Below are 144,179 nucleotides of genomic sequence, written 5' to 3'. Positions count from 1 at the left end.
GGCCCCGTTTACTACCAATGTGAGTGCCTAAATCCCAGAGTATGCTCTGGATGGACACAAACACTAGGTGTCCGTGTACAGGACGTGTGATGGAAATGTCTCCATAAGCTTAGTGCTTGAGCACTGAACACACGTGACCCGTTTCTTCCAACCGTGCGTACTCTGAACGCACATGTATGCACATGCACCTTGAATTATTTGCACAAATTAGTTGGATGGTGAAACGACAAAGAGGGACCCCCCCCCTGGTCAGACAAAGTGAAAACCTATTGCCCACCCTAAAGGCCAAAATGCCACCTCAGATTTCATATCCTATTACCGGCCCTGCTGTAGCCTTGACATTTTATTTTTATTTATTTATGTGAGGGACGCATCAAGCAAGTTTAACTTGAGAACCAGATTGGTCCAATTCGTGAATGAATCATTTAGGCTGGTTTTAGGAATTGGATTAATGGACTCAAAAAAAGGTGGCCAGCCCAAGATATGAACTTTCATGCTCCACGAAAGAACAAAAGTCATACAGGTTTGGAATAAGGGTGAGTGAATGAGAGAATTTTCATATTTGGATGTACTATCCCCTTGATTAAACGGGTTATTATAGGATCATGAGTAAAATGTGTCTCTTCCCATGCTTCACTGAGCAATAACAAATGGACATTTACATGTCAACGGCTTTATATTTATCAGCATGACTGTTCCTAGTTCAGAGCTGCAAGGAAGACTAGTGGGTGGACCTGGGTGACTGTGGCATCATTATCTTTAACATGACTTTACTACCCCACCCAGACTGGAGTAGAGCAGCTTGTGCCTTGCCTCGTTTGCCTTAGACAGATGCAAAGCTGCTCAGAGGTGAGACTAGCCTAACCTTGCTTTCCCGCTGTATCTGAATGCAGGATTACTCCGTCCCGGCTAGACATCCTAGCTGTAAACACCATGGAATGTTAGGTCATCAGAGGATGCTAGCAAGGCCGTGGTGAATGGTCTGTGGAATAATATTCAGAACAGAGGGATTTCTGTGCTTTTTGTGGTTTGTTTCTCTTCAATCAGTTGTTTGTATTAGACTTGAGGGCATGTAGAGAAGAGACTGGATGAACTAGTTTCTTTGTACCGAGGCTGTTGTCTTTTGTTGTATTTGGCTTATTTGATCACATCGAAAATAGTGCTGCAACTAGGGATGCACAAATTGGTTTCCTGAACAACTAGTCGACTGATTGGTCTAAATGAAGCCCTGTAAATTGAGGCTAGTTTCCATCTCACCCGAAACCGTTCTGACATGTTTCTTAGTGGGTGTTTACATAAGACGCATTTTTGCGTTCAAAAACAGCTAGCTGGAGTACAAATAAATTGGCATAGAATGCGGGAGTGTCGAAAAGCATATTTTTTTTTTTAAAAGTTGGATTATTTGACCTTGACACACCATCTTATAAATGCAACACCTCTGTCTGAATGTGTATGGCTGTTGTGGCGATGCTTCTAAGGGAATGCATTTTAAAAAAGCAGCTTTTCCAAGAGCATTTTACCATGCAAACTGTTTTACTATTCTAGGGTATACTTTGTTTTTCCATGTTTCATTCAGCCTTTCAAAGTAAACTTTTTGACCACGAGCCCATATGGACCCGTTCATCACATGGGCACTTCAACTGCTTTGTGATATTCTTTAGTACAGTTAAAGGCATGCGCATACAGATGCGGAGTGTCCATGTGTCTAGTAAAACAAAGTTGCACGTGGACGATGCGCACATACTGTGCTGATGACAAAATTTGAGTGTGAAGTTGTGTGTGAAACAACATAGCGGCACCTGCAAAACCAAAGAATATTTTGGGCCAAATCAACCTCACTAAATGAATGTCAGTTGTCAGACGACTAGTTGAACATCGTAACCCATCCTTAGCTGTGACTAACTTGAGTAATTGGTCCATATTTGATTTTGCGTCTTGTTTTTCTCAGTTTGACAGACAGCCGCCATCATTCTGTGCTGCAAGGGCGACCCCAAAATGTCTTCCAACGGCGATCTGCAAGACGTTGGGAGCTGGGACAGCTTCTGGGAGGTAAATGCAAATACACACACATCTGTACTGGTAGAGTGGACCGCAAACTGTGGCATCCAGCCAGCAAGTTAGCAAGCACAGGGAGGCTGTTTTATGCTCTTGTCTCTTGTATGTGTCCGAGGGAGTGTATGCGACATTTTAATGAGCTCTGTAAGAGGTATCCGCCTCTGGCAGGGTTTATAGTGCACTACTCCAAACACTGACTCTTCAAGGACACTTGGTCAAGTCCACACTTGCATTGGAGAAAGCAAATAGTGCTTTTAGATATTGTTAAGTTATAGTTAAAGGTTAAAGGCTCAAGCACTGAACGTGTACGTCACTATTTTTATAACCTCACGTACTCTGAATGTGCAGTATACGCATGCACCAATAATTGGGTCCACAAGGTGGCAACACTCACCATTGAGCCTTTGCGGTCACGAAGAAGTGCTATAAGATGTAATTTCCACTAAAGTAAAGGACACAAAGGTGTAAACCGCAATAGTGGATGTGCACGTCAAGAGCGTGTGTGTGAGGAGGTCAGGAGATACATGCAATTGTATGACTCAAGTATATATAATCTAAAAGACAGCTTTATGGGTCTAAACCAGTGGTTCCCAACCTGGGTGCCGCCAGAACTGGCTAGGGGTGCTGCGAAATCTCTGCTCCGTTTAATATTTTAATAGGCAAGAGTTAAAAGTTCCGGCAGTACCAAGTAGTGACTCAATTCCGTATTTGCACACTGTTGCGCTCGTGAACATTTAAATGCGCTAAATGAATGTAAACACACGTTAATGTATTAAGGCAGTGTTAACAGATGGGACAAAAATCTGAGCCGTCTTGACATGATATTAATGTAAGACGTTAAAGTATTACTTTATGCAGACAGGACAAGCATCCTAGATATCAAAATATCTGATCTGTGCGATGTGTAAATGCAGCCTAACAGACCTGCTGCAGCTGTTATAAGCCCATCGTTAACATTAATCAAACAACAATATTGACAAGAAAAAGAGAAAATCACTCGGTGTCCTTGGCTGGTGTAAAGGGATTAATGGAAAGGAGGTGGCGAGAACCGGCTTGATGATATAAACAATATTTAATTACCGTAATTTCCGGACTATAAGCCGCAACTTTTTTCCCACGCTTTGAACCTCGCGGCTTATACAATGACGCGGCTAATATATGGATTTTTCCCGCTTTCAAATTTTATACAAAAAAAACAAAAACATTCTGTGACGTGCTCAGTTTTTTGGCGGCGTGAAGCTTTCATTAGACCAATGAAATTGCCGAACGGGTTAAGGTCAAAACAGCTTTTTTTGTTTACGGTTTAGATTAAATCGAGTGCGCTCAAACTTCCCATCATTCTGATTACGGTAGTAATTTTGTCACCCTCACCATGGCAAAGACATGGAGAAACGCATATGATGCTGCTTTCAAGTTGAAGGCGATTGATCTGGCTGTTGAAAAGGAAATAGAGCTGCTGCACGGGAGCTTGGTCTTAATGAGTCGATGATAAGACGTTGGAAACAGCAGCGTGAGGAATTGACTCAGTGCAAAAAGACAACTAAATCTGAGGCTATTCAACTCCGACACCGAAGGAGATGACTTCAGCGGTTTCAGTGCACAGGACGAGGAAGATAGTGACCAATTACTTTATTGGTAGGCTACTGTTTACAGCAAATGTTTTATTACAAGCCGTGTGTGGCAGCGGGGGCGTGGTCAAGCGCCCGTCCGGGAGAGAAAAGCTGTAAGGGCGCTTACACCTGCGCTAAATTATGTCTAACACCGGTGTCTAATTTCAAGTGCCCTGCTTCACATGTCCTTCTTGGGAAAACTGTCACACGGGCACCAGTGTGACAGTTTTCAGCAGGGCACTTGACGTTCCAGGTAAGGCTTTTAATGGCCACAGCAATGTTTACAATCAATTTTATAAAGTTTCTCAATTCTTCTATGCGCCAACACTAGACTGACGTGTGTCACTTTCTCAGCTCTGTGGCTGCTGCCTTTTTATGCCGCTCTCCCCATGCTTACTGAAATTAGACACCGGTGTTAGACATAATTTAGCTCAGGTGTAAGCGCCCTTACCGCTTTTCTCTCCCGGACGGGCGCTTGACCACGCCCCCGCTGCCACACCGTGTTTCGTTAAAGCCTGAGTAAAGTTAATTTGTTTCAATGTACCGGTAGGCACCTGCGGCTTATAGACAGGTGCGGCTTATTTATGTTCAAAATAATATTTTATTTAAAAATCAGTGGGTGCGGCTTATATTCAGGTGCGCTCAATAGTCCGGAAATTACGGTAAATAAAAAGACACACATGTGGCAGCTGCACGGAAATGCTCTCTCTCTCTGTCGCACCACCATCCGCAGTCGGCCTTTATCCCTCTCTATTGATTAGCCTGATAAGGGGCGGTCCTCTGGCACCGGCAGATGGGTTTTGGTGGATGGTAGGGGTCTCCTCCGCCCCTGGCAGCGATATCTTGCTCCAGGTGGTTGGCAGTGAGCCCCTCCCCAATCGCGAATGGCGTTCTTATCCACGCCTCCTTTCCATGTTTTGGCACCAATGAAACAGGGTAAATGAGAAAAGAAGAGGTGATTATCGCATGAGGCATCAAAGTAATAATTAATTAATAGGGCAGCTTCCTGTAGCTCGCTCTCTCACGAACTGCCGCCTCCAGCCGCCTTTAACATTCTCGGGTTTAGGCGCCGGGCATGCGTCATCACGGCCCGGCCCCCTTCCTCCTCGCCACACCACATGCATACTCTGATGTTACATGAAAGGTTGTCGAGGGGGCAAAGGCAAAAATTACCAGGATGAATTTAAATAAAACCAAGCAAATCATAGCGAGCTATGGGAGTGAGACTCAGCCTACTGATGTGGGAGACAGTAATGCAAAAGTAACCCACTACTTTGAATAATGATGTAAAATAGTTACTTTTAAAAGTAATGATCCTACTATCTGAACATAGAAGGGATGTTGATTTGGTGAAATCGGGAACAATCTGGAAGATTTCTTGGATAGAAGTACTTAAACTCTTTTGTGAAATATTTAGTTTGACTCTCTGATGTGACTCTAATATGTCTTCGGACAGCCGGGGAACTACAAGAGGACAGTAAAGCGCATTGACGATGGCTACAAGCTGTGCAACGAGCTGGTCATCTGTTTCCAGGAGCGAGCCAAGATTGAGAGAGGCTATTCCCAGCAGCTCAGTGATTGGGCCAGAAAATGGAGGGGTGTTGTGGAGAAAGGTGAGTGAGGCTTTGGGACCGACCAGAGTCTAATTTACAAGGGCTCTACCATCCTCTCTAAATAGATGCATCTCTCCACAGTTACATCAACACATTCTATTCTGATGAGTTATTAAGTATCCCTTTCAGATGATGTTCTGGTCAGATCTTTCATTCACGCAACCAATGTCCTCCCTTAGACTTCCTTTTTTGTATTCGTTCAGAGTGTTTACTGATGGTGCTCTAGGGTGTAGCATACACACAGGGTGTTCAAATAGATTGACTTTTGCTCCAAATCAGCTACATGGAAGGCAACGGAAAGGAATAAAACACAGATGTCTTAAGATATGTATATAAAATGTGACACAGCATTTAAAAAATTCAAAGTTCATGGCACAAGACACTGAAAAAGGAAAGATGCAATGCCACAGCCATAGACGTCTGTCTGACGCATTTGTACATAGACCAGCAATGACAGAATGCAATTATGCATCCTGTAGGAACATCTGACTTTTAGGCATATTTTGACATGCATCTTTTTTGTAGTCTGAACAGCAAAAAAAAATTATGAAATTAGATTTTTTTTTATGGTTTAATTTTTTTATTGTAATCTCCTTTTTTCTGTTTCTGTCATATCAGAATTTCTGTACTTTTTTTTTCATCATTTTTAGATATTAAGCTTCAAATGCAATGCAGATGGCATCTAAGTATGTGTAGGTGTAGATGTGTAAAATACTGATGTGTCACCTATGTTGTCTTGAGCACCTCAGCAGTTTGTCACTTTGCATTTTGTTTACACATGTCAAAATGAAAGTAACTAATGTGCATATACTGGATATTGACTATACCATACTGATCTTTTCTGAGCACTGTCAGATTTATTTAGTCAGAGAACAGTCAGATTGCATTTGAAAAATGAATCTGAATTGTTTGTAGTGTAAACAAAGCCTGAGTGTCTTGAAGTGACCTTTAAAGCAGCAGGGGATATGAGTGGATTATCTGCCAGTGAGAGCCTCAGGCTGACTATGTGGCCTTTAAGGGACAGGCAATGTCATTTCTGGATTCACAAGTATTTATTACATTATTGTAGCATCGGAGATGAGTTCAAAAGATGTGAACATGGAGGCAATTACTGTATGCTTGGACTTGAGTCGTTTAAAATAATAATAATACATACATTTTTTGGCATACTTTTGACGTTCCATGCTGAAAAATAAATCATCAAATTAATTAATAACTTCTCGAGTCCAAATACAATGTAATATAATGCATAGATATTAAAATAAAAGGGGCGGTCTCCTGGTTAAAGCGGACCAATCACAGCTGTTGTGGTGTGTGTTAATGCGACGCGCGGTTAAATTTTTGAAGAGGTGCACATCAGGCTATGGCTTGGGCTATGCATAGCCCAAGTCGTAGGTTAGAAGCAGAAGTATAAATCGGTCTTAACATGTTTAAAGTTCCATCTAATATTTCTAATATATTATAGCATACCAATACACAGTAGATAGGATTACAATATGCTGTTATGTAGCAATATAACATTATTGTCATGGCGGTACACTAAAATCTCACTAAAATCATGTTAACACATAGTGTTAGAAACCGTATGTTTTTAAAGCATTATTGAACCATTTTTTTTTTTCACCTCCCAATTTGGAACGGCCAAATTCCCAATGTGCAAAGTCCTCATGGTCGCGTAGTGATTCGCTCAGTCCGGGGTGGCGGAGGATGAATCTCAGCCACTGGCTAGTGCGGTGGACATGAGTCTAAAGGGCAGCTGCCTCCACATCTGAGACCATCAACCCACGCATCTTATCATGTGGCTTGTTGAGCACGTTGCCACGGAGACCTAGCGCGTGTGGAGGCTTCACGCCATCCACCGCGGCATCCGCACTCAACTCGCCACGCGCCCCAAAGACAACGAACCACATTATTGCGACCACAAGGAGGTTACCCCATGTGACTCTACCCTCCCTAGCAACCGGGCCAATTTGGTTGCTTAGGAGACCTGGCTGTAGTCACTCAGCATGCCCTGGGATTCAAACTAATGAACTCCAGGGGTGGTCTCCAGCGTCTTAACCACTGAGCTACCCAAAATCTGGGTTTAGGATTCCATATTCTATTATTTATGAACAATTGCATGATGTGGGACAGTTTCTGGCTATACCAAAGGATAACATGTAATGTGCTGATAGATATCTAAATGGTTTCCAACTGGTTAATCTAAACTGATTTCACTCCTGCAGGCCCACAGTATGGGACTCTGGAAAAGGCATGGCATGCATTTATGAATGCGGCCGACAGACTGAGTGAGATCCATATGGAACTAAAACAGAAACTGGTTGTTGAGGACAGCGAGAAGGTTAGAAACTGGCAGAAGGACGCCTTCCACAAGCAGATGATTGGTGGATTCCGTGAGACCAAAGATGCTGATGAAGGCTTCCGCAAGGCCCAGAAACCCTGGGTCAGAAAACTGAAAGACGTGAGTCTTTTCTGTGTGGAAATCTAAGACTGAATAATCACTCAATGTTTTTATTCTTCCATGCAGTATAAAAAGAGACAACATTCATGGTCAAAATGTGGACACCTCTTTCTGATAAATAGATGTTAGGCAGAATGTTAGTCCCAGTCTCTGGTCGCTATTATTGTAAGGAAAAAGTTGCAGTGAAGTGAGACTGAGGCTAACATTCTACCTAACATCTACATTTGTGTTTGACAGAAGATGGTTATATGAGTTTGGAATGACAGAATTTACTTGTTCTCCTACTGTTGGTTGGGGGGGGGGTCTTTTTAGTTATGATTAAATAGTTTGAGGACGTTAATTTCTTCTCTCTGGTAGGTGGAGTCCTCAAAGAAGAGTTACCACCAAGCCCGTAAGGAAGAGCGCACTGCGCTAACCCGTGAAACTCATGCCAAGGCTGACACCACCAAATCCCCGGAGGAGGTCCGCAAGTTCACAGACCGTCTGGAGAAATGTACACAAGAGGCCGAAAAGGTACCATAAGAAGAAACAGACTCAATGGATCTATCAGTACAGTCATGGATTTGTCATTTTTAGTTTGGAAATCTCAAATCTGGAGTGCAACATTTTCCACCTAATGAGTCAATTAAAGGTGGACTCAGTCATTTTTTTTGTTTTACTCCTAAATTAATTAATTGTAATTTTGATACATATGCATAAAAGCATGAGCACTCTCAAGAGATGAGGACTCGTCATATCAGTAACCTTATAAAAGCTGTTTTATTGTTTATATGGGGAGGGGCGCCCTCATGGGGGCTGCCATTTTAGAATCACATGACAAAACTGACATCACAAAACTGTTGATTTTGAATGATGCTGCATCCACACCACTAGGTGTCACTGAATGTCCAAGATGACACAAGCAAAAAGTTATTGAGTGCACCTTTTTAACTTTTTTCTGTGTTAAAATACTTACTCCAATGTTGGCTATTGTAAATAAGTAAACTATTTGTTTTCTTGTTAAATACTTTTTTGGGCACATGTTTGGTCAAACACAGCAACATTGACTCTGAGTTTGGGGCAGAGCTAACTGTTTCATTGCCCAGTGGAAGACGGGGAGTGTTCGAAAAACCTGTTTGATAACTAGCATCAACAAACGGTCTTGCTAGTTACGTATATATTACTCACTTCAACAAGTGCCCATGTTTAGATTGAGGAAAATGGGTGTGGAAAGAAATGACTATGAACGTAAGGCAAGTATTAGACAAGACTAGGCTTGCTTGATCGTAGTGTAGTGTTAAGGCCCCTTAATCATGAGGTTTTTGGAGTTGCTGTGACGATGCTAACTCATGGGTTTGAATTACATGTTGTTGAATGTGTAGATTCATTTACAGAACTGTACTTTAAAAATGCAGTTTTGGTTTTCTCAAAGGCATAAAGGGAAACGTCAACATTTTTGAGGAAAATTACAAATTAGAGCCCTTTAAAAAATTGCTTTGGTTTTCAACAATTTAGTTAATAGTCTTTTAGATGGTTATGAAATTCATATTTGCCCATTTATATGTACTAATTTAGCTGACACATATGTTAGTACATTTGTGCATTTAGATCTAATATACCCTTGCATAGCCAGACTTATGACTAGCAGTCTGTATTGCAGCTAATTTTGACCAAACATCTGCCCACTTAAGCCCAAAGTGTACTTTGGATTTGACACGAAGGCTTAGCGTCTTCTTACAGTCCAACACAGCCTTTCAAAAGTATGCTTCATTTGACTGCGTGCACATAAACAGGCAGTTGGTAGCATGCACGCTTTGACTGCTATGACATACTGGACTATTTCCAGGGCTTGACAATAAGGACTGCCCGATGGCCCGGGGCCAGTGTGAGAGATATTCGGATCAGTTGCTAGATCTGTCACTTGCCCGATCAGGCCAGTGCTGCACTTATAAAGTTAGTGCAACAAGACAACAAGCGCAAGAGCTCAAAAATTACACAGAGTGAACAAAGTCTTGTAATCGAGCACTCTGAGACGAGCGAGCATGATTATATTTAGCTCCCAAAGATGTGGGATTTTAAGTGAATTCGGGTTTCTGTGGATAAATGCATTTTTTGTTGAAGATTAAAAACTAGCTATGATGTATGTGGCATGTGTGCTGTCTGTGGTCCCGTGAAAGTTAAGACAAGGATTTTGATAGTGAACGCATTACATGGAGGAGACGAGGCGGAGATGCTTACAATGTTACTATGGAGATTATACAATGGCAGCTGTGCATTTGGATATGTTGTGACTGCTTCAGGCTTTTCAAACATTTGTTTTGCCGCTGTCAAACAGCGTTGTGCGCTTGACTACACTAGATTGCCTACACTAGATTGCAGGTAGTTTGAGAATAAGACTCCGATTTCTGCCTTGAAATGCCACTTGCAGAAGAACTGTTGAGTGAATTCACCCATTATAGTGTTTCTCAAGTGATCTTTGAAACTTTGTGTTCATTTAATGACTCCTGATCAGTGCTTGTGTTTTGGATTTTCTCTCTCAGGCTAAGGAGCGTTATGAGAGAGCTCTGGATGAGCTCAATCGCTGTAACCCACGTTACATGGAGGACATGGAGCAGGTGTTTGAAATTACCCAGGAGGCGGAGAAGAAGAGGTTGCTTTTCTTTAAAGAGGTGCTGCAGGACATTCACCAGCACCTGGACCTCTCCAGCAATGATGGGTTAGTCCATGAGGCTGTATTTGTTTTTCTTCTTTTTTTAGAGCACTGATTCACTATCTGCTGTCTACATCGACAGTTACCATCTAACCAAAGAAGTGACTGTTTAACTGAGTAACATCAAAGTATCTGTGAGGCAAGTTGGTTTACTCTGTGGCCAAATTAACCATGAATGCGGGCTCCAAAATGGCTTTTCATGTAACAATTGCATTGCAGTAACAATGGTACTATAAATATTGCTTCTTATGATCAAACCGCGGTTAAAAAGAAAAAAGATACCTTTTATTACGTGTTGCAGTGTCTGGATGTGGTGTCTGGATAGGAGCGTTTTAGTATGTGAAGTATCGAAGGCATTTCATTTAGCTGCTTACTGTTTTGCGCAGTCTTTGAAAAGCCACCCATAATGCCTAAAAATACTATCTATGTAGGTGGCTCACTAGAGGTTGGGACGGAGCCATTGAGAGACTGACGGGAACAGATGTCCAGAAGTTTGAGCTTATGCCAAGAAAACTGACATTACAGAAATGGAGAACTCCGTTTCCAATTTATTTGACCTGGTCATTTGGACAATGTTAACCATTAATAAGTGCTTATTTGTATTCCCATGCTCACAGCTATCGTTATGTTTACTTAATGTGGAATGCTGAGCATGTCGTTGACTATTAACCAGGGTCATTTCAAAAGAGCTGAAAGTTAGAGCTAATTTTTTTTGAGCATATACTTCCTATTGTTTTATTGGTTAAAAAAAAAAAAAAAAAGTTGTTCACTCAAATTAAAATGCTTCATTATTTACGCTACCTCTTGTTGTTCAAAATCCATGTGTTTTTTTTTTTTTCTTCCATTGAACACAAAAGAAGCAGAATGTTAGGCTCAGTCGACATTCACTTTCATTACTCCCTTTTACAACTAGTGATGTCAAAATGTCCGGTACTTCGGTACCAAGTCAGTACTAAAATAAATAAGCTGTAACAATACCAGTGTTTCTGCAGTACTGCTAGTACCGATCACGGACTCTATCCGGTACCAGCGCACTGTACGACTGACACACGGCCTCTTTAAAATGCTCACAGGCTTATAATGCGTGCCATATTACTCCATTTATGCTGAAATGGACAATTCATCCAAGTGACATGTCCTAGTGTGATTCATTAAACCGATGAAGGCTGCAGTCTTACTTTGGACGAGCTGCATACTTTAAATCCGACTGCTCATACTCTGGAAACTCCACAGACATTGAGAATCATTCACGTTGTATGAGATGACAAAGCAGAGCACTAATCCACTGTGAACCATGCAGCACATATATTTATATAATTCAATCACAGCATCTGCACTTTAATCTCAGCTCATCTTTATTTATATCACATTTAAAACAACATAGTTGATTAAAGTGCTTCACAGTAATAAAATTTAAAACATAACATTAAAAATGACCACAAACACCAGTAGTCTAAAACACAAAATACAAACACTCCAAAACTGTGTCCTACTGTGTTCATTTGTCAGGGTAAAGAGATTTCAGACATCAGTGATCACACTGAGTCATGACGTGAACTATTTATCCGGAAAAGTGAAGCTTCCGGCAAAAAAAAAAAAAAACACGTCATAATAAAAGCACGATTCATAATTAAAATAAAATTATAGAAATTAAATAATTGAATGCAAATATATTACAATTGTATAATCAATCAATTAATCAATATAGCACATGCAAGACGGCTTTTTGAATAAAAGTTTGGCAAAAAATTCAATGACTTATTAGTTATATTTTCACTTATTAAAAGTTTTAAGAATTCATTGATTAGACACAATTTTTATTAAATTAAATGTTCTGTAAAATAATAATTATTCAACTAATTAACAAAAATAACTAAACTTGTGTGTTCAATAGCACATGATCATATTAGCATATTTTTGCTGTGGTATTGAAAACCGTGAAATTTCACTGGTATCGGTATCGACTACTGACATTTATGTACTGTAACAACACTAGTTACAACAAAAACAACTCGCTCCAAATCTGTCTCAGCAGTTCTGAAGAACGGAGCAGTTTCCCTTTGTTTAGCTGTAAAGACAGGGCTGGTGCTGTGTGCTAATCATGTAGTTTAGTTTCATGTTCAGGAATCTGTGTGTTTACTTTATCCCTCCCTCATCCTTTGTCTTTCTAAGGTACTTGATGTGCTCTGGTTCTTCAGTTTGAGGATCTTGATCTTTTACATTATCTTACGAATAACCGGTTAAGCATCAAATAGTCTAATAATGTTTATCTAAATAAAAGTTATTATATTATCTATTGTTTATAGTTAAGAAATACAGTATATGTGCATATAATGCTGTATACTATATATGTCTGAATAACATTTATTTATATATATATATATATATATATATATATATATATATATATATATATATATATATATATATATATATATATATAACTTTGATCACATTTGTACCCCATTCTGATGGTTGATGTGAACATTAACTGAAGCTCCTGACCCGTATCTGCATGATTTTATGCACTGCTGCTGCCACGTGATTGGCTGATTAGATAATCGCATGGATGCGATGTTTGTGTAAATCCTTAAACGTTATAACGTTATGATCAGTCATTATCATAGACATATCATATTAAAACAAATGTGTAATTAAAAGTAGATCCAGGATAATTCAGTATAATGATGATCCAAACCAGTTATCCAGACCAATTGGAGTCCATTTCTGCTTTACAAAATTGAAGGCTGGCTGCAACATGGACAACAAAGGGCCTTAGACTTTGGGGTCCTTTTAGATAAATGCTACACTTGTTCTTTTTTTTTAGGGGTTGAGATGACTGGTAGATACTGCAAAGGATTATAGAGCTGCCTCATTTATCCATTGTACCAGCAGTCCTACAGTCATTTAAGTCTATAGAATCTAAATAAGATGGTCCATTTATTGAAATAAATATGTGACACGCTTCATCCTTTTGAGCAATGCGATTTGATTTCTTCAGACTTCAAACAGCAACCAAACAGATTTGAGTTACATCACCCAAAAAGATTTTTGCTGCCTGTCTCAACAAAGCCTAAGATAGTCTGGCCCCTAGATATGGCTTAGGCCCCTAATTCTGTTTATTTTTATTTATTTTTTTATTCGTTTTCATATTCTGCCATGCAAAATCTCTTAAACCTACGCACCTAAACCTACGGTAAGTATGAGCACTACTAATAGTGATGTTTGACTTGGCAAGCAATATTTATAAAGTTGGTGTTTATTGTATTTTTTTACATACGGTTCCTTTTGTTGATTGTAGCATTGCGCAAATAAAACCTGTACTGACAGAGCCTGTGGAAAATCCCTATGCAGATTCCGGGGCCTGTACCGAGACCTCAGCCAGACCATCAGTGCAGCCAGTGACACGGAGGACCTCCGGTGGTGGAGAAACACGCATGGACCCGGCATGAGCATGAACTGGCCACAGTTTGAGGTACAGTAAGGGGCTGTTCACACAATGCATTTTGTATATTGTCTTGCTGTGTTTTGTTTTTATTATTTGGCCTAATTATTTTTAGACAGACATCTTTGAGCGTTGCAACATCTTTTGTTTTCATGCATCACAAGTGGGTTTAATTATACTGTACAGTAGCAACAATGCCACTTAAAGTAGATTGTGTGTGGATACCCCGAATTATACAACAGGATTTCTATTCTCATCCAAAAACAATAACTCTCAGTTTGCCTATTTCTATTTTCTCCGTTCTTTTTCACTTTTGTTCTCTTCCGATGTGTTCCGTCTTGCTTTTTAAAAGCAAGACTGCATTCAAAATACTGTTTTATTTATGTTTGCTACAATCCAGAATGCCTTTGAAAGCTTAGGGAAAATATGTGACATTTACAAGGCCAAACAGTCCTTCGGAGTTGTCAACCATATTGCCATTTCGGGCCCTGGGCTCCAGTGGTGGTGCATTTCTAGTGGGCTGAGTGTGAATGGGCTGTTGTCTTTGCATGGCCCATGAGTGGGTTCTGGAATGTTGGATTGCTCTCCCTAATGCACACCCCTCCCCCTGACCCCCATCACTGTACTTTCCAGCACTCTCCACAACACAAACACACAGACGTGCAGTGGCAGTGTCAGCATCTTCATTTGTGTAAATAGACACCCTGTAGGTTTGGATGTATGCGAGTATGTACAGATCTGTTTTGGAATCCAAGTGTTTCCGTGGCTCAAAACTCCCCCGTGGTGTGAATGTTTAATCGAGTGGTAGGAGGGCAGTGAAAAGCAGTCACAGAGCTTGCAAGAAGGCAGTTTTTAGACAAGTTAGTGCTCAGGTAAGTGACACCTCTAGAGGAATCTTCTGGCATCCTCCCTGCTCTGCCAGCACACTGGAGTTCTTTGTGTGAACGTAAATAGGCATTGGCCATCTCTCTCTCTCTCTCTCTCTCTCTCTCTCTCTCTGTGTCTCTCTCTCGGTGTCTCTCTCTCTCTCTCTCTCTCTCACTCTCTCTCTCTCTCTCTCTCTCTCTCTCTCTCGCTCTCTCTCTCTCTGTGCAGTCTTAGAAGTCTGACTAGATGTTGGTCTAGCATGTGACTCAAGAAAATACTGTATAAGCACTGTTATGTCAGTCACATTGTCTGACAATTATATTTATTTTTGTCCTGGTTTGTTTGTTATTTATGGGAAGGAAGACTTACTCCGAGACTAGGCTTGTAAAGTTATTGATATTCAAGGGATCACAAGGGATTTTTTTACAGCTGAAAATTTTCTGAAATATCTGTAATCATTAAAGTTAATGAATGAAAATTTATTAATGATTAACTTGAACAACACAAAATGGGTGTTGTTTTAAAACTCAGGGCCAGGACGTTTGGCAACATGACCAACTTTTTTATTTTTTGTAAAGACATTGTTTGTTCTAAAGTTAATAGAAAATGTTAAAATATTATATGGAAAATACACTGATCAGCAACAACATTAAAACCACAGACAGGTGAAGTGAATAACGTTTATCTTGTTATAATGGCACCTGCCAAGGGGTGGGATATATTAGGCAACAAGTGAACCATCAGTTCTTGAATTTCATGTGTTGGAAGCAGGAAAAATGGTCAAGCGTAAGGATCTGAGCGACTGTGACAAGGGCCAAATTGTGGTGGCTAGACGACTTGGTCAGACAATCTCAAAAACGGCAGGTCATGTATGGTGTTCCCAGTATGCAGTGGTTAGTACCTACCAAAAGTGGTCCAAGGACGACCCCTGTCCACCGCCGAAAGCACCTACAATGGGCACATGAGCATCAGAACTGGACCATGTAGCAATGGAAGAAGGTGGCCTGGTCTGTTGAATCACATTTTCTTTCAGATCATGTGGACTGCCAGGTGCGTGTGCATCGGTTACCTACCGAGGTAAGAGATGGCAGCAGGATGCACTATGGGAAGAAGGCAGGGTGATGCTCTGGGCAATGTTCTGCTGGGGAACCTTGGATCCTGGCATTCATGTGGATGTTACTTTGACATGTACCACCTACCTAAAACTTGTTGCACACCAAATAAATCCTTTAATGGTAATGGTATTCCCTGATGGCAGTGTCCTCATTCAGCAGGATAGTGCACCCTGCCAGACTGCAAACAATTGTTCAGGAATGGTTTGAGGAACATGACAACGAGTTGAAGGTGTTGACTTGGCCTCCAAATTCCCCAGATCTCAATCCGATTGAGCATCTATGGGATGTGCTGGACCAACTATTCCGATTCATGGAGGCCCCACCTTGCAACTTACATGACTTAAAGGATCTGCTGCTAACGTTGGTGCCAGATACCACAGGACACCTTCAGAGGTCTTGTGGAGTCCATGCCTCGACGGGTCAAAGCTGTTTTGGCTGCACGAGCGGGACCTACACAATATTAGGCAGGTGGTTTTAATGTTGTGGCTGATCGGTGTATGTACTTTTGTTATAAGAATCTTTTAAGAGTAATTTTAAACGTGTAAACCTAGAGAAACCATAATGAAACAATGATGTCCAATTTTTTTATGTTTGATTTTATTGTATTTTTTTCTCCTGAAATTTTATGCGGACCCCTTTGCGGCGCCCTGGGGGTGCCCCAGACCCCAGTTTGAAAACCCTTGAATAAGAGACTTATGTTCCCGATTAAAACAAGCCCAAATACAACGCCATACAATGCAATCTCTGTGTATCTCCGCTCTGTAGGTCCTTACAATGCAAGTGAATGATGCCAAGATTTGAAGCTCCAAAAGGCACATTAATGCAGCATAAAAGTAACCCATTCATCTCCAGTGGTTTTATCCATGTTTTCTGAAGCGGTCCAATTGGTTTTGGGTGAGAAGAGACCAAAATGTAACTTCTTTTTCACTCTACATCTTGACTTCAGCAGTCTCCTTGGCAATCATAATTTTAAGCTTGATTACACATCCTAGTGCCATCTATACATGCATCAAGCATTAGGAAGCATAATCGAGCTTGAAATCATGATTGTGCCACTGCAATGGCAAGTTTGTTTTTTTTGGTCTGTTTTCACACAAAATCGATTAGATCGCTTAAGAATTCTGTCCGCATGCGTAAGCAGTGTATATTCATTTCAGCACCCATATCAACATATTACAACATGGGGTTTTCAACTTTGCTCCTGGAGAACCACTGTGCTGCAAGGTTTAGCTCCTATCGAACACTCTGTCAAGTGTACAGGTATTATTGTATGGCAAATTACCATGACTTTGTTACATTTGTTGTGTATTTGTATTGTATTGTATTAGGAGTGGTCACCAGAAGCAAACCGATCCATCAGTCGAAAGGAGAGGAACAGTCACTCTGACGGGGTCACCCTGACTAATATCGTGTCCGCAGGAGACGAACCCCCACAGACTCCACAGGAAACTACCAGGTATATTTGACTGGTATATATGCTTTTAAGTGCCTTTTATGCCTCCTACACACTACATGACTTTCGAAGACGTCTGATTACGGTACTGTTCATATTACACAACTGTCTGTCTTGTCACGTAACTCGTAGCATTTTCAAATTACATGATGAATCGGCGACAGGGCTGAACACATTACAAGACATTTCACTATTGATGAATCCCCGACGACTCTGCCTGGACTCCAAATTGCATTTCACAACAGAGTACATGCGAGAGGTGATATGAGATATGAAAACAAATGCATGGTCATATGTTGTGCATTTCAGAATATGATGTGTATGTTTTTAATCATGTATTTGTATGTAGTTACAATATGAAAAAGTGCCTCCTACTGTTTGCTTACCTGACTGTCCAAGAGAATTGGCAATTTCTCTCCAACACTTCTTTCTCCACCCGGTTGTGCTACAGTTCAGATGAAACATCAAATAGGTGCTGGTGCTCCTGCCAATGTTCCACTAATATTTCCTCCATTTATTCGGTCCAATGAGACTTTGTTGATACCGCTGTCATGCTAGTTGATGTTCTGTTGCAGGTACATCAGGACTCCCACTGAAACTTCCCGTGCCTGTTTCTTGCCCTCTCATTGGCTGTTGGTCAACACTACAGTTGTATTCGGTCAAAACACATTTCACTCTGCAGGATTTGGAATCGCAGACAGGTCCAGATATTTAACATCCTAGATATCCAGCTTCTCTCAGATCACGTCTTTGATAGTTCATACATTGTGATCATCGTTCACGGGAGCGAGCTCTGATTTGCTTACGATTTCAGGCTTTTGTCGGCGATCTCCACAAAACTGTCGGCGAGCGAAAATCGGGCTTAAAATCATCTAGTGTGAACTCTGCATAAAGGAACAGTTCACCCTAAAATGATTGTGGTGATTCTCTCTTTACTTACTTTACTTATGCAGAGTCAAACTCATGGATTTTCTTCTGCGGAACACAAACAAAAATATTTTGATGGAATAATGTGTTCATACAATGCAAGTCAATGGTGTCCAACACTCAAGTTTAAAAAGCATAGAAAGGTAGCATAAAGGTAATCCATACTACTCCAGTGGATTTATCCATGTCTTCTGAAGAATTGCAGTGAGTTTTAGATGAGAAACAGACTGAAATGTAACTCCTTTCTCACTATAAATCTTGACATCTGCAGTCTCCTTGACTCGCACGATTATGATTTGAAGCTCCATTACAATTCCTTGCATTTGACAAATGCTTTTGCGAACTCTTACAGCTAAAAGATGATTTATATGTTATATAAAACCAATATATCAGTGTTGTCGAAGGCCAATTTATTGTTTATATACAGTGCTGCTTGAAAGTATGTGAACCTCTTTAAGCATTTTGGAGTTTTCTATTGTTTTACCATTATTGTTTTAATCAATTCCAGTATATTTGTATGTTGTTTATCAATTCCATATTTTTTTTTGTGGAAATCAATTGTGTAGTCAAAAGACTAAATTAACATATTTTTATGTAACTTTTTTGGTGCAAAAGTTAGTGAATCCTGAGCTGCATTGCTTAAAACGAGCAGGTAAATACAATCAGGTGGGACAAAATTGGTGGCTAAAATAAACAATGAAATGAGAGATATTTAGGGAAGAAATTGGGCAGCGCTGATTGAAACGGAGATAAAACCAGGTCAGGTTAGTCTTACCAAAGTGAACCCATACAGGTCAATCATGCCGAGAGGAAAATAAATCTCAGAGGACCTCAGGAAAAGGGTAGTAACAGCACATTTGTCTGGGGAAAGCTATAAATTAATCAAAAAAGAAATTTAGCTCCATCGGTCCATTGTGCGGCAGATCATCTACAAATGGAGAGCACTGAAAATTACTGCAACTCTGCCTAGAAGTGGACGACCTTCTAAAATATCTGCAAGAGCCGCAAGAAAAGTGATAATTCAGGTAAAAGCCAACCCAAACATAACATCTAGGGATTTGCAGACCTCTCTTGATGCATCTGACACGCAGAGGGGTAATCGCTGACATGTGAGCAAAAGCAAGCGAGAGACAAATATGTATAATGTATTGTGCAATTTAGAAATGTCCCCTCACACGTGTATGTTAATCTAACTCTTGCAATAGTCCTCTATCATAGTCATGCAGCCTGTGTTATTCAGTTGTGTGCTGGATACCCACATCCATGACCCTTTTAGCGTTTAATCGGGTAATGTTTTGAGAGTAAAATACCCGCTTTGCGACAAACATTAAAAGTCCTATACATTTCAATTTTTTTATTAAAACTGACCCCTGATGTAGAGTGTGTTAAATTGAATAATAAATTAACAGGGAAGTGGAGATGGTAAAATAAACCATTTATAATAAGCTCCGCCTCAGTGATTTTTATGCCTGATAGAAAAGTATCTACCTTTTGTAGAGCAGTACAATACTTTAGGCTATGGCAGAATAATCCTATTAGTCAAGTATGCACTTCAGAAAATCGAGTACACTATTATTTCTGGGCTTAAAAGTTACAAAAACCAAATCACTGTGGAATATTGTATCTCAAAAGGAATACAATGTGGCTTATGCACTACTTAAAGCCCGATGTGGCCCCTTTAGCAAAATAGTCGCCCACCCCTGTTCTAGAGTTTCATATTCGGCTTCCATAACAAACTTACTTTCAATTACAGTGTTGTCTTTCATGGTGTAGTTTTGTTGCTGTTAATTATCCTGGCAACAGTTCTTCCCTGAGGCACACCAATTAGCACAGAGTCAGCTGAGCCAGCTGTGTGTGTGTGTGTGTGTGTGTGTGTGTGTGTATGTGTGAGCGTGTATTTATCACTTTGTGGGGACCAAATGTCCCCATAAGGATAGTAAAACCCGAAATTTTTGACCTTGTGGGGACATTTTGTCGGTCCCCATGAGGAAAACAGCTTATAAATCATACTAAATTATGTTTTTGAAAATGTAAAAATGCAGAAAGTTTTCTGTGAGGGTTAGGTTTAGGGGTAGGGTTAGGTTTAGGGGATAGAATATAAAGTTTGTACAGTATAAAAACCATTATGTCTATGGAAAGTCCCCATAAAACATGGAAACACAACATGTGTGTGTGTGTGTGTGTGTGTGTGTGTGTGTGTGTGTGTGTGTGTGTGTGTGTGTGTGTGTGTGTGTGTGTGTGTTAAAGGGTAGTATGTTATCACAGGATCAGGGAAGGTCAAAGGTATTAGCTAAATGAAGTGTCTGCACAGAATTGCACACCTCTAATACATCTGGTACAGATAGATTACATTTGGATTACAAGATTAATTGGAAATTATGCCCAGTACAAAATATTCTGCTTACAAGCAGGGACTAAAAATGGTTCAATTTTTTGCAGAACATAACAAAAACAAATTAATGATGCCAAAGGGTTAATCACAGTATATGTTTGGAACTACACCACTTCATGTTGCCCGAAAAAATTAAACATGCGCTTTGATCCTGAAAGAAACTGCTGCATCACACATGTCTAATTGCCTGTTGAGGATGTTTTTAACAAATCTCCTGGGCCAAAAAAAAGCCCAGAATGGCAAAACATTAAGCTTTTAATGGTCACCACAACAAATCATTGGTCAGGAAATTTGCAAGAATTAAACAAATGCACTCCTGGTGCACTTCTGTGCCATCATTTGCTCATTCACTTTCTGTTTGAGGGGAAAAAACTGGAAACGGGGAAATTCTCTTACGGTCTTCTTGCATGCAAAGGTAAAATCATGATAATATCTTTTGGGATCGTTTTTTCTTTAAAGATGAATTATTAGTTGGTGATCTGCCACATCTGATGCAGCCCACCAAAGGCCTGATAACAAGCTCATAAATTGAACTGGGAGTGATGGAGCAGGGAGAGGTCTACAACATGCAGTATTGTGAGTCCCAAGGTAGAGTGAGAAATCTTACTCCAAAAAAATATCGTGCAGGGAGTTGCTGTCAGAAACCACATAACTGGTCTGCGTCAGGCCAACTGTAGCTATTCTGAAGTTGACAAGACCCTGAAGACAGAGAAGATCCCCATTTCTTTATCAGCTATTAAGAGAATTGGTCAACGCTTTGAAACAACAGATGTGGCCAGAAAGAAAAGATCTGGAAGGCCCAAAGCCTCTTCATGCAGGGATGACCACCTGCTGAAATCTGCAGTTCTCAAAGACGGGACCAAAAGCAGAATTCAAGACCTCAGAAAAAGAGTCGTTCGAGAAGAACAATAACCAGAAGGTTATCTAGTGCCGGTTTTGTGTCTAGAAGGTGTGTTAAAAAGCCTTTGTCTCGTAAAACATTAAAGACAAGTTTTTGGCAGAATATGGAAAGCTTGATTGAGAGTGGTTCAGCAGAGTTGTGTGGAGTAATGCATCATGAGTTGAGTTGCATGGTGATGCTCCAGAGAGGTGTCTTGGAAGATCTGGTGGGAAATACAATAGTGAATGCATCTCTACCACAGTGAAGCATGGAGGAAGAGGTGTCACGGTGTGGGGAGCCTTTTCAGCTGCTGGTACTGGTGAGCTGCTGCACTGTGAAAAGTCCATTATTGCTTTGGATTACAGGAGAATTTCTTCCCACAACTGAAACAATGTTTTCTAAAGAGGAACCATCAGATGTTATTTTTCAACAAGACAATGCTCCTGCCTACACTGCAAAGACCACCAAGAAGTGGCTTGAGAACAAGTCCATCAGGCTCGTGTTTTGGCCTGGTCAGAGTCCAGATTTGAACCCTATTGAGAATATTTGGTCTCATCAATTGTTTGAAGCCATCAACATTGAGTGGAACAACATTGACTCTTCTTTCTGTATAAAGCTGTCCACAAGTTTACCCACAAGGCTTAAACATTTAAAGATATCAAAGGGAAAAACTATCCCATACTAAGTTACTTTATCCATTTGTTCAGTTCTTGCTAATTTCCTGACATTGATTTAGTGGTTAAGACCATTAAAAGCTTAATGTTTTGCCATTTTGGGCTTCACTCAGTTTTTTTTTGCCCAGGAATGCATGTATAATTACTACATATGCATGCGTGTTTAAGCTAGAAACATCATTAGTGGTAAAAAGTACTTTTCTCAGTTGTTTCCAAGTCATTAAGTCAAGATGCATTAATACAGATTTGATGCTGCCGGCTTTAGACTGAGAAGCAGATCTGTAGGGTTAGGTTGTAACTGTATGCTTTCAATGCTGATAAATCTGTGCGACAGTTTTTGAAAAATGTATAAATCATTTTCACACAATAATTATTGAACTATTTGCTCTGTTTAGATTTATTATAGCTTTTTAAATATTGTAAAAAAAAACATGTTTATAATGGATTTATATAGTTTAATGTTGAAAGTCTGGGTCTGGGACAATGCTAAAAAGGTAGAATCTATAGATAAAAGGCATTTGAGAAGTACAAAAAACAAATGATGAAGGCCTTGTACATAGTTTCTAAGTTAGTTTTAATTGTACTTTTCATATAAAGAAAATAATTCAGTTTTAATAAAAATTGAGAAGTTTAAGAAACACCCATTCTGGGGGCCTGGGTAGCTTAGCGAGTAAATACGCTGACTAACACCCCTGGAGTCACGAGTTTGAATCCAGGGTGTGCTGAGTGACTCCAGCCAGGTCTCCTAAGCAACCAAATTGGCCCGGTTGTGGAGTCACACGGGGTAACCTCCTCCATGGTCACTATAATTTGGTTCTCGCTCTTGGTGGGGCGCATGGTGAGTTGTGCTTGGATACCGTGGAGAATAGCGTGAGCCTCCACGCGCACCATGTCTCCGCGGTAACGCGCTCAACAAGCCACGTGATAAGATAAGATTGACGGTCTCAGACGCGGAGGCAACTGAGATTCGTCCGCCACCCGGATTGAGGCGAGTCACGCACTGGGAATTGGGCATTCCAAATTGGGGAGAAAAATTGATGCACATGACGCATTAATAGGACGTTTTTCCTATTAATACGTTGGTATATCTTTCTACATAGTTATATTTAAGTTGACATAATAGCAAAGTACTAACATTAACTTGTATATTTTATATTGTGTACAGTATATATTTTTTTATTCCATCAAAATGTACAGGTGAAACTCGAAAAATTAGAATATCGTGCAAAAGTTCATTAATTTCAGTAATTCAACTTAAAAGGTGAAACTAATATATTATATAGACTCATTACAAGCAAAGTAAGATATTTCAAGCCTTTATTTGATATAATTTTGATGATTATGGCTTACAGCTTATGAAAACCCCAAATTCAGAATCTCAGAAAATTAGAATATTGTGAAAAGGTTCAGTATTGTAGGCTCAAAGTGTCACACTCTAATCAGCTAAACACCTGCAAAGGGTTCCTGAGCCTTTAAATGGTCTCTCAGTCTGGTTCAGTTGAATTCACAATCATGGGGAAGACTGCTGACCTGACAGTTGTGCAGAAAACCATCATTGACACCCTCCACAAGGAGGGAAAGCCTCAAAAGGTAATTGCAAAAGAAGTTGGATGTTCTCAAAGTGCTGTATCAAAGCACATTAATAGAAAGTTAAGTGGAAGGGAAAAGTGTGGAAGAAAAAGGTGCACAAGCAGCAGGGATGACCGTAGCCTGGAGAGGATTGTCAGGAAAAGGCCATTCAAATGTGTGGGGAGCTTCACAAGGAGTGGACTGAGGCTGGAGTTACTGCATCAAGAGCCACCACACACAGACGGGTCCTGGACATGGGCTTCAAATGTCAAACGTCTTACCTGGGCTAAAGAAAAAAAGAACTGGTCTGTTGCTCAGTGGTCCAAAGTCCTCTTTTCTGATGAGAGCAAATTTTGCATCTCATTTGGAAACCAAGGTCCCAGAGTCTGGAGGAAGAATGGAGAGGCACACAATCCAAGATGCTTGAAGTCCAGTGTGAAGTTTCCACAGTCTGTGTTGGTTTGGGGAGCCATGTCATCGGCTGGTGTTGGTCCACTGTGCTTTATTAAGTCCAGAGTCAACGCAGCCGTCTACCGGGACATTTTAGAGCACTTCATGCTTCCTTCAGCAGACAAGCTTTATGGAGATGCTGACTTCATTTTCCAGCAGGACTTGGCACCTGCCCACACTGCCAAAAGTACCAAAACCTGGTTCAATGACCATGGTATTACTGTGCTTGATTGGCCAGCAATCTTGCCTGACCTGAACCCCATAGAGAATCTATGGGGCATTACTAAGAGAAAGATGAGAGACATGAGACCAAACAATGCAGAAGAGCTGAAGGCCGCTATTGAAGCATCTTGGTCTTCCATAACACCTCAGCAGTGCCACAGGCTGATAGCATCCATGCCACGCCGCATTGAGGCAGTAATTAATGCAAAAGGGGCCCAAACCAAGTACTGAGTACATATGCATGATTATACTTTTCAGAGGGCCGACATTTCTGTATTTAAAATCCTTTTTTTTATTGATTTCATGTAATATTCTAATTTTCTGAGATTCTGAATTTGGGGTTTTCATAAGCTGTAAGCCATAATCATCAAAATTATATCAAATAAAGGCTTGAAATATCTTACTTTGCTTGTAATGAGTCTATATAATATATTAGTTTCACCTTTTAAGTTGAATTACTGAAATTAATGAACTTTTGCACGATATTCTAATTTTTCGAGTTTCACCTGTACATTTTGGAGGAGAATTTGGAAACATAGGCCAAATAAGGCACCCTCGTAACAAAAGATGAAGAAAACAACGTTTAAAATTGAGATTTTGATGATGTATTTCGACAAAAAGTCTAGATTTAACATATATTGTAAAAGTTGGGCAACAGCCATTTATTTGTAAAATTCTTTTAACTATATTTAAATGAGCTAAAGTCATTTTTTACACACATGGCAATGAGGGACACAAATGACACCAGTTTCGTATATTTGTGCAGTGTTTGTTAATCTCTCTCAGGGAACGCAGGCACACAGGAGAATACCTGTAAAATTGCAGTAATAAATGTGGGCTTCTGCAGCTTCCTGCTTATTAGTCTGCTCTCTGTTGACTCTTAAACCCACAGGTGGTATGAGGCAGTTGGCTATTACGAGAGCCCCAGTGGCTTTGTACCGAGAATGTCAGTGCACGCACACTTTATTGACCTCCTCTCTCTCTCCGTGGGGACCCACAACAGCTCTGTTATAAAACAGTGTGCTGGTTACCTAGCATTTTAAAGGGATAGTTCACCCAAAAAAAGAAAATCATATCAACATTTACTCACCCTCATGGTGTTCCAAACCCGTATGACTTTCACTAAAGGAGATATTAGGCAGAATGTTAGCCTCAACCTGCGTCCAAAACCATGTACTGTCACAGTATCTACTGTATTTGTTGAGAAACGCACTTCTCGGCCGGTAAAATGGTACGCTTTTTAGGTATTCAAGAGTCAGTATACATCCGGGAATGTACGCATGGTCCCGTGACCAGAACATGTGACTTTAAATGTTATGTTTTGGTTAAAGAAGTGCCATTTAAGCACCATGAGCAACGTACTTTGTGTATACAGCACTTCCCCCGCGGTTCTCCGCCAATTGCTTTAAATCAAGCGTTTCCACTGCCGATGCTGGTGATCCTGGCATTTCACGCTTGCAGTCTTATGAATATTATGGATTCGGACATACTACTCCACTAGCATACTGTTTTTGGCATACTATATAGTAGGGAAGTATGGACGCAGGGTCAATCTGCCTCAGACTGAGGTTAAAGAAAGTCATACAGGTTTGAAACAACACAAGAGTGAGCAAATATGGAACGAATTAGCATTTGTTTTTATCAACTATCCCTTTAAGTAATTTTAGACATGGCAGAAAAGGCAGACGCACAATCAAATCATCCAAGAATAGAGAGAAATGTTGATTCTAAATATACGTATAATTTAATTTAAATGCCAAAAGCATTCAATAAAATAAAATAGTATAATCTTATTAAAATTGACTATTTTAACCAGAATCTGTGTTTGCTATGTACTTTTCTACGCTTATTATAGTGTCACATAGCAACACATTTGCTTATTTTCCTTATTAGCACATTAGCTTAGCAAAATGCTAAGCTCAAATCTCCCATGAGCATCACATATGGAGGGCTATTTGGATTTGCTGCTTATGTAGAAAGTCAAATCAGTCATTTTGATGTTACATTTTAGTTCCTTACAAGGCAGCTCCCTATCTAGGTAGTAGATAGCAAGGCAGCTCTACTAGGTTTTGGAACAGAGCTAACTTTGGTCTTCGAGACCAAATCTGTTCTCCAGATCTATCAGCATTTTACAATTTGTAGTTTTGTTTCTGTAAAGAGAAATCAAAAGAATGCAGTCAATATATTTGACTTGTTTTGTAGCAGTTTATTTTAATATTGTGAGAGATCCCTTTACAGAAGCTAATCATTTAGCAATACAACTTTTGATGGACACTTTTCAGGCTGAAAATTGTTCCGTGCGTTATGCTCAAATCAAGTTTCTCACGGCCACATTTCATATTTGCTTGTTGTAGATTTGCTTTTGTCATCCTCTGTGAAAATCAATACATATCCTGATTGCTAGCACTGCTATACACTATTTGTTTTTTTGTTGTAGATATTAAAGGATTCATTACAAGCTCCATCAACAGCATTTGCCCGCGGCATGCTGTCAATTACTACAGACAATTTCGACCGCCCCTCAGTTTGTAAAAATAAACAAGAATTGTGTTAATAATGCACTTACTATAGACACACTGTATATGGGGTAGAAAGGCATTACATCCAGATAAATGTTACAATGCACACTGTTTTGAAAGTATAGCTACAAGTGTTACCATGAACATGGTTTAACAAAATAGCTTGCTTTGTCTGTGCAAAGTTATCTCTAATCTTTCAACTCATGTCATGACTATGCAAAGCCAGTAAACCTGGCAACTTTCAATAATGCACACAATTTTTACCCATCGTTTCTAACCAATATTTAAACTTTTCTACTTTTCATTAAAAGGGATAGTTCACCCAAAAATTACAATTCTCTTATTATTTACTCCCAGGTGTATATGACTTTCTTCAGCAGAACACATTTGAAGAAAATTAGAAAAATAACTCTGCGCCAGCTGCTAAATTAATGTCTTCTAAAGCGACACGATTGCTTTTGGTGCGAAAAAGATAAATATTTAAGTACTTTTTTAACTCTAAATCATCGCTTCAGGTTAGGAGCAGTATGCCCGTGCGACGTAATCATGTTGGCACATGTGAGACACGAGAACTGAGGCACATGCGACACATGGAAGAGCAGCGCTGTTTACAAGTGAGAAGGAGGAACGCTGGACAGTAGCTTTGTTGGTTTTGGTTTAGATCTGTATTTATCTGTTTCTTTACTCACAATGGTGCATTTCTGTGCTTATCCTGAATGTCTCAACCGAGTGGAGAACGTGAGATTCTGTCTGCGTCATGGCAGCGTGAATACCTCACACGAGAGACCGTGTGAACTCCGCCCTCTCGTGAAGCATACTGGAAGCGTTGGATTATACCGGTAGTTAAAAAGTACTTAAATATTGAACGTTTTCACACCAAAAGCATCGATGACGTTTATGCTGACTCTGTGATTTTTGGAGCTTCTAAAGTCGGATCACCATCCACTTGCATTTTAAGGACCAACTGAGCTGAGATATTTTTCAATTTTTCCTCATATGTGTTCTGGTGAATAAAAAGTCATAAACACCTGGGATATCATGAGGGTGAGTAAATAATGTGAGAATTTTCATTTTTGTGTGAACTATCCATTAATAATATTGTTTAATATTAAAGATGGCGATTTATGGCGCCATCTGGTAGGTGTGTAAAGAATAGCACCCAAAGCATCATTACTCTACTGTGCATTCAACAGGAAGCTGCGGTGTTTACAGGTAAAGGTACTTTCTGTTACCTATATCGGTTATTGGACCATTGTAAGTGCATTACTGTGCTCACTTTTTTATTTTTGAAATTATTTGAAGGATTAAATGTATTAAATCCTTTTAAATGCATTTTATTAATGTTCAATTGTGAGATGAACCAATCATCACAAACCACCATATTTTCCAATTGATTTTTCAGCGTAAAATCGTCCACCTACTATTAAAATCATTCCTCATGTGCTTGTTTTTCTTCTGTCCAAACAGGGCGGGTAAAGACTACTCCTCGGACTGGTCAGATGAAGAAAGCCCCAAGAAATACATTGCAGCCAATGGGGTGGACGAGGAAGAGAAGGTAGTCGGGGTTCGTGTTAGAGCGCTGTATGATTACACAGGGCAGGAGGCTGATGAGCTGAGCTTTAAAGCAGGTATTAATCCATACTAATGCTTATTAATGCCACACACAAACATGAACATGCACACACACGGCCGGCTGAGTTTGAGCACAGTTGTGGCTTGCAGAGTCTATGGATTCATAAAACCCTTTTATTACTCGTACTTTTCTTTTTAAATGCCTTTTTGTGGATAATAGTGCAGTGAGAAACGGACTGAAATGAACTGGGGTTTATGAATCGGAGCATGCGTGCATGTGTGATAAAGCGTGGAAACCACAGCACTAAAAGGACACACAAAACATGGTTTTGTTTGAAACGTCGAGCTAGACAAAACCCATGAAACTTGAGATCCATAAATATACAATTCTGTCATCATTTACTCACCCTCATTTTGTTTCTGGACTCATATGGCATCCATGTAACACAAGAGGAAATGGCAGGCATTATGTTAGCATCAGTCACCATTAACTTTCATTGTATGGAGAGAGAAAAAAAAAGATGCTATGAAAGTGAATGGTGACTGAGAGTAACATACTGCCTGCAATTTCCTCTTGTGTTCCAAGGAAGAAAGTAAGTCTTACAGGTTTGGAAGCAACATGAGTATGAGTGAATGATGACCGAATTTAGATTTGTGTTCACACAAAGTTGAAAATTCTCACCGTTTACTCACCCTCATGCCATCCCTGATGTGTATGAATTCTTCTGCACAACACTTCAGAAGAGTATTTCAGCTCTGTAGGTCCATACAATGCAAGTGAATGGTGACCAGATCTTTGCAGCTCCAAAAAGCATGCATGGCATCATAAAAGTAATCCATATGACTCCAGTGGTTAAATTCATGTCATCTGAAGCAATCCAATTGGTTTTGGGTGAGAACAGACCAAAATATTATAATTTTTTCACTGTACATCTTGACTGCAGTGTCCTTGTCGATCGTGATATAAAGCTTGATTACATGCACACTTCCTATTATGCCATCTAGCACTCTGCGCATGCATCAAGCACTAGGAAGTGTAATCAAGCTTGGAATCATGATTGTGCCTAGAGACTGCAATGGCAAGATGTACAGTGAAAAAGGAATTATATTTTGGTCCGTTCTCACCCAAAGCTGGTTGGATCACTTCAGAAGACATGGATTAAACCACTGGAGTCGTATGGATAAATTTTATGCAGCCTTTATGTGCTTTTTGGACCTTCAAAGTTTTGCCATCATTCACTTGCATTGTGAGGTCCTACAGAGCTGAAATATTCTTCTAAAAATCTATATTTGTGTTCTTCAGAAGAGGAAAAGTCATACACATCTGGGAAGGCATGAAGGTGAGTAAATGATGAGAGAATTTTCATTTTTGGGTGAACTTTCCCTTTAAGCATTGTGTGTTCTTTTGTAGTTTCCTGTTTTGGACAGCATGGTTCAAATCCTGAAAGTCTTGGCCTTTCAAATCGATTAGAACTGTTTGACTGTATTAGCAACTACCAGTGAACTGTCACAAAACACAGACTTACTCATTTTACTTGTTGCCCCACTACTGCAGTTTTTGATTCATTGTGGCTGTGCTAGCTCGTTCAAGAATGCAAAATAAAATGGGCAAATAGTAAAAAAAATTAAAAGAAAATGTTGATACAAGTTTACATGTCATCAAGAGAAATGCTGTCCGACTGATAGAATAATCTGATGTTCACTATAACATAAAGTGACAAACATTTCCCAAAGCTCACTAAACAGGCATCAGTAAGAACACTATTAGAGCAGCGCCCTTCCTTTTGATTGATTTAGAGGTGGTTTGGATCCAGCGTAGTCTGAGTCTATGAGACATGGGTGACTCTAATGCTAAATATCTTTGGTATTAGCTAGATGAGGTGTTTTTCCAGCTTTGATGCCTAAGACCCCTAAATATGATGATCCCATTGTGAGGGACCCCTATTTTAGATGGATGGATATAAAAAAATTTAAAAATTGTATTTAGGTTATAGCATTTTTGTTTCTTTGCTTACCACCTTATTGTATTTAAGCCTTCAGAATTTTTCAGATGCATTTATAAAGCACTTTCACTATAAATATTATTCCAAAGGAGCTTTACTGAGAAAAACAGCCTTACAACCTCCATTGTGCAAACTAGAGGTGACAGCTAAAGTTTCAAGAAATATTTTTTTTTTTTACAAAAATATATCCAGAAATTTGTATTTTATTTCTAGGGGTGTCAATGGTATAAAATGATCATTATTAATCCCATAAATTTAGAAAGCAGAACAAAACTGTAATAACGTCAAAATGAGGAATGTCAAACTTTTTTGTATAATTTTATTTGCCTTGGGTGTAAGGGGGTGCCCTAGAACCCCCTAGCACCCCCTTACACCTAATCCCCCCTCTCCCTCCTGAGGGACCCCAGGCACCACTTTGAAACCCCCTGAGCAAGATTTGTGGGTGTCTGTAGTGCAGATTCCTGTTAAAGGAATAGTTCACCCAAAAATTTAAATTCATAATTTACTCACCCTCATGCCATCCCAGATGTGTATGACTTTCTTTCCTCTGCAGAACATAAAGATTTTTAGAAGAATATTTCAGTTCTGTAGGTCCTTACAATGCAAGTGAATGGTGACCAAAACATTGAAGCTACAAAAGCACATAAAGGCAGCATAAAAGTAATCCATACATCATTAAATGATATGATAGCTGTGGGTGAGAAACAGATCAATTTTAAAGTCCTTTTTTTTTACTATAAATTCTCCTCCATGCCCAGTAGGTGGTGATATACACGAAGAATGTGAATTGCTAAAAACAAAAGAAGAATGTGAAAGTGAAATTGGAGATTGATAGTAAAAAGGACTTAAATATTGATCTGTTTCTCATACCCTCCTATCATATAATATATCACTTCAGAAGACATGGATTAAAAACACTGGAGTCTTATAGATTACTTTTATTCAGCCTTAAATGCTTTTTGTATCTTGAACGTTTTGGTCACCATTCACTTGCATTGTATGGACTACGCTGAAGGGATGGCATGAGGGTGAGTTAATGATAAGAGAATGTTTATTTTTGAGTGAACTATCCCTTTTAAGGGTGCAAATTGGAATGGTAAATGGAATCTTCACTGGAATCTTTCATTGCGGTGGATAGTTGTAGATGGGAATGCCGGAATGATCTAATTAGATGTGTTGTGTTTGTTGTCCCAAGTTTTACTCAGACTCACCCTGAAGGGATTTTGAATTATATTTTTGTGTTAATTCTGGTTATTAGCCGTCTTTCCTCAAGTTATTTTTTTTCTCAAGAAACAGCTAAATTTGTGTCAGTCAGCTCATCTGAACACAACGTGTTATGAGTTATGCCACATGTGACCCCTGGTGGCCATTCCAGGAACCTTTTTGTGAGTTTTTATTTGAGCACTCAAATAAACCCAAAGACTGTCAACCCTTCCCCTAGTATTTGTATTTTGACTGTGCCTCATGAGTGGATAGATGACATGAAGCGATCGCCTGAAGTTACTTACATTGATAACATTAAATAATTCAAGTTATTATGACCGCAAACAATTGTACTAGATGAGCCTGGACTCTTTTATATTCCAAATAACACTTAATATGGTTGTTCTCCCTCTGGTTTTAGTAGATACTGGCTGAGTTCGGAATTGGATACTACCACATACTCGTATTAGATCTGCCATATCTCTCTATGGCAGAAATAGTAAATAGTATGGTAGTATGCAATTCCGAACTCTGCCACATTGCTGCTTATGGAAACTGTAACCAGAAAACAGTCGTTCAGACTCATTGTGGTGCCGCCCAGTGGTTAGCCAGGAAAACTGTGGATATGTATATATTTGGAATTTAGTTAAAATGACAACAAAGTGGGGGCCTTGGTAGCTCGGCGAGTATTGACGCTGACTACCACCACTAGAGTCCAGAGTTCAAATCCAAGGTGTGCTGAGTGACTCCAGCCAGGTCTCCTAAGCTACCAAATCGGCCCGGTTGCTAGGGAGGGTAGAGTCACATGGGGTAACCTCCTCGTGGTCACGATTAGGGGTTCTCGCTCTCAATGGGGCACATGGTAAGTTGTGCATGGATCGCGGAGATTAGCATGAGCCTCCACATGCAGAGCCTCTGTGGTGTCATGTACAACGTGATAAGATGTGCAGATTGACAGTCTCAGAAGCGGAGGCAATTCAGACTTGTCCTCCGCCACCGGATTGAGGTTAGTAACTGCGCCACCATGAGACCCTACTAAGTAGTGGGAATTGGGCATTCCAAACTGGGAGAAAAGAGGATAAAAATGACCAAAAATAAAAAAAAGACAACGTTAACCTAGAACGCTTTGTGTTCGCTAAGCTTGTTATAAACACCCCGCACTGCCTGCACTGTGGACATTGAGATTATTAGTAGTTAATTTGTGTTTTCATACAAGCTAAATTCTAGTGAACCGTCCAGGTTCTGAAACTAATGGGAGTCCCCCTATAGCTGACAAAAATACTGCTGACTGTTTTCCCGCCATTCATGACAATGCAATCTGCACAAATATATTAATGGAGATGTTTTTTTTTCCCCACACCTTTGTTTGCATCATCTCTACTTTTGTGGACATTCTCTCCGATTACAAACTCTCTGTCAATGCAGCATTAAACTTGCCAGAAACGGCAAAGACCACAGGTGTTGCACGATGTGTTGAGTCATTTACAAACGTTAAACCAGTCGACTGTTAGCAATAGAAGTAGCTATGCAAGCCCACAGTATAAACAAGGCCAATTCGATTTTCTAAATAACGACCGCACAGCCGGGTATAATGGGATCTTTTCTACTTCTAGTATCACTCTGTGATCTCTACAAATAAGCCAATAAAATCAACTCAAGTATTTGTGCAATAAGCCATATAATGAGCAGTCAGACCTTCATTTTCACATTTAAACACCTTACAGAATCTGATGTAAACCAAAGGTTGAATTTGTGGAGTTTGTGATAGATTCAACTCAAACCATTATTTCGGTGCATTTATTTGTTTATCTGGTAAGTAGTCATGTAAGAAGTGGCTTAAATGTTGTATTATGAATGCATATTTCTGTATTTTTCCCTACAGGTGAAGAGTTAATGAAGCTTGGCGAGGAGGACGAGCAGGGCTGGTGCAAAGGGCAGCTTCACAGTGGAGAGGTGGGCCTTTACCCTGCTAACTACGTCCAAGTCATCGCATCATGATAACCCGCTCTGTCCCAGACGAGACCCCCACCTTCTACATGGCATCATACGGAACGTTGGCAATTGTGTTGACAACAGCCACAACTGCATGACGGATTGGATGCCACAAGGCGCAAGAATAACGCAGGAATAACAGACAGGAGTGCACAGTTTCTGCTGTCAAACTAGAGAACTTTAAGAAGAATTGTTAGTTTCCCTTTTGTCCTTGGGCTTAATAAAAAGAGTGCCTTTATTTGAAAACGCCAGACAGCAGATCTGTTGTTGTTATATTACAGGATTGAATGGACAGCATAGATCATGCTAGCGTTTTGTTCAAAGGACAACATGTACAGTTTAAATACGCCACTGTTGAATTTGGTTTGGAAAACTAGCAATGGCCTTTCATAATCGGAGTCCTATTATTTAATATTTCCCATTTTTGCAAATCGTTCATGAGAAGCATGTTAGTTTGTTCATATATTTTGTGTTATATTTTAGATTGCTGTAGGGATTCTTCCTAATGCTAACAATGTTCCTATGTTTCATATTTACCTTTATGTTTCCTCCAAAGATATATGGATTTGTACAAAAGTATCACCGGGTAGATGCTCATAATCACCCTTTGGAATCTTGTGACGGGAATTCCAGGGAGGAGATTATTAAATCTATTTGGTGGGACTGTTTTACTTTTTTAATTTATCTTTTGATTTTACGTGGAGAGCAGGAAAAGCTTCTACTACGATGTGTGTTGACAGAAAGAGGGCAAGACTTGAGTTGGCTTGTCGAGGTGTGTTTGAGTGGTATAATGGGCCTCCGATATGCCCCACTGTGAACATTGTTTTTCATGAAACTTCCATAACAGCCAATACTAATCAATGTTAAAAATAAAATTCTAATTAATATGAATGATACGTTATTCTATTTTGTTTGTATAGTGGCAATTTAGCAATTTCAACCAAGACATGTTGCAAAGGTTTGGTTTAGTAACGCCCATTTATTAAAATTGTATATGTAGTCTGTGTATGGCTTCTTGAAGGGATTATTTACTCACCCTCATTGTCCCTAAATGACTTGGTTCCATGGAACACAAACGGAGATGTTAGGCGGAATGTTAGCCTCAGTCACCATGCACTTTCTTTTGCCTATTTTCTAAATACAATGAAAATGAATGGTGACTGAGGTTAAGATTCTGCCTAACGTCTCCTTTTGTGTTCTAGGGAGGAAAGAATGTCATATGGGTTTGAAATAAGACTTAAGTTGTCATTATGCAACTGCATAGAAATTGAGTGACATGAAATGAGTGTTTACATGCACACCAATAAGCTGATAACAAAATGCGTTTATCAAATAAATTCTGCCGAGAAAAGAGTGGTTGCTTGCAATTCTCTGCTTTTGATGGAAAAATGTAAACAAACATGTGATATCACAAGCCTTTTCAACATTTAATCACATGCAGTTAGGATATGAATAATAGATCTACAGTTGAACACAGACGTTTACATTAAACTAGGTTAAAGTCATTAAAACAAATTTTTTAACCACTCCATATATTTAATATTTGCAAACTATAAGTTTGGCCAGTCGTTCAGGACATCTACTTTGTGTATGACAGATTGTTTCACTTTTAATTGACTATATCACAATTGCAGTGGGTCAGAAGTTTACATACACCAAGTTAACTGTGTCTTTAAGCAGCTTGGAAAATTCCAGAAGATTATGTTAAGCCTTTAGACAATTAGCTTCTGATAGGAAGAGTGTACCTGTGGATGTATTTTAAGGCCTACCTTTAAACTCTGCCTCTTTGCTTGACATCATGGGAAAATCTAATAAAATCAGCAAAGACCTCAGAAAATTTGTTTTGGACCTCCACAAGTCTAGTTCATCCTTTGGAGCAATTTTCAAACACCTGAAGGTACCATGTACAAAAAATAGTATGCATGTATATACACCATGAGATCATGCAGCCATCATAATGCAGCCATCATAATGCTCAGAAATGAGACACATTCTGTATCCTAGAGATTAATGTAGTTTGGTGCCAAAAGTGCAAATCAATCCCAGAACAACAGCAAAGGACCTTGTGAAGATGCTGGAGGAAACAGGTAGACAAGTATCTATATCCACAGTAAAATGAGTCCTATATCGACATAACCTGAAAGACTGCTCAGCAAGGAAGAAGCCACTGCTCCAAAACCACCATAAACAAAGCCAGACTACAGATTGCAAGTGCACATTGTGACAAAGATCATCTCTCGTCTGATGAAACCAAACAGAACGATGGTCATTATGGCCAAACAGTTCAGTTTTTGAGGAAAAAGGGTGTAAGGCTTGTAAGTCCACCAACCGTGAAGCATGGGGGTGGCAGCATCATGTTGTGGGGTTGCTTTGCTTGATTAAATGTCATTTTAAATCTATTTGGCTAAGGTGTATGCAAACTTCTGACTTCAACTGTATAATTACATTTTCAGTAGTAAAAATGATCATTCTTGACATCATTAATTACATTTGCACTAATAAAAAATGTAATCTTTACTGAAAAGTTAATTCTCAAAAAGGGCATCAGCACTCATGGAAATACCCATTCTTGATTTTAAAAAATGAAATTTTAGCATTTAGCATTTTTACTAGTTGCAATTAAATAGTTGATAACAGGAATGGACATTTACACTAGAAACAATTACTGATATACATTTTGATTTTTAATTTTTACTAGTAAGAAAGAAATTGATGTGTGTTTGGAATTTCAACTAGTAAGAAATAAAGTATAGCCTATGTATCTTTAATTGTGTTTTGAACAGGAATAAATGACAGATCATTGTGAAATTCTACTATTGAAAAAGCAGCGAGAGAGATTAAAAATTTCGGCTTTTGCTATTCCATTTTTGACATCAAGAGTGGGTATTTCCGTGAGTAATGATGTCATTTTAACATCAAGAATTAAAATTTTTACTAATGCAAACCTGATATCAAAAAGTTTGCATTTTCACTAGTGAAACTTTTTTATATAGACAGGCCTATCGATAATTAATATCCTGCACATTATTGAAGAAATAAAGAACTAAAAAGAATAGAAATTAATTGAATTTTCTTTTAACAAACTAGGGCCCCTTAATACATTTCCTAAATTTCCAGAAATATTGGTTTTATTTTCAATTCTACAGCTTGTAGAAATCATGAGGTTAGCTGCCTGCTCAAAAATGCTTCGTTAGTTTTAGATAAAGTTTGTGAGTTGATGCCAGACTTTATATACAGTCACGTGTCCTTAGTATTTCCAAAGTACTTCCTTTTCAGTATTTTTCACAAACATTTGGCCAACTCACTCATTGATCATCTCCCCGGCCTCTTAAATGTTAGTATACCCAGGAAACAAAAACCTTTTCAAATGTCAAAAGGGCTCATGATACATGTGCAAGACTCTTACAAGCATTGCTTAAGCATGAAAGAACAACTTAAAAGTTTCTATGCAGCACAAAGTCGAGTAATGGGAAAAATCGAGGAGTGCCGATCAGTCGTAGCCAAAAGTATTGGCAGTGACATAAATTTGCAAAGTTTTATTCTTCAGTTGTTGTGATGTTGTTGTGCAGAGTGATCTGATGCATTTTAAATAATTGCAAAAAGCTTAATTTGCCAAAAAATTTACTTTATCACAAAAACCCAAATTTCAATGTTTTTTGGCTCTGGCACAAAATGGCCAGCTAACATCATTTCACTAATCATATCAGCAGCACCTGGGAAAGTGTGAAGGAGTACTAGTCAGGTGAAATCACTCTATCATTCTGAGTGGATTATAAGAGCAGACGGATTGCTATAAAAGGAGGGAAGAAGTGCTTCCAATCATTGTGTTCTTGTTAGAAATGATTACCTCTAAAGAAAGCCGTGCAGCCATCATCACTTTGCATCAAAATGGCCTCACATGCAAGGAAATTGCTGCAAAGAATATTGCACCTGAAAGAACCATTTACTGGATCATCAAGGACTTCAAGGAGAGAGGTTCAACTGCAGCGAAGAAGGCTTCAGGATGTCCCAGAGTGTCCAGCAAGCGCCAGGACCGTCTCCTCCTGAGGAGTCAGCTACGTAATCTCACCACCATTGCAGAGCTTGCTCAATATTGGCAGCAGGTTGGGGTGAGTGCATCTGCACGCACAGTGAGGAGACTTTTGGACAATGGCCTGGTGTCAAGAAGGGCAGCAAAGAAGCCACTTCTCTCCAAGAAAAACATCAAGGACAGACTGCAATTATGCAGGAAGTACATTTATGCATTTGGCAGATGCTTTTATCCAAAGCGACTTACCATGCACTTATTACAGGGACAACCCCCCCAGAGCAACCTGGAGTTAAGTGCCTTGCTCAAGGGCCCAACAGTGGCATCTTGGTGGTGCTGGGGCTTGAACCCCCGACCTTCTGGTCAGTAACCCTGAGCCTCAACCACTGAGCCACCACTGCAAGGTACCCCAAGTACAAGGATTGGACAGCAGAAAACTTGTGCAAAGTTACTTTCGTTGGTGAAATGTTTGGGACATCTGGAAAATCGATAGTCCGGGGAAGAAAAGGTAAACGCTACCATGAGTCCTGTGTAGGGCCAACAGTGAAGCATCCTGAGACCATCCATGTGTGGGGTTGCTTTTCATCCAAGGGAGTGGGGTCTCTCACAATTCTGCCCAAAAACACTGCCATGAATAAAGAATGGTATCAAAACATCCTGCATGAGCAACTTCTCCAAACAATCCAGGAACAATTGGGTGATCCGTGCATTTTCCAGCATGATGGAGCACTATGTCACAAGGCAAGGCAAGAATGATTATGTGGCTCAGAGATCGTTACATTGAAATTTTGGATCCGTGGCCAGGCAACTCCCCGGATCTTAATCTCATAGAGAACCTGTTGCCAATCCTCAAAAGGCGATTAGACAAGCAGAAGACCACAAATTGTGATCAACTCCGAGCACTAATAAGTCAAGATATGGATCGGCATCAGTCAGGATTTGGCCCAGAAGCTGATATCCAGCATGCCAGAGTGAATTGTAGAGGTTATGAAGAACAAGGGCCAACACTGTAAATATTGAATCTTTGCATATATTGAATGTTTTTGCCAATAAAAGCCTTTAAAACTCATGAAACGCTTCTCATTGATTTCCAGTATACCATAGAAACATGTGAAAATGATCTACAAATACTGAAGCAACAAACTTTGCAAACCACAAAATGTATGTCACTGCCAATACTTTTGGCCACGGCTGTATGCTTAAACCATTTATGAGCTTACACCGACAAAGGAAAGCTGTGCATTTACATAACACACTTTGGCTTAAGAATAGTTGGTGTAACATTGTGCATGTAAACGTGCTACCTTGAACATAGCTAAAGAGTTAATCAGACCATTATGAATTAGGAATAGTACCAACCTTTTACATTATGATCATACTTAGTAATTCCATGCATTAATAATCCACATGTATGCACAAGCTCAATCGAAAGCGTACAGCCATTGAGATGACTCAAACTGCACAAATGCTGAAATCTCTAGGAATTGTTGCTGGAGGAGCTGAGAAGTCACAAGTGCTTTCTTGCTGAAACTTGTTGAACACATGCCTTTGTGAGGCAACTCTTAAGTTTTGGGTAACTGTTGAGAGTATTTGGTGCAGGGCTATAATCAGAGTATTCATCGAAACTGCAGTTTAATGGAAAGTCCAAGCTCTAAATTTGATAGAGGGTAACCAGCCTATGTAAAATGGTTTTAGATATTTTTATTAGTGCTGTTGTATTGCAGTATTGGTCAAAAAGGATTTAAAACTTCATGGTGCATTACACAAACTGTAAAATATTTCCAATCCCTTTTATTCTTTTGTAACACTGATGTCACAAAACAAAAATCACAGTTCAATCGAAACAGAAAATACAAGTGTCCAAAACACGAGTCCAAATTAATTTTGTTCAGTTAAACTGGTAAAAAGAAAGGTGAGTCTAATGTTACTAATAAGACAATATATTTCATTTTTATGTCCTGCAATAAAATTACAAATATAAAATTATACATATTAACTAATAGGGTACAATGGGGCTAAAGGAAAGACACTTTTGATTTGACGTTTTCCCAAAACACAAAAGAGCAACAAAAACTACGACAGCACTTTCCCAGTCATCAAAGTTTGTCACTTTGCATGGCAAATGTTTCCTGATCCACAAGGTCATTGCATGCAATGTCGAAAAGTTGAGCAAATGTATATAGCTAATGAAAATCCTTGAAATGATCATTCATTTTGATACAAAATAATTATGCCATTTCCAGTTTTGGTCAAGGTGACTAAAATCAAGTTTTTCTGGGTAAAAAGCTTCCGTTACAGGGGCTAAAGCCCCCATAAAACACACTGTTTATCTTTAGTGGGGGAAATAAGGTTTTATTTATTATTCGTATATTCACTCGTTTGTAGAATATGTGAGAAGTTTAAAAATGCCAAATGTGATTAAAATGAACAGGAAATGGTGTGCCCTTTTTAAAGTGGTTATTATGACAAAGCATCTTAATTTGTTACTGAAAAAACATCTTGCTGTCACAAAAGTATTTGCATAAGTTGACGAATTTTGTCCTAAAACAATTGCTCCTATATCTACACCAAATGGACAAAAAACCAAATCAACTTACTGTTATTAAAAATGTATGTTGCTCCATCGATATTCAATAAAAATACATCTATTTTCTAAAATCTCCATACCTTGACAGGTCCCTTTGGCCACATTGTACCCTACATTTTCCTTTAACAAATATGCACCAAGCTCAATTTATTCAGGACAATTTGTAAACAGATCATTTTAATTCATCTCATTTAAACTTTAAAGAGAAATTCACATTATTACCCCAAAGCTCTCTCCGTCTATAACACAACAGCTTCAAAAAATGACATTAAAGACAAAAAAAAACCCAAGGTACTGTAAAGTAAGCTGATTTCAAGGGGTGTCAAGTTCTTGGAGTTTTTTCTCCACAAGATCTGCAGTAAGGTTCTGTTTGCATTCTCGGAGGGCCTGGATGAGCTCCTGGACTCTGGCTTTATCCTTCTGTATCTTCATCCACTCTGTGATGAGCTCCCTCACCTGCTCTTCTAGATCATAACGGTGTTTCTCTTTTATGCCTTCCATTTTCGTGGTGGTAAGTCCAAGTTTTCTTCCAACCTGAAGCCATCTTCTTCCTAGTTGTTCAACCATTACTTCTGTGGCTACGTTTATTTTTTCTAATGAAAAGAGACATAAAACATTTGAATTTGATAAGAATCTGAATAACAATTGTGGAAACTCTCTTAAAGAGATCAATAGTGTAAAACATCATGATCAGACCACTTGGTTTGAGATCAACCAATATTTCGGTTTTGCTTTTTTTGGTGCCAATATCGGTTTTGCAGATGAATCGGTGCCGATAGCTACTATTGTGTCTATCGGTTACTTATAGGTTGCTGATATTTCAGAACATCTGAATTTGATTAGAATTTAAACAAAACTTGCGACAACTCTCTACAAGAGCTCAATAGTGTAAAATATCATGATCAGACCACTTGGTTACGGTTAGAGATCAACCGATATATCGGTTTTGCAGATTAATCGGTGCTGATAGCTACTATTGGGACTATCGGTTACTGATAGGCCCATTTTGATATTTGTATTTTACAGTTTTATATCAAGTAGTTACATCAAGAGCAACATCTAGCTTCAAGCATTATAAAAATTCTCATGACTTTTGAGATTTTATTTTTATTTCCATGACTTTTCCACAACCGTCGGACCACTGACCACTGGGAAAAATGTTTGCATAGGGGGCAATATGAGTGAGGTTACAATTTCTTAAAATGCATGGACAAAACTAGGGGTGTAACTATCCACTGATCTGGATCAATGTATCAATCAAATTAGAGGTCGACCGAAAGTGGACTATGCAGATACCAATAACTAAGGTGGTGGGAAATGCTGATAACAGATTAATCAGCCGATAGTTTTTAAAATCAATTTATAGAATCTCAAAGGAATGACGGGCACGGACAAAGAATCCTTAATAAATAAAATTCCAGATATAACCAGAATAAATTACGATTTAGTGCATAACACGGGACTTTTAAATATAAACAAGCCTGAAACACACCAGGTACTCTTATTTTGACATGACATATGATGAAAAAAAAAAACATCGGCAACTATCGCCATAGATTTTTACCGATAATAATCATTTCAAAAAGCAACTATCGGCACCGATTAATCGTAAAATCGATATAACGGTCTACCTCTAGATGAAATAAGTAACTACGTGATGCAACGCATAAACATTGATGTGTATTTTTAAAATGTACATTTATTTAACAGCTGTTTTTAAGTTTGAATACCGATGGTCATTGTGATCACAAGTGTGAATTATTTTTTTAATTATGTATTGTTCTGTATTAGTTTCAGTACCATTTTGTTGTAGATGCTCCTATGTGGATACTGCATTTGCACTTTTCAGAGAACTCAATTAGATTTTGGTTGCATGTGTTATAATACTTTGGGATGTGCACTAGTAATCGAGTATTAGAGTACTCGGATCTGCAACAGCTACTAAAAACACTACTCGAATATCGCAAATCAATTTTCCTTTCCACATATCCCTGCTGTGAACAGCACTGAATTTCCCTCTAAATCTCTCACCAAATGTTACAATGGAGTCCAATGGAGGGCACTGTGGAGATATATTGTGGCATATGTGCTTCTAAAGCAAAGCCAAGTAATATTACAAGGCAATACTTTCATATTTTGATACTTATTGAATTCTACTCTATTTGTATTCAGTTCTTGTTGGAGTCATGCAAACCAACAGACAAGGATCTGCTTCTATGGCAAAAAATTTTTAACGTGAACTTGGAAGTTTATCAGACCAGTATGCGAGCATGAAATCTCTTAACACAGGAAGAGCCAATTTTATAAAAAGCCAATTTTCACCACTTGCCTTTATGAATAATAACATGTGAAATTATAAAAATGCAATAGCCTTTATGTATACTCAAGGGTTCATGTATGAGCATTACATTAATGCTGGTTTCTATGAAAGCTCCGGGTGAGTGCAAATGTTTTTTTCCTGTTATTGTGTATCTTTTCCATTTTTATTAATGCATATTGTTCATTTAATTTTATCCCAAAAGAAAAGCATAGTTTGTCGAAGTTATCTTTTTTGAAACAGTTCTTGTTAACATTTGTGAATAAATCCAAATATACACTCACCGAGCACTTTATATGGAACACCTGTACATCTATTTATTTATGCGATTATCTAATCAGCTAATCGTGCGGCAGCAGTGCAGTGCACAAAATCATGCGGATACAGGTCAGGAGCTTCAGTTAATGTTCACATCAACCATCAGAATGGGAAAAAATGTGATCTCAGTGATTTGGACCATGGCATGATTGTTGGTGCCAGATGGGCTGGTTTGAGAATTTACTCAATTTGAGAATAGTGCCAAAAACAAAACAAACAAACAAAAAACATCCAAAGAGCGGCTGTTCTGTGGATGGAAATGCCTTGTTGATGAGAGAGGTCAACGGAGAATGGCCAGACTTGTTCAAGCTGACCGAAAGGCTACAGTAACTCAGATAACCGCTCTGTACAATTGTAGTGAGCAGAATAGCATCTCAGAATGCACAAAATGTCCAACCTTGAGGCGGATCATGAGCTGCAACAGTAGAAGACCACGTAGGGCACTTTATTAGAACCAAAGTGTTCCTCTACTTTTAAAAAAGTAAAGTAGTTTCATCTACTTTTTTCTATTTATTTATTTACGTGCATTTTAATTGACAGTACTCGTTTTTCTCGTGAGCCGGAAGGCAAAGCTCTCGAGCTACCAGTCAATTTTCGTTCCTACCCTCACCTATGGTCATGAAGGCTGGGTCAAGACCGAAAGAACTAGGTTACGAGTACAAGCGGCCGAAATGGGCTTCCTCAGAAGGGTGGCAGTCTTCTCCCTTAGAGATAGGGTGAGGAGCTCAGTCATCCGTGAGGAGCTCGGAGTAGAGCCGCTGCTCCTTTGCGTTGAAAGGAGTCAGTTGAGGTGGTTTGGGCATCTGGTAAGGATGCCCCCTGGGCGCCTCCCTAGGGAGGTGTTTCAGGCACGTCCAGCTGGGCGGAGGCCTCGAGGAAGACCCAGAACTAGGTGGAGAGATTACATCTCCACACTGGCCTGGGAACGCCTCGGGGTAAACAGTCAGAACTGGTTAATGTGGCTCGGGATAGGGAAGTTTGGGCCCCCTGCTGGAGCTGCTGCCCCCGTGACCAGACTTCGGATAAGCGGTTTAAGATGGATGGATGGAAGGGTACTCGTTTTTATAGGTTAGAGTACTCGACTACAGAATTACTCAAAAATCCCTTATAATAACTGATTGTGTAAAAATAAAAGGCACAAAATATCGATTAATATCGACTACCAGCCCCTGAAACCACATCGCGGCAGATATCGGAGAATCGATATAAGATCGTATCATGAAGAAACTGCCAAATTACACCCCTAGCCAAAAAACAAACTGTTTAGTGCATAGTCCATACACAGCATATCCAGAGCAAAGGACCAACTTTAAAACATTATGAATAACTAAAAATGACAGAAAGAGTTCGAAACGTCATAGAACTCTTACTATTGGTCAAGCAGTAGAAAGAGTTCTATGACGTGAACACTGCACTTGTCTTTCACGGTCACGTGAACAGTTGCAAGACAACGTTACTGACAGAATTTGCATGACTAAAAGTTACAATCTTGTCCCTGCAATGGATGGGAAATAATGTTGAAGCCCAAGAGAATGTGTAGCTTCACGGCTGAGGTAGTTGTTCAAGCTACGAGTATGCATATCTCACCCAGGTGTGACAGCGAACAGTCTAAAATGTTACATGAAAAGCAACAGGTCAGTAAGAGAACAAACCTTGCTCTTTATCGTCCAGTATATCAGCAGGACTCCCTGTCGCTTGTGTCTCATAGTTGTCAATTATATGCACCAAGACTTTCTGACCGATATCGTCCAATAGTCTCCGCAAAACTTCCGTGTTATCAGGCCCAATTTCAGCTTTTTCAATCAGACACTCGAAAAGATCGATTCCCTTGTTGATTTTCTCAAGCTTTTTCTTCCCGATGTCTTCTCTGCACAGAAACTTTAAACTTTCTACATTGCCCTCATCGAGTTTGTCGGATATTGTTAATAGCATCGCTCTAAATCCGCCCTTATCCATGATTTGTAGTGTGTGTTGACACTAGTACTGCACTACCGCATAACGCCAGTAAGTCTGATCGACTCCCGCTTTCACTTTCAACTCTCGCACGCTCGCGATCAACGGATCCTCCGTCTCCTCGCTATTGCTCTACAAATAGATCCCAAAAATTCCGCCCAACGTCATGCACCGCAGAATTAAGGTTGTAGAGTCTCGTACTCAAGCCTTAACGCTAAAGACTAGTGCGCGGACTGTCGGCTCGCTGTGCAAGGAGGAGGCGGCATGAAGGTATTGCACTCACGTCCGCTTCTCAAACGAATTGTTCATTTGAACGAGTCTTTTAAACGAATCTCTTTTGAACTGATTCGCGGGTAAGATTCTTTCTTGTCCCACTGGGAATTAACCTAAAATTCGCGAGTGAGCCTATGGTTCTTTCCTCTGCAGAACACAAAGAGTTTTTCCAGCTATGTTGGTCCATACAGCGCAAGTGAATGGTGACTAGAACTTTCAAGCTCCAAAAAGCACACAAAGGCTGCGTAACAGTAATCCATACGACTCCAGTGGTTAAATCCATGTCTTTAGAAGCAATATGATAGGTTTGGAGAACATTTACATTTATGCATTTGGCAGACGCTTTTATACAAAACAACTTACAGTGCACTTATTACAGGGACAATCCCCCCAGAGCAACCTGGAGTTAAGTGTCTTGCTCAAGGACACAATGGAGGTGGCTGTGGGGTTCGAACCAGCAACCTTCTGATTACCAGTTATGTGCTTTAGTCCACTACACCACCACTCCAAGAAACAGATACTTATTTCAGTCCTTTTTGTTTTTTGGAAATTTGCATTTTTCATGCATATCACCACCTACTGGTCAGGGCTTGTCAAATGCGGAGATTAATAGTAAAAAGGGACTTATTGATCACCAAAATGGCGGATGTAGAAACGTAAGTCCCGCCTTACAGGTAAAAGAACCAAAGGACCCTTTTCACAGACGGTGACGATTTCACCTCATGTTGCAGCGTAAATCTAGCAAACTTTTTATTTTTGCATTTTTTAAATGTATTATTTAGTGCAAATTTATAACATTATTCTTTGTATTATATTTCGCTGGGATTAGTTAAAAAAATAAATAAAATAAAATTACCGCAGATACAACGAGGTTTCTAATGTCGCTGCTGAGGGAGTGACAGTAAATTTGGCATCTTCTCTATTTGTAAGCTGTGGAAACGTAATAGTGGCTTTTAACTTTTGATGTTGGAGCAAATGGGTAACCAAAAATTATATTTGCCATGGTCTCCTATTGACGTCCTTTCACCGCTATCGAAGTTTTACCCCACAATCGATTACAAAACCTGGAATTGTAAAAGGGTCCATCACCTTTTAGATACAGACATTGCCTGTCAATCAAGTACAGAATGTGAATTAGCTCGACCAGCTGGGTAAATTGCATTTTCTTTTTGTGTTTTTTTGCATGATCTGATGTAAAGTACAATTTACGTAACCAATATTGGCCAACCATTTTATAGATTTTGGTTTCCCCATTCAAGTAGCCTAAATCAGGTCTTGCCGTACTTTCATGCCTCTTATATCTATAGAAAATAGCTGCCCTGGTACCAAGAAGGTCGCCAAGTGAATTGACTTGCCTTGAAAAGGACTTTGGAAGATCCCTTGATAGGTGCAACACTATTGAGTGAAACAGCCTCATGTGACTGACCACTATTTTATGTTGCCTTGATCCAGCCATGGAATAAAACAAATAAATGCGCATTTATGTCATGACAATTGTGACTTTTCTTGAAATAGATCTTCTTAATATTTGTGGATTTTGTAATGCGCAAGTTAACCGTTGCGGGGTACACTTCTATAGCGGAGAATGGGAGACCACAGCAAATTTCCATGACTTTCCACAAGAGAGCGGCGGATTTACCACAGAAGAAGAGAGAAGATGCCTAATTTACTGTCACTCCCTCACAGTGCTGGGTAGTAATGGATTACATGTAATCTGTATTACATAAAAAAATCAAGTACTTGTAATTGGATTAATTACATTTTAAAATACACGTAATCTGACCAGTTACTTTTTATAGATTACATGATTACATATTAACAAGGCAACATCATTAAATTGTTAATCATTAATTGATCATCCTAATCATTCAGTTTTGTTACATTTATGATTGATTTATGTTGATTTTATGGTAATTTCTGTTCGTAATGTTGCTAATGTTTTATGCAGTTAAAATTAACTTGATGTCTCAAGTGTTTTGAATCGGCCAAGCACGGTCTATGCTGTTAGATTGAATGTTTATTTAATTTGTGCAATGTTTAATGCACTTTTTTAAAAATGCCACAAGGAGCTCTTTTATTGAGGCTCTTTTTGCTAGTTATTAAGAATGGATTACCCTCTCTTTCCTCACATAACTGGTAATCAGAAGGTCATTGGTTCGATCCACACAGCCACCACCATTGTGTCCTTGAGCAAGGCATTTAACTCCAGGTTGCTCCAGGGGATTGTCCCTGTAATAAGTGCACTGTGAGTCGCTTTGGATAAAAGCATCTGCCAAATGCATAAATGTAAATGTCCTTCTCTTTGCTTTTATGTTAAAATTATTAACCTACTCCAGTGCATGTGACATAAAGAAATTGAATTAGGTTAAAAGTTATCCAAAAGTGTAATCTGCGAGATTATGTTACTGATTGCATTTTTTGTCATGTAATTTGTGATCAGTATCTGATTACAATTTGCAAGTAATCTGCCCAGCACTGTTTTAGACACCCCCTTGCAGCTGTGTTAGAGGTGTAATTGTTTTAGATGTCATCTTGGAGTTATACTGACACCTAGGGGCACGGATGCAGCATAATTTCAATCACAATAGTTTTCAGTTACCAATGTAGAAATTCTCTATTCACAATCAACCATGAATAATTTAATGAATGAGTTAAAGCGTCCAATAACAGAGCGGTTAATGAGATTAAGCCAGTCGTTGACCATTCAACTGGTCATGTGATCATGGCAGCCCCCATGAAGAGACCCTCTCCATGTAAAACAAAACAGCTTACAACAGGTTACTGATATGACATCTCATGTGTGTTCAGGATTTTATACATTTGTTTCAAAATAACCATTCATTTCTAAAGAAGTACAACTTTTTTATACAAGGAAAATATTTCTTAGTGCAGCTTTAACATTTAGTTTTTAAATGTTTTCAGGGGAATAAAACACAAAGCATAAAGTTATAAATGATCTCTTCATCATTCAAAAATGTTAATATAAATATGTTTGCTACATTTACGCTGGTAAATAATGCAGAAATGGTATGTGAAAAAGGTCTATTGCAAATTTATATCTCGAAATTGTGACTTTCTAATAATTGTGACTTTATATATTGCAATTGTGACTTTTTGTTGTAGTTTTGAATTTAGATCTTGCAATTGTAACTTTCTCGTTCTTCCTAATTGAGACTTATTTCTTGTAATTCCGATTATATGTAAATATACACACACACACACACACACTTGTGACTTTCTCATAATTGCGACTATATGTCGCTATTCCGTCTTTCTCGTAATTCCAAATTGAGACTTATTTCTTGCAATTCCAAGTTTATATAAATACATTTGTGACTCATAATTGCTAATTGTGACTTTCTCGTAATCCGTAATTGCGACTGTATCTCTTGCCATTTTGAGTTTGTCGCAATTTCAACTTTCTCGTAATTGTGACTTTATATATTGCAATTGTGACTATTTGTTGTAGTTTTGAATTGAGATCTCGCAATAGTAACTTTCTCGTACTTCCTAATTGACTTATTTTTGTAATTCCGATTTTATATAAATAAATATATATATTACACACACACACACACACACATTTGTGACTCTCTCATAATTGTGACTTTATATATTGCAATCGTGACTATTTGTTGTAGTTTTGAATTTAGATATTGCAATTGTGAATTTCTCATAATTCCCAATTGAGACTAATTTCTTGTAATTCCGATTTTATGCAAATATTTATATATACACATTTGTGACTTTCTCATAATTGCGACTATATGTCGCTATTCCGACTTTCTCGTAATTCGTAATTGCGACTTTATCTCTTGCCATTTTGATTTTATGTCGCAATTTCAACTTTCTCATAATCTTTATATATTGCAATCGTGACTATTTGTTGTAGTTTTGAATTTAGTGAATCCCGAATGAGACTTATTTCTTGCAATTCCAAGTTTATATAAATATATAAATACATTTGTGACTTTCTCATAATTGTGACTGTCACAGTTGTGACTATTTCATATAAATGTGAGTTTGTCCCACAATTGTGACTTTATTGCTTGTATTTTTTAGTTTCTATCTCACAATTGGGAATTTCTCATGATTGCTCGTAATCAGGGATTTTACATTTTGCAATAGGGAATTTATTTCTCACGTTTGTGAGGTTATGTTTCCATGGCAGGATCAAGGCACCATACTATTTTGCGAAATAACAAAATAGTAGGGACTTGCAGGGACTTGCAGGGACTTCTAGGAAGTGATGACTCAGATGACTCTTTCTTGAACTGAAAGAATCGATTCTGCTAAATGAATTGAACTTCCCAACAGTGAGGAGGAGGGCTGGGCAAACTCAAGTTTACTACTTCCTATTGCATCACACCTCCTTCCTTTTCAAATTTTACTACTATTTGGGCACGGAAACAAACAAATAAGTCAGTGAGTTTTTTTTTCTACAAGCAACAACAAGTTTTGGGTAAATGGCTTTTCAATGAGCATTACAGTCAAAGAATGCATACTTTATAGGCTATACCACATTTGTAATGTATAGGACATATTTATTTTAGAAACACAATTCAAAAGCAATACAGTCATAACCCCAGTAAGCAGTTTAAAACTTTGGAAATCCACAATGACAACTCTACATTTATGACAAAGACAAAGGGTTCTCCTTTTCATCAGTATGTGGATGATGTAACAGTCCTAATATGGGTTTACACTGTACATTGATAATAAAGACCTTTTTAGGTACACTTTGAATAGAAGAAGAGCTGTAGTGGGTTTGTATGATAACATTTAGTCAAGGATGCTATTTTTGCATTGAAGAAATACAACATTTTGTGTGATAATTTAAGTTAAAATAATGTAAAACATACACAAAAATATAATAATTTATTTTCAAGACATACAGTATAATATATGTGGATTAGAATTGTTTACTTAAAAAGCTTTTTGAGACACAAATACTCACTTTGAATGGATGACACATGCAATATACTTCACCGATATAACATTTGTTTCCGTCTTTGTTCTTATTTCGTCAGGGTTTGTTGGACGTCATGACTCAAGACAAGGGATAGAAAACATTCAGAAAGGTAGACGCAATTAAGCCGTCCATATGATGCAATACTAATAAATGCAGTGCATTTCCATCCATATTAAGGCATCTTGAACTTCATGGCATTGTTATATACAGCATATCCCTAACCTGGCACAACCACATAGCATTTTCAGATGCAAAAAAGCATTTCAGGTGCGAGTGCTCTAAAATCCCAGGGATCAGTTGATATCCCTCAATTGAAAACATCACTGTATGTACTAGAGCTGACTAGCTACCCCCCAAAGAATGATCCTGAATGACATTTTTTATATTAAATAATTAAAAAAGCACTTACGCAGCTTTGAGTTGGTTTCACTCCTATCCTACCGATCTTTTAAGCATAAAAATAACATTTTAAATTTAATAAAATTCATACAAAAGCACTTTCCAAATAAATTGCTCATTAGCTGTCTACACGAATGCCACATCGGCAATGCTTCACAAAAACCGCATACAATATTCATCAGTAAAACGACACACCCTAGAGCCCACTTTCCAAATAATCCTACCTGCAGATATTGTATATAGCTAATAGAATAAAAAAATCCTGTGTTTGATACAGAGGAAACAGACATAAAGTAAACAATTTTTCTATTTCTTGTCGCAACTTCTTTCTGGTGTGCAAGCGAGACTGCAGTCACGTAACATTTCTTGTGACAAATCTGGTCCTAAGTGCCATCGTCCTTTCAGACCAAGTTTTCTACAGCCTTCCATGTTGTCAGTCGGCATTTGAGCGGGTCACCAGAGCTGAACCGAGTTAACAGCAGGCTCTGGGATGGACAGTATAAGTGATTCCCTCTCAGCACTGGGATAAGTGAGTGATGATGGACTATGCTTGCGAGCTAGGACGGGACCGAAGATGCTGTGGGCTTTGGTCGCACAGAGTATTCCTGTACTTCCTGCCCTGTTCCTCCTTCATGAACAGCTCAACGATGAGGTTCCTCTCCTTGTGTATCTGGAGGCTGATGTCTTTGGGGATGTCTGGGATGAGCCAATCCACAAAGTCACTCATCAGCATTACAACATTCTGCATAGAGAAACAAGAGGTTAAAACATATTTAACCTCAGAATTAAAAGACAAATATTTTACATAAGGAAAATCCAACCAATAAGCACATTCAACCGCAATGTAATGAAAAAATACTGTAATAATATAATATATTTTTTTATATTATATAAATTGTAATTTTGTCACAAGGGTTATATGTAAAGAATGTACAATTTTTTTTAATTATGTGTAAAATTTGTGCATACATCATGATAGTATTTATTGCAATAAAATAAGACCAAATAGGTTTGAATAATGAATATATATAATTTTATAATATTATATAAACACCCGACTGTCCCAACATTTTTGGAGTGTGTTGCAATCATCTGATTTAAAATGAGTGTACTTAAAAAAATTAAAATTAAATAAATAAATAATATAATAAAATGAATATAATATAAAATAACTATCTCAGGACAGTTTTACTTTCGTTTTGCATTACACTAACAAGAATCTGGGGTGGAAATGTCCTTAATTGTAATGAAAATAATGTCTAAATGCAAAACATTAATAATCCCAAAAATAGGATGTAAAAATATCAATTAAAATTTGTATTTTGTTATGATTTTAAGATAAAGTGCAACCAAGACATTTCCTTCTCTTTTTAGATGATTCACTCATTTTGCAATCCACAAGCTTAAAAAAAAAAAAAAGCGTACATTTTGTAATTGTGATTTTATGAATATGTGACTGACCTGAAAGACAATGACAAAAGCTAGCCGGGCAGCCAGAATGGCCCAGAATTCCCTGGAGAACTCGTATGGTGTGTCAGACCACGGAGGATCCCTGTAATCTTTATATCTAGGCATAATGCAAACATTCTCATTATATTAAACAATATATTGATACATCACGAATTCTAAAAATCAGTCAAAAGAAACTAACTTATACCTGCAAATGTCCACTTTGTATCCCAGGTGCAGAGGCTCCAGTGGCTCTGAGCCAGGCTGAAAGTGACTTACATTAAAGTATGAGAGAGTATGATTGACAAAGCCATGAAGAGTCCCGTCTGGACTGTACATGTACTGATAGACCAGTCGTGGGATGAGGTCAGAAGTGAATGAGATCACGAAAGCCTGGGGAGGGACAGGAGGATTCATTCTATGCTTAAGAGTATTACTCCAATTAAACCATAAAGTATTCTTAAGCAAGAGAATAGCAAGAGGATAAGATCATCTGGAAGAGTATATCCCTTGGTGTGGTTAGTAAAATATGAGCTAGTTCAGGTGTTTCAAGGACATTTGGTGTGACGTGTTCAAGAGTAGGTCCCAGTAACATTCAGCAATTCTTAATACGTGCAGTGGTCTTTGTGAATAATATGAGGGGAACTTGCCTGTGCAAAACCAATGGTTGCCATGGTGTTGCTAAGTAGCTTTTAAGGTGTTCTGATTGTTTTTTTAGCATATTGCTATGCAGTTATTCAGGTGTTTTGGATGGTAAAAAATAAAAACATGAAGTTGGAAACCTACATTAACAATAACTGCCACTTTGCTCAGTCCCCTCAGAAGGGTGTACCAGATTCCTTAAAGACAAAGATGAAAAGACATTAAGGTAAATCGTCTCTTTGAAACACTGCTGAGTAAAGACAGTTACATATTACCACTAGGTGGTGATAAATCACAAAAAATAGCATCTCACTTTAAAGGATGAGGTCAGTTTTTTTAAACCCATGCATTTTTAAAACACAAAAGACTACATTTATATATATAGAAGTCCTATTGCATAAACATATAAAAACACACACTATATACAGTATAATGTGTGTGTGTGTGTGTGTGTGTATATATATATATATATATAGTGTGTGTATATAGTGTGTGTTTATATATATATATATATAGTGTGTGTGTGTATATAGTGTGTGTATATATATATATATATATATATATATATATATAGTGTGTGTATATAGTGTGTTTATATATATATAGTGTGTGTGTATATAGTGTGTGTATATATATATATATATATATATATATAGTGTGTGTATATAGTGTGTGTGTGTATATATATATAGTGTGTATATAGTGTGTGTTATATATATATATATATATATGTGTGTATATAGTGTGTGTGTGTATATATATAGTGTGTATATAGTGTGATATATATATATATATATATATATATGTGTGTATATAGTGTGTTATATATATATATAGTGTGTGTGTATATAGTGTGTATATATATATATATATATATATATATATATATATATATATATATATATATATATATATATATATAGTGTGTGTATATAGTGTGTGTGTATATATATAGTGTGTATATAGTGTGTGTTATATATATATATATATATATGTGTGTGTGTGTGTGTGTGTGTGTGTGTATATATATATATATATAGTGTGTGTGTGTGTATATATAGTGTGTTTTATATATATATATATATATATATATATATATATAAACACAATGTTAAAGTTACTGAGATATAGTCACTGTGACAACTTGCCCTACTCTCCATTAAATTATTACAACCAACCATTTTTAACAGTTTAAAAACACTGAACAGATCATTTAAGACTCATACTTTCCTGTAGATTACATGCAAGTTATTTGTGAAAAAATAATTCTTCCAAAATAGATACAGCTTTTTAAATATAAAAAATACAAATTTATAATATTTGATACAAATATTAGAGTGTATCATCACATAAGACACATTAAAATAAGATATCACTAATGAATCATTGCCTCGATGAAAACAATATATATGCATGAGTGTTTAGATACTTACCAATATCTTTTGCTCTTACAGCGATAGGCCGTCTCAACTCCGTGACAAACTTTTTGGCATCGAGACGGATTTCAATGATGTTGTTGAGAAGAGCAAAGAGGGGAGCCAGAGGAAAGGAGGCCACAAACAAGGTCACCATCCCAAACTGGATGACTAGATAAGAAAAAGAAAACAAAAACACTGTGAAACTTCCAAAGAAGGCTCCTCTGAACCTCAAAGCTTAAAATATTATTTGTAAACTGATGCTGAGAACATCTTATCAAACATTAGTGAAATAAATCAGATGGCATGTTGGGAAACTGTTCTTAAAGGGACATGCATGGGCCTGGGTACTGCTACAGATTACCTGATTCACAAGCTTTCGATTTCGATATCGATTCATATGGGTATATTTAAGTTATAATGCCCATTTTGCTTACATATAAAATAAATTCTCTCCAAGCTAATGCTGTTAATTACACAGTGGACCTTCTTATATCTAGGTACATTACAAAAATATAAATATTACAAACGTCATTTTTTTTATTTTTATAATTGGTCACATCTTAGCATTTTAAAAATATACAGATCCATATATCCCATCAATAAAGCATATATTATATTTTGTTACATGTTTATTGTTTAATGCATAATTTATATCACCCACAAGTATTTACATTGATTTGTAGAATTCGTAAAATCGGTACTGTCTCTTTAAGAAAACCAGCAGTTCTTTAAAGAGTGTTTGTATACAAGCACATATTAATGAGAGAGGACTCAAATGGCTTCTTTACCTCATCTGTGCTATTCATAATTAGCATTAATTTTATTTTTTTGTTGCTTTTGATCAACAATTGTCTGTAAAGAACCGAAAGGATATTAAACGAGATGCGTGGATCTCAAATAAAGATTGCGATGCATAGGAAAATTAACATTTTACAGAGTCCTAGATTTGTGAATAGTGACTGAGGCCGTCATTCAGCCTAACATCTCCTCTTGTGTTTCACCAAAGGAAACAACATGAAGGTGAGTAAATTATATTTTGCAAGAACTATTCCTTTAACACATTAAAATGAAAAACACAAATAACAAATCACCCACAGAGTAATTCACAGAGATTGAATCATGTAATCACCCTCAGGGCAAAGCGGTATCTCCTTCCTGGTTTGTCTTTTTGAGATGGTTCGTGTTTGCTGATGCTTCTAGCTAAAACCGTTGGTGTTGCTAGTTAAGGGTCTCAGAAGTATAGGTTTCGCCAGGAACAGATAGGGAGAAAAGTCTTGGGATAGATAGAAGAATGGATGGAGGATGGTTGATGAGGGGGTGAGCTGTTATTAATGAATGCAAGCCAGAACTAAAGCTCATAATCTCACGCTGCTCTGCCAACCCCCCTTTGGACCCATAATGCCTCTCTCTTGGCAAAAGGGGCCAGCCCACGCTGAAGCACAGATGAGGCGAGATAAGAGGAGGGGCCAACAACTCCAAATATACACCAGCAGCTCCATCACAGAACGGACGTGCATTTACACACTTTTTACTGTGGACACTGTCTGGGCTTGGATAATAACTTTAAATAGACAGATTTTCAAATCATTTATCTGAGCCCGCTCTAATTAAATCAGTCCATACAGAATAAATCGGTCCAACTGAATTGAGGTACTTTAATTATGGGCAGTGAACAGTTTATAATATAAACATTTTATAATTGTATAAAATGTATCATTGTGGTCATTATGATATTCTCATTACCTCAATGCAATAAAAGGTGGTCATTATGATATTCTCATTACCTCAATGCAATAAAAAGTTGGTCATTATGATATTCTCATTACCTCAATGCAATAACTGGTGGTCATTATGATATTCTCATTACCTCAATGCAATAAAAAGGTGTTCATTATGATATTCTCATTACTTCAATGCAATGAAAAGGTGGTCATTATGATATTCTCATTACCTCAATGCAATAAAAAGGTGGTCATTATGATATTCTCATTACCTCAATGCAATAAAAAGGTGGTCATTATGATATTCTCATTACCTCAATGCAATAAAAGGTGGTCACTGTGATATTCTCATTACCTCAATGCAATAAAAAGGTGGTCATTATGATATTCTCATTACCTCAATGCAATAAAAAGGTGGTCACTATGATATTCTCATTACCTCAATGCAATAAAAAGGTGGTCACTATGATATTCTCATTACCTCAATGCAATAAAAGGTGGTCATTATGATATTCTCATTACCTCAATGCAATAAAAGGTGGTCATTATGATATTCTCATTACCTCAATGCAATAAAAGGTGGTCATTATGATATTCTCATTATAAAAAGGTGATCATTATGATATTCTCATTACCTCAATGCAATAAAAGGTGGTCATTATGATATTCTCATTACCTCAATGCAATAAAAAGGTGGTCATTATGATATCCTCATTACCTTAATGCAATAAAAAGTTGGTCATTATGATATTCTCATTACCTTAGTGCAATAAAAAGGTGGTCATTATGATATTCTCATTACCTCAATGCAATAAAAAGTTGGTCATTATGATATTCTCATTACCTCAATGCAATAAAAGGTGGTCATTATGATACTCAATGCAATAAAAAGGTGGTCATTATGATACTCAATGCAATAAAAAGGTGATCATTATGATATTCTCATTACCTCAATGCAGTACAAAGGTGGTCATTATGATATTCTCAAAGTTCTGAAACTTTCAGTATGTTTTTAAAGAACAAAGACCACTTATATGTCAAAGGATCAAGGAAAATTGGATTACTCATGTCATGACCCCTTTATCTTCTCATTATGTTGTATACATAAAAGCAATAAGGTACGAGAGGCCGTGCTAGCTATATTGTGATAATAGTCACGGCTAAAGGGGTTGCAGTGCGTCATGCCTAACAATTCCCTTTAGCACAGCCTCTTGTACTTTATGGATTTAATTGGAAATTGTCATTACAATAGACGTTACTGATGCCATGTTTTGACACGACAGCAGTAGGCAGAGCTAACAGGACTAGGAGACAATACAAACAAATGTATTTGTGTGCGTGGGTGTGACTCACTCATTTCCATATACTCTGGGTTGAGTCCCACAAAGGGCCCAAGGAAGTGGTCCTTCTCGTGGCGATGAAGCATTTTGTTCAACTCTTCCTGCTGCTTCGAGTTAATCTTGCATTTCCGGAGAAGTTTCTTCAGTTTTCTGTGACACAGATACGTAAATAATCACTGTGGATTTAGCATATACTGTAACTAATGGGGTCATTTCTGTTTTGCAGAACATTTTTATGTTCCCATCATAAAATATTAAATGGAAATAGAGTGAAGATGTGAATTTTAAATACTTTCACTTCTTTGATTTGAGCAGATTATGCCACTTTTGCCATGTACCCTGGTGCTATGCATACTTTTATCATAAAAACTGGCAATCTATTAAGATATTCCAGATGTGTCATTATTTTTTCGGTTTCAAACAATACATGATTTCTGGGGAATATTGTTTTAATTTGCAATCAACTTATAGGATTTTCCTGTGTACTCAATTTCAATCCCTGTTAGTATTTTGTAATACTCATTAAACTAGCAAATGCAGGTCCTTATTGACAGTTCTATCATTTTTGGTGGGAAACAACAGCACAAACATCAGTTTTAGCAAAGAATTTGATTAATTCAGTGATGTTATGTGGTATTTCGACTGTCCCACATCGTCATTTCCACTACAAAAAGTACAAATACATTTTGCCCATATATATATATATATTATATATATATATATATATATATATATTAGGGCTGTCGATTTCACATGTTAATCCAGTCCGATTAATTTTATTAAAAATAGCAAGATGTGTTCTAAGTATTAAAATATATTTAACTTGACATAGTGACCTAAACATTTTATGTTTATGATTCAACGCACCAGAGACGCTACACAAGCATTTCTGATGCAGGTGTAAATTGACGGGTGCTTAAACAAGCCCTCATAATAAATCTCTGATTGACAAATTCACTTGTGTAATGGATTGCTGTGAACTGTTGCCAATGATTGTCTTATGATCAATAATATGGTAGTAAACAATACATTGCATTCTAAAGCCGCTATTTGTATTGTCTTATCAATGATGAACTCTTCTGCTACAGGAATGTAATGCATTTTATCTGAATGTCTATGTATAATTTTTTCATTATATATTGAATTATTGTTATACGAGTTGGCTTTCTCAGCAAATACTTGTATATGCGATTAAATCACAATTAATTAATCGGGACATCATGTAATTAATTCGATTAAAAAATGTTATCGATTGACAGACCTAATATATATATATATATATATAAATAAGTGGTGCTTCCCCTTCTGAACCACATCAAGAAAAGTTTCCCTTTACCTGCACAGTGAGAACAGGCTATTATCGCATTAATTACATTGCTGCGGGCGTAATGGTTAGCAAATGTGTCTGTATGTACTGTATGCTTGGGTACATGTGTACTCACGGAATGCCAATCTCAAACAGGTTGTTCTGGATGAGCTGTTTACCAAGCATGGTGATGCAGAGCTGAATACACAGTTCCATCAGACAGCCAGCATGGGCACACTGCAGAGAGAGAATTCAGTCAGATACAGTGGATTCTACTGGCTACACTCCTCCAAATGTGTTAGTCATCAGAGGTAACTAGAACGATCTGTGAAGTTATGTTTTCATGGATGATGTGGGGTGACCACGAGAATGGTGCGTGGTTAAGAATGGATTTTGTTTACACGCAACCAAAAGCAGGGCGTTTTTGATAAAAAAAACTGATATGTACCTCTTCCATCCGGTAAGACCCCATGACGTAGATATAGTTGCCTGGACGTCCAATGAGCCTGGAGGCATTAAGTAGAGGAAGGTCAATCACTGCACAAATGAAAGCGGTTACAGTAATACAAATGATATGTGTCATGTGTATGACTGACTTTCTTCTGCAGAACACAAACAAAGTTTCGTTTATTTTTAGAAGAATATCGCAGCTCTGTAGGTCCACGCAGTGCAAGTGAATGGTGATCAGACACCAAAAGTGCCATAAAGGCAGTATAAAAATAATCCATATGACTCCAGTGGCTAAATCCATGTCTTCTGAAGCATTATGATAGGTTTGGGTGAGAAACAGATACATTTGTACGTTTTTGTTTTTTTACCGAAAATCAACCATTTCACATTCACTTCACCATTCTGGTGTGGAATTGACTTTCACATTCAGCCACCTATTAGTCAGGCTGGTCAAAGGTGGAGATTGATAGTAAAAAAGGACTTAAATATTGATCTGTTTCTCACCCACACCTATCATATTGCTTCAGAAGACATGGATTAAACCACTGGAGATGTATGGATTACTTTTATGCTGCCTTTATGTGCTTTTTTGGACCTTCTGAGTTCTGGCCATCATTCACTTGCATTGTCAAAAAAAAAATCATAATTTGTGTTCGGCAGAAGAAAAAGTCATTCACTTCTGGGACGGCATTAGCGTGAGTAAATGAGAGAATTGTCATTTTTGGGTGAACTATTCCTTTAATCGTTAGCTAGCGAAGTGCAAGACCACCCAAGGAGGTGACGGGACCCTGCTAATTGTAAATGCATGTGGGTGTTCAGGCCACATATGTAAACTTTACTCATCTACACGCATACAACTACATCAGCATACAGAATTTTGGGAGTCCAAAGACGACAAAAAAAGGGGCTTTCAACACAATCACTTGAGCAATTTTAGCCGCCTCCTCTTTCTACTAGCCACATGAAGTGCTGAAAAATGTCGCTGCCTTTCATTAGTCTCATCACGGAAGAGAAATGCACACAGCACAGCAATTGCATTTATATCTTATCATTTATATATTTTGCAGAGACACATTTATGTGATCAAGTGTAATTGGAACGTGCATACCCAACTGGATAGCAATCCAATCGATCTAGATGCACAAAGTGACAAAGTGGAAATAGACCCATAGATAAAGGACCATAAGGGGAGAGTGTGGGGAGCACAAATAATGCAACAGCAAACACTGTAGCTCTGTTCCAAAACCTAAGTGAGCTACCCACCAAGACAGCATTTTAGCCATCAAAGGCAGTAGACAGCAAGTCAGTTCACTAGGTTTTAGAAGTGCACTCATCTCTCTCACACGGCTCTATATGGGAAGTACTATTGCAGACTCGTTAATAACCAAGCATATGATGCATTCAGTTTCAATGACATGTTGGTACCAATGCTCTCACCGGCCTCTGAAGAATGCCAGGTACACAATGGGGGTAAATGCGTTCGCAAACTTTAGGACAAACGTCTTGAAGATCAGCCTCTCCTCGAAACTTTTGTCGGTTTTTGGCACCTCTGATGGGTTGAAAACATCGGTAAGTCATAGTACTAGAGTAAGCCAAGCTTTGCACAAGACTGCTGACAAACTGAATGCTTTAAAAAAAGAACCAAGCAGACATACCGAGAACAGTGAGCCAGCGTGCGATTGCTCCATAGATCTCATCCATGACGATGATGATGATGAGGTTGATGACGGCCGCGGTGGTTTTAACTGTGGCCCGTACATTCGAGCGAAAGGTGGACGTTGAGCTCATGTGCAGAGCAGTCTTGATGGAGATCCTGTACAGCACCACGCCAAACACGATGGCCAACGTCACACAGATCTACACAGCACACACACTTTAAGAAAAGTAACTCTAAACATGTAGGCCTCTTTACACCTGGTATTAATATCCATCTCTGGGGATCTGATAAAAAGTGGACAGCATCCCACAAGAAGAAAAGTTTACCAATACCGCTATAGAAAGACTCTAATCGCAGGTGTATTTATCACCCATGCATGACTAATTTATTACGTAGAGCGCACAATATATTGCCTATTTTTAAGATTTACACATTTCAATTTCAGAACAAAATTCCATCAAATGTAATTGCTACGTTTAACAAAATCAATTGAATAAAACTTGAAAAAATAAATAATAAAAAACATTGTAAATAAAAGATTACTCAACATGGTGGCCCCCGTGAGTGGAAGCCTCCCTCATGTACAATTTTAGTAATTAAAAAAAAATTATCATTATTAACTAATTCATTACAATCATTATTATTATTATTATTATTATTTTGTGGCAGGGCTGGGTCGTGATTACGCACACCCGCCCCCTAATTAGGCTGATTAAGCCTGAGAGGGATAAGGCTGACCGGAGATGGCGGTGCGACAGAGAGAGTGTTACGGACAGCTGTCCGACCCCTGTGTGTTTTTCTTTTTGGTTAGGTTTCTCATTAAAATATAATTTATATCGTCAAGCTGGTTCTCACCTCTTCCTTTCCATTGAACTATGTTACACTTGTGCCGAAACCTGGGAAGGAGGAGGGATGCGCCATAGTAGAGTCCTTGCCACTACCATCCAGCCCAGTGGAGCAACCGCGGCCTTCCGCCGGGGGATGGAGAAGCCCGGGCGCCTGAGGGCAGAGTAACGGCCGCCGACCATGAGGGGAGGAGGGGCTCCTTACCGACCGCCTGGAGTGGTCAGGGCCGCTGCCAGTGGTGGAGGAGACGCCTACCAGCCGCTGAAACATGGCAGGGTCTGAGACCGTCGACTGCGAGTGGGGAGGGGCTACTGGCTGACCGCCTGGAGCGGGAGAACCGCTGCCAGGGGCAAGGGAGACCTCTTCCAGCCACCGAAAATGCAGCGTGGCTTTCCGTCCGCCAGGAGCAGGAGGACTGCCTCCGATCCGCCCGGGAAGGCACGGCTGTCGTCCACCAGAGGATGGAGGAGTGGCCGAGGACCAAGCTACGGCGTATCGGAGAACAGGCAAGTATGTTTTTTTCTCACTCTCTCCTCTCTCTCCCACTGCCGCTCCACGTTGACCTTTCCCTCTATTTTTAAATATTATTATATTAAGTTGGTGTTATCGGCCGTTACGTTTTTTGTATCGTTTTCCTCCCCTTGTCACCCTCCCAGTTCCAGGAAGGAGGTGATGACCAGCCGGCAGACGGGGCCGGAAGAGCTCAGTTAAGTTTCTCATTAAAATATTATTTATATCATCAAGGCGGTTCTCACCTCCTCCTTTCCATTGAACTATGTTACATATTTTTTTATTAATTGGAATAAACAATTGTTCTACCAAGTAATATAGTTCATTTTCCTAATAGTAGAAGTTCACGGTTGCCAAGCATTAACAACTTAGTACATTAACTCTTTCCCCGCCAGCGTTTTTAAAAAAAGTTGCCAGCCACCGCCAGGGTTTTTGACGATTTTCGCTAAACTTTAATGGCCCGCAGAATATTTTCTGCCATGAATATATGAAGATGCTATATATCAAAATAAAGATCTGAGCCTCTGCTTTTAGGCAAAAAAAAACGATTTTATTTTATCTTCATTTGTTCTTTTTTATTGCCACTTGAACAGAGGTAGGTTTTGTCAAAAACAACATTTCGGACAAAAAGCTGAGAAAAGGCATTTTTATCAAACAAGTGCTTTAGTATTAGTATGGTGTTCCACTTCACGTTTGAGACGATCGCAGTCTGTTTCTTTGATCAAAGAGTTGCGTACTCTTTCAAAACATGCGCGTGGTCTTCCTTACCGTATACCACCTAAAACACGGATACCCGGAAAATTCCGTGTTTGGCGGGGAAGCGTTTTTCATAAAACCCGGAAAATTCCATGTTTGGCGGGGAAAGAGTTAATATAATGCTGTAACGTGTGCGTTTATAGTCATTTTACCACGGCTTTGAACATGGCTCATCCAATCAGAATATTGTGTCAGTCATTAATTTTCTTCAGGTGTAAAACTAGAATCTCATTCAATGCACCTAATCTGTGCAACAAAGAGCTGCAGGGAGTCAAAATGCCTTTTTTTATTGTCATATTAAAATTCAATGCATGGCTTTATACTATGATAGAGAAAAATTAAGAAAAAAAAAGGGATGCACATCCAACCCGATTTGGGCACAGGTGCAAGTCACCATAGAATGAAAGGTAAATGTCCAAACACTGATTTATTGCTCCAGAAATACTTTATTGGCTTGCAACATTTTGACCATTAGGTCTTCCTCAACAAAAAAAAAGACGAAGCCTGACAAAGACCTAATGGTTGAAACGTTGCAAGCAAGTGTAAGCCAATGAAGTATTTTTGGAGCAATAAATCAGTGTGCGGACACTAACCATTATGTTATTATATCATGATATGATCAGAGGATTTTACCAGGTCTTACCAGAAAAATCATCATGATGATAATGGTCATATACGCTGGCATTCTGTCTTTGCACGTCAGCTTCTCTTTTCCGGTCTACAACAAAACACGAATTTGCAAAAGTGAGAACATGAAGAACAATCCAGACACACCCTAACACATACTGTACATCTTCCAAACCTTGGTTGACCTCAGCTGTGTAGACACAGGCCCCCAGCATCCCTTTGGCCTCAGAAGGGACAGAGAGGGTCAAAATAAGCGAGCAAATACAAGCCCCTGGACATGGCTCACAGCTGTGCAGTCACATCAAATTTCAGTAGACTGCAACTGGGTCAATGTCTACCGAGCATAATACACATTAATCCAGACTACATTATGATTGCTGTCCTGGAATGTAGATGTCAACAAGCAAAATTCATGCAAGAATCAGCTTTGACTGTACTTTGCCAAGCATTGCAAATAAAGGCTTATTCTCGCTTAGCCAGATTTTTTAATTTCAGGATAAAACATAGCCTATCTTGCATCTTAAGGCTAGTATTCAAAGTGTTATCTATTGACAGCGAGCCTGTCCAGACACGTTTGACGCTTCCTTTCTTCTGCAAATGTGCAGATGACACGCACAGTAGCGCAAGGTTAAGGCTAGGGTATACTTTGTTTTTCTCCGTGCCAGTCTGTCTTGCGCACGGTTAAGCTCTTTGCCTCTTGATTGTGATCCCCTACAAACTCGTTCAATGCATGCGTACTAAAACTGCTTTGTGATCCCCTTTTTAGCTCAGTTGACGGCAGGCATCAGACTCTCCTAAAGCATCCATCTAGCGCATATGTTCATACAGTAGTCCGACGGTAGGCTATATTAAAAATAATGCAGAGGGAACGCAAGAACACATCCACATTACATAAATCCAGCGCATCCAATTTTGAGCTTGCAATTGCAAGAAAGACACATTTTTACTAAAATGCAACGGTAAGGTTTGTATGGAAAAAATAAACAATCTGATTTAATGGCACTGAACCAAATGTTGAGTGCAACATTAAGAAGATGGTCAGAGTGCCAGCAGTGGCAGTGCCATCTGACGCGGAGACCCACCTCTGTGGACTTCTGTTTCTTCATGGTCTTCTTCATGACACGGAACTCGTAATCTGCTCTGGGATGACTCTGGGAAACATGCAGGAAGTGATTCACAATGCACACCAGATTCAAACACACTCTTTTATATACAAGTTAAAAAATGAAATACAGCTGAAAAGTCGTGCGCATGGTCAGTGAACGGAACAAGAAGTTCTGGTAATAGCAACACATTGACATTCAGTGAAATTATCATCCATAAAACCAATCCCTTTCACATTCAGCAGTTTCAGGTTTTATGATCTTTCCTCCTGCTTATGGTCTCCACCCAAACAGTGGCAAGCTCGTAAAGAGCAAATGTGACTGCCGAAAGGAAAGTGAGCAGCTTTTGACCTGTAAAGCTGCATTCACACTGCCAGCGGCACGCAGCGACAAAACGACCTCATACCATTCATTTTCAATGAGAGCTGGCGACTTCCGGCAACATGAGTGATGGCGACCGTGGGAGACCGGATGTGGGCGTGTCCAGCGAAGTGACAAAGTTGAGAAATGTTTAACTTTATGTAAATGAGGAGCGACTTACGGAAGCGACAGCCAATATGAGAGAAGATGGTAGAGCTCACGTGATCCTAATATTTGAATAATAATATTAATTTTAAAGAAACAGTGCCGTTTAGACTCTCCATACACACCACTAGCGACCTAACCGCCAGCCACTGGCAACATGCAGTGACAAAGTAGCTGGCAGTGTGAATGCAGCTTAAGGCCGGACGAGAGAACACGAGTCTCTGGCTACGTTCCCACATCAGCAGAACACGGTTGTCAGTCCTTTGAGTGCTACAGTAAATATGTTCAGTTTAAAAAATAAAACACAATTTTTAAAAATTAAGTAGTTCTATACTTAAGTGTAGGTTGTGTTAGTATTGTGGCAAAGTTTTTGTTTAGTGTGCAAAGGGACAGAGGATAGCAGTCACACTTCTTAGTCCAGTGAATATTTCTCAGGGTAAGTTTCGTTATGAAATGTCATATCTGTATATGCACTTACCTTAAAGTCTTGGCTACAAAAAAAGCTAGTCAAAATTTTCATTGGCCAGAAAAACTAAAAAGGTATAATATATATATATATATATAAAAATGATACCTGTCTTTCTACAGTTTCAATAACACTTTTTCACTCATGTATGTGCAAGCATGCAAGAAAAGTGCTCGTGACACATGATTGCGACTGTGTTGAATTAATCCAGCCAGATGCAATAAGTACCAAATATTTGGATATATAGGCTACCCTGAAAGCAAAGAGAAATATTTTCAAGTTTTCGAGTTTGAAATGACATGAGGGTGTGTATACAATGAAAACATTTTCCAGCCTGTTGCTTTCTTTCTTCTGCAAATGTGCAGATGACACGCACAGTAGCGCAAGGTTAAGGCTAGGGTATGCTTTGTTTTTCTCCGTGCCAGTCTGTCTTATGCACGGTCAAGCTCTTTGCCTTTCAAAGTATCCTCTTGATTGTGAGCCCCTACAAACTCGTTCAATGCATGCGTACTAAAACTGCTTTGTGATCCCCTTCTTAGCTCAGTTGATGGCAGGCATCAGACTCTCCTAAAGCATCCATCTGGCGCATATGTTCATACCTGGTCTCATGAAAATTACGTGACCGTGGCTAAATGACACATTTGGCTGAAGTTTTCCAGTTAAATGTCCAGCGGGGGGCGCCAAAAGCAAGTGAAATGGTGTCACAATCAGACAATGTTTTTAAGGTGAATATTGGTTTAGTGAGTAAAACGTACCTCACAAACCTAACATTTTAACATAACTTAACCAATAGTGATCTCAAATCAAATGAGAGGTGGACACCTAACCGATCAGTTGTTATAAACATTTCCGGTTTTATGGAAGTCACTTTAGTTACAAGTTATTCACTGAAGTCGTAGGTTAGAAAAAGTGCTTTACTTCGGTTACTCGCATATATAGACTATTTTTTATCTGCTCCTGTAAGCTGTTGAATGGATACTACGATTCGAGAGTCACAACTGTTAGCAAATACGACTGTCATTCCCAAACACTGGCCGTGTGAACGCAGCCTCCCAGACCTCCACAAAAACAGATCAATAGATAGAGAAGTGCTGGTGGAATACGGTACACAAGCAAGAATGTGACAGATGTTTGAAGACGACTTTGGAGATAATATGAAGAATTCGTTAGTACTAAAATGCAACTGTAAGGTTAGGAAGGAAATTCTGTTAATATTGTCGAAATGAACCAATTCCAAACCTTTTGCTTCCCCTATTCAAAAACAGGAAAACAAAACAGTGAAAAACACAGTTTGATTTAATGGCACTGAATCAATAGTAATAAAAAAAGCATCTTCAATTCTTCACACACTCACGCCGCAGGATAATGTCAACACAAAAATGACAGCGCACGCCTACAAACCACACACACACCCACCCACATGATTATCTCATCATCCTTTTGACAGTTTCCTTGATTAACATGGTGTGACTAACCTCTCCGTCTTCGAAGCCGGTCAGATCCCAAACGTAATTGAGTCTCATCTGTCTTCGCTTCCAGTGCTCCATGAACATGGTGGCTATGTCATACGGAGCAGAAAACTTACACACATCAACATTTATACATACTGATCGGTTCAGCATTGCTCAGGGGGGTTTAGCAGTTAATGTAAATATCAAATGACATCTGCAGTTTCTCAAAAGGCTTGTTAAAATAATGAGAGCAACAATGCATATGCAAAGAACACCCTCGTTCTTTAATGGTTAAGCATCTTGGGTTCAGCAAAGAACTCTTTCTGCTTATCTAGAAACACCTTTCTCGAGTTGGCTGTATGTTTCTTTGGCGAACGTGGGGTACAAAGGTCAGAGACTGCATTGCATATTTGCTTCTTTTGAAGCACACCAGATGCTTTTTAAAATGTTTTTTAACCATGCTGGACAACATGGATCATCAGGTTTTGCACAAACTTGTCCATAGCCGCTTTTCCACCATCAGGCCGAACAGAACCGTCTTTTGGCAAAGCCGTGAGAGGTAAACATTGGAGCGAGCAGGAGTGGGTTTACGATTTCGTAAGGGATTGCTTGTGGCCCCAAGCAACTGACCAACCCGGGGCTCTATCCCGCTCTAATTTTAAATTCATCCTTAAATTTAAATTTAATTTCAAGAAACAGCGAGACACGGTGCAGCAGTCAAGGATGTTCGTCCAGCGAGTTTACATAGGAAATCAATGGAAAAACAGAGCAGATGCACGCAAAAACGTGATTTGTGTGAACGGCCCCTAACTCTTGAGCGAAACAAGTTCCGAAGTCCTGTATATTTTTTCATAAATTACAATCCCGAACCCAAAGACCTACTTGAAAAACTGGCCTGAACCTGAACCACTCTAAGAGCGCTGACAACAGCGCATTCGCACGTGTACCTAGAACATCATATCACCCCTCAAGCGTTTTTCTATGTTTTCCTTTTAGAACGGGGGACCCCCCAGACGTCCAGGGCTCCATGCAATTGCGTGGGTTTGTGTGGTGGTTAAAACAACTACAGGGAGCGAATGTGGCACGCAATAGAGGATGATTACAGATTTTAGGACAGCTTTATTTCCCTGGATTTACTTTGCAAACAAACAGCAAAGTCATGGACCATGTTGCTTAAAGGAAAGTAAAGAGAAAAGGGCACAAGGTTTACCATAATTTGCCGAAGGCTTGTTTACCAATGGAGACAAACATGCAGAAAGGTAAAAGTTCCCAGACAAGCTAAAAAGGATATTTATTGACAACATTTTCTATAAGTATTATATTACTATAAATTGATGTATTTTTAATTTAAATTAGTTATTATTCTACATCCCTGATAAAAAGGTGTGTAGAAATGTAGGCTACAATAATAATGAAACCATCACAAACAAATTATGAAGATACACTAAACGAGTCGCCACATACTAAAGCCATTCTACCAGCACCGTTAAGTACTGTTTGCTAACTGTGCTGAGAATTCAGATTCTATTCTAAATTCTATTTAGACCTTCTACCTAAATAGCATTGGGAATTTTGTCCTGGCCACAGTTGCCTTTGGCTTCATCACAGAGCTTTTGGCTTGCAAACATTCGAAACAATTGTGCAAATCCCAATAAAATAAGGCGGACTTGACTTTAGGATGGTTTGCTTTTGGTCAGTATGAATGAAAATTGGACTTGGATATGATATGACCTAAAGCGGAGCAAAATGAGATCTCTCTCTGCTTTTAGGCCCAGCGACAGTGTGAATACAAATAGGGCTCTTTTTCCACTGGTGTCAGTTTCTTTTTCAAAGCCTGTAACTACCAGGGATCAAACCAGTAGAGGCAAATTTAGGGCTTCAACTCAAATAATCGGCTTTTTAAAAAGCTCAGCATCAGAGCAGGGATAAGTACGGTGGGGCGGCAAATCTCTTCAACGTTTTTCAAATCAAGTCTGCCCTCAATATGTACAGTACACAACAGTTGGTGTAAAGCATCAACAAAGCATATATGGGTGAACGTAACAGAAGAGCTGCCCACCCCATAGTGCCATAAAGATGGCGAAGAAGACCGTGGCGGCATTGTCGAACAGGTGGCTGGCCCTCGCCGTGCCGCAGGCGGTCACCAGCTTCCAGTAACTGCAGGCTCGGTCACACAGCGGGCACATGGTGATGTTATTTCTCTCGTCACAGATCTCCATACTGACCATGCAAAGAACAAAACCTGATTTCAGAGCAGTGCCATCTGTTCATGTTTCCCCAGACACCATAGTAGTGCTTCCCTGAAAGCTCTTAATGAAATGAGGTTACATTTCGCGTTTTTCACATGTCTGAAAGCAAATATCCCTCAACAGAAAGCGACTGCCTTCTAAGGAACCCTTAAAACTTAAAGGAATGTTCCGGTTCAATACAAGTTAGGCTCAATCAACAGCGTTTGTGCCATAATATTGATAACCACAAAAAATAAGATGGAATTGAATGGGGGCCAATTTTTCAATGTTAAAATACTCACTTTTTCCAAAAGTAAAGCAACAGGACAAAAACAATATGCGTGTAAACATGATTTTAGTGTGATAAAAGTATTTACTAACCTGTTCTGTGTAAAGTTATAGCCATTTTTACAACTTCGTTGCCATGACGATGTCAACAAACCCTAAAACGACTGTAAAAATAACAATTTTAACAACTTTACAGCTCAAATAATACATGAGTTTTAATAGAATAATGAATGCAAGTGCTTTTATAAAATTATAAGCTTCAAATTTCTGCCTTTAAACCCTCCAAAAATTTTGCCCCATTGACTTCCATTGTAAGTGCCTCGATTTTAACTTTTTTTTTTTTTTAAGTAAAAGGAGGGATGAGTTAAAAAAATCTTTTTTTGTGGTAATCAACATTACACCACAAGTGCTGTCAATTGATCTTAACTTGTATCGAACTGGGAATATTCCTTTAAATGGAACCTCAAATGGAACAATATGTGTGATATAAATATTATTACATAATGTTTGCAAAATTAACTAATTCGATTTTTTATTGTACAAAAGCTAAAAGAAACTATTCCATAATAATTACATAAACGTGCTACATAAATATATTTCCTTTGCATCAATTTCAAAGTGTATCTTTTTTCAACCTGCTATTAATGTAATATTAGAATGTAGAACCTGAAAAGAACCATTTTGTAATTTACTGTAATTGAATTTTATTTGTTCAAATTTTAAAGCAGATTGAAACAGTAATAATGTATAAGTGCTATTTTTTTTTTTCTTACATTTTCTGCTGAATGTTGCACCCCCTTCTAGCCCCCGGGCGTCCCCAGACCCCAGTTTGAAAACCCCTGCCTTAAAGGAGACCTATTATGCCCCTTTTTACAAGGTGTAATATAAGTCTATTATAACCATGTTATAAATGCCTCTTTTTGGGTGGAATCAAAAACATGTTGATTTCGTGCATGTCCCTTTAAATGCAAAGGAGCAGCTGCTCTCCGCCCCCTTTACGGAAGAGGGTCGTGCTTCGGTTACTACAGCAACAACATATTAGAACCAATATGACTGACAGTGTAAATACTGGAGTTCAGGCAGGGCTGGACTGGGAAGAGAAATCAGCCCGGGATTTTCCATAGCAACTGGCCTAAAAGTGAGGGGGGTCCCTTTTCTGCATATTGCGGCGGCTAATTTTAGCTTATTACTTTTACAGTCAACAACAGAACACTTATGACGCTTACGAAGCTGAGACATTCTTCTTTCCACTGTTTCTGCTCCAGTGTGGACAAAAATGGCGGACTGTGTGTAGATCACTCAGGGGAGGATCTATGATAATAGGGTGGAGTCAGTCACCAGTCGTGGACGAGGCCTGCTCTAACGTGACGTCAATTTAGAGCAGAAACGAAAACTGTTCATTTTGAAATATAAGAAAGAGGAGTGGGTGGACTTTTAACATTGTAGGGTGGTTGTGTACACACACTGCAAACTCACATTTATGTACAAACACCATGTAAAAGTGAATTTTGCATAATAGGTCCCCTTTAAATTCTGTCTAGGTAGGCAGCTCACAATTGTGACATTTGTGGTATTAAGGATGTGGTGAGACAGCCAGCGAAACACTGAGTCACTCTCATTATATGCTACATTACAGTCCATTACAGTCACACCATTTCAAACACACTCTCAACTCCCTAATTACCACTTGCTGTACCATCCATCCATTTTTCTCGCAAAACTGCAGTAGGGATTACTTTCCTAAGTGGCTCTGCATATTCTTCCCTAAAACATCTTCCCTCATAGTTCATAGCCATTGCCAAAGAGTACATTGAGACATTATCAGGAGTTGTTTCCACAGGGTGTGAGACTATGGAACGTGCACAGATAGGCGCATGTCTATCAGAAGCTATGCGCTATTCAACCAAAGCTATTTCTGTTTACTGAAACTCAGTAATAGGCTGCTAATATGCATATAAAGCGGTCAACATTTTATGGAGGGAAATATAAAAATAAGTACGGTGTACAGAGCACATAAGGTTGACCTGGGGATGTTGTCGTCCACAGTGGCACAGCCGTATAAGAACACAATCACGCCCACAACCGCTGCAGGGATTAGCATCTGAGTGTACACACCCAGCCAGGCGAAGTACAGGCCCACTTTCTCACCAAAATACTTCCTAATAGAGAGAGAGAGAGAGAGAGTGAGAGTGTGAGAGAGAGAGAGTGAGTGAGTGAGAGAGAGATAGAGTGTGAGTGAGAGAGAGTGAGAGTGTGAGAGTTTGAGAGTGAGTGAGTGAGTGAGTAATTAAGAGAGAGATAGAGAGTGTGAGTGAGAGTTAGAGAGTGTGAGTGAGAGAGAGAGAGAGAGTGTGTGAGTGAGAGATAGAGAGTGTGAGTGAGAGATAGAGAGTGTGAGAGAGAGATAGAGAGTGTGAGTGAGAGATAGAGAGTGAGTGAGAGAGAGTGAGAGATAGAGAGTGTGAGAGAGAGAGAGATAGAGAGTGTGAGTGAGAGATAGAGAGTGTGAGTGAGAGAGAGTGAGTGTGAGAGAGAGATAGAGAGTGTGAGTGAGAGATAGAGAGTGTGAGTGAGAGAGAGTGAGAGTGTGTGAGAGAGAGTGAGTGAGAGATAGAGAGTGTGAGAGAGAGAGAGAGAGTGTGAGTGAGATATAGAGAGTATGAGTGAGAGATAGAGAGTGTGAGTGTGAGTGAGATATAGAGAGTGTGAGTGAGAGTGAGTGAGTGAGTGAGTGAGAGAGAGTGTGAGTGAGAGATAGAGAGTGTGAGTGAGAGAGAGAGAGTGTGAGTGAGATATAGAGAGTGTGAGTGAGAGTGAGTGAGTGAGTGAGTGAGTGAGAGAGAGAGTGTGAGTGAGAGATAGAGTGTGAGTGAGAGTGAGTGAGTGAGTGAGATAGAGAGTGTGAGTGAGAGATGAGGGTGGTGAGTGAGGAGGAGTGAGTGAGTGAGATACAGAGTGTGAGTGAGAGTGAGTGAGTGAGTGAGTGAGAGAGTGAGTGAGAGAGAGAGTGTGAGTGAGAGTGAGTGAGTGAGTGAGTGAGTGAGTGAGTGAGATTAACCCTCATGTTCTGTTGAGATATACTTTATTAGTAGCACTTTATAATAAAGTTAAAAAAATTAATTAGTTAATGCATTAGGTATCATGGACTAACAATGAACAATATATTTACAGTGTTTATTAATCTTTGTTAATTCTAGTTAATAACAAAACTAAACAATTGTTAATTTTTAGTTCATATTGTCACGGTATTTAATCCTATGTCTCTTCCTTGTCTCGTGCCTTGTTCTTAGTGTGTGTTGTGTGGGTGCGTGAATGTGTGGGCGTGTTGTTTGTACCATGATTAGCGCTCTGCCGCAATCACTCCTCTCACCAGCTGTTACTCATTCCCATTCCCTTTAAATTCTCACCACTCTCTCATCTCCTTGTCAGATCGTTGTTTGTGATGTCCGGTGTTGTTCGCTCTTCAGAGTTCCAGTCCAGTTCTCTCGTTGTCCCTGTTTCGTGTCCTGTTTGCTGTTACCCGGATTCGCCGTGTCTGTTCAACACTTCTCTTCACTCTTCTCACCACGCATCATCTGACCATTGGAGACTCTGCGCCACTAGACCATCACCCCGACTTTTCCCCTATCTTCTCAATTTGACTGTCAATAAACTCATTGTCAACTTGCAACTTGCTTCCTAGCTTCATTACGCCACAGAACGATCTGACCACAAGATGGAAGCAGCGAGTAACAATTCAGACAGCCTAGAAGAATTCGTGGATGAACAGCAGACTTCGTGATGGAGAACCAGGAGAAGAATCTCAATGACACGGCTCAAGGCTGTCCAGGCTCTAGTGGCGCAGGTGTCCGGACTCACCCAGCAAATTCAACTTCTGCGAGCTCCCACTGCGCCACCCAGCACCGCTGATTCCTCAACCACCACCAGCTCTCCCAGTCGGAGCCCCGCCTACCGGTTCCAGAGCTATATTCAGGTGAACCTAATTTTTGCCGAGCTTTTCTAACACGATGCTCAATGCATTTTTCTTTACAACCCAGAACATTCTGTGATGAAAGAACCAAGGTCGCTTTTGTCCTGACGCTACTTTCTGGGAGAGCTGCCCTTTGGGGAACGGGCGGTGTGGGAGAATCAAGATGAATGCTGCACCTCTTTTCAAGCACTCTCCGCGGAGATGAAGCGAAGCTTTCGACCGTGCTGTCTCCGGTAGAGAGGCAGCCAGAGTGCTGGCTCGACTTAGCGCCAGGGGAGAGATCTGTATCAGACTTTTCTATCGAAGTTCGGACGCTAGCGGCGGAGAGCCAATGGAACGAGGAGGCGCAGTGGGACATGTTCCTGCATGGGCTGGCTGATCGGCCCAAAAGGAGATATACGCCATGGATCTCCCCACCAAGCTAAACGATTTGATCGCCTTGGCGCTTAGAGTGGACGCAAGGTTATCCAGAATGGAACAGCGAGTACAAACCAACCGCCCCTTGAGAGGATTAGGCGGTCAATGTTCTGGAGGCGGGACGCTGCTCAGCCCCGGCTCTGTGATCCCGAGCCCATGCAGGTGGGTCGAGCCCGGCTTTCCGGAGGAGAAGGAAAGGCGGAGATCCCAGGGACTGTGTTTGTACTGTGGTGGTGCTGGACATTTTGCCTACAACTGTCCTTTAAAAGGATCCGCCCGATAGCAAGTATGAGGCTACTATCGGGTGGGATCTCCACCGAGAAGACCTCATCCACATCTACCCTCCTTCCGGTAAGTCTTCAATGGTCTAATCACCGCCACGACTGTCGAAAGCACTTCTGGATTCTGGGGCCGAAGGAAATTTCATGGACTACACTTTTGCACTCAACCACCAAGTCCCCCTCAAGTCTCTCACTCACCGGATCGCTGTTCACGCCCTCAATGGCCAGAGACTTCCCACCATTTCCTAGCCACTGAAGACATCACTCTCGTCACGTCAGGCAATCACACCGAGACCATCTCCTTCTACATACTGGACACTCCTCTTGCCCCCATCGTCCTTGGTCATCCCTGGCTCACCCATCACAACCCTAAAGTGGACTGGCAGTCTAAGTCTGTGTCAGCGTGGAGCACTCAATGTCATAAGTCTTGTCTTGTTTCTGCCTGTTCGTCTGTTTTTGTCCCTGTTTTTCAGGAAGAGGCGGTGGATTTATCTAACGTGCCCGTGAGTACCTGGACCTGAAGGAGGTGTTCAGTAAGTCTCGGCGGCTTCTCTCCCTCCACATCGTCCCTATGACTGTGCCATAGAGTTATTGCCAGGTACATCTCCGCCTAAGGGCAAGTTATATTCACTCTCGATTCCAGAGAGGGAGGCTATGGAGAAATATATTTCTGATTCTCTAGCTAATGGATTCATCAGCCCTTCCTCTTCTCCAGCGGGTGGGATTCTTTTTGTGGGGAAGAAGGATGGATCTCTGCGACCTTGCATTGATTACGGGGGCTGAACAACATCACGGTAAAGAATACTTATCCTCTACCGTTGATGTCTTCAGCTTTTGAGAGGTTGCAGGGAGCATCCATCTTCACGAAATTGGATTTACGTAATGCTTATCATTTGGTCCGCATCAGGGAGGGGGATGAATGGAAAACCGCTTTTAACACCCCCAGGGGCACTTTGAATACTTGGTCATGCCGTTCGACTTGTCCAACTCCCCAGCGGTCTTCCAGGCACTCGTCAATGACGTGCTGCGAGACATGGTTGATCAGTTCATATATGTTTACCTGGATGACATATTGATTTTTCTTCTTCTCTCCAGGAACATGTGCAGCACGTCCGGCTAGTGCTTCAGAGATTGCTAGAGAATGGGCTTTTTGTCAAGGCGGAGAAATGCGCTTTTCATGCACAGTCTGTTCCTTTCTTAGGGTACATCGTGTCGGTTGAGGGAATGCGCATGGATCCTGAGAAGATCAAGGCTGTGGTAGATTGGCCAAGTCCAGAGTCTCGTAAGGCCCTACTGAGATTCCTGGGGTTCGCCAATTTCTACCGGCGTTTCATTCGCAATTTCAGTCAACTAGCCACACCTCTGACCGCCCTGACCTCCCCAGAACAACGTTCAGGTGGTCAGACGCAGCTGAGGCTGCGTTTGCCAAACTGAAAGGTTGCTTTGTTTCAGCCCCCATCCTGATAACCCCTGATCCATCACGTCAGTTCGTGGTGGAGGTCGATGCATCAGAGGTGGGGGTAGGCGCAGTGCTATCCCAGCGTTCTCCTTCAGACGACAAGATACACCCTTGCGCTGCTTTTTTCTCATCGCTTGTCCTCGGCCGAACGTAATTATGACATTGGTAACAGAGAGTTGTTGGCAGTCAAGTTAGCTTTGGAGGAATGGCGCCACTGGTTGGAGGGTTCGGGGTACCTTTTATCGTCTGGACCGATCACAAGAATTTGGAATATATTCGCACAGCTAAAAGATTAAACTCCAGGCAGGCTCGGTGGGCTCTTTTTTCGGTCGTTTTGATTTTACTCTCTCGTACCGCCCGGGTTCCAAGAACATCAAACCCGATTCTTTATCACGTATTTTGATCACTCCGAGCGCCCGTCTACTCCGAGTGCATTTTACCAGAGACTCTATTCATCTCTACACTCACATGGGAGATCGAATCGAAGGTCAAGGCGGCCTTAGAAGGAGTAGCGCTCCGGCTCGGTGCCCACCGAACCGTTTGTTTGTGCCGGAGGGTTCACGGTCCAGCGTTATTCAGTGGGGACATTGTTCTAATGTGGCTTGTCATCCAGGAGTTAATCGAACTAAGTTTTTAGTCAAGCAACGATTCTGGTGGCCTTTGATGGTTACGTGACGTTCACAGTTTTGTTTTGGCTTGCTCAGTCTGCGCCACTGGTAAGAGTTCCAATCGACCCCCAGGCGGGTTACTTCAACCGCTGCCGGTGCCATCGAGACCCTGGTCCCATATCGCTCTAGATTTTATCACCGCCCTCCCACCCTCACAGGGACACACGGTAGTTTTAACCGTGGTGGACCGGTTCTCAGCTGGCCCACTTCATTCCCTTGCCCAAATTACCCTCTGCCAAGGAGACAGCGGTGATTGTCATTGACCACGTCTTTCGGCTACATGGCCTCCCGACAGATGTGGTCTCTGACAGAGGACCCCAATTTGTGTCCAAATTTTGGCGAGAATTTTGTAAATTACTGGGAGGCGACTGTTAGTCTGTCCTCAGGGTTTCATCCCCAGAGCAATGGTCAATCTGAGCGAGCCAACCAGGATCTGGAGAGAACGTTCACGATGTTTGGTATCCAAGAATCCTTCCTCATGGAGTCAGCAACTGTCTTTTGTTGAGTACGCCCACAACACGTTACCAGTATCATCCACGGGCCTATCTCCGTTTGAGTGTAGTGTAGGTTACCAGCCACCTATTTTTCCTAGTCTGGAATCCGAGTCGCGGTCCCTCCGCTCACGCTTCGGTCCAGAGGTGTCACCGCACTTGGACTAGGGCCCGGAGACTCTACTCCAAGTGGGGTCACGCACCAAGGCCAAAGCTGATCGCCACCGGTCTAGGCCTCCCGTGATACGCCGTTGGTCAAAAGTGTGGCTTTCTACTAAGAACATTCCTCTACGCTCCGTGATCTAATAAACTTGCACCTAAATTTATTGGCCCGCTCGCTGTCACCAAGATCGTTAGTCCGGTGGCAGTCCGCTTCAACCTTCCTCCAGCGCATAGGAGAATTCACCTCGTATTTCATGTATCCAAAATAAAACCCGCCTTTTATTCCCGCAGATAACCCGCCGGTTCCGTTCCCCCGCGCGACTCGTAGATCGGGAACCTACTTATTCGGTCAACCGTATTCTGGACTCAAGACGGAGGGGACGCTGGATTTCAGTACCTGGTGGACTGGGAAGGTTACGGTCCGGAGGAGAGAGGTTGGGTACCGCCAGAGACATTCTGGATCACTCCCTTATCGATGACTACAATCGGCAGGTAGGGAGCCTGGGAACGCCAGGAGGCGCTCCTAGGGGAGGGGTACTGTCACGGTATTTAATCCTATGTCTCTTCCTTGTCTCGTGCCTTGTTCTTAGTGTGTGTTGTGTGGGTGCGTGAATGTGTGGGCGTGTTGTTTGTACCATGATTAGCGCTCTGCCGCAATCACTCCTCTCACCAGCTGTTACTCATTCCCATTCCCTTTAAATTCTCACCACTCTCTCATCTCCTTGTCAGATCGTTGTTTGTGATGTCCGGTGTTGTTCGCTCTTCAGAGTTCCAGTCCAGTTCTCTCGTTGTCCCTGTTTCGCGGTCCTGTTTGTTGTTACCCGGATTCACCGTGTCTGTTCAACACTTCTCTTCACTCTTCTCACCACGATCATCTGACCATTGGAGACTCTGCGCCACTAGACCATCACCCCGGACTTTTCCCCTATCTTCTCAATTTGACTGTCAATAAACTCATTGTCAACTTGCAACTTGCTTCCTAGCTTCATTACGTCACACATATCAGTTCATAGTGCATTAACTTATGTTAACGAATGCAACTTTTGATTAAAAAATGTGTTAGTATACAGTGTGTTGAAATTAACATTAACCAAGATTAATAAATGCTGTAAAAGTATTGTTCTTTATGGATAGTTCATGTTATCTAATGTTAACAAATGTGACATTTGAAAGGTTTACCACTGTCATTATAAAGGGATTTCTATGTTTTACAGTGTAAAATACTGTATGTTTAGGTTCTTTCTGAACTATCTGCAAACCAGTTTTAACTTGGTTGTGTGGGCCTGTATGATTATGTTGAACATGTAACAAGTTTATAAATACACATCCTTATATGCGTTCTAAAGCCTGAGAAACGTGGCATATAACAATGAAAACGGCAATCAGATATGCAATATGCATCTTTACTGCTTAAATGAACATTTACTAAGTAATATCTGACTTCAATATCATCATATTCAATATGCAAAATTGATAGCAACCAGTTTCGATTGAACAAGTTGCTTTACGGCATTCAGAAATAAATGCAAAGACATCATTTCAGAAGTATTGCATTATGTTTATTCACATATCCTTTCACAAACATTATGGAGACGAGGTCCCGTTACATGGTCCATGGCGGTATAAGATCATCGTTAGACCATATATCCGTCACAACGATTGCACTTTGGAAATTAAAAACAGCCCTTTGCGATCAGACTTTGTGCAATTGCATTGTGAAAAATTGAGATCTACTGACAGCAGCTGCTGGGTCTTATTAGGACGGAGGATATTACAATGACGGTGATCTGTGACATATCATAAATTATTTTAAATCTCGAGTTTTTCTTGATACACCGATCCGGATCCTGAAGCTCAAATCTCCAGTAATCCAGGTAAATCAAGAAACTATTTTTTTTTTGCCAATTTCAGTTCAGTTTAAACTAAGCAAAGTCATTGAAAGCAGATTTTTAATGGGGTACCAAAAGAACCCGGAAGTGCCGTTTGTTTGTAAACAGTAACTTCGTCCATAATTCTAAATTTTCCCTTCAAATTCTAATTTAACCCTCTGTTGCATCACAAAGTAGACTTTCAGAGAAGTGACTGATACATATTATAGTAAAATTGTTTCTGTTTGGGGTCAATTTGACCCCAATAAAAACACACTTTAAAATAGAATTAAATAAAATCAAGATAAATAACTGGCAGGAGTTTATTACTACAGTGTGTACACTAATAAGAGGATCTTAGCCTGTAAAAAAAAATCTATTGATTGTATTCATGTTTTATACTGCACGATTAAACGTAATTAATCGAATCGAATTTTGAATGGAGGAAGCATGTTATAATGTGCATTTTAAAATGTTTTTATAATCTGTCCTAATAAGTTTAGGAAACGTCATGAAGCATCGACCTTATATTTCTATTTTAAAGTAATAGTTCACTTAAAAATGAAAATTCTGTCATTATTTGCTCACTCTCATGTTGATCCAAACCCATATAACTTTCTTCCGTGGAACACAAAAAGTCGATATTAGCCAGTATGTAAGACTCCGTCAACTTTTACTTTCATTGCATCTTTTTCCCACACAATGAACGTCAATGGTGACTTAAGGCCACATTTACCCCTGCACAATGAAATTCCACAGGTGAAGACGACGTGGACGGATATTGAGTGAATCCAGCAAAAAACTTGCATAAAGAATCGCTTAAAAAAATCGCCAAGCAGCTTCTTTTTAATGCTGCAATTTATCCTCATGGAAAGTGAAGTTAATATGAAACTCGTCACTAAAATGATATTATTGTCCATTGTGAATATTCAGTGTAGCAAAGGGGAATTTCTTTGCCACTGGAAGTCCATTGCGTGAAATTCACGATTGCGCGGATTCCCACTGAGATGACTTTTTCGCCCATGGAATTTCGCAGTGCGAAGGTAAATGTGACTACGCCCTGAGGCTGTCATTCTGCCTAACATCTCCTTTTGTGTACCAAGAAAAAAGAACGTCATATGGGTTTGGAACAACATGAGGCGAGTAAACGACAATCGAATTTTCATTTTTGGGTGAACTATACTTTTATGGCCTGTGAGGTCTCTCAGCAAGAATACGTCCCCTTCTTTGACGAACTTCCCCCTGAAAAATTGGTTATTTCTAAAATCTCTCCTCTTGCTAAATGATAGTTCCAGGGCAAATACTTGTGTCTGTGTCTGGCGGTCCACTCATCGTCAGTATAATACCTGATCAGTCCAATGGGCTGGTACTTGTAGAATGTGCTGTAACTCGCCCACTCCTCATACAAGAGCTGCAAAGACATTAAGAGAACTAAAATTACATACAGTACATCCTGGAACAACTGCAATGATCCCATTCACACGCTGTGGCTGAAATGCAAAGCAAGAGCACTTTAGAGGTTTAATGGAGATGTCAAAAATAATTGATTATTCCAGTGAAAGCTGATGAAAAAGGCCTTTCAACCATCTGGTCGGTAATTTAAAATGTAATGACTTTGGTTAGGTATGTATGAGGGATGTGATGTCTAAGAGTTGAATGCGTGAGAGCTCAGTGCCAAGCTTTTCAAGAAGACTGATGCTAATTTACAACACAATGAGATCTCTAGTCTGCAGTACATTCTGTATATACTCACTCCTACACGGTAAGGCCAATGGCAAAATGGTACTGGTGAACTGGGTTGGGATATGAGAACTGGCTCTTATTCAGAAATGGTTCAATTTTCAACAGTCTCACGAGAATCCCGCACAACACTATGAGGTGGCGAATTAATACCAATTTGTACAACATCATTCACAACTTACATCAACCAATCACATACGTGGAATCCCGAAACTGTCCCTTTCGAAAACAGAGTTTTGGATTAACTTGGAACAAACACCACATCGGGAACTACAAGGACACGAGGGAACGGTCTCCCATTGGTGGGTTTTTAACTCATTCGATTTTGTACGAATGAACCTGTACTATTGTGACAAATTCTCGTGCGATCGGGTTGCAGTTTTTGTTAAAATTCTAGCATCTAGCATAAAAAAATGGAATTACGAAATGTACAAAATGTTTGGGGTGGGAAGGAGTAGCTGGGAAAGCAGATTGAAATGTAAAATATTTTTTACATTTCGTAATTCCGTTTTTTGATGCTAGTGGCGCTGAAATTGCACACTTTGACGTCAGCTTTGACGTTAACAGAACTGATCGTCATTATAATCATCGATTCTCGCTCAGGATGGGTTGAGTAGGACTGTTGACAAAGGGATGAGTCGAAATTACATTTTATGACCAGCTTTAAACAGCAACATTGACTCACCCTTGGTCAAACGTCCTACTCAACCCATCCTGAGCGAGAATCGAAACAGCGTTCTCAGGCATGGGAAGAGGACGCGTTAGACAGGAGGCAAGAAAAGCCATGGCTCTAGTCTCAATTTGAGGCATAATGTTGATTATCATAAAAAATACGTTTCGACTTGTCCCTCCAGTTCTTAGAAAAAGCAAAACTCTGGGTTCCAATAAGCCACAAGACATAAACAAGATGTGTTAGCAATTTTACCACATTAAAATCATGTTAACTAATCTTTTCTGTGTAAAGTTATATCCCTTTTTTACTTTTATTTGACAAAATCTCAGTAAAACGACAATTTAAACAACTTTTACACTCAAATAATACACAAGTTTTAACAAAAGAATTCATGCAAGTGCTTTTATAAAATTATAAACTTCACATTTCTGATTTTAAAGCCTCTAAAAATGGGCCATGTTCACTTCCAGTGTAAGTGACTCACTGTAACCTCCTAAATAAAATAAAAAAACATTTAAAGAAATGATGGAATGGTCTGAACTTATAGCACTTTTTTTAACCTTAGAGGTTACCAAAGCGCTTTACACTGTGTCCCATTCACCAATTCACACACACACACACTCATACACCAATGACGGCAGAGCTACCATGTAAGGCGCTAGCCTGCCATTGGGAGCAACTTGGGGTTCAGCGTCTTGCCCAAGGACACTTCGGCATGTGGAGTCGTGTGGGCCGGGAATCGAACCACCAACCCTGCGATTGGCAGCTGACCCGCTCTAACACCCTGGAGCCACCCCACAGCCGGAGATGAAATAATTTTTTGTAGTAATCAACATTATGCCTCAAATGCTGTTGACGGAGCTTAACTTGTACAGAACTTGGAATATTCCTTCCTATTACTGTAATGTGTGCCATGTTGGAAACTAAAAACTACAGGCACCTTTCCACAGCAAAGACAACACAGTAAAGGTGTTACACAGATGTTTTAATTGCAGAAAACAGTGAAACTTGCTCAAAGGTTTGTTGATCCTCATGCACACACGAAAGCCAATAATACATGCGCTAATCATCATGTCAACTGCAAAATTTAAGGCGCATCTGATTTCTATACATGGAGAGATGCTGGCGTAGTGGACAAAAGCACATAACTGGTAATCAGAAGGTTGATGGTTCAATCCCCACAGCCACCACCATTGTGTCCTTGAGCAAGACACTTAACTCCAGGTTGCTCCGGGGATTGTCCCTGTAATAAGTGCACTGTAAGTCGCTTTGGATAAAAGCATCTGCCAAATGGATAAATGTAACGTAAATGTATATTTCATATTATTTTGTCGTTCTGTCTGCATCAACAGAAGAGCGCAGAATAGTGTAGTGTTCCAGAACTGTTCAAGGAACTGAACATCATGGAAATCCTTCAGTTCCAGTCTTTAGTATTTTTTTTTTAAAATCTACTACTTTATTATTTCACATTATTGTATTTTTAATGGAATCAATTCTCAATTCCCAACCTTAAATCTCCTACACTCCAACACAAGTCCCAGTTTCAGAGATTTGGCATGGTCTGAAATGGTCATTTTAATATCTTTCAAAAATGTCTTCTACCTTTCTGTCATTTGGTTCAGCATGCAGATCATCGAAATCTCCCTGCAATTAAAAGAATAGCATTTCAATAACACAAGAAATAGAGCATGTGTCAACTAGAGAGATTTTGGAGAGTTGTTTGTGCGCATTAAAAGTGAGTAAAATGTGACATCACTCACATCATGCAGGGGGTAGGCAGCAGTGTAGATACCATTGCCAAGTAGACTGCTGAGTCCTGTGAACATAAAGAGGATCACAAATGGTTTTAAAATGTTCAAAACATTCATGATACTTACAATTACACTCCTATTTTCTATTGCTAAACCCAAAATCATGCAGTCAATCCAATACTGTCAGTCCCAGGATAAAGCAGGTACTGTGTATTGTTACAGTATGTATAATACATGATTAAACACAACATATTCCTGAATCAACATTCTAATCAACCAATACATTATCTCGGATATTAGGATTAGGTGCAGGATTAGGCTCATGTTGTCGCTGTACGGTCAGGTGCACATTATGCATAATTATTCACAGATCAGAACTGTCAAGATGAGTTTTCACACACATAGTAACAGGAGAGTTTATTCTTGACAACACGTCAACAAACAACACAATGACAATCATGTACAGTGACTGAGAGTGGTTGGGAAGATGAAGGTTCTTATTTTTGTTGTGGTTACTGTTGCTCGTACTGTTCTATTTCATGTCAGAGACACTGCACACCTCTGAACACAGGTCGGCTACATTTCAAACTACTTTTGAAATGTATAGTAGCATCGACAGCTACTCAATCTGGGTCAAAATGTCTCAAGTGTGTGCTAAGCTTTAGGGTTAGAACTACGCTTGGTTGATAGCAATGTTGTTGATCCAGGAACATCCTACTTGTGTTAAAACTTAGGGAAAATGCATCACATTAAGTATGGACCATTGTTGACATCAGTGTATGACTTTCTGAATATATAATGCTTAGAATAAAAGCAAATATTTAAACTTCAAAAGAACAGTCCATCAAGACAAATTTGATGTTGTGAACATTTAAAATAGTTTTAAAAGCTTGAACGTTTAAAAGTTATACTGTAGATGGGAGGTAGAAAGAGACAGACTTACCCATTATATACTTGGCTCGTGTGCACTTTGTTCTTTTTAAAATCTCATATACCTGCAAAAATGATTTTAAAATATCATTTTAACCCTCAATTTTCAATGGCGATATTAAACTCAAAATGAAACTAAAAAAGAAAACGATGAAGAACTGAAGCTGACAAATGCATTTGAAATGGCTGTAAAAAGTAGCACAAGCTGAATTGTAGCAGCTAGATCAGTGATTGAAATGACTCTTCACAAGAAAACACATTTTAACGGCGCTGACATTTCCGTGTAGCGACGAGCCTGCCCTTTCCTAATCAAATCAGGGAATCGATGACATCAAGCCTTAAATCATCTCTGACTGGATGGGGAAACACGGTTGATTTCCTATTGAGGCTGGTACTTACTATTGAACTCCTGGTTTTGCTGTCAAAGAAGGAACTTCTGTCAGATATATCGAATCTGTGGAGAAAGCTAGTGTTAGGATCATTCTTTAAAGAGTCAAGATTTGTGCCTATCCATTCAATTTCCATTTTAGCAGGATAGACTGCTTTATTGAAGATTATTAGTGACTATTCTCCAATAAATTGGTCTATCAGTTGTAAAAAAGCAAATGGAAAAACGTGACGATTTTCATTCGTCCAAGTCATTTTAGAACGTGAGGTATAGACCGGTGGTTTTCAAATAGTGGGTTGTCTGTTCTGATAGGGTTGCAGACAGCAAAGAAAAACTATACTAAATTCAAACAATGAAATATAACAAACCATATAATTGTGCATTATTAAGATAGTAAAATATAAAGGTGTCTCCGCTTTAAAAGAGAGGAAACATTTCATATTTCTTTTAATCTGGTGTCACACTAGCCAACTCCAAACAGCTCGATATTGGCCGAGGGTGTCACACTTGCTGTCAGTTTTGCTATAATCTCGCCCTCTTCAGTCGGATGTATGACACACTTGCCGATTCAGAATGGTGGAGGGGTGACACATATACCAACTCCCCCCAAACTCTGTCTCTGATTCCGTCACATGGTGCTTGCCGAAATAACAACAGGAGTGCCGTGTGAACAAACAATTGTATTAAAGTGACTTAGGATGAGATTCATAAAGTTCAGCTTATTCAACATTAACTTATTAATGTGCGTGATTGTGCATTTTTCCCCTCTAGGCGTGCCATAGAACACGATTCAAATAATTAATAAATAATACTGTATATGTTTACAGTCTTGTAATAAACCATTTTAAAAATATATAAATTTTTTGTAAGCATGCAATTCTGGTTCTGTTTGCTCGAGCTCCCTGCAAAAAAGTCTTATTTGATTCCACAAATTGGCAGCGAGTGTTAGGAAAAAGAAAAAAAATTCCCTTTACATAATACAGATCTGAAAGGAAGGTGGCGCTCTATTGCAGAAAAGCACTCAAACCATAGCCATTAAGTCTATTACGGATCACGTGCATCCTCTCCAAAGTTTCGAAGAATATCTTGGCCTCTGAATGGACTAGAAGCTCAATCTAGGTGTCTTTGGAAAGCGGAGATCAATGATTGATTACATCTTTTTCCAATGATTTGTTTATCATGCCTTTTCTGCTGGACATATGAGATATAACATTGGATTATTTAACCAAGCAAGCTCACAGATAAGTTAAACAATGGCTCATTTTAAAGAAAACAGCCTAAGGTAGGAGCTGATAGTTTGTGGGTATTTGCGGCTAACAGAAGCAGTGATCAAAGAAGACATGAGACGTTTATCATTGTTGTCTTACAGAAATCATATTTCACAGGATTCTTTTGATAATCATTTCAACTGGATAACAAAAATGCACAGTCACACTGCTGAGAGCTTTCATTTGATATATGATTTGTCTATTGAAGTGCTATGTGAAAAACTTTTAAGTTAATCTGCATAGGTGGCAAAGTGTCGGCTTTCAGGCTTTATTCTGTTATTTTAAGTAGCATAAATTCAAAGGTGATTCTAAACTTTCAAATGATACCAAATAGGAGTGACTTGTGTTTCCAAGGACTTTTACAATTTAAGCGTACCCTTATCGTATGCGTTTGGCCCTAAACACGGTTATACTCCATAGAGACCTCCTGCTGGCAGATCTCGATCTCTCATCTACTGGCCAGCGATTATGTAAAGGTTACGCCAGACAAAAAGAAAAATCTGCTAGAACGCTGACGTCAAAGGCAGTGCATCCAATCAAACTGCACAGAATTTTGGCACAAATTCATCTGTAACTTTTGTAAAAGCTAACCAAATTAAGCAGAGGCCAAAATTAATAGTTAGCGTAGCATGCTGTCATCTTTGAAAAACATGAACAAAACTACACAAAGTACAAGAATATATGACCCAGGCTACATTGAATATGAGTTCAATTTACAGCAAGGATAATCATTTGTTTGTGCTGACCACCATCGGTTTTGTGCAGCGAGTTATTGGCTGTCGAGAGCGAAAGAATCATTTAAACACTAGGCATCTTTGTTCCACGTGTTAGGCTGGTAAATTCCACTTCTGCTGTTGTTTATGCACTTACAAACATCTGGATCCTAAAGCGAAACCAGCTGAGAAACACTAGCATAATCATAAACTGTATGACATCTGGAAAAACCAGTAATGAAGCTGCATATAAGGTCATCTATCAATCCTAAATATCAGCTTAGCGTGGCCGCACATGAACATATACTGCACTTACAGATGCTGTTTTTCCCGTGAGAACGGATAGGAGAGATGTTTCTCATTTTGCATTCGATTCTCCCCCACATTAGGCTGCAATGGTGCTGTGACTTTGCACATGAACATGTTGATCTTCTCCACAATGTTGCTTCCTTGACTTACTTCATATTTCTGTAAATGACATGAGAGGACAACATCAGACAATACATGTCAGACGCATGCAAAGCAGTGTCAGACATTAACTGTCCCTCCAATTATTTAGATATCAGATATCAAAAACTCTCTGTCTGTTAGATTACATATTATATAATTGGCAAGTTCTTATATGAGATTTGAAACACGATAAATCACAAATACCTTTATTGTTGGCATCTTGAGCTTCATAAACTCTGCCTCTCGACAAAGAACTTCCCAAGGTGCATGAATCTTCAAAAACCCCACACCTGGGATTTTAGTCTGGCCAAAAAACAGAGAAAAGCAAGCATGCCTTCAGCATTTCAATAGCACTCTCCTCTAGATCTACTTGCAGTTCGACTTTGAGTAAAGAGAGATACCTGCAGTTAAACGTTAAAGCATATTTAAATTAGATTTGAATTGCACGTTCTGAAGAAAATATGCATGGTGCTTGATCATGCAAAACAAATGAAAATGATGCTAGGGTGTTGTCGCTGGTATTTAGCATGTTGCTATGGTTTATGGGTGGTTTTCAGCATGTTCATATTGCTAAGGTGTTTTGAGGTGATGCTAGGCCCAAGGCAAAGTCTCTAAGTCTCTCTGATATTCTGCGGCTGGTTGCAAGAAACCCCTTAAGTAAAGAAACCCCTAAGCGACATTACTCTTACAATTAGAACTAAGGGTTGTCTTAACTTAAATGGTTTCTTGCAACCGACTGCAGAATGTCATTCAGAAAAGAGACCCTTTAGTTAAGAAAACCCTTGGTTCTAATTGTAAGTGTAAATAAAACATTTCTTTATTGTTGTGAAAAGAAATGTCATCAAATTGGCAACCGGGTCTCATAGTAAAAGCGTTGCAAAAATCACTTTTACGTGCCTAGTTCTATGTAACGCTGCAGTTTTCTGGTGAAATAAACACCAGAGACGCTACAACAGCAATGAGTTTAATTACACTTTCGGTTAGGTTTAGGTGTCGGGTTTGGGTTAGGGATGTCTGTTTTGTTCACCTCACATTTACTTTTTAATGGTCCAGGTTAGAGGTAGGTTTCATTCATATAAAACTCAATAGAGCATTAAAAGGGACAGTTCACCCAAAAATGTCAATGTTCGCTTCATTAAATAACCCTCATGTCATCCCAGTTGTTTATGACTTCCTTTCTTCAGCAGAACGCAGGCAAAGATTTTTAGAAGAATTACTGCACCGTTTCAGCTGTGTAGTTCCATAAAATGTAAGTGAATGGGTGCCGAATATTTCCGAAGCTCCAAAAAGCACATAAATGCAGCATAAAAGTAATCAATTTGACTCCAGTGGATTAATGTCTTCTGAAGCATAACTCTAGGTGTGTGTAAGAAATAGATCAATATTTAAAACTTTCCACACAAAAGCAGTTTATGCAGCGGTCTGAGCAAAGAGCTCGGTCTGAGGCATCTCCTCCATTCACTTACCTTCAAACCGATTCAAACGGCTCTCCTTGTCGACCGTGCAAATATGGTGCCACAGTTGACGTGTCCAAACCAACCGAATGAGGCATCTATGTATGATTATCTATGCTCATATGTTGTAAACAACACTGTGCTTCCGTGCTTAGGCTTACACGCTTACATCACGCAAGAGGCAGTTTGAACTCAACCCTCGTTAACGTGCAAACAACAGCTAGCCAAAGCAAGTTTTTAGTAAAAAAAAATTTGAAATATTATATATTTCTTGCACATCTAGCAACTGGAGTTGATGATGGCTATATGTGCTTTTGGAGCTTAAAAATAAAATGGCACCCATTCACTTGCATTCATTCACATTCAAATGTATAGACCTACAGAGAAGGAAGTCAATCACATCTGGGATGGCATGAGGGTGAGTAAATGATGAGAGAATTTTTTTATTTTTGGGTGAACTATTCCTTTAACCTTAAAAGCATCATCATTACAGAGAACATTAAACTCACTTTTAGCCCCCCAGAGGCCATTTCACTTGAAACTGCAGCAATACTTGTGATTAGACCGTAGGTTGGTGGCCAATGAGTTAAACACTTTCAAGTCTTTTGGTGATATAAATGCCATTCGTCTGTCTGCCGATGAATCCAGATTACAACCTCAATCAGATTCAGACTCTGATTTGTGTACTGAGCCAGAATACGAGGAGACTGTGTAAGGATGGAGCCAGACGTGATAAGTAGCTAATGCGTATGAGTATTCTCGTAAAAAACTGCAGAACAATATTACGAACAATTTGACATTCAGGTTGGAGTTCTGTGTTGAAAGCATATTTGCACAGATGATGTGTTTGATTTTTTTAAACAAGTAATATCATTTAGCAAAAATGTTGCCACAGTCACGCAATTTTCATGAGTTCAGGCGGATGAAATAAAGTGGACAGATTACTAGAAGTTATAAATTCTCTTACGTTACAACAAAATAACTTGCCTCCATTGGTAACAGGTAATTGCCACTTTTGAAGTAGTCAAACATGGGACACTCTCTAGAGTTGTTGGGTGGGGGGTATGGGGGTGCTGGCTGACGTTTTCATTCCATTACCACACCCTCCACAGATTTTGCACAATATGTGGACTTTTCAGATGGTCCCTTACCCACCAAAGACTAAATTTACAAAAGAACATCATGGTTAAATGAATGATCTTTAACGATTTCCCATCAGACATGCTTAAATACGAGACAAACCACATCCCGCATTGATTCGATATGGGACACATAATTTCAGCTTTAAATACGGGACGACCCTGTCTTTTACAAGATGGGTGGCAACCCTAATCGGGAACTAGGTACTGTATACACATGACTAAAAGGCCCAGTGATAATGATTTCACAGAGCTGTAACTGCATTTTAGTGTGAATGGTAGCAATATGCATACAATAAGAAAGGTGTTGTTGCATGTGTGACCAGCAGATGTGGTACATTTACCAGCAATTTGACTGCAATTTAAAGGGTTTCATGTGTGAAAGCAGCTATTCAGAGAACAAGGGAGTATACTGAAACATGGCAAACAGGCAAACCATTCATAAAACCTCCTAAAATGGACAAGATCTCTCTATTTGGGTTGAACGCACTAGGTTTTTCTTCACAAAGCACCTTGTTGAGAGCGAATAAATTCACAGGAAAAAAAAAAATGTAAACCAGTGAAGAGAAGGACTGCTCTCTTGGTTTTCTGAAGCTGAAAAGAGTGTTACGTAAGATTTGCTTCAAATGACCCACTCTTGTTATAACTCTCAGCCCACACACGGGTCTGACCCTGTCTGTTCTATCCCAGCCACTGCTTTCGGTAAAGAACACCACGAACAGGTAGTTCAACTCTTCAACATGAAACTGTATACATAAACCTAATTCAACCCAGATTAATCCAAAAATTGACATCTTGAAATGTAACAACTAGGGCTGTCGATTTAACGCGATAATAACGTGCGATTCATTTTACAAACGATAACGGGTTAAAAATGTACGCAATTAATCGCAATGCTTTCCTGAGAAATGCGAGCTTGTAGTACCTCCCGTTTACTCCAGAGGGCAGTACGTGAAATTTCAGCTGTGTGAGCAACACACAGTTTATACAGTGAAGAAAACATTAACAATCCTTTAGCAGACACACAACACAAACATATGTTATGTTCTTGCGTTCAAAACACTTGTAGGAGCGCAAATGCGAACTGAGGGATCTCAAGATGTGTTTAAAGATTGAGTATTAAACTATATTTAACTCGACACAGTGACCTAAACATTTTATTTTTATGACGCAACACACCCGAGGCACGACACAAGCATGTCTGACGCAGGTCGTATGGTCTTTACATCACAAATATTTAATTACCAACGAGGTTAAGGAGGTGTCCTTTAAACAGTTACACCGTTTTTACCCAGTCAATCTTTATTTAAGAAACATGCTCCCTGAAATAGATCCACTTTGCTCCTTCTGTAATGCTGTAGATGAATCTGCCCCTCACCTTTTTTGGGAAAGTGCCTACGCTGTAGTATTTTGGAGAAAATGTTGTTTGTTTGTGCGTACCTCTATTTTAACTAGTTTTTCTTTGCTTTATAAAAAGATGTTTTATTTGGTTTTCACAGTTTTGATCATTTAAGTTAATATTTTCTGATTAATCTGTTTATTTTTCTTGCCAATTTGTTTATGCATAAGTGTTAATTTATGTCTATAAAGCCCCTATTTGCACTTTTTTGTAAAGACTTGAAATATTATTTAAATACTCTTTGTACCTCCAACAACTCCAAAGCATTGAAAACCATTGCACTATGCAATGAATATAATGTCTTGGAATTATTGTAAAATATATCTGTAGTATTGTATACTATGTGGCTTGTTTCTTAAAAAAAAAAATGTCTGATGCAGGTGTCCATTGACGGGTCCTTAAACAAGCCCTCATAATAAATCTCTGATTGACAAAGTCACTTGTGTAATGGATTGCTGTGAACTGTGTGCCAATGATTGACTTATGATCAATAATATGGTAGTAAACAATACATTGTATTCTAAAGCCGCTTTTTGTATTGTCTTATCAATGATTAACTCTTCTGCTACAGGAATGTAAAGCATTTTAATTATCTGAATATTTGTTTATTATATATATAATTTTAAAATATTTAAAGATAACTATGTATAATTATTTCATCATTATACATTGAATTATTGTTATATGAGGGGCTTTCTCAGCAAATACTTGTATATGCGATTAATCGTGATTAATTAGTCGGGACACCATATAATTAATTTGATTAATAATATTAATCGATTGACAGCCCTAGTAATAACACTTCTAGATAGTTGTTTTTGCCTGAACTACATCTACAGTATGTTTAAGTGACACTACTAAGGGAAATGATCACATAACCCTCTTAAATCAAGCAAACTGAGGAAATAAACATTATATCCTCTAGCATTATCACATGCGTTATAATTACTGGCTAATCACACCCAGACTTCATTTGCTAGCAAAGCACACTTTAAATGGACATGTTGAGGTTGTTAACATTACTATGACTCAACCTGATTTAGTAATGACACATTTAGGGTAGTGACATATTTAGTGGTGTTTACTAAGCCAATCACTACTATGGTTTCTCATACATAGGCTTAGAGATTTGAACAAACGGTGTGTTTTTACTTTTCTAAGTGATTGGGTAACGATTTGCACCGGACACACAAAACGGTGAAATAATTCCCTTAAACTTTGAACACTGAGCCCGCACACCAGTATGCACACCAGTACACTCATTACTCCCAGAAATAAACATATTTAAAAAATCTGTGTGTACATGGCATCGAAATAATCCCGCTATACTCTGTTTTTGACGTAAAACCGTGGAAAGGCACGCGTACAATACAAGCGTACATTGGATAAGCCAGTAAATACGGCAGTTAAGGTGTTTACATGCAACACGAAATCTGCGTAATGGTCAAATTGTATCCTTGTCCATCAGTTTAATTTGATGCCGTTTATGACTTTACAAACGTGCACAATGCGTTTACATTACCACACACGTTGACGGCTTATTAAGTATAATAAGAACATTTCATTTAATTTCATTTATGCATTTGGCAGACACTTTTATCCAAAGTCCTTGCGCAAGGACACAATGGTGGTGGCTGTGGGGTTCGAACCAGCGTCCTTCTGATTAACAGTTATGTGCTTTTAGCCCACTACGCCACCACTTTTGGCTTGGCCAAGTAAGAAAACTAGCAACCTCCCAGAACACCCTGGAAACAACCTAGCAACTGCATAGCAACACCCTCCCAACCACTCACATCACCCTAGAATGGTGGCGGCAAGTTTTGCACTTACATCTTATTACAGAAAATGTACAAGGCAGTTAAAATGTCACAAAATAAGCCTTTGTTTTACTAGATAAAATATTAAACTCAAGACGACAATTAAAGTGATTCCTGACTACTTACATTTGGACAAGAATTCCCTGCACTATTTCAAAGAGCTGATCATCATGTTACACTAATACTTCAGTTTATTATCAACCGGACAATCCCACACTTTGACTTTGTTGACGATTAGTTCATCGTGGCCTTTTCACCTAATACTTGTTGGATTGTCCATAAGAACATCTAAATGTAACATAGAAAGCTAAATGCCTGTGTACAATAAAGCAAATCTACAGAGCAGTTTTACAGAAGTTAAGGTTGAATGATATGACAGTAATCATACTTGTCTAGAGTTCTGCATTAATTGCAAATTAGTCATATTAAATAGTAACATAATGTTCAGACAATCGTGTGTTTCGGTTATTACCGGAGTTTAATATGTTAGCTTGTTTGATAAATGCCAGTCAATTTAACTCCAATTATTACAATTATAGCTCCAATGGGATTAGAGAACAAATTAAAGAAATCCTTTCCTAAGGGTGACAACTCGTTAACATTAATAATACAGGAAGCTCTTCGATTTTTACAACTAGGCTGACAAGTCAAACGTTTCCCCTAACATACTCCATATAATACATAGAATTACAATGAATGCATTTCATAAATATCGCTAAATATCTCCTCCAGTGGTTTGGCAGGTGTCGCAAACAGTATGCGTTGCCCAGCTGTTTCGAACTTCTTTTTGGCTCTGAGCGAAGAAGCAAGAAGAACTTCGCAGCGAGTATTAAATATGAATTTACTGCAATCCTGAGAGCAAAGTGGAATATAAAAGTATGCTCAGGGATCTCTCTTTTACTTGCTAGTTAGTGTGTCATACCAAAACACTTCTACAAAAGATATTCTATAAACCTCATCAGCAATTAGATAAAAAATAAATAAATACAGCAACTAATTCTTTGAAGCACTCATTTTAGCAGCCTGGGAACTTGTAAACACGAATTTGCTCACTCGCTCTCTTACAGCCTCAAGTCTTTTTGGGTACGATGTGACAAGCTTTGCACATCTCATTTGGGGATTTTCTGTCATTCTTCTCTGCAGATCCTCTCAAGTCTGTCTGGTTGGATGGGGACCATCGGACATTCACAGAGTTGTACCTAAACCACTTTTGTGTTGTCTTGGCTGTGTGCTTAGGGTCATTGTCCTGTTGGAAGGTGAACTTTCGGCCCATTCTGAGGTCCTGAGCACTCTGGATCCAGTATATATATTCATGAAGGATATCTCTGTATTTTGCTGTATTTTCCCTTCTACCCTGACCAGTCCCCCAGTCCCTGCTGCTGAAAAACACTCCCACAGCATGATGCTACCACCACCATGCTCAACCAGAGTGACCATCGGGTTCTTGGTCACCTTTCTTACCAAGGCCCTTCTCCCCAGATTGGTCATTTTGGCCGGGCTGCCAGCTCTAGGAAGAGTCCTGGTTGTTCCAAACTTCTTTAATTTCCACTGTGCTCTGGGGGACCTTCAATGCAGACAATTTTTTTGTAGCCTTCCCCAGATCTGTGCCTCAACACAATCCTGTCTCTGAGCTCTGCAGGCAGTTCCTTTGACCTCATGGCTTGGTTTCTGCTCCGATATGCATTTTCAGCTGTGAGACCTTATATAGACAAGTGTGTACCTTACAAAATCATGCCCAATCAATTGAATTTGCCATAGGTAGGCTCCAATCAAAGTGTAGAAACATCTCAAGGATGATCCAGAGAAATAGGACATGCCTGAGCTATCAAGTGTCACAGTAAAGGGTCTGAATACTTATGTCAATGTGATATTTCATTTTTTTATTTTTAATAAATGTGCAAAGTTATCAAAAATCTGTTTTTTGCCTTGTCATTATGGGGTATGGAGTGTAGATGTGAAAAAAAAAAGCATTTTATCATAAGACTGCAATCAATCCTGTAAAATTAGCCTAAAACGCCTAATCAAGGCATACCCAAAGTAAATTTAAAGCTGTTCTTGAACCGTTTGGAGTACATGCATGGTCACATTTGAAAGGGGACACTCTGAAGTTTTTTCCCCAGCAGTCAGAATTACTGTAAGTGCTACTGATTCTGAGTAATAGAAGTTTGAACACAATGAAATAGAAGTTTTTTTTTTCCGCCTGAAATTTTTTTTGCATACAGATGCCTGCAGATGACTATAACTTGTAGCTATTAGCTTGAGAACACAATGGGATCACAGCATGAAGCCTTACCTAGTCCAAGTTCAAATTTTAGAACAATACCATAAAAAATGAATATTTTACACATGTTTTTCTAAGGGTACACCCAGGCGTTTTACAAAAGTGCCTTTTGGATACTCCAAAAGGACCCTTTGGTAACCTAGGACAAAAAGGCTCCTACTTTTGAACGCTTCAACGTACAGTCATAATTTTGGGCTCTAATGAAAGATGACACTTAGAGCTATCATATTCCATATCCAGATCCACTATTAGTTTTGCTGACACAGAGTAACTGATGCATAAACACATTAGAGTGCCTTTTCCCTTCTTGAAACTAAATGTTGTGCATATAAAAGAGTCAAAACTAGTGCTATGGTGGACAATTTGTTTATATAAAAAATACACAACAAACTATTTACATGAATTTTTACACAAAGTATTTACAAACCATTATAAAATTGTACATGTTTCTAGCAACATGCCAGTCATTGTAGCAGTCACATTTGGGTACAAAGCACAAAGGCAGAACACAGGAAGAGTACTTCACTGGTGTCTTTGCATGACACTGCCTGCACTTCAGACGACCAGCGGTGCAAGATTTGGTGATGTGCAACGGCCTGTGATCTGCTCTTCGTGGAGCAGGAGATACGGGTCTGGCTGTGGAGTGAGACCCCAACTCTGCCAGCTCCTCAGCAAGGGTCTCTCTGAAAGCCCTCCTCTCTTGATGAGGTGCTGTCCTGCTGCTCCACTTTATGTGGCCGCTTGCTGAGTGGGGGAGAATAAATAAATGTAATTTACAAAGCTAGACACAACTTTTCCATCTTTTCTGTATTATTTATATATATATATATATATATATATATATATATATATATATATATATAGTTTTTCTTTTCGAGTGTGTAAATATGCATTATTGTATGTATATTTACTGTAAATACTGTATACTTTGCCAATGTACTATGGAACAAAGAGATGGGCCTACACCTCCCCCATCAATTCAGCATTGTAACAAATAGATGGGCCTACACCTCCCCCACCTCCCGCATTGTAACAAATAGACTCTCAAACACAACATATATTCTTATTTTCAACTTATATTTATTTATTTATATATATATATATATATATATATATATATATATATATATATACAAGTCCATATATATATATATATATATATATATATATATATATATATATATATATATATATATATATATATTACAGTAAATATACAAAACATCTATATAGCATGTCAATAGATCTGAAACAAACAATGAACTAAAACCTCACACACGCACATACAAATACAAAAAACACGCACAAACGGTTCAAACACTCACTGAGGAAACACACGACAAAGGGTAATTACAAAATGTGTTCATTATTCAAACTAAAGCTTATTTATGCGAATATACAGTAATATATGTTATAAAACACAAGAAAACACTTACTTGTCCAGAGCCATGTCTCATCTCTCCATATTTCCTCTGCCTCCAAATCATCCGTATTGTTTTCAGAAATTTCATCTCCAAACTCAGAATTTTGACAATGAATGCCTTCTTATATCACATCCTGGGGTGAAAATCCTGTTTTTCACGTCCGTTTCACCATATTTAAATCGCCAAATGTGTAAACAGTTCCAAAACAGTTCTCCAATGGCTTTATGCGCTGAGGCGTAAAACTGTCGGTAAACTCGAGGCTGCTTACGCACACGCATAAGAGAACCGTGCTCTAATGGTTACACTAAAGCCGCATATCACTGTTTTCAGAATTTCATTGGCTATACGATGCGTCAGTCATTTCCACTCTTCGATGTAATTGGTTTGATCAGTAAACAAAGGAAAGTGGGTATGCCCTTACATTCGACACAGACTGGTGGTTGGGTATTGAAGGCTTTGGATAGGATATGGAAGCTCCTATTGGGTCAAATGAGGTGTCAATCGAAAGGTCAGAGTGCGTGCTTCCATTCTGATACCGGATATAGGAAATGTTTACATCTGAACTGAAGTTATTACCGATAATATGTGAAAGATTAGGCACAGCTGCCAGGTGCTTTGAAATGATGCAACAAGAGTCTGTGGATATTTATTGATGTAATAATGTGATTTGGACTAAACATTTTACTTGATTTGATCGTTTGGACATTTGACAATGAAACAACACCGTTTTTGTCGGGAAGTTATGGCTCAGTGGACTACGAGGCTTCATAGGTGAGTTGCCTAAATTTTGTTTTTGGTTGTTTATATGTTGGTGGTCTGACAAAGATATAGATTGTACCTGCTGTTGTGATTGTATCTTAAAAAGGTTTACATCGTTCGAATCACGAGTATCTCAGCTTTCCAAATATATGTATTATGTTTACTTTTTTTTTTTTGGAGTTTTATCTTTCAAAAACATAAACCTCTGAAACACACCGTGGGTCGAGTGCGGCACGTCGGACCGGGAAAGCGATAATAAAATCCAAAATAAATGAAGGGATATTAATATTTTATGAATGCACTGAATATGAATCATCAATGAGTGCAAACTCCATACAATGGAACTCACCCCTTCTTCTTTCTCCATCACAAGTCCCATATCTCGCAGGTTCTCCTCAAACTCCTCCCTGCGGAGCCGCTGGTCATCGTCATGGTAATCAAGTCTCTGCTCTTGGGCTGCAAATTCAGGGTCCTCTTGAGCAGATGGGATGGCCCGCTTACGTTTAAACCTGCGGCCCAAGCTTTCACTCAGGCCTCTGCCGCATGAGTGCGACGACTGCCTGCGAGTGCTCTGGGGCTTCTGGACGTGGTAGGTGAGGACGTAATCTACCCGCCTCTGGCCATCCTGGAAGTACGGCTCCTGTTTCGAGTGCCTTGGTTCCTCATCAATCTTTCGAGTGTACCGGATTTGAAAAATAAAGAGAGGATTTAAGATGTAAAAGGAGACACAAATATGCATCTACTAATTTCTCTAGTACATTAGTACACGATTGAATGATCTCTAAACGACTTGTGAAAGCAATTTGACCCTCAATCTTGCTCATGTCACTGAGGTTGTACATTTTTTGGAACTTATTTAGAGAGGACAGGAAATGAGAGTAGGAGTGTTTTTTTTTACAGGATTCTCCAGCTACATATACAGTCCTTATAAAGTTATTGGTACACAAATTATACTCAGTATGACAGCTTGAAGACCTTACAATAAAAAGGAGCTCTTACAGTTATCAAGGCCTTCAGGCTTAAAACCAATAAAACATTACCTAAAAATAATCTTAAGGGAAACATACAGATGTATCACCTCCAAAAACATGGGTAAACTTGTTTGGATTTTATATAAGCAAATGCATATGCTTGCATTTCATAAATAAGATCAAGGATGCTTTAAAATGTCATAGTCCAGACTTTGCCCATTTCATCTGAATGGGAATATATATACACAGTGCATTCAGAAAGTATTCACAGCGCTTCACTTTTTCCACATTTTGTTATGTTACAGCCTTATTCCAAAATTGATTAAATTCATTATTTTCCTCAAAATTCTACAAACAATACCCCATAATGACAACGTGAATACGTTTGTTTGAAATCATTGCAAATTTATTAAAAATAAAAAATGAAAACAAAATCACATGTACATAAGTATTCACAGCCTTTGCCATGACACTCAAAATTGAGCTCAGGTGCATCCTGTTTCCACTGATCATCCTTGAGATGTTTCCACAACTTGATTGGAGTCCACCTGTGGTAAATTGAGTTGATTGGACATGATTTGGAAAGGCACACACCTGTCTATATAAGGTCCCACAGTTAACAGTGCATGCCAGAGCACAAACCGAGCCATGAAGTCAAAGAAATTGTCTGTAGACCTCCGAGACAGGATTGTATCGAGGCACAGATCTGGGGAAGGGTACAGAAAACTTTCTGCAGCATTGAAGGTCCCAATGAGCACAGTGGCCTCCATCATCCGTAAATGGAAGTTTGGAACCACCGGGACTCTTCCTAGAGCTGGCTGCCCGGCCAAACTGAGTGATTAGGGGAGAAGGGCCTTAGTCAGGGAGGTGACCAAGAACCCGATGGTCACTCTGACAGAGCTCCAGCATTTCTCTGTGGAGAGAGGAAAACCTTCCAGAAGAACAACCATCTCTGCAGCACTCCACCAATCAGGCCTGTATGGTAGAGTTGCCAGACGGAAGCCACTCCTCAGTAAAAGGCACATCTGGAGTTTGCCAAAAGGCACCTGAAGGACTCTCAGACCATGAGAAACTAAATTCTGTGGTCTGATGAAACAAAGATTGAACTCTTTGGCCTGAATGGCAAGCGTCATGTCTGGAGGAACCAGGCACCGCTCATCACCTGGCCAATACCATCCCTACAGTGAAGCATGGTGGTGGCAGCATCATGCTGTGGGCATGTTTTTCAGTGGCAGGAACTGGGAGACTAGTCCGGATAGAGGGAAAGATGAATGCAGCAATGTACAGAGACATCCTTGAAGAAAACCTGCTCCAGAGCGCTCTGGACCTCAGACTGGGGCGAAGGTTCATCTTCCAACAGGACAACGACCCTAAGCACACAGCCAAGATAACAAAGGAGCGGCTACGGGAAAACTCTGTGAATGTCCTTGAGTGGCCCAGTCAGAGCCCAGACTTGAACCCGATTGAACATCTCTGGAGAGATCTGAAAATGGCTGTGCACAGACGCTCACCATCCAACCTGATGGAGCTTCAGAGGTCCTGCAAAGAAGAATGGGAGAAACTGCCCAAAAATAGGTGTGCCAAGCTTGTAGCATCATACTCAAAAAGACTTGAGGCTGTAATTGGTGCCAAAGGTGCTTCAACAAAGTATTGAGCAAAGGCTGTTAATACTGATGTACATGTGATTTTTTTTTTTTTTTCATTTTTTATAAATTTGCAAAGATTTCAACAAACTTCTTTCTCGTTGTCACTATGGGGTATTGTTTGTAGAATTTTGAGGAAAATATTGAATTTAATCAATTTTGGAATAAGGCTCAGGAATGTATTGTCCATCATAACAAAATGTCGAAAACGTTGAACAAGTTAAGCGCTGTGAATACTTTCTGGATGCACTGTATATGTATGTATATATATACATATACATATACACACACACACACACACACACACACACACACACACACACGTATAAAATTACATATCAGTACAATCCCCTGTACAACTCTGTATATTTGCATAAATATCCAATTCCTTTCACAGACTATAGAGAGGAAAACAACTGATTTATGAATGCAAGTATTTACAAGTGGGCATATTGTGGAGACATACTCTAGCCTACCTCTATTTCCCCTCAAATTAGCGCTGTAATAACACCACAGCATTTACTTGAATTGGAAGGCATTCTCAGCCCATGCAATTTCAGATTTGATTTTACTTCCTAATTCTTAAATGCCACACACTGAAGTCACTGAAATGTGTTATTTAGCAGGTGCTTTTATCCAAGTATGACTTTTTCCTGAGAACTACTGCTTGATCAAACCAGCAGACAACATTTTAAAAGGAATATTCCGGGTTCAATACAAGTTAAGCTCAATCGACAGCATCTGTGGGTCAATATTGATTACAACAAAAAATGATTTTGACTTGTCCCTTCTTTTCTTTAAAAAAGCAAAAATCTAGGTTACAGTGAAGCACTTAGAAGGGAAGTGAGACAAATGAATACAAGTCTTAACTTGTATTGAACCCAGAATATTCCTTTAAAATGTTGTCTGCTGGGTTGATCAAGCAGTAGTTCTCAGGAAAAAGTCGTACTTGCCGAATAAATGGCAAATGGCACTTATATAGCGCCTTTTTAACCTCAAGTCGTACTTGCCGAATAAATGGCAAAGCACTTTACACTGCAAAGCACTTTAGACAGGACACTTTACACTGCATCTCATTCACACACACACACACACATTCACACAAGAATGATGGCAGAGCTGCCATGCAAGGTGCTAGCCTGCAATTGGGAGCAACTTGGGGTTCAGTGTCTTGCTCAAGGACACTTCAGCATGTGGAGTCGTGTGGGCTGGGAATCGAACCGCCAACCCTTAGTGGACAACCTGCTCTACCACCTTAGCCACAGCCGCCCCGTAATGATGCCATTTAATTGGCAAAAAATTGCATAAAATGGCAAATTTTCCTTTACCAAAAACCCAGAACAATTCGAATAAATAATTTGTAATGTTTAACTGAAAAATATACAGTGATGTGTTTGTCATTTTCAAACCATTCTCAACATTTCAGAAACATCTCATCTACATTAGCCAAATAGATAACGTTACCTTGGCAAAAAAGTTTAAATCTGCAGAATTGTGACAACAATCTTCAATGCATCACAAAAGACCAAAGGTTTGCAGGGTATAAAAACAAATGCACGGTTTACTACAGCTTACTACAGTATATCTAGGATTACTTACTAGATTGGACCATCCAAGGGCAAGCAATGGTTAAATGAAATTTAAACTCTGTGACCATTTACTCAACCTACTTTTGTTGGTTGAGTAAATGGGCACATTCTTCTGTAGAATACAAATGATAATGTTATGCAGTATGAATAGGCTATGTCACTTTCACTTTCAAAGAACTTTGGTTTTCATACAATGAAATTGAATGGTGTCTGAGGTTTTGACATTCTACCTAAATTCTCATTTTGTGTTCCACAAAAGTAACAAAGCCATTTAGATTTGGAATAACCTGTTTGGTGAGTAAATGACAGAATATTCAGTTTTGGTTGGACTATCCCTTTTAGGGCATGACAGATCTCGGCAACTCTCCAGTTCATGGATCACTCCTTTTGGGGTTTGTACCTTTTGGTTTATAAAGCCCAAAACTTTATTTACTTGTCATGCCACTTCTATGATGTAAGGACCATAACACTCAGGTTTATTTGAACACCACACGTCCATTGGGAGATTACTTGGTGCAGTCTCAAACAGACAAATCACGCATGCTACAGCCTGCTCAGAGCAGGAAGTCAAAGGGGCAAAAGCAATTTCTCAAAGGGAATATTAAGGATGTATAACACACCACACTCAAAAAATACCAAATCTGTTATTCGTTCCCACCACATTCATGGCTGAACACTTGTGCCATCATTTAGTCTCGGCAGGGGATGTTGCAGCATGTCTTTTAGAGTTGCACAGGTGTTCAAATCCTCATTCAATATGCTAAATATTTTTGCCCAACCACAGGGTACGTAACATCGGCAATGCTTAAAATTCATTGCACCATCTGCAATGAATTTTACAATTAACTGTAAAGGAAAGCGCTGCATCAAATTGCGTTTTAACCAAAATGCATTTGGCAAGCTTTTGGTTCTCACGAAAATATATGTTGTCATAAGTCATAATTAGAGACTACTGAGTATTTGCCTGCCATGAACACTATGCACAATAAATCAGATTTGCATTAAAATCTTAATTTATCCTCCCTAGCTTTAATTTCATATATCGCCTGTTCCAAGCAACATGACAAATTGGAAGCATTCAAATGTCCACATATGTCTCCATAGTTTGCCAAGCAAATTCTGAACTAAAAAGGCAAGGAAACTGAGAAGTGTTTGTATTAGAGTTGGTAATCTTAATCTCTAAACAAAAAATGGACAACATGAATACAGAGCTAGATTCTGACTTACAGCGGAGCCATGCTGTAGATATTCAGGGTCACTATTGCCCGTTGGATTGTCTTCATCAATCCCCTTCACATCCAAGGGGACAGATTCGTATTTTTCATTTCGCCACATGCTGTTCTCTGCAGACTCCGTCAGCTGCTCCTCAGTGCTGTTGAAATCCAAGAGTTTCTCACCTGTTGATAAGCAAACACAAATTCATCAATGCAAACTGTATTTCTTTGTGCTAGGAACACAATGCTGCAAAACACAATGCCAAATAAAATTCTTGTGATTATTTGTGACACACTGAATGGCAAATAATGAAAGCTTTTCAAATAACCAGATATTGTGAAGTTTGGTTTGACCTCCAAGATCATGTTTCAAGAAGAATTGGTATTTGGACACCTGAATGCCATGGCATTGATATAAAAGCAAACAATGATGCTAGATTTTTTTTTTTACATTTTTTACATTTTTATGCATTTGGCAGATGCTTTTATCCAAAGCGACTTACAGAGCCCTTATTACAGGGACAAGTGAGTTAAGTGCCTTGCTCAAGGACACAATGGTGGTAGCTGTGGGGTTCGAACCAGTGTCCTTCTGATTACCAGATTACCAGTTATGTGCTTAGACCAATGGCCAGTGCAGCGAGCTGAAAACAAAGAATACAAATGTGTCAAACTGTCAATCAATGGGTCTTAGAATTTGACAAAATGGGGGAATAGCACTGATTTTACAGTGAATAGCATCTTCCTGCTAAACTGGGCACATTTTTAATAATAAAGAGAAATTATACAATCACTCCACGTATGGGTGGGTGATTTGACCAATATCTTATATCATAATAATTATTTATATCACAATGTAGTAATTTTTTTGGAGGGGAACATTTATAAAAATGGGTTTATGTATTAAATAACCATATTGTAATGTCTATTTTTTGGGTAATTCTGTCAGTGTATTAAATACTTTAATAATTTTTAAACAAACAAAAAAATCTTGGCTATAAATCATTCTTACCGTAATGCAAAATTTCACATTATGCCACATTTCATTCTATGTTGTTGACCAATATTAATCATAAACTTTCCTCAAGAAATTCGAGATCTTCCCAAAGCAATACAACATAGAGAATAATACATAAGTAAAATAATAATAATAATAATAATAATAATAATAATAATAATAATGCAATGAAAATAAACACTTCTTGCAGAAAATAAAATAAATATAAACACTTCCTGTTTTATTTTAAATTTGTCAATTTAAAACAAAATTGTATAAAATGTATTATTTTATAAAATAATAATAACAATGTATAGCCGAATTAAAGGGGATGTCATGGCCCCCACAAAGCCCACCACTGAACATAGAGTCAGTCTGAGATTACATAAAGAGACAACTGAGACAGCCTAAATAGAAAGAAGAACTGTGGTGAATTCTCCAAGAAGCTTGAAACATCTTATCTGCCAACAATCAAGGAAAACGGTGTCCAGGTGTACCGAAAATTGATTTAGCTTTTTTTATGTTTTCTGGACATTGTATGACATAAAGTGATAAATGATGTCATTATTTTGAAGACATCACTATGCAACATTTTTCACAAGTGCCTAAATCTTTTGCACAGTACTAATATATATATATATATATATATATATGAAAACTGCATTTAGTGTTTACTTAGGATGCCTTTGTTTTATGTTATATCTCATTTGAAGATTAGTATTATAAATACACAAAAATAGAACAAATCAAGAAGGGGGCAAATACTTTTTCACAGAACTGTATCATCATATCACCCAGCCCCAATTCCACATTTGCCAACTTCAAACAAATACACGCATTATCGTTTGTAATAAGTACATTTAAAACTATCAAGTAATTCTGTAGTGTCAATAAAGAGTATTTTTCATAGGTCAATATAGCTTAAAAATGAACGTGGCAGTTCGTTAGAGATCAGAAAATGTATCAGTAATGACTTCCAACCCAAAAACAGAGCAACTGAAATCAGATAAATTCTATTTAAAAGGTGCTGAAAGTGATGCTAGTCGATTTGATGACTTCAGACAAATGTTCTTAGAAATACAGAAAATATTTACAGGTTTTATCTGTCATATCCACAGTAAAAGACACAAATGTAAGAATAAATAAAAAATGCATCCGTCTTTAAAAACTGCCAGCTCCCTAATGTGTGGGGGCCCCTGCACCCTGCAATTGGGTGTACAGTATATAGAGTGGTAAATAGAGATTGTAGAATAGAGGTGTTGTTTTCTGTAATTTGGCCTTCACTTCAATACTTTGCTTTATTTATTTAGCTTTGTGTTCCACTGCAATACACTGATTAGCCACAACATTAAAATGACTGACAGGTGTAAATAACATTTACAGGCACCTGTCAAAGGGTGTGGTATATTAGGCACCAAGTGAACAGTCAGTTCTTGAATTTTATGTGTTGGAAGCAGGAAAAATGGGCAAGCGTAAGGATCTGAGCGACTCTGACAAGGGCCAAATTGTGATGGATAGATGACTGGGTCAGAGCATCTCAAAAACAGTAGGTCTTGTGGGGTGTTCCCAATATGCAGTGGTTAGTAACTACCAAAAGTGGTCGAAGGAAGGACAACCGGTGAACCGGCAACAGGGTCATGGGCACCCAAGGCTTATTGATGCACGTGGGGAGCGAAAGCTAGCCAGTCTGGTAAAAACTTAATGCTGGCCATGATAGAAAGGTGTCAGAACACACAGTGCATTTCAGGTTGCTGCGTATGGGACTGCGTAGCCACAGACCGTTCAGAGTGCCCATGCTGACCCCTGTCCACAGACGAAAGTGCCTACAATGGGCACAATGGGTGATTGTCGGAACTGGACCATCTAGCAATGGAAGAAGGTGGACTGGTCTGATGAAACGTTGGGTCCTGGCATTCATGTGGATGCTAGTTAGACACATACCACCTACCTAAAAAATTGTTGCAGACAACGTACAACCCTTCATGGCAACGGTATTCCCTGATGGCAATGTCCTCATTCAACAGGATAATGCGACCTGCTACACTGCAAAAACATTTCAGGAATGGTTTGACTAACATGACAGAGTTCAAGGTGTTGAATTGGCCTCCAAATTCCCCAGATCTCAATCTGATTGAGCATCTGTGGGATGTGCTGGACCAACAAGTCCGATCCATGGAGGCCCCACCTCACAACTTACAGGACTTAAAGGATCTGCTGCTAACTTCTTGGTGCCAGATACAACAGGACACCTTCAGAGGTCTTGTGGAGTCCATGCCTCGATGGATCAAGAGTTGTTCTGGTGGCACGAGGGGGACCTACATGATATTAGGCAGGTGGTTTTATGTTGTGACTGATCGGAGTATTTTATGTTTATCTTTATAGATTCCAAAAGTACAACTCAGATACGCACCGATCTTCTACACAGCACGAGGCTCAAATTTCGAAATAAGATATTTTTATATCAGTTTTATTATCCCAATCAATAAAAGAATGAAATATTCAAAACACTGTGAAATGTTCAGAAAAATATCCCTTTCGTGTGGCAAAACACTTATTTCTTCATGAGCCTGACCATTTTTGAGAAATCAGTTTATGTAGTTAAATTAATAAACTGTAATAGCTCTCATGGCTGCTCATAATCATCATTTTAAAGTCTGTAAACCTGCGCTGCAATATCGTATGTAGTGCTTAAGTCTTTGCACGTGTTAATATTGTTATAATGAATATTGAATGCATTATTTATTGCACAGTTGTCCTTATTGCTTTCTGCTGCTCTGTTATTGGGATAATGGGGTTAATAGGAAAACACATTTTAAATGTGATTAATTAGTTTCATTACTTAATTTGATTATTCACACATTATGTTGTTGGGAGTTCAATACGAGGTTCAGTGAGACATATTGAATTTTATTTGCATTTTTGCATCTGTGCAGACAGGATGTTCAAAGCCTCTTGGAGAACTTGCAACAGTTCTTCTATTTATTTAGTCCCAATTGCTTCTGTCTCTTAGTCTGTGGTAATCCCAGACTGACTGGAGTGGTGGTGGTGTAGTGGGCTAAAGCGCATAACTGGTAATCAGAAGGTTGCTGGTTCGATCCCCACAGCCACCACCATTGTGTCCTTGACCAAGACACTTAACTCCAGGTTGTTCCGGGGGGATTGTCCCTGTAATAAGTGCACTGTAAGTCGCTTTGGATAAAAGCGTCTGCCAAATGCATAAATGTAAATGTAAAATGACTCAGAGGTTGAGATCGGGGCTCTGTGGGGGCCATAACGTCTGTTGTAGGGTTCCTTGCTCTTCTTCTATTCAGTGCTATTTGCAATGGGAATGTTGAAGACTAAAATTGATATTTCTTACTGATATAATTCAGAAGATTATCAAAATTAAATGTTTTGAGACAAATGTTTTTTGTAAAAAATATAGAGGCCTATGACTTTTGCACAGAACAGTATATACAGTATATAGCTTTTAAATGAACTTTTCGGTGATGCTAGGAGGGAAATGTCTGGATGAATATTCCTGCTAATAAGATGGGAGTTGGCATTTGAGCACATGAGCTCAAAAGAAACAGCAGCCAAGAGACTAGCCAAATTAGTTGTGACCAGATGATAATTTGTATATTAGTATAATGTGAACAGCTGTGAAACAGACCATACAGAAGAGGAAAGTGTTATTTAAGACAAGTGTATACTGAAGTAATGGCTGCAAACCCATGGCAGAAGTAGCTGTACCCTGCAGTCACGTATTTCCCATTTTTATTTTGTTTTGGTTGACAAATGCCTATTGAAATTTACAGGAAAGGTTCAGTATTCTGTCTCTAAAGTATTTCCATACGTTGAAAAATGTTGCACGATAACCAGGGCTGTAGCTGGGGTGAAAGGTGGTAACGATTCTAGGGGGCCCAAAGGAATAGGGGGCCCAACAACAAATAAAAACAGTATTATTTTAATACTAAAAGGGCCCAAAGCAATATATAGTCAGGGAGCCCAGAATTCCCTACTACATCCCTGACTTTAAACTATTTCTTCTAATCCACACTAAATCACTATAAACACACCAAATCTATGCTGCTTAGTGCAAAAGCCTCTGCAGTGAAAAATAGCTCAAGATACAGCTCGTCTCTCACAACGCCGTGAGAGGGCCCCCGCACATGTTCGGGGCCCCCACTTCACCACAGGGGCTGCGAGGGTGTCCCGACCTCTAGTGACCCAACGTGGGAAAATCCCCTCTGACAACTCGGGTATACATGCGCCGCCCACTCAAATCAGCATCTCTCTGCTCTCATCCTCAGGTAAAAGATGATGCTGCGATGGATTTTCCTCTTGTGCAATCATGCTTTCAGTCTGTGCGCAGCCTACGGGCAATGCGCGACTCCATTAGAAATAAGCTTTAAAAACCAAAGTACACTGCTTATCTACCTGATTTACCGAAACAGAATAATTTAAGTAGAAAATGCACGTTCTCTGACTCATATTAGTAACAATAGTTTTAACCGATTGCAGAATAAAGACCTGTTTAAAACAAAAGCCACATGCACTATTTGCAAGAATTAGATGCGCAATAAGGGTACGCATTAAACACACGTTAATAAAAAACGATAGCCAGGAAATCAGTCAATTAGTCAGTCAAAAAAACATTTTTTTTTAATATCTTAAGATCTTTTCCATTAAAACAATAAACGCACACTCGGAACACACCGAATAAACAACATGAGAAACTCACCAGATCCATCAGCATCCTCATCTTTCCTCGCAGTATTTACATCACCTTCACCCTTCATTTGCGCTTTATCTTGCTTACTAGGTGCAGTTGAAGTTGTGTCGTGTTCTCGGTGTGGCGCGAGACGGATATTCCTCCCCAATCGTTTGTAGAGTATTTACATAAACTCGACGAGAGCACTGGATACGTGCGCGCCTCTGCGAATGGGCTTTTCATCTCACCCACCAACCGTGGCTCCACACACATCTCTACATCACTGCAAACCTCACAACCAGTTGAATGCTCGGTTTATCTGATCCTGCATTTTAATATGGTGCCTGCGCTGTAAAAAAAAACAGCGCATATACCGCCTGATTTTCTCATGCACGCTCATAGAGACGTTATTCTCTCTCAATTTACAGAGACATTTTCATGGGGCCATGCAGTCATCGCTCTAAGGGTAGGTTTAAATGTAGTTATTTAAAGGTGTACTCAGTAATTTTCCCCATTACAAAAGTTTGACTTCTTTTTACCTAAAGAAATTAATTGTAATTTTAAAACATACGTAAAAATCATGACCACTCACATGAGGACTCTAGTCATATCAGTAACCTTATAAAAGCCGTTTTATTCTACATGGGGAGGGGCGCCCTCATGGGGGCTGCCATTTTAGAATCACATGACCAGTTGAATACTACTCTCTTAATCTCAGCATCCATCTTGTTATTGGACAACTTCACTCTTGGATTAAATTAATCATGGCTGATCATCATCTGTAACTGAAAACGGTTGATTTTGTATGATGCTGCATCCACACCACTAGGTGTCACTGTAAGGCCAAGATGACACAACAAAAAGTTACTGAGTGCACCTTTATTTCCCTTACAAAAATTCTCCATGCTGGTTTTCACCAAAAAAGGCTACTTCAAGTAGCTAATTGTTAATAAAATACTAACTTGGAAGCAACCACTGTATGCATAAATAAATAGGCTAAATTCAATAAATAAATGTTTCTGAACACTTCAAAAGGTGCCGTTGACACCAAACGCATTTTTACGGCCATCTGCGCTCTTTTTCAAAACACTATAACGACAGGACTTATTTGACCGTTGAGCCGCAGTTTTTAAACAGTAGTTTGACTTTTCGTTTACTAAAACGTGTCTGTGCTTACTAAAATGTGAAACAATGCCCCCAGTGGCACGTGTGAGCTCCATTTTCTGTATGAAATGTCCACAGAGGGGCGAAAAAGTGAGTTGTGAAGCGAGTGTTTTTTCTTCATCTGTCCAGGCTGTTAGCAGTGAAGAATGACTATTTTATAAACTGTATCCCACAACCACAAACCTAAACCTATATACAGTGCAGTCAAAACGCAACCTCTTAAATCACGCTTATCACAGAGTATGCTAACACGGTTTCAATGTGGGATCCCAACGCATGTCTCCCATGCTGTTGACATAACATGCTTCCGATCATGCCACAGGAGAAGGTAAACATGCTGGTGAAGAGATTCAAGCCCATCCATCACAGCCTCATTTTAATTTCCATCAAAAACGAGAGGTGGCGCTACTCTGAACAATACCACTCAGTGCCACTCCACTCATGGCACTTAATTGTTTTTAAATGAATATACTAGAGGAGAACGTCCGGCCATCAGTCCGTGAGTTGAAGCTCAAGCACAACTGGATTATGCAGCAAGACAATGATCCAAGGCATAGGAGTCAGCCCACCTCTGAATGGCTCAAAAGAAGCTAAATTTAAGTTTGTAGTGGCCTAGTCAAAGTCCTGACTTGAACAGGGGATTTTCTAGGACTTGAGGAGGCTTCGGGGCTTAGCCCGGCCCCATTTAAGTGGGTGTTGCTTTAGGTGACCCCCCCCCGCCCGCCCCCCGCCCATCTATTTTAAATAAACACTCTCTACCTTTATGTTTTTCTGCACTCTGGCACCTTACTTACAATGAAAGTACAGTGATTCCCACAGGATTTTGAGAGACTATGGCGGGGTGGACATCAGATCCTCTTGGGGGGTTCGGGGTATGCTCACCCTTTAGAAAATGTTGTACATTTTAAAGTTAAATACTTAAATCTGGTGCGCTTTGAGAGCAAAATTAAGAGGCTAGTGTTGTGCTCTTGAAAACAGTTTTGTGCTCTTAAAGCTGCAGTAGGCAACTTTGAAATAAATTGAATTGTGAGAAACAGCGCCTCCAATTCTTCCCCATATACATGATGCTCTTCACCACCAGCCAGGGTTTAATTGACAGAGCCAAGGCCTGCCTCGCCAAAAGTGATTGGCTAAAATATGCTGGATTGACACTACCCGACCCACAATGTTCACCCAGAGCTAGAGTCTGTGGTGCTAACTAATCTCTCACAGGGCCTCATTTAACTTCCTCATCTGGGGTTTGACATCTCTTAAAATATTTTTGTATGCTCATTCTGAAAAGCAGGGTAAAAACTAGGGATGTCAGTTTCAGCTTTTTATTTTTAATGTTACCTCAGACTGCTAACGATAGCTAGCTAGTGAAGCTATAAGTAGTGTAACGTAATGCAAATTAACCTAGTGATGCTAACGTTAATTTACGTTAATCATCATGATTGTAACTTCGGCAATAATATTATCTGTTTGCTCTTGTACACGGAGTGTTTGGTGTAGTGTATAAATGCAGTGTATACATTTAATGTTAGTTAATGTTAATTACCTCAAAGATTTCCTCCGCAACCAAATAACATTAGACAGATCCAGGAATACTCTAGTGCTGATACCTGCGAGTGTGTTTGAGCACGTGAGTTTACAGCAGCGGGTGAGGAGCTGACTGGCGCAGGAGAGTTATTATGAGACTGAGAAGTGCAAAAATATTTTAGATGAGAAGTGTAAAAATGTTTTTGGTTCATTATGAGACTGTGGCGGGGCAAATGAGACTGTGGTGGGATGCCAGAGTCTAGTCAATTAATGGGAAACAACGAAGTACATGTGTTGTTCAATGGAAATTTCAATGTGTACCTCAAAAATGGCTAATTTCCTGATTTATCATTAAACATAACAGAGTTCAAAACAGTGCTACTATGAATGCAAACTTTAATACAGTGAAAAATACACTATTAGCATAACATAAATATATATAAATAAATATATTTATATATATATATATAAAATAAATCCCGGCCGGACGCATTTTTAAAGTCCGAAAAAGATGTCTGGGAAAAAGAGGACGTATGATCACCCTACATTTGGACATCCTTGACCAGCCCACAAGTTTAAAAACATTAAGCTAAACTTGTAGGTAACATCATTAAATCCTCACCATTACTCTTCTTTTTGATAAAGGCTGCATTGCTTTTTTCTTGACGTTACCTTTTTCCTCCAGAGTGACACAAGCTGTCTCTCTCAAGTCGTGGGAGGCGCAGGGGGAGGGTGTCATGTGACATAAACTTCAAACAAAATGTAGCAATATTAGTGCGAGTAGCCTATGATCTTCAAAGACCTGCGAGACATGAAGATTAATACATATTCATACAGAAATATTTTTGTTGATGTTGTTGAGCTGCACCTAAATTTGTGTTGCCTACATTTAAAATTACATTCGGGGCTACAGTCAAAACATTCGGGGCTGAAGCCCCGGAAAAATGACCTGTCGATACCAATGGACTTGAACCCGATTGAGATGCTGTGCCAGGACCTTAAAATGGGCAGTTCATGCTTGAAAACCCTCCAACATGGTAAAACTAAAGCAGTTCTGCAAAGAAGAGTGGGCCAAAGAACAGTATATATATATATATATATATATACACACACATTTGAAAAATGTATTTTGTGTTAACTCAGGTTGCCTTTGTTTTATGTTAGTTTGAAAATTTACAACAATAAGTATGAAAAATACACAAAAATAAAAGATCAGGAAGGGGCCAATACTTTTTCACAGCACTGTAACTGTCTTTTTTATATGCCATTGTATTAGTATTACTATTTATGGCAACCTAAGCTCAACATGACTGATGAAACTGGTGATACATCAAGTCGCCTCTTCAATATTTATCTTCTGTATTGGACAGAAATGAAACTATCATTGCTTTGAAGTAATGTAAAAAGAAAAGAGTTCCCTTCTGACTCAGAACACTCAACACTGCATCACCAAGCTGTCACTAAGGGGAGTGTCCTTTACACAACCTAGTTGAAACCTTTCTACAATAACGGCAATTCTAAAATTGGCTATGGTGTTTTAGCCCTTTTAGGCGTAAAGGTGTCCGGTATAAAAGCGGGCGTGTAAACACCATTCCTCAGAATTTTCTTCCTTCAAGACAGTGATTCATCTCTCATCTAGAAGCCTTCTACTACTTCGCCTTCGACATACATGAGTCAGCAGTCGGGATCTTCATTGCTATGAGAAGACTCGCCGCTCCCCTGTAGTGTTCCGGCAAACACTTACTTCGCCTCTCTGCTTGACATTTCGACTGGAGAACAGGCCGCATCGACATCCTGATTCCCCGCAGCACTTCGGCAGGAGTTTTGTATCTTTATAAGTTATTGTGATGCGCCCTCCCGCCCGACTCTTTTGTCACTCCTCAGTGCTGAATCAAGTGCCGTGTGCCATGGCATGCCTAACCCCAAGGGCGCATGACCATCACTATATGTCGCCGCTGTTTATCTACTCTAGCACCTTGGACAGCTCCTGCCTTCTACCAGCAAGGTGACATGCTGGGGCAGATTTCCAGGCAGAAATTCGTGGTAATGAGACGTTGTGTAAACTGGCCACACTACAGACTCGGAGTTCTTTGTGGTGCGAACGATGCGCTCTTGTACCTCAGTCAGAAAATTCGGAGAAATGGTGTTTGCGTGCCCGGTGTTTGCGTGGACAGCTTTGCGTCTAAAATGCCGGGGCTTAAACACCATAGCCAATTTTAGAATTGGTGTTATTGTAGAAAGGTTTCAACTAGGTTGTGTAGAAGGACACTCCCCCATAGCATCAGCTTTGTGAACAGAAGGTTACATACGCAACCAAGACGTTTTCCTGTTATGGTTTAATACACTAACGTCGGTGTTTATCAATCACCTCTCTGCAATATTTTAGAAATAGACTATAATAAAAATAAGACCATTAAATAAAGAAATTAAGAAAAATAACAAAAAAAAACAATGGAAAAATCTGATTCTGCTCAATTATACCCTTAAATCAGAATCAGAAAAAGCTTTATTGCAAAGTACGTTTTTTACGCATACAAGGAATTTGTTTTGGTGTTGTAGGCGCGTGTCACACATTCTCTAAATATAAGAAAGTTAAGAGAAACAAGTATTAAAATATAAGCAATATAAATATGTCCACACAGTATATATTAAAAGTAAGAATACAAATAAAAGACAGCAGTACAGCAGAGTAAGTACAGCGGCACGTAGAGCCAGAGGTGGAGTGTGGAGAGTGTTATTATGAATGCTATTGTTATTTAAAATAGCATTTAAATAAAAACATCTTAAGTTCTTTAGAATGTAACACACAAAACTTCCTGAAACGTTCTGGAACCTAAATAGAACGTTCCTAAAATGTTTAAATGGGTTTGCCAAATAACAATCAATGGGAATTCTATACTAACACAAACACTTCGCTGGTTCATGCATTAATGGCTTAATTAATTATGGGTTTTAAAGCAGAATTGAAGTAACCCATTTTTGTGATATTTGGCTGGAACTACGGTATGGTTATGGCGCATCTTTGTTTGGGTTTGTCCGTTCAATTCGTTTATAATTGGAGTAAAAACAGAAAATATTTTTTAGCTATACGGACTTATAGGCATATAAATGATGTAGCCTCACATTTTGTAAGGCATATCTCCCATTTCAGTTGCCTAAACAATAATATTTCTATTACTCCGCCTGTATGGATAATTAAACGGACATATATCTACGATTGTCTAATCACAGTGATTGATAGTGATCACCTGAACTAATCAGAGTATGGAAATCCTTACAATGATGAACAGCTGAAACACGCATTAAGTTTCGCACTGTGCATTTTACTTCTTGTAAATTAGCTATTTATCTCGTCGCCTGTTTCGAGATCGGACTATATTTGTTGATGAAAGCAAGAATGCCATTAAACAAGTTTAAATTATATGAACGAGCATCAATCAATCATGAGCGAGAAAGAGTTCTTATGCTGGATATCTATCGTTAATGTCGGTAACTTACTCGTAAATTAAGACTCAAAAGACGCATACTGTAATTGACCAGTGTCACGTCGGAACTTCAAAAGAGATGTTAGAGATGGTTTAAGAAAATGTTCCTCTTACGTTTGCTGCATCAGGCAGGAAATCACATCAGCTCCGCTTCCTTCGACTGACGGGCTGCTCACCTGGTACCACACTTTGGTGCGACTTAACCCTTTAAAGTGCCATACTTCTAGTATAAACCTTATAGGTTGATCGACCAAGTGTAACGTATAGCCTCTGCGTGGAAGGCGCGTGCATAGCGCTGAAATGACGTATTCAAATGCGTGTCCCTGTCTTTATCAGTCGATATCCTGGATGTGTGCAGCCGACTCTGTAAAACCTCGTTTTAATGTTTTAATGACCGGGTTAAGCGTTTTCTTCAAGGCTTGCACACTGTAGAAAACACAAGTACATACTTTTACCTGTCTTGAACTTGTGTCAAGCCTCTGCAACACTTTGTCTCCTGCAAACTTTTAAAAGCATTGTTTCTTTTCTGACTTTGGCAGATAATAATGATTAATTGTGGCATGTAGTCTGTAATATTTATGGCACCCTTTCAGTCCTACAAATTTTACTCATAACCAGCATTGGTCTCTTCTTTCTTTTCTATAAATGTTGTTGGTATAGATGTATTTCAACGCATTTAAATTACATAACAAAATTAAATATAATTGAAAAGTAATCTTGAATAAATTATTATATATATATATATATATATATATATATATATATATATATATATATATATATATATATATATATATATATTACTATTAATTTAATTTTGTCAGACATAATTTTATGGAATTGTGTCATGAGATTCAAAGGTGTAAATAAAAAATAAATTACTTTTTTTTTTTTGTTTTTTTTTATGTACATTGACATAACCAAAGTGTATTTAAGATTGAGGGTGACAAAAAGTAAAAGTTGAAGAATCTGTCATAAAAACAAACAAACACATTGATTGATTGTCATAAGAAACATTGATTGACCACTTTTCTGAATATTGGGATGGAAGGAATAATGGAAGTGAATGGGGCACATTTTTAAGGGGTTAATGGCATAAAAAAGTATCACAGTTTTAGGCATTACATCGTCATGGCAATGAAGTTGGATATACTGTAACTGAACACAGAAAAGATTAGTAATCGATTTTATGACACTAAAATAATGTTAAAACCATTATTGTTCACATCTTGTGGCTATACCTTGAAACTGTGAGTTATTTTATGTTTACAGATTGGCCCCATTCACTTCCATTGTAAATGCCTCACTGTAAACCTGTGAGTTTTGCTTTTTTTTTTTTTTTGGACAAGTAAAAATGTATTTTTGTGATAATCAACATTATGCCACAAATGCTGGCGATTGAGCTTAACTTGTATTGAACCCGGAATATTCCTTTAAAGCCCTTTACCTTTCTGTATTGAGTTAAGTTTTATTTATTTATTTTATTATTTAACTAATTTAAATGTATTTATTTCTTTATTGGTACAGTATGTGCTGTCACATTACTCCAAATACAGCATAACAGATACACCCATTGTCTAACAGTGGCAAATCAAACCACAAGTTCCAAAATGCCCACGGCTCTGAGGGTTGTGCCACATAACAGTTATTATGAGAATGCATGTTGAGTTTCCCTCTGATCCATACATCACATTTACGCATACAGTGCTGCACACTACTCCCGTATGATGAACTTATTTAAAAGTATGCTGCTTAACCTGGTGCAAAAGATTAAGTATTCATCTCTGCTTGCCATTTACCTCTCTTTTATGTTGTGGCTAACCTTGCTAGGTGTCCTAGCTAGCCACAGGTGTTCATCACACTATGTAAATGTTTCACTAAGTTTGTCAATCAGAAAATCTCCAAGTACTTTGTCTTCATTTTGACTATTATATATATATATATATATATATATATATATATATATATATAAGGTTTATGGTAGGAGGAAGGGTTATGTTGATTTGAAACTCAAAAGAGCATTAACCTTAAATACCTCATCTGACTGGGAGAACATTTAACTCATTTTTAGTGCCACACAGTGGACATGTCACCTGGGAACAGCCGCGATACGTCGAAGGAAGAGCGCAATTTAAAGTGGTCAAGGTCATGTCATTTTCCTTATCTTTGTGAAATATATAAGATATCTCTTTACCTGCTGGTTGCATCATCTCAAAGCTGGATCTCTCTATGACCTCTCTTCCCTCCTCTTCTTTTGATCAAAACTTCTTCTGACTCACTGAGAAGTGAAATCCAGTCCACAGAAAGATACACTGTCTTCCATGCATGTGTAAATGTGTGGATGCTGGACTGCTAGTCCCTCAGCCCGAGTGGGCATTGTCAGCCCTTGGTGGGATAAATGTGATGATTTTGAACTACCCTCCCTTCTACCATAAACAGATCATCATGAAGAACCAGTAAATCAGTGTTATGTAACAGTAAAGGGTTGGTCAACTAACAATGTGTCTTTCCAGTTCAGTGAAACACCCCCCAACCCCCACCCCCAAAAAGCTTCCTTTTGATCCAAATTACTTTCTTTTTTATTTTGTTCACACTGCACTTTTCCATAGAACAAGAGCACTTAGTGACTAGTTCTGTCAAGCTGAAAAAAGGACAAAAAGGCACCACAAAAGTATTCCATATGATTATACTCTATGTTCAAAGTTGTCTTTAGCCATACAATAGCTTTGTGTGAGGAACAGTCTAAAATGTAAGTTGTATTTCGCTAAAAATCTTTCAATCAGGGCTGAGTTTGCCTAAAGCATGGTGAGCTTGAAGTGATAGTTCACCCAAAAATGAAAATTCTCTCATCATTTACTCACCCTCATGCCATCCTAGATGTGTATGACTTTCTTTATTCTGCAAAATACAAACAAAGATTTTTAGAAGAATATCTCAGCTCTATAGGTCCATACAATGCAAGTGAATGGGTGCCAAAGTTTTAAGCTCCAAAAAGAGAATGCATTTTGCCAAAAACAAAAGTAAAATGTGAAAGTGGATAGTAATAGTAAAAAAGGACTTAAATATTTAACTGTTTCTCACCCACAGCTATCATATCACTTTAGAAGACATGGATTTAACCACTGGAGTCTTGTGGATTACATTTATGCTGCATTTATGTGCATTTTGGCGCTTCAAAATTGTGGCACCCATTGACTTGCATTGTATGCTTCGTGTTGGACTCCACTGCTACGTGTCTGAGTGTTGATGACTAAATGCAGCCGGTGCCAGTCAAACATCACTTCAGTCTATTATGATGGACTTCAGAGGATAAAATGATGCCAACTCCAACCATAAGATATGGGATACTTCATACGCCATTGTCTGAACCTTGGACTTAGGATGGACCCCTCCAAACCTCACCGAAATTACCAGCCAGGTTGAACTGCGATGCTCCTCACTGATCTCTGCCTGCATCACCTTGGTCTATTGATGGACTCCACTCTTGAAATGGAATACATAGACTATCAATTAATTGCCAACAAAAGCCTCATCAGCCAATTAACAAAGGACAATTCATATATGTGAACTTCTGCAGTTAATCCAGGATGGACTTCTAAGACTTTAGTCATTAATCTTACAGTTCATACAAAATCGATGTTTAAACACTGACACTTAACCCTTACTTGGTTGAATAATTTTAAACCATGACTTGCACTGCACATAAATTACTAATATTGGCATTATATTCATGATGTTAGCCAGAGGGGAACTGGCCCCCACCACAGTGAGTCTGGTTTCTAAAGCACAGTGTGCTAAAGCACATAACTGGTAATCAGAGGGTCGCTGGTTTGATCCCCACAGCCACCACCATTGTGTCCTTAAGCAAGGCACTTAACTCCAGGTTGCTCCGGGGGGATTGTCCCTGTAATAAGTGCACTGTAAGTCGCTTTGAATAAAAGCGTCTGCCAAATGCATAAATGTAAATGTAAATTATTTCTACAATCTGTTTAGGCTTATGATGCGTTTGGGGAATGCAGCCCTGTTCTGTTGCTTTCAAATCTCATTTGCGCTTGCGCAACACCACTTTTGACCTCACTGAGCACGTTTACACGATCTTACAGGGTTATCCTTTATAAGCCGACAACATGTAAGGTCATGTAAATGCCTTCAACGGTGTTCATTAATCCGGGTAAGGTCATAAACGGTTTAAGTATAAACCTACACATGTAGATTTTTGTCCATAATCCTGATTTCGTGTTGCATGCAAACACCTCTACCCACATTGTGTCCGCATGACTTAGTTTTGACATCAAAGCAGAGAAGAACCCCTTGATTTCATGTTTCATGTAAACGTGATTTTCTTGCGATGATGGAATTTTTGAAAAATCTGATTTTTGGACGTTATCAACGTATTGGTGTGCTCAAAGACACTAAATGCCATTGGTCCTCAAATGTCTCATAACCAAACGATATGCAGCAAGTTCGAATATGCATAAGCGCATTTTACTAGGACAAGTCCTAGTGTAATTGTAAATGTTAGAATTTCCAAATGGTGACAAAGAGTGAAATGCTTCATTCACAAATTTTCAAGTAATTCTGTTGATCAGCAAACGTCCCTCTCTATGCTCTCGTGCTAAACAGATGCCCAGTTTTAAAACGCAAAAGCTTTCCATGTCACTTTATATGGCAGCTTGATGCTACTGGACCAGTAAGTATGTAAACTTTATCTTGCAATACACCCAAACCAAAGAAAACATGATTTTGTTTGAGTTTTCACAAGAGGAGTGATACTATATTTAAATCTCTAATCCTGTTCTCACAGTTTATGACAAACATTTGTGGTTGGAATCTCTGCTGCGTGATTCAGGATCTGATAAAGCAGGGAAGATGATGACTAAAGTATGTTTTAGAAGAAAAAAAACCAAAAACTATTTCCCCTGGGACTGCAGCAACAACAGGGTCACAAAGCTCCACCACCATTTCCTTTTAGTCAAAAACTTTGTCCTGACTTTTGAACCTAGGCCCTCCATGGTTGTGCTGACATATCCCTTGACCATCTAGCCCCATGTTTATTTCCTCCCTTAACAACACAGACACTTGAACATTTGGCCTAACTCCTCTCAGCCCAGAATAACTGGATAACTAAATATATCTGAGTGTGAGCGTTTCTGAAGAAAATGTATGGGATGCTTGCCCTGCAAACTTTCCACCACAATGCTAAGATGTTCTGAGTGTTTTTTTAGAGCATCTCAATTCGGTTGATAGGTGCTTGCTTAATGGCCGCCTAAGTCAAATATTCTGGTCCCTAGATATTGCTTGGTTTCCTCGTCCAGTACAAGTCTATGTGTTAAAGTTTTCCCATATTACGCACAATGTTATACTTTTAAGTTTTAAAGCAATATTACTGTAATCTTTACTTTACCTCACAAATCTTCTTTACTCCGGCATATCCAGTCTCACACACCGCAGGCCGCAATATTTATGGACTGGCTCCTCTTCAAAACACTGCTTATTTCAGTATTTATGAACTGGCCCCATTCACTTCCATTGCTCACTAACCACTTTTTTTATTGACCAAGGTTTTTTTTTAATTTTGTTGTAGAAGTAATCCACCAGAATTGTTAAATTCATTTCGATTTCTTCCTGAAATAAACTAAACAATAAATTAAATCAATTAAAGGAATATTTCAGGTAAAAAAAAAAACCTTTGTGGCCATTAGCACAGAAAATAATTGGACTTTTCCTTCAATCTGTAAAAACAAAGTTGTGTTTATACTGATGCACTTACAATGGAAGTCAATTGGGCAAGACATTACACTATTCTACATTTTTCAACTGCTGAAATGACCATGTTAAGTGAATTAACTTTTAATTTACATTTAAGCAAGGGTGTGGATTTGGCTTGAACATTGGGAGGCTGCAGCATGAGGCATTTACATGTTTCCATTGATCATGGTATAAATCATTTGGGGGTTGTACTTGTGCTTGTTTTGATTATCCCCCCAGAAAACTCCACCCACAGAAATAATGTAAGCATGTAAACATAATTATGAGCTGCACATTTCTTCTTTACACGCTCACTTTGCCCCATAGGCTTCCATTTTAAATGCATTTCTGAGTTGAAATGTGTATCTGTGGTACAGAGAAGGGAAAATAGGTGTGTTTTATACATGATGTCCAAAATGAATCATGATCTGATGCCCTCATTCATATCAAACTGATCCCTTACGTAACCCACAAAAAAACGTATAAAATGCCATTTTATAAGATGCATATATTCACACAAATAGTGCATTTATGCTCATGTTTTAATGGAGCTGCATTTAGATTAGATTTTTTAACAATCAAATTATATAAGTTAAGGCATCAAATTGAACATAATGTAAAATCATGTTCTGTCTGCTATGGGTAAGATCTCGGCTTGACTGCAGAAATTGCTGGCCATTAATTAAATAAAGGACCAGAATCTAAACATTGTTGGTGCACTCTTCATGGGAAATATATCCATAACTCTCATCACCACAATCTGTAACAGCTCCATTAGCAAGTTCCCATACACTGACCACTTCCTCCTATCCCCCATACTGTCCTTCCTGTCACAATCTTAAATTAAACCAGGCTGGTGGATCAGCTTACACTCCATCACAAACAGTCAAATCGAAAGGCATGTAATGCTGCCTAGTTGTTCTTGGGATGGTCTGAATGTTTTCTCACAGCCTCCCTCAAGCCATCGAGAGAAAATGAGGGTCAGCTGGAGACTGCAGATCATTTGAAGACGAACGGTCTAAATCAAGAACAAAGAGAACATCATTTCCATGAACTGTCCGCAACATCCCCTCTCACAAATCTTGAGGACTATGATGGCCAAGAGAATCACCTCAAGGCAGTGATTGTAAATATGCGTGATGATAACTGTTATGGTTAAGGCAAAAGCCACCGTGGGACTGGGAAGACTGGAATTTTAGAGGGAGAGCCGGAGACTACATCCTGTGTGCCGGGGAGGATGTTTTTCTGTTAGTTGGGTGACAGAAAAAACTCAAATAATGACCTGTGTACTGGGCATCAGTAACCTCACTAACCTTGTCTGTGTGAACTGGCTAAACTTTTAATGACAAACTCAATTTATAACAACATAAATCAAAAGACACACACACACACAGAGGCCACGTGTGTTACTCTCTCGAACTGGTGTCCCAACTTCTCTTTATCGACTTCTCTTGCTCTCCCAATGCTTAGTTGACTGAGCACTAGCCGTGCACGGCCCACCCATGCTCTGCTCCTCATCACACTCCTCCCCTGCCCGATTCAGGCCAGGGCACCATCCGGACTGACCAACCCCCCATCTCTGGAGGGGAGATGCTGCCCTTCCAGCCATTCCGCCAGCCAGTGGTCCACCCGTCAGAAGCGTGGACACCATGACAGCGCATTCTTCCTTCTTCCCGGGTTTTGGCACCAATGTAATGGGTAGGGGATGAGCAAGGAGAAGGAGGAAACTGGCTGAGCAGTCAACAAATCTTTTAATGACAAACTCAATTTAAAACAGAAGACACACACAGCAGCCGCGTGCGTCTCTCTCTCTCTTGAACTGGCGTCTTTGGCTCCCCTTTATCTCACTCTCGCACTGATCAGTGCACCCTCACGGCCCAGCCACGTCCTCCTTCTCATCACTAATTTGCATTTGCCCATGCTCTACTACCAGTAGAAAGACTGAAGGGTGTCTGATATGAACATAATCGTACCAAATCGCGGAAGTGAACCGCTTGTGTTGACGTATAATTTGCGTCTTTGTAATCTTTCGATCGCAATTATCATGGTATAATGCATTTCCCCTAACTGCTTGTGTCTAAATACACCATCACATGGCATGGCAAGTTCTCGTGGTAAATCCAAAGAGACAAACTTTAATACTTCACTTACAACAGCGACGTCTTCTTGAGTTGTTACCTAGATACAGTGGTAAAATGCAGACTCTTATACTCACGTTGATGACATAATCGGACCGCAGTTCGGACCCAAAAAATATGATTTGAACAGAGACCAGCAGGGGGAGGGGGAGAAAACGAACTCGGGTTTGGTCCAAGCAATCGAACCAAGCAGGGTTGTCCAAAAGCTGCACATTCAGGTGTTAAACTTAAAGACCTTGTCCATCGCTGGCCAACATTAGAATGCATTTGCAATTTCATAACTAGACAGGTCTACATGAGATAAACTGTATAATTATAAATGACCGATTAGGTGATGTCCCGGTACTTGCACAGAGGACTTGCAAGAGCAAGTTGTGGACACAATGGCTTCTTTTCCTTCATCAGTTTTTTTTTTTTTTTTTACTTCCATTAGTTTAGTCCATTAGTTAGGCACACCTCTCCAGGCCTCTGCACTGAGTTGAGTGAAATGGTTAAGCCTACAACCTAAATGAATCCTAATGAATTGCTTATAACATTGCCAGCCCTGTTTAATAGATACTTAATACTTAAAGGTGCACTCAGTGAGTCGTCTTGGACTTATACTGACACCTAGGGGCCTGGATGCAGTATTGTTCAAACTCCACTTTTAAAGATGCCATTGTAGAAATTCACTAATCACTGTCTGCCATGATTCATTTAATCCATAAGTGAAAGTGTCCAATAACAGGGTGTTTACGGATTTAAGTATTATTCGCCTGGTCATGTGATCCTTACCACAGAGAGTTTAGCAGAGAAGGACCACCGCTATTAAAATGAATGGGAGAAACTGTATCGCCCAATGGCCAATGGATGTAGGAAAAGAAAGTCCAGCCATACAGCCAATAACATTTTAGATACCAACATTGTCTGCCAGTCAATTTGAGGATGTGCCAGTTTGAAAATGTTATAGATATTTTTTTAGAGTTATCTGAGCTAAAGAAACACAATTTATGATACCATTGTTGTCAGATTTTACTGATTTTACCAAACCTTCTTTCCCCATTTATGTAGATAGGAGCTGTTCTTTTATGCCTCTTGTTTACATTGATAATAGCTGCCCAGCCTGCCCGGGAGAGTTCCAAAGATGGCGGCAGAGTGGACTGACTTGCCTTGAAAAAGCTTGGTGCATGGTGGGGACCCTCTCAATGTAGAATAAAACAGCTTTTATAAGGTCACTGATATAACTGGGATCTTCATCTCATGTGAGTAGTCGTGATTTATGCATGTTTCAAAATCGCAATTCATTTCTTGAGAAGTAAAACTTCTTCTATGAGGATAAAATTACTGAGTGCATCTTTAAATGTTCAGTAAATGGAACAGATTCCTAGTTCACCAGTGGCTTGCAGGCTACTCATCCTTACAGGCGCCATATGGTTATGGCTAGGGTTAGGACATCCGTTGCCTCCCAGGCACAAACTGAGGCACCTTTGTACAACGGGCTTCACCAGTAGGGCGATTGGGTTCAGAATTATAGACATCAGCGACATCTTATGGTGTATATTGTGCAGAAGGCACAATCCCTCTGTTTGAGCCAAGATTAATCGGACTTAATTGATTTTTTAAAAACATTTTTTAACACTAACAGCATCTTAGTTGGTTCAGGCTGCTTGTGCAAAATGAATAAGACAATTTGATAGGCTATTAGATCTATGTAATTAAGGAATTAGGACGGTCCAATACCTTTACTGTAATATATGATTTAGATATATTTTCCCAAATCCTCTCCATTTATTCATAATTAACAACTTATTAATTAAATACAATATTATGATAAATAAATGCACTATTTGTGTGAACATACGCATCTTATAAAATTGCATTTTATACGTTTTTGTGGGTTACGTAAGGGATTAGATATGAATGAGGGCCTATCAGATCATGATTCATTTTGGACATCATGTATAAAATAGTTTTTAACAAATAATATATATATATAACAGCAATGGTGTGGGGAAAATACATTATAGTGGTTTTCCATGGCACAGCGAATCTGCCATTATGTTCGAATCGCAAAAAGTCAGCTCTCCATTTCCGCGTTATTTTCACTGTCATTGACTGAGTTCCTATGGATTGGTGGAGCTCTTGGTAAGCTCCTCGGCCACATTTACTCCCAGATCATGTTTTGGTCAGTCTAGATGTGCTATCGACGAGGACATATAAACCACAGGCATCGATCACCTCAACAGATTATGTTGTATTTTGTTTGCAACTGTGAATTTAGCGGATTCAGAAGTTGTTAGGCTGGTCCGGCTACTTGGCAAGCTTGAGTCGGCGAGTTTTTGCTTAATATAACCATGGCTGATGCGAACGACGGAGAGAGGACGGATGAAAACGAGTTCAAGGGGGCTACAGGTGGTGAAGGTAAGACAGTAAATTAGAGCGGCTTCAATAGGTTCTATTTCAAACTCTTTGCACGCCATTGTGACGTCACAACGAAGGACGACTTTGAATTCTCAGCTATACTAGTACGGAAAACTGCGTTTTCTTCTATGAATGTATGGGCTTTTAAAGGCTGAAATGACTACAATTCGGTCGAGATTAGTCCCGCAGGTTCATTGACTGATGTACACTGTTTTTGGCCTACAAACCCGTCTAGTAAAGTTTGATTTTAACAATTGTATAAGTTCCTCTGACGTCATCCTAAAGCACGTCTGACGTTTTTTTTTCTTTTGTCACTGTGGCTGTGGTCGGAATTGCATACTATCTTCATAAATCCAAATTCACTAATAACACACCCAACTTTATGGCTTTAGTGACTGAAGATAATACTAGATACTCTTTAAATAATAATAATAATAATAATAATAATAAAAAAGAATAAACATTTGTGAACTTTACAAAGTATTTATTTGAATTATATTTTTCTTATTTGCTTTATTTTGCTTATATGTTTACTTCCCCTGGGACTTTTTTATTTTTGTATTTTATTAGTGATGTTACACATTTCCTGCTGTATAATGCGTCACATTTTAATTTTACACACACACACACACACACACACACACACACACACACACACACACACACACACACACACACACACACACATATGTTGTGTTTACATATGTTGGACTTTCCATAGACATAATGGTTTTTATACTGTAAAAACTATATATTCTGTCCCCTACCCCTAAACCTAACCCCCACAGAAAACATTCTGCATTTTTACATTTTCAAAAAACATAATCTATGATTTATAAGCTGTTTTCCTTATGGGGACATTTGGTCCTCACAAAGTGATAAATACACACACACACACACACACACAATATGTATAATGCTAAGTTAATTGAATAAATCTAATAAAAATGGAATTGCATAGCATACTGTCATACTACTACTCCTATTTCTATTGTCGATAGTATGTATTGTGTGGACAGTATGAAAATTTCCCCCCATAAATGTGCAGAATACTAATGAGCCACAGTTTTTCACCAGGGCTTGGTATAAATATTTTTTAAATCCCATAATCAATCTTTTACTTTCACTTTGAAGTTTACAGTTGTAGTTCATTATGAAAATTAATATTTTCGTAGTCTACCAAGTTGAAGAAGGTTCCCTGTAGAATTTACAGCATTATCTGAGAATGTCTATCACATGTAGCCTAAGCAAAATGGACATTATAACTGAATTATACCCAAATGAATCAGAATAGTATCAGATCATATCAGAATTGAATCAAATCCTGAAATCTATAGTGATACCCAGCCCTATTTTTCACATATCTTTATTGACACCTCATTTAATCGGACCTCCGTTAGTAAACTGTGTTTACAGAACATTTTTATTTGAGATGCAAAATAACTGTTTTCATGACAATAACTGGATCTCACGTGATGCGGTCATGTGACAACAATGTTTGAAACTTAACTGTGAAATAACGCCTTCTGTTTCACTTACTATTTTTAGAAAACTAGTTAGCAGTATGCAGTGTGTACAGCACAGAATTCCCTTGCAATGATCGCCTGTGATAAGAGATTCTCATTGGTTATGGTAGGAATAGAATACTAGCTTAGTGATAACTGAACACTGCCTACTATATTTAAAAAGATTGTGAAATAGTATGTATATTCATCAAATACATTTCAAACAGCATGGCTGTCACATGACCGCATCAGGTTGCATGTGAGTGGTGTCCCGTTGTCATCTTGGAATCTGATTTACTTTGCATTTTCAATAGAAGCTTTTGTAAAAATGTCCTTTAACAGTTCACTCAGAAAATGAGTCAAAGAGATGTCAAAACTCGTGGCTGTAAGATATCAGGTTCATTAAAGGAACAGTTCACCCAAAAATAAAAATTCTTTCCATCATTTACTCACCATCATGCCAATCCAGGTGTGTGAATTTCTTTCTTCTGGTGAACAAAAACTTTTAGAAACAATATCTCTGCTCTGTTAGCCCATTCAATGCATGTGAATGGTGGCCAGAACTTTGAAGCTCAAAAAAGCACACAAAGGCAACATATAAGTAATCAATACAACTCCAGTGGTTTAACCCATCTCTTCAGAAGCAATATGATTGGTGTGGATGATAAACGAATCAATATTGAAGTGCTTTTTTAATATATATTCTCCTCCCTGCCCAGTAGGTGGCGATATGCGCAAAGAATGCAAATCACCCAAAACAAAAGAAGAACGTGAAAGTGGAGATTTATAGTAAAAAAAAAAAAGGACTTGAATTTTTATCTTTTTCTCACCTATCATATCGCTTCTAAAGACATGGATTAAACCACTGGAGTCGTATTTGTTTTTTTACTTTTATGCTGCCATTATATGCTTTTTGGAGCTTCAAAGTTCTGGCCACCTTTCACTTGCATTGGATGGACTAACAGAGCTGAGATATTTTTCTAAAAGTCTTTAATTGTGTTCAGCAGAAGGAAATCATACACATCTAGATTGGCATGAGGGTGAGTTAATGATGGAGAGAATTTTCTTTTTTGGGTGAACATACTTTAATCATACTGGTAGTGGAGCGCATTGCATTGTGCTTAGGTTGCACAGTATACATACTACATCCGAAATAGTAAGAACAGTATGTTAGTACACTATTCCAACAATAGCCCTAGTGTCTAACGTTGAATGGCATTCATTGATATAGCAGATATACCTTTAAAACAATACCACCAACTCTTGTGGGTTTGACAAGAACAGAGAATAAAGAGAAGTGAGAATACAAATGTGGAAATAGGGTTATTTGGCTACACCAAACAGAGTTTTAGACAGGAAGTCGTGCCCAGTAGAGGTCAGTGTTCACCACATTTTGGAAAATACATTAACAGACGCAGAAATGGAAAGACATCTGTCTGCACTTTTAGCGCACTTTCCTTTTAAATGTTGTGCAGTTATAAACATTTGTACATATGTACATATTCGCTCCATATTAAGCAGCTTTTCTTTATTTCAGATGTCATGGATGATGTGATCATTGAGCAAAGTGCAGTTCTACTAAGAGGGTAAACTGATGTAATCCTACTCATGTTATATGGATCCTGAATGTTTTATATGTCATTCCTGAGATTTAGCACTTTGGGAACTCTTTAACTTTTAACAAACTAATACGCTTGTGTGTCATTTAAAATGCTTCTTTTAAAAGGTGTACCAGACTTTCAGAAATATGTCATGCCAAGGCTCTTAAACTTTATTAATTATTACTTGACTATAATTGACAATTTACGCAGTGAAAAGAAAAGCACCAGGATGCTTAATCTTTGATAAGTCCAAGTTTCAGTTAATTGATTATTGAATATTGATATTACAATTTTCTTTTTAATTTTATCAGACAGAATGTTTTTAAAGTAAATTATAAATTTTTATTATTACCTAATTATGTTTATTCCAGTGGTTTCCCACCAAAAATTATGTCACTTCTAGGAGAATACTAGGGAAAGTAACACTGAGGACATGAGGAAAAACCTTTGATTACCAATTAAAAGAAGATGTATATTTCCAAATGTTTTTTATTTTTTATAACAAAACAAAAAAACACCTGTAATATTGCTTTTAAATTACCAGTTTTCCATTTTATTTAGTTTAGTTTGTCAAGTTAGTGCATAGCCACTGTAAAATCTGCTCAAACTAAAGTATAGAACATTTACATTTATGCATTTGGCAGACGCTTTTATCCAAAGCGACTTACAGTGCACTTATTACAGGGACAATCCCCCAGAGCAACCTGGAGTTAAGTGCCTTGCTCAAGGACACAATGATGGTGGCTGTAGGGTTAGAACCTGTGACCTTCTGATTAACAGCCCTGTGCTTTAGCCACTACGCCACCACCACTATTTTTTTCCCCAAATATTAAGACATGATAGGACATGAAAATATACTGCATAGAATCACATCACCCAGCTGTCAATCATTTTTCTCACTGTTACTCTGCTTTGGTTTTTCCCTGGGATTGAAATCAAGGTATGTTATTGAGCGCGCTACTGTAGAAGAACCAGGCATGCATATTAGCCATGAGGAACTTGGAGGAAGACCTCAGGAAGCAGATGATCCTCAAATCAAAGAGGTTGTAGATCAACTTTTGAGGATAGCAGATGAACTTAACAGGAATGCTGAGCTTCAACAGTAAGTTTTCACATTTATTTTATAATCAGTCCTTCTATAAATATGGGTCACTAATTATGAGAAAGTAATTAAAATTGTCCCCACACTAGAATAGCACAAGTATTAGAAGTGAACGACAACGTAGATTCGTCCAAGCCCTGAAAGTGTGAGAATGTTACATATTTACTTAGCAAATTGTAATAATTGATCAATGTGACAAGGAGGAGGGCGTGTCCGGGCTGTGAGGATGCACGCCCGGTGCCGAGTTGCCTAATCAGTGGGAGAGAGATAAAGAGCCGGGGTTGCAAGAGAGGGAGGGAGAGGGAGAGAGAGAGAGAGAGAGAGAGAGAGAGAGATGCACGCAGCCACTTCGTGTGTTGTTATGTGTCAGTTCCTTTGTATCATACGTTGACTGCTCAGCCAGTTCCCACCCAGATTGTGTGTGTGTGTGTGTGTGTGTGTGTGTGTGTGTGTGTGTGCGTGCGTGCGTGCGTGCGTTTTTTCTATACAGTGAATGGTGGCAACATTTTCATTTAATCATTCATTAGAGCAACATTTATTACAAAAGTAAAACTTTGAACCACATACATTTTAGATTAAAAAAAAATATTTGTTTATGTATTAATAATGTGACTGTGGTTTACATGTAGAAGACATACCAAATAGCTTATGTCTCATGCTTTTTTCCTTCTATAATGTGTATTTTAAGAGAAGAAAGTAACAGACACTGGTTATGAAACAGTTTCAGTTCTATTTTTCATTTTGTCACAACTTAATTTTAGCAAATGATTGTCAGTTGATTGCATATATTGCATGACATATAAAATGCTTTATTCCTTTACAGTCTCATTAACACTGTGGAGGCTAACTGCGCTCAGGATGTCTTCATGACAGTGGCCAGGAGCATCTTTGAAGATGGCATTAACTGGGGACGTGTGGTGGCTCTGTTTCACCTCGCATATAGGCTTATTTACAAGGTAAAAAAAAAAGTTTATTTAATGGCCTCTAAAGGAATTCAGACTCCTAAAAGCCACACTTAATGCATAAATTGCACTACATATCGAAATAGCAAACCAAAAATGGCTAATGTTCTTTGTTAATGTGATGAACTGAACCTGTGGACACATGTGTAAATTTGAGGGGGACTGACTTCATACATCCACTAAAAATCACCATGACACTACTTGTTTAAAGGAATATTCCAGGTTTAATATAAGTTAAAGGGGTAGTTCACCCAAAAATGAAAATTCTCATCATTTACTCACCCTCATGCCATCCCAGGTGTGTATGACTTCTGCAGAACACAAACAAAGATTTTTAGAAGAATTTCTCAGCTCTGTAGGCCCTTACAATGGGTGCCAAAATTTTTACGCATATAAATGTTTTAATCTATATCTTCAGACGCTATATGATTGGTGTGGGTGAGAAACGGTTCAATATTAAAGTAATTTTTTATCTGCCCAGTAGGTGGTGATATGCATAAAGGATGTGATTCACCAAAAACACAAGAATGGGAAAGTGGAGATTGGGAGTTGGGAGGATAATTTACAGTAATAAATGTCTTAAATATTGATCACACCTATCATATGGCTTCTGAAGACATGGATTTAACCACTGGAGTGGATAAATTTGATGCTGCTTTATGTGATTTAAGTTTTTTCATTTGCATTGTAATGACCCACAGAGCTGAGATATTCTTCTAAAAATCTTTGTTTGTGTTCTGCAATAGAAAGAAAGTCACACACATCTGGGATGGCATAAGTGTGAGCAAATAATGAGAATTTGTATTTTTGTTTGAACTAGACCTTAAAGCTCAATTGACAGCATTTGGGCATCATGTTGATTGCCAAAGACAATAATTTTGGCTCGTCCCTCGTTTATTTTAAAATGAGCAAAAATAGCGTTTACAGTAAGGCACCTTCATTGGAAGTGAATGGCGTCAGTCCAAAAACATTAAAACACACATTGTTTCAAAAGCATGGTCACAAGATGTTAATGTTTATATGTGTAAACATAATTTTAGTGTCATAAAATCTGGGATTTACCAACATTAAAGAATGTACTAGATCACGGGGTTTACTTGTGTTGCGTTGTCATGACAGCAAAGTTGTAATATTGAATTTAACTTTACACTAATAAGGTTAGTGAGCAATTTATTTATATTTTTTACACTAAAATCATGTTAACACGTATAATGTTTACGTCTTGAGGCTATACTTTTGAAACAAATGTGTATTTTAATGTTTTTGGACTGGCGCCATTCACTTCCAATGAAGGTGCCTTACTGTAAACACTATTTTTGCTCATTTTAAAATAAAAGAGGGACGAGTCAAAATTATTTTCTGTGGCAATCAACATAATGCCCAAATGCTGTCAATTGAGCTTAAAGGAATAGTTCACCCAAAAATAAAAATTTGCATAATTTACTTACACTTATCCATCCCAGATGTGTATGACTTTCTTTCTTCTGCAGAACACAAACAAATATTTTTAGAAGAATATCTCAGCTCTGTAGGTCATTACAATGTAAGTGAAAAAATCACATGAAGGAAACATAAAAGTAATCCATTAGACTCCAGTGGTTAAATACATGACTTCAGAAGTGATATGATAGGTGTGGGTGAGAAACAGATCAATGTTTCAGTAATTTATTACTATAAATTATCCTCCCTACTCAATCTCCACTTTACTTTCCCATTCTTGTGTTTTTTGAGAATCACATTCTTTATGTATCTCACCACCTACTGGGCAGTTAGAAAAAAAATGACTTTAATATGGATTCGTTTCTCACCCACATCAATCTTATAGCTTTTGAAGATATAGATTAAAACACTGGAGTCATATGGATTACTTTTATGATGCCTTTGTATGTGTAAAGCTGTAACATCCTTTCTTTTATATATATATATGTATATATATATATATATGTATATGTGTATACAGTACTGTGCAAATGTTTTAGGCACTTGTGAAAAATGTTGCACGGTGAGGATGTCTTCAAAAATAATGTCATAAATAGTTTTCATTTATCAATTAACATCATGTAAAGTCCAGTAAACATAAAAAAAAAAAAAAGTAAACCAATATTCAGTGTGACAACTTTTGACCTTAAACGTACCAATTCTCCTAGGTACACCTGGATACAGTTTTTCTTTGTTGTTGGCAGATATGATGTTTCAAGCTTCTTGGAGAATTCACCACAGTTCTTCTGTCTATTTAGTCCAATTGCTTCTGTCTCTTCATGTAATCCCAGACTGACTCAATGATGAGATCCGGGCTCTGTGGAGGCCCTGTTGAAATCTAAAATGTATATTTCCTACTGATACACTAAAAGCAGAATATATCGATTACGTTTAAAGACAAATGTTTTTGTGAAAAATGAAAGGGGCCTAAGAGTTTTGCACAGGACTGTGTTGTTAATAGACTATGGGACGAGTCTAAAAATGTTTTGCGATAATCAACATTATGCCTCAAATGCTCATCTTGCATTGAACCTGGAACATTCCTTTAAAAGTAATCACAAAAATGCTGAAATAAATCTTCACATCATTTGTTTGCAGATGTAATTTGATTTGATATTTTGCTTTCTACTGAAATGATCTTTGTACATTTTGTGGGCTTGAGTGTTATTTTTTGGGGCCACAGCACATAACAAATGTAAATGAGAAATTTAGAATAAATGTATTAATCTGTAATTGATTATGACTGAAAATGTGCCTGTTTTTCCATGAGGAGGAACAAGAAAGTTTCTTTCTATGACAACTACATCACAGCAAACTCTTAATGAATGCTGCTTTGATGTACCATTACAATTGCTGCATAATGCTGATCTTGGAAACTTAACTTCAGTTATTTATAAGAATCCTGTTTAAGACCATTTTTACCTTTCATTCCTTAAGGCACTGACTCAGAACCACTTGGATATTGTCAAGAGGATCATTAGCTGGGTTTTACAGTTTATCAGGGAAAACATTTCTGCCTGGATCAGACAGCAAGGAGGATGGGTAAGTTGCTGTATTTTGGTTATGTGTGTGCATGAATGGTGTCTGCCCACCCAAGTGGAGCCACACAGGTCGAGCCAGACATGGGCCACCACACACAGAGACGCACCCACTCGAGCCAGGAAGTGCATAGGCACAAACCCAGACACATCCCGTCTAGGAATACAGACACAAAAACCCACTGACCCACAATGGTACATAGCCATACATACACATTTGTTGTAGTTAACATCGTGTTTAACAGATACAGTGTGCATCCATTCGCTGTTGTCTAGGCCTAGCTGTTAAACATAATGAGTTTTTATATTACTCATAAACACACGTGTGCTTGAGAAAATGCTTCTATTTTGCAATGCGTTTTACATTTTTCAAAACCCTGAAACTTTCTGTTTATTGCAATGTGAATACCACGGTACATTTCTAAAATAATCAGCTGATGCTGTTGTTAACATGTAATAAAATATGATGAGTCATTTGTAAGACATTATTATACTTGAGGAAGATGCCGTTTGCATGTGTGCTGCAGAGGCAGTGCTGGCTGCATTTCCTGGGGCCACTCAAGTTTAATCGCACACATATGATCATAAAGGAAGCGGTATGTGGGCTTCTGGGTTCAGACTTCAAACACTCATGAAGCGTTATGGAGCATACTGTGGCCCCGAGAACAGGAATATAGTGAACATGTGACGGTATTTACGGTCCACTAAGCAGCATGAGCCTGAAGTGTGCAAACCCAGGTGATGCCTGTACATTTGACCCTTATTTCGGAAACTTTAAGGAAGATCAGGTACCTGCCGTTTCTAGTAGTTTAGGGGACTACAAGGCTTGGGAATGTTCCACCCATTTTAATGGAATAGTAAACCTAAGTAGCTTTGTGTGAGAAACCGACCGACATGCAAGTCATTGTTTTATTGAAGGGATAGTTCACCCAAAAATTTAAGTGAATGGTGATCAGAACTTTGAAGGCCCAAAAGGCAGTATAAACAAAATCCATAAGACTCCATTGGTGAAATTCCTGTCTACTGAAAGGATATGATAGGTGTGGGTTAAAAACAATATTCAAGTCATTTTCTAACTGTAAATCTACATTTTCATTTTCACTTTGATTCTGGTGTGGAAGTGCCACCTACTGGTTGGGGCTGGTCAAAGGTGGAGATTTATAATAAAAAAGTACTTACCCATCCCAGATGTGTGTGACTTTCTTTTCATGCAGAACACAAAGATTTTTAGAAGAATATTTCAGCTCCGTAGGTCCATTCAATGCTAGAGAATACGTAACAAAACCTCTCCAAAAAGAACATAAATGCAGCATAAATGAAAACCAAAAACTCAGTCATGCCAACTTTTGATCTACTTTACATCAAGTTTCCGTGATTTACACCCATGGTTTGCAGGTGCTCCATTGTGGGGGGTTGTCCCCTTTTTCTCCCCAATTTGGAATGCCCAATTCCCAATGCACTCTATGTCCTTGTGGTGGTGTAGTGACTCACCTCAATCCAGGTGGTGGAGGACGAATCTCAGTTGCCTCCTGAGTTGCGTCTGAGGCCATCAATCAAATCCGCGCATCTTATCACGTGGCTTGTTGAACGCGTTACCACGGAGACGTAGCGCATGTGGAGGCTCACGCTATTCTCCATGGCATCCACACACAACTCATCACGCACCCCACTGAGAGCGAGAACCACATTATAGCGACCACGAGGAGGTTATCCCAACGTGACTCACACTAGCAACCTGGCCAGTCGGTTGCTTAGGAGACCTGGCTGGAGTCAATCAGCACGCCCTTACATATTTGTAATCAACATTATGCCACAAATGCTTTCAATAGAGTTTAACGTGAATTAAACCCAAAACCTTTCCTTGTAAGAATAAATATCTATGAATTGATGTCAAGTCTCATAGCAGTCCTGGTTTTGGTCTACTTTGGTCTGCCAATGTCTGCTATGAGTGCTTTTTTTTAACTCCAAAGCTTGAACAAAACTTTTGTCCCATGATAGATATGCAGAAAAGTACCCCAAAACTCCATTAGTGTTCCACTTACTGATATGCTCAGACATCTCTAGTGTTAGCGTGTTGTGGAAGTGAATTGTGCTTGACCCACTCCCACAAACCCCTTTCCCACCCACTACCCTCCTATCATTTACATGTTTTCACGCCCATTTCATGTGAAGGATTGGTACTGAACTGGGGGGGGGGGGTTCTTAATACTTTAATAGTAATGTTGTTTTTAGTTAAGATATACATATTACTCTATATGGGCTTCATTTGTCAGATATTATGCTTGCATATTTGATAGGTGTTATTCACAGTCTCAAACTTTGTGTCCCATTGCAATATTCAGTGTTTCAGGCCTACTGTGTTCACATTTTGTCGGGATTACTGTAATTACTAGATGATGACTCGTAGATACTACTCTGCTTTGTTCACATCCTCGGGATCACAATTTATGTTTCATAACAATGCTTATAAATGTTTAGGATGGTCAAGTCAGTGCTTTTGTAAAATTCAGAGTTTCCAATTTGTAATCCGAGTTTGATGGAGATGTGAATATTTGCGCATTACGGTAATCCCAACATAATGAGTTGTGAACGTACTATAATACTTGCCTTGTTCTGTGTTGCAGCAAGGTGTTAGCCATAGGATGTCAAGATGGCGCACTGTGTCCTGCATCGCTGCGGTGGCGTTCATCGTAGCTGCCGTTTACTGGAGAAGAACTCGCTAAGAACAAATGAAAGTCATGACGTGCCAGTTTGCGAAACTCGTGTCAAAAGCAATACAATGTGTAATCATGAGAACCAATCATGTGGCATATAGCTTTGCTATGTAAATGACGGTTTAAAGGCTTAAAGTCGTGTAACTGGTAAAGGAAACAGCCACTGCGATACAGTAATCCTTTATTTGATTTTTTTTTTTTTTTAGGTGCAAAAAAAAATGCAATCGAGTGAAGGAACAACTTTCACCTTGATTTATTTATTTGCAGGGATGTGTTGCTTTACGTAAAGATTTTTAAAGACACCGCACTTTTCTCCATCAGTGCCTTTTAACTGTAAGGAGTTTTACAGTTTTACATATCAACTTTTTAATGTGCCACGAGATTTACCAGCCCTACCTCCAATCAGCTAAATATCTTGGACCAAATGTTTACTGTCAAGTTTTTAAATGATCTTATAGGGCATACAAAAGTAGTCAAATGCAATATATTAGACCTGCTTAAAAAGGTTAAACCACAATACATTTATATTATGCAGTTGAATAAATGACTGAAAAGGATAAAACGTAATGAATATGAACACTTCTTGCATACCTTGAAATAAAAATGATGAAATACTGTTTCTTATATACTGTGTTTTATTTTATTACAGTATACAGTGTATGTATGCATGTATGTGTGTGTATATATATATATATATATATATATATAACCTGCTGAAAAAAAAGGTACGAATAAAATCAGGGTTACAGTGCGGCATTTACAATTAATAAACTTAAACATTTGTAATAATAATAAAATAATGGTTTGATGTAAGGAATACACAGCACATGTGTAGCCTCATGGAGTTCATCACATTAACCATGGACAAGTGTCCAAATAAGTCTTCATTTTGAACATCGTATCCATTGGTTTAGCATCTGAAACCCATCAAATGTATTTCTAAAATGTTGAATAGAAAAATAGAAATGTTTTGTTTGAAGCATAATTGTGCAATCTGTCTTTAAAATAAATGCCCCTTATTTTAAAATGTTGTTCTCTAATGCATTCATACTTTTTAAGTGCGGCTTAAGTATACAAATATTTTTGTGGGCAACTGTAGTTTGTATTTCTCAGATTCTGCTGTGTATCTTATGACTTATTAACACCTGTTCAAAACGTATATGTTAAATTAATGGTTACATGAGATCATGTTTTAACTCGCTCTTTGGTATTCGGCTTACTATAGTCTTAGCATACACATTTGAATCATTTTAAAATCAGAGCATATTCAGATGGACTAGCCGATAGTGTTACAACTCAGATAAAAACCTTTATCTTTATTACAAATTCAAAAATGCCAAATCAATTACATGCCGTGAACACCACAATGCACACCAGACGTAGTGTGTGAAAATCAGTGACAGTAATCCATTGAAAAGATGTTCTGTGAAATTCCTCCAATCAGATTACAGAACACAGATTTAAAGCATTTATTCAGTCATAAAAAACACAAAAAAATTAACATTCATGTCCATTTTTTACAAATTCAGTGTTATTTCCTGCTTACTTGGTGAATCTTACAAAGCCATTTTTAGCCCCAAAATATAAATAAAAAACTTTTATTAATTTAGGACCATGTATTTTTTGCTATGTGACATTATTTTGATGCCAATTAAGTATTAAATACAGATATATTATTATTGTTATTATTATGATTATTATTAATAAAATCTGTATTAATTAAAGGCAGTACAACAAATACTACCATGATATATAAATACTTTAGGTTTAATTTTATTTATGCAACACATAACTACTTCTTATTTTGTTATTTGGGTTTTGTGGAGAAATATAATATGTTCCTGACAAGCTTTGACCCATCAAAATATGATAGTGAGACTTGGGTGTTGTTTACAGAAACATTCTCTCTCGAATTATACGTTTTGTTTTGACAGTTAATTCTGCTGTTTATTACTAAATATTACACAACTTCATAACTGTTCCTTTGCTGCTCAGGATTTACGTCAATACTTCCGAGAATCCACCATAGTGGCTTTGAACTCAGTGACACCCTAGGCATTTCAAGGTGATTGTAAGCAGCAGGCCAGTGCTTGTGTTAACTCCACTGCTAGAGAACACTGCAGACTGGATCGCCAGCGTGACAGTGAGCGAAGTTTTCAGACCTCCTATTTCACATGTCGTTATGATCTTTGCCTGCTGTAAACATTGTATGATCAGCTGGATTGTTTCAGAAGCTAGACACGGTAAACAAAGTTAAAAGTTTAGGTAAAACTAAAAGTTAAAAGCCCCTTGTCTTGATGTGATGCCTGATGGACATACAGCATAAATCTACATTTTTAAATGTTCTGAGGAAAACATAAGTGGTGCTTGCAAAACACGCTGCCACAATTCTAGGATGTTGTGGGAAGTTGCAAAGGGGTTGTGATGCAGTTGCTAGACTGTTTTGGGTGGTTGCTCACTGGTTGCAAACAGTTTAATGGTCCGCCAGTTGAAAAATGTAATTCTAAGTGTTTCCAGTCCTGCTCAACCCACTCAAAGCGAGATTCGAACCGGTGTAAGCCAGCATGGAAGATGGGCAATCTATCGAGGAGGCTAAAGGCTACAGCCTCTAGCATCCATCACTAGTGTGCAAGGGAGTGAAATGTACACATACCGCACAGCTATCACATACCAGCTGCCTCCCATTACATAAGCACCACTAATATAATAGTCATAATAAATATAAACACAGCAGTTTACTAAGCCATTCACTGGAAATACTATTTAATGAATCAAGAGCTTACAAAACTCTAAACAATCCATTAAATTGATCTTGTTTTCTTAGAAACTTGCCTTATTTGTTTTCAAGTGTATGGTAATAGCAAAACGGAGTGGTGGTGGTGTAGTGGTCTAAGCACATAACTGGTAATCAGAAGGCCGCTGGTTTGATCCCCACAGCCACCACCATTGTGTCCTTGAGCAAGGCACTTAACTCCAGGTTGCTCCGGGGGGATTGTGCCTGTAATAAGTGCACTGTAAGTCACTTTGGATAAAAGCGTCTGCCAAATGCATAAATGTAAATGTAAAACAGGTCTGAAATTATATGCCATCTCTGTGATCACATATCATGCCACAGTGTAAGAGTCTTTTGAAGCGATCAGTGTCACAGTGCTCACGTGTAATGAGTTGTATTGATGTGGGTTCTTCTAATCTAGAATAGACACTCACTTGAGCACAGAACACTGCACCTGAGCATAATGAACTCTTGCTTCAAATAAATAAGCAGATGGCTCCTGTCATGTACTTTTCTGGGAAGTCTCTCAATAATGCAATGTGTCTTGTCTATGTCAGGTCATGTACTGAATTAGAAAAGTCCCTCCTGAGTGTATCTGCCATGAAACTATGATTAGTAATTTATGCAGATGTGGTTATAATTCTCTATGATATATCAATATATTGTAGCCTCTCTTCAAAGTTACAGCAGCATTAAGAGTACTTGACACTTCATGATGGAGTATAAAAAGTGTTATAGAATTTCATACACTTAAAAAAGCATTTACTTATAGAAAACCCATACATGGTACAACCTATATTACATAATAAATATAGCTGCAAGTGGCTATTATCGGGGTTCAACCACATGTGAAGAGAAAACGACAAAATTAGCCAAATTCAACAGAATAGATCCGATGGATGTTTTTTTTTTTCAGTTATCTGAATAATCACAGTTATTCAGTTATAGTAGCCCCTAGCATTTGACATGTTTCATAAGATTGTTCTTTTGTCCATGTGTACTAAATTTTAATATTGATCTCACAAGATACAAGCCAATTAGTCACAATACATTGTATTGCCTTATATCTTTCAAACGATTTAAGGAATCAAAACTCTCTCTTTTTTTGGGCTTGAACCTAATAAGATTCATATATGCATGCAAAATCATATATGCATTTTTTTTATATAGTTACAATGCCCCCAAGGGCAGAATTGGATGAAATTGGTTGTTTATCCTCAATGTCTTTGTGTCAAATTTGACCAGGTTTTCGTTATGTTTGTGTTTAGAAGATATAGGGTGATAAGTGAAAATGGGCCATGGACACACATTTAATTGGCTTGTAAGTACTTTGACGAATCAACATTGTCTGTTGTTGATGTATACCAAATTGTGTCCGAATCAGACGCACTGTTGGGATTTAGGACCACCATGCCAAGTTTGGGATCTCTATGACCTTTGATGCTTAGACCCCTAACTAGATTAACAGCCCTAGTAAGATTGCATTGATGCATTTCAATCTGACAAATAAGATTCAATGCATCAATAATGGAATATATTAATGGATTACAACTACTATAAATAGATGCACTTGCTTGTGTAAAATTCACTGCCATGATGGTAGGATGTTATAGGTGGTTGCAAGGTGTTCTGATGGTTTTTTTTAGCACATTGCCATTTGGTTGCTTGGATGTTCTGCTTGGTTATGTACTGGCTAAGACTTTGGGAAAAGAAATAGAGAAGGAAAAGTAATAGCACAGCTCTCTTGAACAAGTTACACAGTTCTGAGGTGTCATTCATGTCACACCAAAATGTGTTACTTAAAGGAATAGTCCACCCAAAAATTTAAATTATCTTATAATTTACTCACCCTCATGCCATCCCAGATATGTGTGACTTTTTTTCTCCTGCAGAATTAAATGGAAGATTTCTAGAAGAATATCTCAGCTCTGTAGGTCCATACAATGCAAGTGAATGGTGACCAGAACTCTGAAGGTCCAAATATCACATTAAGGCATAATAAAAGTAATCATTATGACTCCAGTGGTTTAATCAATGTCTTCTGAAGCAATCCAACCGGTTTTGGGTGAGGACAGACCAAAATGTAACTCCTTTTTCACTGTACATCTTGCCATTGCAGTCTCTCGGCATGATCATAATTTCAAGCTCGATTACACTTCCTAGAGCCTTATGCATGCGCAGAGCGCTAGATGGCGCTGTAGGAAGTGTAATCGAACTTGAAATCAGGATCTCCAAGGAGAATGTTATCCAGATTTATACATTTTTGTCTGTTCTTACCCAAAATTGGATCGCTTTAGAAGACATTGATTTAACAAATGGAGTCAAATTGATTACGTTTATGATGTCTTTATGTGCTTTTTGGAGCTTTAAAGTTTTGGTCGCCATTCACTTGCATGGTATGGACATCCAGAACTGAGATATTCTTCAATAAACTTAATTTGTGTTTTGCAGAAGAAAGTAAGTCATACATCTGGGATGACATGAGGGTGAGTAAATGATGAGAGAATTTTATTTTTTGGGTGAACTATCCCTTTAAGGTTAAGGGGTTTGTTTGAATCTCCTAAAATCAAATCAAAACAATAGTGTTGTTTGTCTTTCTAAACAACTCCAATTAAAATATGTTAGTACCCAATGCATTATGTGTTGGTTATAACTTATCTGAAAAATTATAATTCTTGTTTTAGTTACAAATGTCGCCCAAACTCAGATCACTATAATTTACTTTGTGTTTGGGGTCACAAGCATATTTCATGATGCATTCATGAACATCAACTGTTGTCAGAATAAATATGCAACCTGGTCTCAAAGAATCATGTTACAATAACTACATGATTTTTCTACCAGCAAAATTATTTTTATGTGCCTCAATTTACACATTGTGGCATTTTCACGGTAAAATTAACTCTAGAGACGCCACAACAACAATGACTTTTATTCCCTTTCACACAAATCATGAGTGAAATGGCAGATTATCAGTTAATAAACACTTAATTTTTGCCCTCATGACATAAAAACACTTTAACTATAGTGCATAACTTGTAAGACGATGCATTTTCTGTTTGCATTGCTTAACCAACTACATTAACAAGTCAATCAAATAGCTCGGAAGATCAACTGATGTTGCACTTGAGATGCAAATGATGGGGTATGAGTCATGAAGACCATGCAAGTTTAGACGTGAGACAAAAGTGTTATAGAAGCACCACAAAATGGTGTGGTTGCAACAGCAATTGAGTTTTCCCATGTCATTTGTGCTTTTAATAACACTATCGCTAAGGCTTAGGTTTAAGTTAGGGAGGTAGGTTTTTTTTTATTTTGAAACTCGGTAGAGCATTAACCTTAACCTTAACCTTGTGGGAAACTTAAACTTGATTTTAGCGACAAACATTTAACTTCAGAACTGTGCAATATGTGCAAGGAACAATAAAATATAATTTTGCAAAAATGCCGCCACAGTCGCATTTATATGAGATCAGGCTGCAAATATTAACACCACTAATATCAACATATAAATCAATTATAAAGACTTACTACGGCTCTCTGGAATACTCATTTCTGATTTGTCAATGGCGCCATCCAGCGGTCAGATATATCTGTAACAACCGCACATCTGTTCAGCGATTTCTTTCTACTCAAATCAAATAATTTCAACACAAATCAACATTTTAAGTTCATGTATTTATTTGGTTAGTAGCCGTGTAATAAGCGGGATAATGTACAGTCAGCCGGTTGTTATGGCAAAATAAACCCCTTCAGGTTGATGCAAGTCCTGATCACCCTGTCGGGGTTTATTGCGCGATAACAACCATCTGACTGTACATTATCCATTACATATTTCACTCCTTTCGCACATTCACATTATTTATTGAAGGCTGCTTAAACAATCCACTGTAGGCTGCTACGTATCTTGCCATCCGTCATGAGCAACGTCAGTCGTCTAGCGGCCAGTGTTTTGTGTTCAGACAGGCCACATAAAGAAGAGATATTTCCTTGAGGAATTTGTCATGATGGCTTATGGTCAGGTCTCAGTGGAGGGAGCCAAATTAAGCAGTAACCTTTCTATTGCTTGGGTGAAACTCTAGTCATTGGTCAAAGGTTATACTTAGCAATGACTCAGAGTAAGACCCCCTTTGGCAGTGACCTCAGTAGTTGTCAGTGTCCTTATGGACCCCCAAGAACGAGCATGTTGCCATTTCTGACGCATAGAAGACCCCCGCTGGGGAAAACAAGAGAAAACCTGTGGAACCCCAACTGTGGATCTTTGCAGTGCAGGGAACACATCTAGACAAACCACATGGCCTTGCCGTGGCAGGTTTCTATATCTACGGTTGTTGGAAGTGTGCAACTCTGAGTTTGGGGTGTGCGACTCCGTCAGCACCCACTCAGAGCTGAGCAGGACACGTACAGATTGCTATGGGGGGCCTACCTCATTTGCAGTGCTACAAACAGCTTGCTGTGCAATGCATAATCTTTTACACTTATTTAGCAACAGGTCAGGTCAACTCAAGTCAAGGTAACCTGGCTGCTATTGTGCATTATTTGAAACCAAACAACAAAAGAATGAGTCAGTGCTTGGGAGTAAAGTAGCTTAAAAGTGATTCGCAACTAAACTTAGGGGCCATTCAGACTAGGGTTGCCAACTTTTCGCCAAAGAGGGCGATTTGACATAAGGGGTGTTTTTACTGATAGCACGATGCCTTCAATACAGGGCATTTCTGGTATATTTTTGCCATTATAATATGGGACGATTGGCATGATTTCGGCCAAAAAAAGTCTAATAAGGGACAGTAGGCAACTCTTGTTAATACAGAATGCATTCTTGCATACAAAAAAAGGTAGATGCAAAGCAGCGGAGGTAACAGAATGCTGGTAAGCACTTCAATACGGGGCGTTTGCCACATATGTGGACGGCAGGTCTAAACTGTGAAATGTTAAGTAATACTAAGCTACAGAATGTTTTCATAAAATAATTTATTATGTGTCCAGAAGTGGTGTTTATTCATGTTTTTGAGACTTTATAGACATTACATCTGATCTGATCAATAACGCTGAATTAATAATTATTTTAAAAGAAATGGCCAGCATCATCAAATCAATAAAACTCTGAATCTATATACTGATAATCATTGTCCCATGTCTGCGAAACATGTTGAGTGGTTCAAACATCATCTGCAGCCTGAAACTGAACTTTTGGTCAGATTTTAGGAGTGAATGCGCTACATAGAAAGTTATAGGATGCACACTTGCTCCCTTTTTAGTGAATGACTGGACCTCAGTGTGCAGTCTGTCAGCACTGGTCTCAGAACAGTTAGAAATGGACCTTATTTTCATCCTAACTCTAAATAAACCCTCTGAAAGCAAAGTTTTTCAGCTGTTGTTTAAACAAATTTATTCTCAATGGGAAAATGCACAGTAACTATATAGGAATGCATTTACTAATGTTAATGAACAGAACCATATTGTACAGTGATAACAAAATAAAATAATAACATTTACATTAAAATGAAGCGAATTGACCCACAGAATAATAACTAACATGTTTATTGTGGAATATTAAGAGAACGTTAGTGGAATGTTCTGCAACAACCTAAATGGAACGTTCTATTTCCGTCAAAAATATGGCTACCCAAAGATAACATTAGAATGCTCGTTCAAGGAACCAAAAACTGTTAGCTGGGTGAGAACGGGAGATACTGAGATAATGTGAGATTTATTCCTCAAGACATGTGATCACAAAATGACGGTCAACAGCCACGTCTCTACATTAGGGGCAAGAAGAGGCGCTGTTGTGCAAATTGCATGGCATCATCATACATTTATTTTAAGAAATAATATATTTTCTGCAACTTAAACATGTTTTATGTCCGTTATACAAGAAAAACGTATATTATTATTAAGGTTTGTTGCATAAAAGCCTTTTAATAGTTCTCATTTGCTATGTGTGGGGCTAACCCTTCATCCTCAATGTTAACGAACGGAGATCTGGAGAACGTCATGTGCAACGAGCGTTCAACGATGGCCTGAGGGGCTAGTTTGCCTTTGCCCCTGAGCCAATCAAAAGCTTTGATCATATTTATGTCAGTTGTTGACATGAGCATTGGAAGTT

At 38.8% G+C, this 144,179-nt stretch overlaps 4 protein-coding genes across 14 annotated transcripts in view; 2 read left to right on the top strand and 2 right to left on the bottom strand.

The window, feature by feature from the left end:
- The window catches only part of LOC127646116 (protein kinase C and casein kinase II substrate protein 3-like), a 55,910-nt gene extending 20,857 nt beyond the window's left edge, over nucleotides 1–35,053 (top strand). For 4 of the 8 annotated variants that reach the window (XM_052129582.1, XM_052129577.1, XM_052129569.1 and 1 more), the window contains 9 exons: nucleotides 1,949–2,049; nucleotides 5,122–5,278; nucleotides 7,504–7,739; nucleotides 8,097–8,252; nucleotides 10,259–10,434; nucleotides 13,783–13,903; nucleotides 17,184–17,311; nucleotides 28,409–28,569; nucleotides 33,602–35,053. In XM_052129582.1, the coding sequence (XP_051985542.1) occupies nucleotides 1,996–2,049; nucleotides 5,122–5,278; nucleotides 7,504–7,739; nucleotides 8,097–8,252; nucleotides 10,259–10,434; nucleotides 13,783–13,903; nucleotides 17,184–17,311; nucleotides 28,409–28,569; nucleotides 33,602–33,717 (1,305 nt within the window). In that variant the 5' untranslated portion in view covers nucleotides 1,949–1,995 and the 3' untranslated portion in view covers nucleotides 33,718–35,053. Of the gene's footprint in view, nucleotides 1–811; nucleotides 850–892; nucleotides 1,028–1,948; nucleotides 2,050–5,121; nucleotides 5,279–7,503; nucleotides 7,740–8,096; nucleotides 8,253–10,258; nucleotides 10,435–13,782; nucleotides 13,904–17,183; nucleotides 17,312–28,408; nucleotides 28,570–33,601 lie in introns of those variants that run through there. The other 4 variants (XM_052129597.1, XM_052129606.1, XM_052129623.1 and 1 more) reach the window with 4 other exon arrangements.
- A 4,377-nt stretch (nucleotides 35,054–39,430) lies between these two features.
- On the bottom strand, nucleotides 39,431–45,193 carry fadd (Fas (tnfrsf6)-associated via death domain). Its single transcript, XM_052127197.1, has 2 exons — nucleotides 44,613–45,193; nucleotides 39,431–40,918 (listed from the first exon to the last, which is right to left on the bottom strand). The coding sequence occupies exons 1-2, from the start codon at nucleotides 44,914–44,916 to the stop codon at nucleotides 40,638–40,640; spliced, it is 585 nt and encodes a 194-aa protein (XP_051983157.1). The 5' UTR covers nucleotides 44,917–45,193; the 3' UTR covers nucleotides 39,431–40,637.
- A 4,528-nt stretch (nucleotides 45,194–49,721) lies between these two features.
- Nucleotides 49,722–116,389, bottom strand: LOC127644134 (anoctamin-1-like). Of its 4 annotated transcripts, none has more exons than XM_052127185.1 (26): nucleotides 116,308–116,389; nucleotides 102,763–102,900; nucleotides 102,273–102,442; nucleotides 97,192–97,512; nucleotides 86,774–86,872; nucleotides 86,436–86,587; nucleotides 84,150–84,204; nucleotides 83,764–83,815; nucleotides 82,830–82,885; nucleotides 82,672–82,713; nucleotides 80,003–80,067; nucleotides 71,365–71,499; nucleotides 68,884–69,044; nucleotides 66,849–66,931; nucleotides 64,362–64,430; nucleotides 63,296–63,370; nucleotides 60,539–60,740; nucleotides 60,321–60,432; nucleotides 58,882–58,939; nucleotides 58,570–58,670; nucleotides 57,141–57,277; nucleotides 54,082–54,234; nucleotides 52,793–52,845; nucleotides 52,215–52,399; nucleotides 52,019–52,124; nucleotides 49,722–51,299 (listed from the first exon to the last, which is right to left on the bottom strand). In XM_052127185.1, exons 3-26 carry the CDS (start codon nucleotides 102,378–102,380, stop codon nucleotides 51,102–51,104), a joined length of 2,778 nt encoding a protein of 925 aa, XP_051983145.1. In that variant the 5' UTR covers nucleotides 102,381–102,442; nucleotides 102,763–102,900; nucleotides 116,308–116,389; the 3' UTR covers nucleotides 49,722–51,101. The 4 variants fall into 4 exon arrangements, with proteins under 4 accessions (XP_051983145.1, XP_051983136.1, XP_051983128.1 ...); XM_052127176.1 differs by lacking the exon at nucleotides 116,308–116,389 and adding an exon at nucleotides 107,977–108,238; XM_052127168.1 differs by lacking the exons at nucleotides 102,763–102,900; nucleotides 116,308–116,389 and adding an exon at nucleotides 114,228–114,334.
- A 7,704-nt stretch (nucleotides 116,390–124,093) lies between these two features.
- zgc:153993 (uncharacterized protein LOC767645 homolog) lies at nucleotides 124,094–136,310 on the top strand. The gene is made up of 6 exons (XM_052130308.1): nucleotides 124,094–124,399; nucleotides 127,442–127,490; nucleotides 128,446–128,607; nucleotides 129,431–129,563; nucleotides 132,486–132,590; nucleotides 135,211–136,310. Exons 1-6 carry the CDS (start codon nucleotides 124,333–124,335, stop codon nucleotides 135,307–135,309), a joined length of 615 nt encoding a protein of 204 aa, XP_051986268.1. The 5' UTR covers nucleotides 124,094–124,332; the 3' UTR covers nucleotides 135,310–136,310.
- Nucleotides 136,311–144,179: the final 7,869 nt, after the last annotated feature.

This window comes from Xyrauchen texanus, chromosome 1 (assembly GCF_025860055.1).
Source record: "Xyrauchen texanus isolate HMW12.3.18 chromosome 1, RBS_HiC_50CHRs, whole genome shotgun sequence".
Taxonomy (NCBI): Eukaryota; Metazoa; Chordata; class Actinopteri; order Cypriniformes; family Catostomidae; genus Xyrauchen; species Xyrauchen texanus.
Note: the sequence above shows the minus strand (reverse complement) of the source record. Positions and strands in the feature narration are given on the sequence as shown.

Excerpts from the sequence above, each read along its gene's own strand:
- fadd (XM_052127197.1), bottom strand. The coding sequence starts at position 44,916 with ATGGATAAGGGCGGATTTAGAGCGATGCTATTAACAATATCCGACAAA. Across the intron at positions 40,919-44,612 it reads ACTGGACGATAAAGAGCAAG|AAAAAATAAACGTAGCCACA; the intron begins GTTTGTTCTCTT and ends TCTTTTCATTAG.
- LOC127644134 (XM_052127161.1), bottom strand. The coding sequence starts at position 108,034 with ATGAAGGGTGAAGGTGATGTAAATACTGCGAGGAAAGATGAGGATGCT. Across the intron at positions 86,588-86,773 it reads TCAAGATGCCAACAATAAAG|AAATATGAAGTAAGTCAAGG; the intron begins GTATTTGTGATT and ends TGTCATTTACAG. Across the intron at positions 51,300-52,018 it reads CTTTTGTCATTGTCTTTCAG|AATGTTGTAATGCTGATGAG; the intron begins GTCAGTCACATA and ends TTCTCTATGCAG.
- zgc:153993 (XM_052130308.1), top strand. The coding sequence starts at position 124,333 with ATGGCTGATGCGAACGACGGAGAGAGGACGGATGAAAACGAGTTCAAG. Across the intron at positions 127,491-128,445 it reads AGTGCAGTTCTACTAAGAGG|GTATGTTATTGAGCGCGCTA; the intron begins GTAAACTGATGT and ends ATTGAAATCAAG. Across the intron at positions 129,564-132,485 it reads CATATAGGCTTATTTACAAG|GCACTGACTCAGAACCACTT; the intron begins GTAAAAAAAAAA and ends TCATTCCTTAAG.